Below are 144,179 nucleotides of genomic sequence, written 5' to 3'. Positions count from 1 at the left end.
AAAGATCTTCTGTAGCTTTCATATAATCCATTTTCAATACTGATTATATGCTTGAGAAAATCTGACATTTCAACATGTCTTTAGTCAGTTCGTTTACTTCCAATCTCCTGCTGCTCTCTGATGTTAGAAAAGGTCAAACTTAAAAAAAAAAAAATAAAAAAAAAATTCCTTAAAATTTATTTAAATAATAAGAGTCAGTGAACTGGCCACAAAGCACCACATAATTGCTCTGATTACAGCAGTTTAATCCAATTCAAAGGGAAAAAGTTTTGCTTAGCTGTCTGCTATCAAACACATTCAGACAATTTCAACTCTAATCTAATTGACAAAACATTAAGCTGTCTGGTTCCTGATAGAAAAGCTACCGTACTCAAAAACTTGCACCTGATTTTATTTGAATATTTTTGAACTGTCTACAGCATTGTAAAACATCACCCAGCAGGTAAGAGTGCACGAGCACACTCATATTTTGACTCGTTTACAAGCTGTCAGAAAAATCTGTGATTTCTAATATTAAACAATAAGTACCATCCAGAACCTGAGGTAGTAAAGAAATCTCTCAGAAGGAAAAGTAAACCCTGAAGCTGAAGTTCCTGCAATATGTTTCTCCTGTATATAGCTACCATTGGTATTATACATTTTGCAGATGCTCGCACAACACACCAAACAACAGAATAATCTGATAATCAATGCAACTGTCAAGTTAGAGGAAGTTTCTTCACCAGAGAACTTCCACAGAGCAAGAGCTTCATTAAAAACACTCCGTTACTGATCCGGCTTTCCCCATACTGCAGAGAACAGACTATTTCAATCCTGCCCTATTACGACCTAAGTACACTGAGATTCCTTATTTCTTGTTTATGTACTTTGTGTGCCTACTCAGTGGCAACTAGATTGATGCATGTTTACCCCAGGAGCACACTCCTATATTAGATCTAGCTATAATAAACTATAAGCTCAAATCCACAGACCATAGTTAGTGTAATCCCTAGAGAAGGGGCTTTAATTATTTTCTAAAATTTCCACAGCAGCAATATTTTCATGAATTCCTACCCAGAAATATACCCAGACTAAACTGTATGAACAAGCCCATATCTGTCTCTTGAAAAGCCCAAAGATACCTGCAGAAAACATTGAAGTCTGGCTGTTTGATGGGTGCCCAATCTGTTTTGAAACAGTGAGACAGAACGTGACAGAATGTAGGACAGAGGAAATACAGGCAACATCTCCCAAGTTCATACATGCTAACATAACATGAAATGTTGAACTCTGCAAATGTGAAAGGGTTTTGCTCAGAAAGTAGTTGCAAGCTCAGGTGACTGCCTTGTTTACTTTTATTTTGGTCAGGTGATATTTCACATTCATAGGAAAAGATAAACAACTAACCCCATCACTGAAAGCAGCATAATCACGGCCTTCTGCAGATATCACCAGTGAAGGTAACAGGCACAGGAGACCACTCCAAGGCTGTTCAACACAAGCCAAAATATGAGGAGACAGATAGGAAACATTTTAAAAGTACAATCCTGACCTGAATTTAAATACTTCTGTACACACACATTTAGACTTCCTCTGCAGCCATGGCCAAGCTGCTTCAGATTCAGATCTTTAAGGGTCTGAATTGCTTTCTAGAACATCTCTTTGATCTTCAAGAAAAATTTTGAGAGGCTTGATGCTCTAGTTATGTGTCCCAGCTACAGTATGATGCATTCACAATTTCTATGGTGTAGCATCCCAACTGGCCCACCAAGTTTTCCTTTCTCAATTAACATCAACATACAATCTCTCATAAAGAAGCAACACACGTGCAGTCAAGCAGTTTCCAGATGTTACCAGATGTGGACATGAGCCTGAGAACACAAGCACTCAGTGATACAGTTAAATAAGTGCACAGCAATCAACAGAAACTGCTAAGAGACAGTGAGAAAGAACTCCAAGCAATAGATGCATTCAACAATTTCATCCGTTCAACGGAAGTTTCACACCAGGAATAGCAGCAGGGGTGAAGGGGCTGTTTTGTGAGCCACTAACAGCTTGATAGCTGCCTTTTGAAATCCAGTATACAACACAAACGAGCAGAGCTTCCACCAGTCCATGATGATTATTCTTTTCTATTAACCATGAAGAACTTTAGACTAAGTTCTAAAGCATTTATACAAATATGTAAAAGAGGAATCGGTTCAAGAACATACCAACTTAATTAATGTGCATACAATCTGGAGCCATAGTTACTCTTGCAATTTCAGGCGAAATGTGCCTCTATTTTGCAGTATTCTAAGACAGTAAACAAGCTTGTATTTTTAGCTTGTCATCTGAGGTAGTTGAACAACATCTGTAGTTCACTCCATGTTTCAATCAGCTTCAGTACAGGCCTCAGAAAACATGAAAACTTTTCCTAAACATTTTTATTTACTTATTTAAAAATCATGTCCCCTGCCTTACTTGTAAGTATAACAATGCCCTTTCTATGAGAGAAAACAACTGGACTTCTCTCTTATGAGTCAGCTAAAGAAAAAACACTTCTAAACTCCCAGAGAAAAGGTCCTGGCACTGCACAAGCAATTACAATGATGAAATGAAATGGTGGCACCAAGTGAATTTAAAGGAGTTTTTAATTAGTTGCTATTAGAATTATTAATTTGGAACAAAGCTACTAGCATTCTAAAAGGGGGCTTTCCATTCTCCATCTGAGTAACTGCATTCTCTACTAAAAAAAAAAAAACCCTCAGCCATTTATAAATAATGTTTACTACAGCCTTTGCAATATGATCCCTATAAATAGCACCTTCCTTGTCAAAAATCTATCAAAATACATTACCAAAACATTATTAATTGTTCCCAAGTCACCGGATTAAAATGCAGAAACACTGAAAGAAACTGGACCTCTGCTATAGATGGGCAAGGAATTTCAAACCTCTGACCTAGCAGACAAATGTCTAAACCACAAAAAAAAACACCCCTATAACCTGTAAAATAGAATATCTGCTCCCTTCTGAATAAGGAAACTTGTATGCAGATGTAAAGGAAAATGAGCTACTAATGGCCATGCTGAACTGAGCATGCCTGTTCTGTAGCAAGGAGGTTTTACTGCCCCAAAAAGGAGCACTGCTAATAATGCTGGATTCAGAATCCAACATCACCACGAGCTGCTGTGGGGCATCACAGAAACTTCAGAACTGCCCTGGTACTACAGTCTTGCACCACATACACACGTACTGCTTTATGCTGATGTCCACAACCATCACAACTTCTGTCTCCCACCACAGACACACAGATGCCTTAATACACACACAGAGCAAAAATAGCACATGTTGAACGATTCAGTTCCTACATCCCTGTCCACAGGCCCTATGAACTATAAGCAAGCCATATCATTGCTTTACTCTCGTGCAGAAACATCATTGTTGCCATTACACCACACACAAGGGCTCCCAACTGGAAAAAAAACACAAACAAAACAGTGTGGGAAAGGTTGGTATTTTTTGTAGAGATAAGTGATACAACATGTATTCAGAGCATAAAACAGTGATAAACAAAGCTTGCTCTATATATTTTCTGACTCACAGACCAGTACCTCACAATTAAATACTGCCAAATTAACTTGCGTAGCAGCTGCTAATCATTTGTACGTATTTTGAAAGCAGAGCAGTTGTTATCTGTTACTAATTATTTATGACTGACTCATTTTCAGGGTTTATAGCACCTCAGGACTCCCCAGCCATTTTTTGTGTCACTGTTTGGCTTTCACACAACAAACACCAAAGGAAGTTTAGGAGTAATGCTAATAAACAAGCCTGATACTATTGACTTATGTTGCAAAACTTACATAGACAACAATACTGAGAAGTAATGGAGAACACTTGTGTAATAAAGAATTGCTTTTTATCCTCATGAAGCACAGTGTTTACCTCCGCTAATTTATCCCATTCATACTTAAATTTGGGACTGAAGAAATATTGTGCAATTTAAAATACTCATCTTAAGCTGATTCTCTACATTTCCAAGCTCCACAATGTCACACTACATTCAGACCCATTGCCCAGGTGGGGATGACCCTGCCATGCCTTATTCTTCCCCTAGTAATTCAGTGTGGCATTTAATTCCCTCACAGAAGTCTATGTGCAAAAGTTCTGTGTACCCTCTAAAGAGCAGGGAATTTAATACTTTTAATTAGTTTGGCTTCTCTTGTTAATATACTATATGCAGCTACTATCAATGATTCGTTCCTACTGAAGCATTCTTACTCAGATAACATTGCTCTTCATATTATCATTTCTGCACACCTATTCACTATTAGGGGAAACAGCAGACAAATAACAGACAAGTACCAACATACTGTGTTGAAAAGAGCTCTGTAACAGGATACCAAGCAAGGAGTATTTGTTACACAGTTCAGACATTGCTACAGGAATCCACCTGCTGCCCCCAACATCTACAGAAGTCCTCCCGTAGACTGACGACTTCTCAAGTAAAGTAGTAGTTTATGTATCAATTTATCACAGTTCACTGCTAGCAGAAAAAGCTGCCATAACCCCAGACGTGCAGATATAATTTTTAACATTAGTATCCATAAAGCATGACAAAATATGATTGAGTGATGCCATCAGATTTGCAAAGATATGACATTTATAAATGGACAACAATCCACATCCTTCGCATCTTTTGTAATACATTTTGAACAAAGAAAGCCTTATATGACCTTACATACTGATTTTAATACAAAATTAAGTACTATTTCTACCAAAGATCCACGGTTATAAAAATACACAAAGCTCTAAGCAAAAATCTTGTTACTTCAGGCCAATTTTGTTCAAACTTTAGTCAGAAGAATTAATAGTGGGGGAAAAAAAAATAAAAAAGGATTAAATGAAACAGAATTGCCCTGAAATCAGAAGGTTTTCCAGCATTCAGTCTCATCATGTTCACACTGCTTCAGTCTTATGAGTATGCATGAACAGAACTTGCTGCATAACATGTAGCAGCCAGAGCTATAACTGGTAGTCTCATCTTAATAAAAATATAAAAACTATTTTATGGTCATGTGTTAAACCACAGACTGTAAATAGTACTGCTAGGAAAAGTCATTCTAGGACAGCTTAAAACATGGTAAGATTTGTGACCAGTATTTTTGGTTGCTAGTAGATCATGTAGGTGTTAACATCATCAGGATCTTTGCTTCAGGGTTTTGTTTGCTGCTCTTCTAGAACCAAAGACATAGTGAACCTCTGTAGCTTCAACAATAATCTTTCAACATTAACTCCTTACTGAAAACTGCATCATGTCTAAGAGATTACCATAAAAGGACATCTTTTTAGCCCCTATGCATTACTGAGAAACCATGCCACTATTTGTAGGATCCCGCAGGAAGATAATAGCTCATTAAAAGCAAAACAATAAAGCTGGAGAGAAACCTTATCTACCAGTTCCAAAAGTCATCACGGAGACACACGAGGTCAGTTTATAGCCTTATGTCACAGCATTAATCTTTCCATGACACACACAGACTAAAGCAGCTGGGAAAACCTGCAGGCACCACAGCGTCTCCAGCAGTATTACAAGGCCACTGACACAGCTCAATTAATCAGTGTGTGCAAAAGTGTGTTCCCTGTAAGAATTCTTCCCTATCTACTACCTTATTTGTTCCCTTTTTAACTGTAGGACACTCATTTGAAGTGCAGCACTGCTGTGTTGGTTTCCAAACAGTTTGGAAAGGTGAAGGACAGTAATACAAAGGGAGAAACAGCACAATGCAGATTCACAGCTACAGCTCTTCCCCTCTGAGAGATGGGTGCGAATGCTCTCCTTCTCATGATCTTGCAGAGTGTCCCTCACTCATGCACTAACCTCTCTTCAGTCTGAATAGATACCAACCTATAGGGTGTTTGTTTGTTTTAATAGCCTTTTTTCCCCTCCTTGAATAAACACAGTCTATCTGGGTATGTTAGAAAGGTGAAGATAGAACTTTCATTTCAAAGATCCTATTGCAAGTTACTTATATTTTCTACCAAAACTACAAGGACTTGATGCTTCCAAATCAGTGAGAATCTCTACCAATTTTTAAGAATATTTCCGATGTTAAGGCAAAGGTTGTAGTGTTTAACCACTGTATAATTGGAGGGAGAATGCAAACTCAGCTCCCCTTCTCTTGCATGGGAATTTGAGGACTGAGTAAAGATCTGCTTCTGATCCCTTCCACTGATTCCATACAGACAGGTGGCTCAGCTGCATATCTGGGTGTACAGATATCTTCTGTATTCACTGCAGATGTAAATCCCCCCCAGCTGTCTTCTAAAGAACCCAGGATGCTAGTGTTGTTTCAGCTCACACCTCATTTTTCATATAGATCTTTTAATACAACTATCTGGTAGGACACATGACATGCCAGAGAACATAAAGAACTATAAACTCTTTAGCTCATTGGAGAGTTGTAGATAGCTCATATAAACCCTTTATTAAATAGCGGTCAGCTGAAATGAAAAAAAAATCTCAGCTTTAGTTTCATGTGAGATTTCCTTCTGAATACTGAAATGCTACAGGATCCAATATAAATCCATCAACTGAGTACTGTTAAAGAACTTCAGACTCATCCCAACAGACATAGATCACAAAGCATTTGTATAGTTAGTAGTAATAGCTTATGCTGTATTTTATGAAAGCCACTTCCTACAATACAGTATGCATCCACTGGAACCCCTCGTCCTACAGACAAAGCTGCAACAAAGCACATTTCACACACAATAGTTATACTTTGGCAAACTACAACTGCAGTGCTCTTCAGCCAAAAGGCATTCACTACAACTTTGTTTCAATTGTCCACATGGAACTGGAGATTTTGTTTCCTTTTGCTGTGGATATGATGCAGAGGAGTTAAAAACTGATGGATTCTTACTCCAGACATTTTACTTTGGACTTAAATGGACACTCAGGTGCCCGTGAGACATAACACACTGCAGAAACTACATTAGAAGCATAGAGAAGTATATGTGCAGGAAATAAGAATGGCACTAAATGAAATATTTGTTTCACTGTGCTGCTTTTTCCAGGACCTTCCTGGCAAGAGTTTGCTAAATGTCATCTATGGTCAACACTCAAATAATAGAAAAAAAAATGTCCAATATAAGCCCTTCTTTAGTGGTCATAAAGCACCAAATAAAGTGTACACGTAAGCATAGATGTAATTCGCTACAGGGAAACCACTGGAATCATCCTCTAGAACAGTTTAAGGAATAGTCTCTCAAAGAAGGGAAGGCACAGAGGGACTGGATTTGCAAAAGACACTTATCCATCTAAATCCATGGAGAAACAAGGTCTCCCAGGGGCCAGCTTTCTGCTGTTGGTCCTTAAAGAGATTTCCAGGAAATGAGTAATATTCCTTTTATTCCTTTTCCTGCCATGAGCAAAATGTGAACATCAACACTAGGAAATAAGTGTTTATTTTTATATGGCTGACCCTATTTTGATGACTTCCACCATCAACATGATGGGTTCAGTTTCCCTGATAGCTGTAGTCCCAGAAGAAGCTACTACCTTTCAAAGATGACCAGACTGCCAATAATTTGCTAAAAGAATTTAAGCATTTAAAACAAACAAAAGCTCCAACGGTTACTATTAAAATGTCAGAACTCTATGGTAAATGCTGAAACTATTGACATTTTAAATGTCAACTATTTTGTACTTGCAACACTATAGAGAAGCCCTTTATCATTTAAATGGTACAGTTCATTTGTTTTAAACTTCATATTTGCGGAATTTTAATTTTCATCACTTCTAGCAAGGCAGTATTATGTCCAATTTAACTCAAGCATATAATCAAACCTAGAGCATTTAATTTAATTTATTTATTTGGAAGGGGAATTACATGGCAGCCAGACAGAATTAAGGCAAAACCCATCAAGTACCACTTTCCTGTGTTCACTCTTACCTTCCTTCTGTCTAGAGAATAACATTTACACGGTACATAATGACAACTGAGCATGGCCACTGCCAGCCTGGTAGTAGTCCCAGCAGCAACAACACAGCAGGGCAGGGGTATTTCTAATTGGATTCATTCCAAAAATCAACCTCTGTTTTCCTTCTGTTAATTTCAAAGGGATAAACAGTGCAATATTGATTTGGGAAATATTACATAAGTTAATACGGGCTCTGTGGCTGAGAAGTGGTCTGCACAAACTGCTTTCCTTGCATGTGTTACATGTAATGGATGTTCACAGGCCTCCAAGAAGACTATATCTACCCATATATTTGCCAAAATTAAGGATATTTGCTTATCCAAAAACAAAAACAAACAAAACCCACTTTCATATGCAAAGGAATTTAGCTAGAAAAAAATAAACAAAAACATGTCTTCATCAAAGCATTCTCAGGAGAGTTCATCAGCCCATGAGTCTCAAAAGGCAGCTCAGTAACATGCACTGCAGCAGTTCAAAAATGCCCTTATCACAGATGCGTGGTCCCACAACCCCCTCAGTAGCAGCTAACTGCATTAACCCTTCCCACGATCCCAAAATGGCTATAAAGACAAGATTTCCAGAAGACAAGTGTCCATTTAGACACCATTATAAGAGGGCAAATTTTCAAGTTGTGTTAAACACAATTGGATGCCAAATCTTTGATTGTTGATATACTTGCATAAAACCGTGTATTTTCTCTCCCTGCCATGTCTGGTCTGTTGTAACACTTCATGCCCTAATGTTGAGAGGCTCTTGTTACACACTTTACACACAAAGTAGCTCTGCATCACACAATGGAACCAAGATTTATTAGGCCTCTGGCCATAATACACAGAAAACTAAGAAATATTCTAAATAAATTCCCTTTTCCCCACTCAAGTGGCTGTTTTACTTCACTTACTGAGAACTGAGCCCCAGGAGAGAGGTAACAGACAAAGGAGAACACACAAAAATATTTGCCTTCCTCTTTCAAAGCAGTAACCAACATCCCACTGTTTTCATAATCTTTCCTATGTCAAAGGCCACTTATGTTTAACTAATTAAAAATAAAGCCAAGAAAGAACAAACCAGCAGGGTAAAAGAAAATGAGAAAAGTAGAACAGATTCAGGAAGTACGAACAAAATGGAGTAAATGTGAAAAAGCAAAGGGCTAACATGACTCAACCTCACAACTCCCAGATGATCTAGAGAGACATTTTTAGGTATGAACGTGTGAATGAAATCACATTTAACAAATACTACCCTTGACATTTTTCACTCAGCATTTTGCAGTTTTTCCTGAAATTTTCCATAGCTGCTACACTCCAGTGTTCATCAACAACTTAAAACGAATATTTGCATCATTTTAGTAGTAAAATATATCCCTGCCGAAAGTAAATAATTGCCCAATTTATTGCTTTTCTAATGTCATTTCTCTAAGCTTGAAATAAATATTTGAAACCTTAAGAACAGTTGCAGTTTGAGAGATGTTTAAAGAACTAGCAACTCCTTAGTCAGATCCTGATCAATATTAGATAATCTACTGCTGCCAGTTGAAATCATGGATACCACATATGAAGAGAGAGCAGAAGAAGTGAGAGATGCATTCATTTCAGTTTAAAGCAAACTGATTCAAGATACCTCAGCAGTCTAATCAATGGCAGCAACCACAAGAAAATTCTCATAAACTGGCACAAGATTTCTTTCTTCCTACTAATCTCTATAGCCTATTTCCTTTCTGCTGCAGGAAGATTTGTATCGTGCATCCACCTAAAGCAGCATCCCTGAACATAGTGCAATCCAGAGGAACAGTTAACTCTCAGCCAAACAAACTTCCCCACCCCACTGCCCTAAGATCCACACAGAGATAAAATAAGCACTTTGCAGCTTGTAGCTGAACCTTTTCACTATCACTGCAGCCAAAATAAGGATAACTCTACTTGGTACCTTAGAACAAATGAAAAAACATCACTAAGTGCCTCCTTCAGTACACACTGTGGAATCTAGACAACATTCCAGGGTTTGCTATTTCTGTAAAGCAGGCTTGCAGGTCATTGTCTCATGCATCCTCCACAGACTGCAGCCCTCCAAACAATTTTGTTCAACTCTGATCGCATTAGTAATATAGCTTGCAGGGTTTTCCCAGAAAACTATCCTCAATGGAAAATTAAGGCAGTGGTGAAATAGAAGAATGGAAACATGCAGCTTCGTAGCATTTTGTAAGCTGGTTTACTAAACTATTCCAGTTACAACATCAACAGAACAAGAATTTATGGTGAAAGATCAGTTCAAGCTGATAAAAGATACTTCTGGTCAATCTAGTCATTCTGCAAATAACATTAAAGAAGCAATGAGAGCACAACATAACACAGACCACCTGCTTAAAGTTCTGTGCTAATACACCTCATTTTTGATACCACGTATCTGTGTTTGAAGTGAGCTCATCAGGAATTGATCCTTAAAATGAAGATTGATTCTGAGCTCAACTATTAAAGAAAAGTGGGATTTGTATGCACTGTTTTTTAAATTGATACCATGGAAAACATCAGTACTAAATATTAAAAGATACCAACACAAAAATTAGCTAAGTAGAAGGCCTACTAGCCTGTCCCATCAGACAGAATGAAATGGAGGGACACCAAATGGAACAGAGTCCAATCTAACACTTGCAGAAGATGCTTTCCTCAAAAGAGGTTCGTTCAGGAACTTAATGGTTCTACAGCATGGTTACATCTCATTCTCTCTGGGGCTTTTTATTTCATTAAAATCAACTCACCTCTGCCTTACTTGAAGAGTGTGAAGTTTGGGAGAGAGTCTTAATTACCCCCAAAAGGTGAGAATGAAGTAGAGAGGTGGGTTGTTTTGTGTCTATGTGTATATTATTTTTTAAAGCAGTTTTTGAATAGAAATAATTGCATTTTTGGTATATGTATTTTTTTCCTTTGAGGCAGAAAAGTCATCAGTCTAGCAAAACTGGTAAATAGCATGTAATACAGCAGGGAAAAAGATTTGATGACCTCCAATATTCTCTAAAGACTTAAAATAGAAAAATATAACTCCTATGGCAAGCCAGTTTAATTTCCAATTTGTGAAGGTGAACTTCAAAGATCTGAATCCATCTTCAGCTTGAACTTCTGGCTGCTTATCTGAACAACCAAAAATCTCAGGAGAGCAGGCATTTTCATGAGCTAAAAACTCACAAGTTGGGGCAAGGCGGAGAGAAGAGAAGAAATAGAAGAAAAGACAACTTATACAATGTCAGAGATACGGACATACAAGCCTGGATGCAGCCTAGAAGACAAGCTGAACACCATAATGAAAAACAGTAGAAAAGGATATTGACAGAACATTTTAAAACATTTGAGATCTATTTAATGAGCCCTGGCCAGGAAACAAGAATCCTACAAACCATTAAGTGTTTTGTTCTGCATCCAAACAAAAAGTTAAAGCTTTCAAAGCAAATTTTCTAAGACAGCAGAATTAAGGAAACCAAAACTAACTCAGCAGCCACAGCCCAGCAGTAGGTCACTCATTGTACAGATTTTCTTTTCCTTGTTCCAGGTATAGAGAAGTAGAAATTTGGACTCATCATACACAGTGAAAAGTCCTAATACTGGGAATTTTGGAATCACATATTGAAAACCTTTGTCTCCCTTTAATCTTTGAAAAAGGGTGTCCCAAACCATTTCTGTTTTATTTCTGCCTATCTATGTCACAAGCTCTAGTAGAGATTCAAAACACTCCCACCTACAAAAGGATAATAATTCTGGTCTACTTTTACTTGCTTATTTACTTCCTTTGAAGGTCTGCATGTTTGAAGGATGATAAATAATTTTCTGATACAGATGGTAGAAAACTGCCTTGTCATTTAAGTTTTGGGCTATTTGGAGTAAAGTTCTTTCTTAAACATTAAAAATACATCAGAAGTGCTTGACTAATTTTAAAATAATAATAAAAAAAAAGCAATCTGCTCCTGCTGCTCTTAAGATTTAAGTTTGGTTGGGAATACTACAACTTGCCTTGCTAGAGGTTGTTCTCCTGGAGAAAGCCTCTCCAGACATATTATTTAGGGGAAGAACAGAAGCCTAAACATAGATCTTCAAGGTACACAGCACAGCTATAGAAGAAAAGGGAAAGGGGCAGAAAACCCCAGCCTAGTATTTGTTATGGGCTTCCCTGCCATAATAATGGGGATACCCTGTTCTGCAGTTAGTGAAACAGCACGCACCTACAACCAAAGTCTGTTATATCTCCTAATCACTTTCATATATTTCTTTCACATCCTTCTTTCCAAGTCCCTATTTGAATGGCCAAAAATACTTGGCCTTTAAGTTTCCTTGATAAATGAGAGCATGTACTTCTGTGAGGCAGGTGTATGAAAAGTCAGTGCTAAATATTCCAAATCTGAATTAAGCAGCAAAAAAACAACAACAACTTTGATTGTATAACAGGACAAAGGAGTAGCTACACACAAAGCTTGTAAGGTAATATTTTAGTTAGGAGGTGATCAGGATCCAAGGTTACGTACACACTGTTAGTAGGGGGAAAAAAACAGTTTCTAGAGGCATAAGCTGAAGACTAAATAACAAAGTGCCAAAGCTTTGAAGTTAAAGTCCTAGTAACAGTCAATACTTTCTAATAAATTAATCCCTATGTGAGGCAGGATGCAACACTATTACACACTGTCATTCTTGAAAAGAAGACCAAGGACAGAATACCTCCTGTCCATTTATGTAAATGCAGCACATCATCTTCAAATCACACTACAAGCACAGCAAAGAATTGCTGATGGCCTCTCAACAAAAAGGGTGTAGTTGTCCATTATCACAAACTTAGTACACTTACTACTCATATAAAAGGACAAACGCTTACACAGAAAACAATTATGTGTTGTGTTTGGCACAGCTCTGATATTCCCTTTTCCTAATGATAAACATTTAATCCATCTAAAAGCAAGAAAGGATATTATTTTGTAGCACCTTGTACTTTTCTCCACCATTATAAGATTTTCTTGCTAAGAGAATTGTCAGAATGTCATACATACAAGTTTCTTAGATCCAGACTTAAAAAAAAAAAAACAACAAAACACCACACTTAAACAGTCAAGAAAATAAGAGCTGAGACAATCAACAGCACAAATGCCCTACATGATTTTCTCAGAGTAATAAATCAAATGCTTCAAACCAAAGTCAGACAGACATTACCAGAAGACTTTACTGAGAGCCAGCCACTACAATATTCCAGAGCATGCTAACATACCAGAAAACCACAAAGACAGCAGTTTTAGAAGATCCACCTTTTTGTAATAAGTAACATAACCAACAATTTGGAGTTCTTACTTTAGCAAAATAAAACACACCACACCAGCAGGGTTCATAAACACAAGCAACAAACATTTCAACAAAGGAAACATTAAATGCATGCCATCATCAACATCTGGTTTTCTCAGTCTCAGTTGTAGATATTGTAGATACAGTTGTAGATATTCTTTCACAAATAAATTTCTCACTTACCTTGATGACTTCATTTCAGGAAGTTCCATTTCTGCCAGGTCATGGGCTTGAAGAGTCTGAAGTTTTATCTTGGAGTAATCACACCACAGTCTCAGCAATAAAACTAAAAGAAACATTTTAAGAGCTGCTTAGAAGTCTCATTTTTAGGACACAATACTTCATATAAAAAGGCAATTTAAAATACACTTCCCAAGGAATCACAACTAAAGAAAAACATACACAAGTCTGCAATCTTAACTTTTGACCATCATTATATATAACATTAATTCATGGTCTTACATGAATTCAAGAGCATGGGGGAAAAAATGGTACAAGCCTGTAAGGGGTGCTACCTAGCCACAGAATCCTATCCTTCTGAGTTTTCTTGTTCCATCTTCAAACAGATGTATTTAATGTTTAGGAGGCAGTACACCCGCTACTCACATTATTTTGCCAAAGACCATTACATTTGCTACCAATTAGAATTTGTGAAAAGTGAGTTAAAAAAACCCTAAAAAACAAAATAAACCACCTCCATACACCCATGAGTGTGGCTGAATAGTTGACAGCAGGTTTATGACTGAACATTTGAGCTGGAAAGGACCTTTAAAGGTCATCTAATTCAACTCTTCTGCAATGAACAAGAACATCTGCAGCTCAATCAAGTGCTCAGAGCCCAGTCCAGCCTGACATTGAATGTCTCCAAGGTAAGGATATCCACCAGACCTCTGGGCAGCCTGTTCCAGTGCCTCAACCCCCACTATTGCAAAGAAGTTCTTCTTTACATCCAGAGTAGATCTCCCTTCTCTGGTTTGAAACCATTTTGCCTTGTCCTATCCCAACTGACCATACTAAATAGTTTGTTCCCTTCTTTCTTACAACTCCCTTTTAGATATTGAAAGGACATTATCAGATCTCTCCAGAGCTTTCTCTTCTCCAGGCTGAACAGCTCCAGCTCTCAGCCTGTCCTTGTAGGGCTTTCTGAGCTACAAGAACATGTTGCCGGCTCATGTTCAACGTACCATCCACCACTACCCCCAGGTAGTGCTCTATCCTTCCACTGCCCAGCTTACACTAATAGCAGAGGTTGCCACAACCCAGGAGCAAGCCATTGAACTTGGATTTGTTAAACCTCATAAGGTTCACCTGGGTCCACTGCTCCAGCCTGTCTAGATCTGTCTGGATGGCATCCTTTGGGTGTGTTGACCACACCACACAGCTTGGTGTCACCTGCAAACTGCTGATGGTGCACTTGATCCCACTGTTGAAGACATTAAAGAGCACAGGTCCCTGTACTGACACCTGAGGGATACTACTTATCACTGACCTCTATCCACATATTGAGCCACTGCTCACTGGGTACAATCTTGTAACCAATTCCTCATCCATTGAACAGCCTACCATCAAATACATACGATATTTGCAGAGAAGGATATTTTCCCCTCACACCAGTATCACCAGCAAAAAGAGAAGCTCAGATTCCAACATATTGCCAACGAAGGCCAATATATTACATACACATTAAATGCTTTGGACAGTGCCTCAGTGAATATATGGCATTGCCAGAAGGTGCATTACGCATTGCACAAAACTACAAAGGCTACTACTCTTATAAAGAAACGCTGAGGATTATATAAATCCAAACACGATAAAAATTCTACTTCCTTTTAATTCCAAACATGCAAGGAAAGAACAGCAGATTAGGTCATTTCTTAAGTACAGACATCTCCAAGCAAAGGGATTAATCAGCTGCAAAGGATTCCCATAACTACACTTATGTTGTGTTTTAAGATTACTAAAAAGGAATATAGCATTACTATGACTCTTGTCAGTCAATATGCTGATTTGTGGAGTAGAACATTATCACAAAATCCAGATTATGTAACTTTTATAATCACTCTCAACCCCAGTGTCACAGAGTTACCAGAAAATATTTGTTTTCTATGAACTTTTATAAATATACATCTAGAACTAAGAAACATACTGTTGCCTTTTTGACACTGTGCACATCCTCAGAGAGACTGAGCTTGGGACACAGCCATCAGGGAGGTTTGGTCCTGCATAAGGTTTACTTGGCCAAGATAGCTGTTTTGGTAATCTTCACCCATTAACAAGATCAGACCAAAGCTCTTTTCCTCTTTCCCATTCTCCAAAAGCAACAAGAGGATAAATTCCTACTTCAGATTTCACAATCCAGAATAGAAGCATCTTGGCTCCTGTCTTTTGGAGAGACTTCAAAGAGATGAGGACTGTACAAACAGCCCTGCAATACTGGGCCAGAGCCACCGGTAAACAACAGTAGTTGAAATCCAAGCATAACTGACCAGTTTGTTATCCCAGTTCCCAATCCTCATCTCTTAAAGCTAACATAAACCATCTGTTATTTGATAATTAGAAAGAAATAAAGAGCTTTTTTTACAGGTAGAAGTGGGATTAAAAAAAAAATAAAAGCTGTTCAGTTTCTCTCAAAAATAAAAGACTCTTGGCTCATTGCAGCAGGAAGTTTATGAAGTAGTCATATATAAGAATCAAAATATAAGGGAAGTTTAATACAGTCACAGAATTCTCCAGCTAAATCTGATGAGTGACTATGCCAGGTCTGGTTTATAATTTATATACCATATTTTAAGCCTCACAGAATACTGTTCTGTCTTTCCAGGGCAGCCCTCTTGGGACTGCACTTTGAGAAGGAGACAGTGAGAATTAAGGAGATCGAGGGGCCATAATTAGACAGAATTCCTTGTAAGTAGTAACCATGGTTAATTTTGTATAAAAACGGCCCTCTCCCCACTTCTCTAGCACAGATGTACATCACAGGAAGAGCTGGCCAGCATAGCTCCCCCCAACTCCACCAGCACGACTCACTAAAGCTCTTGATTCCTGGAGCACTGGCTTGATGGGATGCCAGCCCATGAAGCCAGTCTTAGGTAAGAGGTGGAAAGTTAAACGCTCACTGTAATCTCAGACCTGATAGACAAGTCACCATCCAGAAACACAGATCTGCCACAGCCTCTAAAACAAAACAGAGTGCTCAAGACTACATCATCGATATTTTCTTTTTTAAACTGTGATAACCAGTTTATATACACTCTTATCCATTTCAGGAACTGCTACCATTAGTGGAATTTCAAATAACATGCTTTCCCTCATCCTCTGTAACTGAAGGTACCACAGGTGCTACAATTATAGTTCTTCAATTTTGAGTATTCCATTTCTATCTTTACATAACCAACATACGGGCCTTTCCTCCCAGCAGTCACAAAGAGCAAGAAGACAGGGGATGACAGAGGAAGATGTGGAATGCAAAGCTCAGGTTCTAGTAGCCAATGCTTCTTAAGTATTCCTACATAACCAGAGCACAAGTGACTAGAATCACTGACTGCCATCCATTCAAATGTCTAGATTTCAAGTATCTGAAAGCAAACCTGTAACAGATGCCACTAGTAAGTCCTCAGGAATCACCTCTCCATTCTCTTATATGCCTACAGGCCTGCCTTGGGTTTCAGCTCTAACAATAGCCACTCAATAACATTTAGAGCTGAGGGAAAGGTGATGAACTACCACTTAGTATGGCAAGTTACCAGGAACAGCAGTCCAACTGTTTCATTTGATAAGCTTCTTCACCAGTTTCAGCAAATGCAGATACTATTTTCCCCCTACTAATCAGACTTATGAAATAGTTTTGTGCTAGAAAACACTATTAATATCATTATTCAAAAACCATTTGCTAGCTGGGAGTCATAAGCAAGTCAGTAAAACACCAACATATAGAAAATTGGGAAGTTACCTATCATGTCTTTGCATGCAAACATTTGGAATTGTGGCCTTTATACTTGCTGTTTGTTTTGCATCTAGCATCAAAGTGTGCTTCATACTATAATATCATAAGTCTTGGCCAAAAAGAACAAGAACCATGCAAGAGAAATTAAGGTTATATTCATTGTCACACAAGTGCCTCTTAGTACGGTTGCTCTGTAGGCAAATCTGTTAGGAAAGCCAGCAGCCACCAGAGCTGTACTTACATACAAGCTATAAGAACAGAACACAGCACAGATCTCAGAGACCACTGCTCCTGGATTATCCTTTTAACAGTGTTGCAATGAAGTACCACTTGCTTAAGCAAGCTGTACTCAAACTCTGTTAAACAAAATAAAGCTTGGCTTACTGAGCTCACCAAGGGAGGCTTCTACTCTGAAAACCTACTCTGAAAACATGTTTAAATGTATAAACCTCTAACCATGAAAGTCTTGCTTTTACCTGTCTTAATATGAAACAGCAGGGCAAAAGAGTAAGGACCAGAAACGCTCATCTTGGTCTGCTGTAGTCATACAACCCCACTCAAGAGGATGTGGCCTACCATTTCTATCCATCTTCATATTTTGAAGCTTTCTGTTTGCTGGAAGGTTTTATACACTAAGTGTAATTAAGCTGTTCTGGAGTCCCGAAGAATTTACATTCTTCTTACTTGTGACTACTGTGTATCAGTAATAGAAGAAATTAATCCCTGTAGTTTCTGAAGCACAATAGAATAAGAGAATGTGTTATGGTAGATACATGCAATAGTTCCTCCTTTTCTTATAGGCTATGCAGCATATTAAAAGCATTAAAAACATTCCCCTGAAATAGATGGCTCCTGCTTTTTATTTAGACTTCCAGCTGAATAGTTTGTTACAGCAGTTACTCTTCTTGTAATCACACCCACAAGGGACAGAAAACCAAGACTGTGCAGTTTGCTCATCATTGGAGGAGCAATTGAGGCATGTTTGATGTTGTAGCATTGCTACCAAAAACACATGGACCCTGCACTTCCAAAACAACGTATGTTTAGAGATGAAACCTGGTTTATTTTTGGGGCAGGGTACCAGGTAGAATACTTCCATAAACCAGGCACAACCTCCTGCTTATTCAGTTTGCTTTGTGTTGGTTATTTTTATACCTACTTTTTTAATAAGGAAGAAACATTTACTACCTATATATTTGTTAGGTTAAGCAAGCGTCGTACTCTGTCCCCTGCTGGCTACTTTCCCTGGCCATCTGCACTTGATCAAGGTTGTGGGGGGGGGGGTCTTATATGACCCTCAATGGTTGCTTGGGAGTTCCCTCCTTACTCATTTGTATAGTCCTCCCTGCTTTTCCAGTTGAAGTGTTAGGTCAGGCAGCACTGCCAAAAGCCATCTCATAAATTGTTGCTAGGATCTCAGTCAAGTCAGTATTACCACTTTTATTGTTCATTTTCTTCTTCTTAATCTGATACAGACCATAAACTCTCCTCTACAGACCCAGTTTTTGCCAGCCTAGCAAAAAAACAGTTGCTTTAAAACTAAACAATGGAACTCTTGTCATCTATAAATATTAAACAGAACAGAAACACTAGTGAGGGTGAAGAGTTACTTAAGATAAAGGGCAATTTTGTTATGAGGTCAAGCAGCAATAAACCAAGAACAAATCTAGCATTGAAATCAGAAAGCTTCACAAGAGTTCTTGAACTAGACTTTAAATCTCAATAGGTCAAAAAACCCCCAAACCTTGGCATTTGCAAGGTAGAACTGTAGAACTCAAGTTTGAAGGAAACAGATTCTATTTTCCCTCATTAACAAAAGAGATTACATCAGTTCAATCCTGTTACTGGTTGTAGTTTACTTACTCTTGACCAGGCTATATATCATTGTAATTATACAAATGAATAGTTGTAATTACAAAGTGAATGGATAACTAGAAGGTATCTAAGAAAATACTCACAGCCAAGACGGATGCTCGCCAACATTGAAGCTTGCCACAAAAACACCACACAGGAGCAATCTCCAGAAAGAGATGCTACCTTAGAGTTGGTCAGCCTTTAAATGGGATCTAGGAGAGGTGAAGTCAAGCTCCACCGCTTCCACTAGCACAGCTGAATTACCTTCAGCTGTGCACCCACAGCTGACTCGTCACTTGCCCCAGATGGTTAATCAGAAGTTCAGGCTGTGATTAATAGTTTCCCATACACAGGCCAATATGATGCCCTAGTTTAAATGTATAAATCATTTAATTTAAATCTCTACTGTTTTAAAAACTGGGAATACCCCCTTGCTAAATAGCAGTAACTCACTGCAAATCTAAAGTTTCAGAGATTGCAGCTCTGGCTGTTTCAGTGGCTGAGCTCACAGGCCTTCCAGGTGAAGCACGAAGAGTTCTGTGAGGACAGGAAACAAAGTATTTTGCCAATAATAAAAACACAGAAAAGCTCAGGTTATTAGTGAAAATATACAAATGCACTGGATGTGATGCCTCATTTCATGAGGTTCTTCAGACTTGAGTGATTGCTCTGCATTTTGACCTGCCAGTACTGCTCCTGGAACTCTCTGCTATTCTTTGTGGTAGAAAATTCTTAGCAGCAGTGTAACAAGGGGGAAAGTGACAACAAAGCAACGAGGTCAGAGGCTGCTACAAGTGATGATTTGCTCAAATGCAACAGCTGTGGGTACAGAAATAAACTTCTTACCTGCAGAAGAACCAGGCATACATACAGGGGTCTCCAACAAGATACTCTCACCTCCATTGTCAACTCTTAAATGAGATATGGGAAGTGGGGGATCCTGGCTCCAGCCCTTCTGCTCACTCAGGTGCATTGCACAAACCTGAGCTCCCCTGGGTTGGCCCTGCCTTACACCAGGTGCTCCATCACTGCTTCAAGCCATAACTTAACATTTCCACTTCAGGCTGCCAAGAGGGATGGAGCTTTTTCTTACCTTCTTCAGTAATCACATTGGCATTGAAGTTAGTATAACAGCATCTTTACCCCAGACAGACAATAGTACTATTAACCAAACATCGCAGATGGGCTAAGCCTGAGCAAAAGTCACTGTTGGACTCTGGAAAATGTTTTGATATTTCAGGAAGAGGATGATGCAAGTATACTCTGAGAATAGGTTCTTTTCTGCATGACAGACTTCACCTTTTGTTGTTTATCATAACACATTTCTCCTTTCTCCCCTCACACTTGCTTCTTCTCTTTGCCACAGAGCACTATTAGCCTTATAAAAGTTACTCATACTTCTCACAACTTCTCCATACATTCCTCCCTCTCAAAGCTGAAAAAAGCTTACAGTATCACAAGAAAACTGCCAAATGAGCTGCAACTGTTTACATTTACAGCTTGGGACAAACTTTGCTACACATAAAATGATGGGTCATGAAACAGCAGAGGCAGGAATCCTCTGTGACAGCAGAACTGAATCTAATTGATCTCCCCGTGGGCACCATTAAAGGTGCTTCATCACCTGCAGTGCTACATCTCCAGAATGACATCTGTGGTGCCTAACAACTCACAGGTCTGTTAGGTTCTGTTTTGTTTAGGTAGTACCATTGCTTTGTGGTCTACCTTGGCTCTATTGCTGGCAGGAGCCTTGAGATCCAACCCTCCAAAATCACTGAAGACCCTGAATTTCACCCAAACCAGGATTTTGGGAAGAACTGGGTAATTCTGAACAGCCACTCATTAACCCACACCTTCCTGGATGCAACGCAGTGAGTGCTCAGGTAAAAGCAATGTTTGTTTAGTGCTGCCTCCTGCACTGTCAAAAGCTTGTCTAATTTCAGAACACCTGACTTAAATCTCCCTTTCTCAGGGCAGCCAGGACCATGCTCAATAGATGAAAGGTTTGTAAATCTAATTTCACTGCAAACTTGCAGCTAACATGAAATCTTCATCCCATCCATCCCCTAGCTGGGAAAAGCAAACCCAAAGCACCCCTCCCTCCCTGCACAACCATCCTTTAGTTCTAATCAGTGTGAGCACACAGTATAACTTAGACTTTTCCTCCCTGCCAGCCATGCTGTGACTGCAGCTCACTGCACGGCCTCCATCCCTCAGCAGCTGGGCTAAAAGATGGAACACTCTGGAAGAGCAGAGTTTGCCTCCTCTCTTTTTTCTTGTGTGCTTTGATTGAATCCCTTTATCTCCCTCACACCAGTAGCTTTATCCTCACCTCGCTTTGTTAACCATCATGCTGGCAGCAGCATAGTCCTGGATCAGAGTTACCTCCAGCTCGCAGTACGGGACGGACTTCCCCCCTCAGCGCCGCCATGTGGCGAGGAGCAGGAAGAAGGGTCAAAATCCAGAGAAGAGCAGCTTTCCTACAATACATGGGCTTTTTCCTCTCAATTTTATTCATGGGGATATTCACTTCTTGCTCCAAATCACCCTCACTGCTTCTTAGAAAATCCACCTCTCTCTGCTTCATTTAAAGACATTCTGTGTTTCCCTACAAACACTGACAGGCTCGTTGTGGTACCCAGGATCTGACTGTGGAAATATGGTTAGTAATGAGATTCTAATGAGATCCCGATAGTTAAGCCCGGTATGAGAAGGGTCGGTCTCCTAATCGCATTAGACATTGAAGAGATTACAGGAGAGATTTTTTCCTCCCAGCCACCTCTCTTAAGGCAGAATATGCTGAAATACAAATACATGGCCTGGAAGGCACATTCATCAAGACTTATCACTTGATGTTCTCCTTTCACACACCTCTCCTTCTTCCACCTCCTTCCCAACCAGCACACATGTTACTTAAGATGCTTTTTAAGTAATTAGATCTGCCTTCCACAGTTTTCAACAGCACCAGCATTTTATTTTTCAATCTGAATTCAGAATTGGTGTTTTGGAGCAGGGGTTGGATCCAGGAGCCTTCAAAAGGAAAGAAAAGCTCTGTTACATCAAGAATAACCTACCTTCTCCAAAGGCATCATTCCACGCTGCTGCTGTTCCCATGTACAGCCTATCCAGTCAGAAACAATACTATTTATGAGACAGCAGAAGAGGCTGTTGTGCTTTTACAGCAGAACCAGTTTGCCATTCTAGGATGTAGCCATACTGACCTTCAAGACTATGTTTTGCACTCTTAGTATGTATTCTTAAGACGCATGGCCTGATTCTACAGAGACTGTTTCCCTCAGTTATGTGCATTCTATGCCAGTTTTCATTCAGCACTGACATACCAGCTGGCAGAAAGAAAGAAAGAGTAGATTAAGGGAGTGTTCAGTCCCAAAACAAATTGCAAAAGATGCCTGTTTAAAAGGAGATATTTTAAAATCTAAGAACTAAAACACTGTATAAACCACGCTGTATAAAACCATTGCATAAACTACAAGTCTGGGAACAGTATTACTGCTCAGCTTTGTTCATTGCAGGACCCTTGTCAATTTTAGTTTAAGTGTGTGAAAAATTGTATGAGAGTTGGACTCATTCTATCTTTTTGTTTTCAGTGCATTCATTTTGGCTGACTGGCCTGGCTGAGCACTTCAATAAGGTGAGAAATACCTCCACAGATGCAAAGAAGTTGTTGAAAATGAAATGAACAGAATCCAGACAAGCACACTCTATGAAAAATAGTGCTGAAGCCCATCTGACAAGGAACGAGTTATGCTGGCTAAAGCCCATAAACAAACAGGGCCATGCTTCACCCTCGCACAGCTGGCCTCTGAGGAAGCTAATTGTACTCGCTCTTGAAAGAGAAGAGAGCAGATAAGCCACAAAGAGCTACATTGTGGGAACAGCCTGTATCAGCTCTGGAGGAGGACATGAAAGGAGCCAACTAAAAACGCGTTCAATCGTTATTGTGGCCAGCTTATTTTGATGGGGACTATTTACATATTTCATTCAGATCTCTGATGTTTCTGTAGTGAATGATGTCTTTCTTTTTTGAAAAGCCTCAGCCATTGATTCCTTATTAACTTTTTTCTAATCTAGTGGTAAGCAAATCAAGATATTTAGTCAAAGATGAAAATTTTACAGCAGAATGGAACTTGTCATTCTTGGGAAATTCTTCTAGACATATAACAAGAAAATCCTACAAGGCATCAAATAGAAATTCTTTAATGTGGGGGTAGTGAGACACTGGAACAGGTTGCTCATTGAGGCTGGGGATGCTCCTGCTTGGAAGCATTTAAGGCCAGGCTGGATGGGGCTGTGAGCAGCCTGGTCCAGAAGGAGGAGTCCTTCTCATAGCAGAGTTGGAATGAGATGGTCTTAAGGGCTCTTTCCAACCCAAACCATTCCATGATTCTATGATGCAGAGTGTTTTGCTATACAGAGCAGGCAGATTTTGCAAAGTAGTAAATTCATGTGACTTGCTGCCTACATTCAGTTTTCAATTCAGAATTTACACATCTTAATTTTCAACTGAAACTCTCAGAATCGTTACTGTTGCTTAGAGATTGAGTCTCCTGCTGAAGGAATAACAGCTTCCTAGTGTTTGAAAGGCCCAACCCAAAATGAACACCCACAGTTCTGGGGAAACTGAGGAGCAACAATCAAGATTGTTTCATAACTTCTTCAATGGAAGAAGTTGGGGTGCTTCAGTCTCACACACACTATACAGAGATAAGTTAGGCACATCTATTGCCACTCAGCATTAGCCAGTACCCTTTTACTTCTGGAATTATCCTATCCCGCCTTCTAACTCATCACACACAGTACATGCTCTGTCTCTTTAACACCTCTTGAAGCACAAGGACAAGCCTGATGCAGCAGCCCACAGAAAAATAAGCATCAGGACTGGCAGGAGCAAGCAACATCTGCCTGGGTGGCAGGTTCTGCTGTGGCTGGATGAAGAGGCACATCATGACAACATTTTTCCTAACAGTGAGAGGTCTGCCTTCATAATATTCAGGGCAGTGAGTGAATTTTGGTCAAAACTTGAAAACTCTCCTCAGTTTCCCATTGGCAGGGGCTGTCTATTCAAAGCTGCCAGAGCTTGGGGTGTAGCATGTGACTATTAAGGAGAAATCTCTTCAGAAATCCATCGCCTACTACACTGCGCTGCAGTTCTGACTGATGCTGTCTGATGTGGCAAATCCAGAATGATGTGGTACCTCTCCCTGGGGGAAAACAGCACTTGGTATTGGCAGGATCTGCCTACAAACCTGGGCCAGCAGCGATGTAGGGGGATAATTACTCCCAAACGGGATGAGAACTTTTGACCTCTAGAGCACAGCATGAGGCAGTTTCTTCCTTCCCAAGGGAACTACTGAAGAAGCAAACACGATTATGGATGACGCAAATGAGAAAATGAGGAATGGGGACAGGGTGGAGAATGAATTGTTTAAATGGAAAATTTTAAATGTATCGTGTTTCGTTCCCTATCAGGGCATGGAGAATTCAGAGAAGTACAGTTTAGATTAACGAGATGAAAAATCACAGCTCAACAGGAATTCACAAATGATTTGGGTGACTGCGGTGGTATTTCTTCAAGCCCAAAGAATCACCAAATGAGGCAGCCCAGTGCCCTCTTGTGGATTTTACTGTCTAAAGCAACACTTTATCTTTCTGAAAACAATTTCTGTGCTTCAAAGGCTGAGCTACATCAGGAAAGCAACATACAGATCCTCACAGAAAGTAAAGCAGTTTTTTGATAGCCCAGTTTTCCTAAGTTCTAGTTTTGTGAAGGTGAAGGGTAAAGCAGGCAGCAAACAAAAAGCGACTACTTTTTAACATTTCTGATTATTAAAAAGCTTGCCATAGAGGATTTAGTCATAGTTAACTATATACGGCTCTGTACAGATAGTACCAACTAAATCTGATTGCATTTTAATCATAACGTTCTCACCCCCTTGAAAGAAAAGAGTTCTAGTGCAGGGCCAGAAACAGAAGATGATCATTCTGTTACCCTCAGATAGCTAACTCATTGCTGGTCTGCTTCCTTGACCTTTTCCATGCTACTTCCAGGTTGTATCAACACACCCCTTCTGAAGGAACTTACCTTGAATCCTCTACATAGAAAGATATCTTAATTAGAACCTACTAAATCGTTAGTGTTCGTAAAGTACTGAATTAGTTTTTATCCACATGGCATAGAATAACCTTAGAGAACCCCATTTACTGTATCATCCTTCTCCCATCTGGTATGTCTTATTTCCCAGTGAGAATTTAAACTATAAAACTCTTACATTAAAAAAAAACTTTATTATATTGCTCTTATTCAAGATAAATGTCTGGTTCTAGATTTCTGCCTTAGAAATGCTGTTACAAAGTGAAACAACCAGGAACACTATCACAACAGAGATGACAGAACTAAGCATACTGACCAGCTGGATCACATGGATCAGAGAAATGTGCCATCCCTGACCTTTCTCCCCACACTACTAATCCATCCCACAGAGGATGCTCAGATGTAAGGGATCACTGCTTTCCCATACAGCTAGAAATCCTGAGGGCATATCAGCTCATTTGTGTTTAATGGTCTACAGGCATAGGGTAGATCTTAGCTATTTAATAAGGCAGTAGCTCCAGACCCGTGAACCCTTACTCACTTCAGCACAACACCAGGCTTTCAAGACTAAGTCGGCACCTCCCCAGAGCAGTACTTGTGCCATCTGGGCAAACACAACACCTCTGCACTGTTAGGATCTGTCTCACAGATGCACTGAAATCAGACCACAGAAATTCTGCACGGTGAAGACAGATATAGTACTCCCAAGTAATTCATTGTAGCACACGGAACAGAGAATAGGTTCAAAGTATATGCAACATTTTATTGAAAAAATACGAATGTTCTGTACATAAAGTACAACTCAATGGGTTTGACAAAATCTCCAGAGACTTATTGGTTAATAAAGGTCATCTTTTCCTCCTTTTCCTCTACGAACACAAAGCATACAATGAAGCAGCAGGTCCCTTGTACTTGTGCAAGTGCAATCCCATCACTGTGCGTGTAGCACAACACTTGGCTCTACACATGGGACTCCAACATACTCAATGTACTTTGATGGATGGCCTGCAAGAAATTTAAAGCATGGAGGAACTGCACAGGACTGGTCCTTCAATCAATGGATGATTCAAAATCTATGATGAGATCTCTGCATTCCTAAGCAGCCTTGTGTACCCATTATTTCTGACAAATAAATACAAAAATAAATAGGGATCTGGCCTCACAGAACCTCAAGTCTCAGAAGCAACACAATTTGTAGCAAGCTACATACATAATTCCAACTATATCAACATAATTTATTTAAATCTCTATCAATAAATGTATTAAAGGTATAAATTCTTATCCAATACTGAGAGTTTAGTTCTGGAAATAAACCCAGAAAAAAAAAACCAAAAAAACAAAAAAAAAAAACCAAACTTTTTCAGTTCTCTTACAATTTAGTGTGCTCTTAGAAAATGCTTTATAGCTGAACTTCAGCAGAAACTAGCTGTTATATAATGTTATTCTATTCCCCAAACCTAATATAAAAAGCTTTTAAAATCTTTTTACAGTAACTGGCTTTCATGTCCTAACTTTACATACAGTTACTAAAAATACTGCACATGGCAGTGTTGTCCAAAAATAGGTTTAATGGTAAAACTACATGCACAACTGCTGGAGTATCAAAGCGGAAACTGAATAACGTGGCAGCTTCACAATTAAATTATGTTGCTAATCGGATGGTGTAACAATACTGCAACCCCAAAAGATATGTATGTTGCAAACGGAAAGACAGTGAACAGGAACTGGATGAGGAGAAAGTTAGGCAGAAAAACCTCTTTTTTCTTCTCCAATTAAAACTGGAATGTCCGTTATCACCAATACGGTAAATGTAGGCCAGCATTAGAAATTGGTACTAAATCAGGAGTAAATTGTGATGACTTCTCGTCCACCTCCTCTGACAAGTAATACTCTCTCCAGACCCTCAGTCAAGACTTCGAGAAACTCCATGTCTGTTTCAGTAAAGTCAAGGACAAAGAAATGTTAAAACCAGAATGCACAATGATTAACCTCCCCGCTTCCACAACTGTAGTAAAACATTGGATTTGGAATGTTATAGGCAATGCAAAACAAGAACTCTGAAGTAAGTATAAACTTAAAAAGTCTGTTCAACACAAGGCAGGAGAAATTTTCCTACAGGCAGATTTAGGGAGATGGGATTTTTTTCCAGCAGTTAAAAAATGTTACTTGTGGCTGAACACATTTCTGTATGCTTATGTTATTAAATATCTCACTGCAAGAGGCTGCGTGAGAGACAAGTGTAAACTGTACTACAGTCAATTTGACACACCTGCATTCATCCTTCTAAACAGATACAGATATGGTGGCAACTGGACAGAGTTAGGGAAGGAATACAGTGGGTTAACGTAAGCTTTAGGATTTCTTTTAAAAGCAAGACTCTCTCACTTCCCCAGCAAAATGATCTGAGCACCAGGAAACACAGACATTCCCTCTCAGCTGTTCTTTGAGAATAACGCATGCTGTTTGGTCACAAGGGCTCAGCCTCTCTAGGGATGCTGGAGGAGTAAGCAGCATCACCCAAAGTTACCCACAGACTCAAGTTCAAAATCTCTCCTGCAGCTGTAGCAGCTGTGGATGAAACACCCTTATGCTGAGGAGGAGTGTTTTAATCCCTTCTTCAGCCAGCAATCTGTTGTGTAACAACTCTTACCACAGTTTCCCTCCAGAGATAGGAGAAAACTGCAGTCATTTGGTCTGTGATTTGCAACTCATGATACACACATTTTTGGCACAGTTCAAAGAAAGGCTTACTAACGTGACAGTACAAACCAAGGCTGAAGAGAAGCTATGGGCAGAAAACTGGAGCACAAGGATGCTCTGCAGACTGAAACCCCCAGCTCTGGCCTCACTTTGAGGCACAGTGCAAGTACCCTTCTAGGTATCTAAATACTGTAGGTTTGAATTTTAATTGTACCAGAGCATTGCATTAGCAGCTAAACTTCCAAATTCCATTGTGAGAGAATATGCTTGAGATACGCCCTCTCATACAGCACTTCCTGCTTACTCAAGTTCAGACACTGTCCTGAACTCAGAGCACTGGCTACTGTGAATGCCTCCTTGAACATCTGCTACATCCACTATTGAGAATTAATCTCCGAAGTCAGCACTGCGGACTTCATTCCTGGATTCAGGTCCCAACATTTAAATGACACTACATATCATATAGCAGGCCATATGCCTTTCAGAATTAGCCTTTGCTCCTGCCCTAGAACATGGTAAGTGCTGTCAAACTGTTTACTCTTTTCTTGTATGGCAAAATAACCACAAATGAATTGTGTGTTGTTGCATTGCACAAGCATGATTTACAAGGCCTTGGTAAATTACGTTAAATAAGAATTGAGACAACATTCATTTCAAACCTACAAAGCTTTCAGTGCAACCAATGGCAAATTTTACTTCAAGCAACTACTATTGGCACCAAGCAAGTACTCTCTACTCAGTGGAAATGGTCATTTATTACAGTGTGACATTTATGTCAAAACAACCTCAAGAACACACACTAAAGAAAAAGTTTGTATGTGGACTAGGCTTTGACTGAAAGGATACAGTTCTCATCACCATCAGTGTTCTTTGGAGGACCAGGCATATTAAGGAGAACAAGTCTGGCATCATGGGATCTATTAACAATAACTTCATTCAGCTTCACTGCTGTGTGCATCCTTCGGACATTAGATTGGTTCCTGCAGAAAAAGCACATTTAGACTTCCTTTTAGAAACATGCCTCTGAAAAACAGAATGCTCAAGAAGCCTTTAAAAGCATTAGACACCTTAAGTCTCCTAAATACCCTGTTCAGTGTCAACTCAACAAACAGCGCATTTCTTCAAACAATGACACAAATACTAAAAAGATTTCACAGAGTCCTTCAGATACTGACAGTCCATCCATCTTAAGATCTCTGGAGTCTGGTCTCTGAGGTTTGAAGTTACGCTGCTTTTAGGAAGCGTATTTTATAAAGAGGATTCACAGCCTTTCACAGGAAGCTGAAAACACGTTTGCCCAATGGGACACGCTCTTTGTGATTGCACAGTCTTCACTTTTGGCAGCCTCCTCCCTCTAGATCCCCTCCTGCAGCAGCACAGACCTCCCATGGCTCAGTATCAGAATACCATTTTACTCAGATTCATCAGGACAAAGGCACAGGAGGGCAGCACTGTGTTCCATCCATGCTCTCTGTGAGTGGACTTGTCTTATTGTGTGGAACAGCATTTGACATCTCCAGAAAAAGCCTGGTTTGTTACAGCTTCCTACACTACAAATGGCAGGATGCATGCCTGCTTGAGTGACTTTACCAGTGTTTAATAAAGATTTTAACCTTTTCTTCAGTTTGACACCAATCAACCTCTCTGCCTGATTATATGCAAAAAACAAACAAAAAAAACTCCCTATGATCTGATCATCTTTGAAATCTCAATTGTGCTTTCAAATCTGATCAGCCACTTGATTCAAGAGTTGTGGGAGAGAAGGGAATAGATCCAGAATGACCTGACAAGCCTGCTCTTTCAGAATCCAGGCACACAGTTAATTCTGTACATAGGCACACTATCAGTTACCAGTAATATATCACCACAAAATAATGCCAGTTCACACAAGAATAGAACTGGAAAGTATCCGTTAGGAATTCTGACTCAGGAGATGTTTCCTTCCTACAGGAAATTAATCATCATTTTGGTACTGCAAAAGCAAAAGCACAACAGAAATAGACTGATAAAAAGGTGAATAGATTTCCAGTTGTGAGGATTCCATGATTTCCCACTTGTTTTCTTTCTTCATTTTAATGTATTAAAACAAGTTATTAGTAGACAGACTGAATATGAATACACAGTTTTCCTGATTCAGTTTTATATGTTATGAGTTAAGAAGTCTTCAGTAACCCTGCTGCTCTTCCAAATACTTAGTATTGCAAGAAGTATTTTATATATACAGAAGATATAATAGTATGGTTAATATTTGTTATACTAACAGCAGTCTAACCACTTTGAATTACCTCTGTTATTTCAAGTTCTTATTTAACACAGAGCAAGGACACCCTCTTGTCTTCACCACGTCAGCTTCAGGAAGCCACAGACAACACACAGAGGCACCAGATTATGTTTACAGGAAGTGTGGAAGAAACCAGCACCAGAAACAACACACTGTTATTAACTACATATAGTTTTAGAAAAGTAATGGAAAATTAAAGGCTTGGTATTGTATGAAGTGACATCTAAAACTTGCATCTCTTGAGTGACGTGAAGGTGCAGACTATGAGAAAGGGTTTTTTGTTGTTGGTTTGTTTGTTTGTTTTTTAAAGAGTCCAGAGACTGCCAGAAATAACATCATAGCAGTTGAGGAAGGATCCCACATTTTGTGAGACACTTTCCTTAAGAAAAAAGGTTCAGAACTGTAATTGTTTTTTTCCATGACTTGCCAGGATAACTTACAATTTGTTACACACTATAATGATACTTTGCTTATGTGAGCTCATCCTGCTCCCCTTAAAACCTTTGCTAAGGCTGCTTAACTCTAACTCATTTTCTGTTTTTTCCTTCCTCTTAGTTGAGATAACAAAGTGTTCCCTCAACCATCTTAAGGCACTTCTACGTTAAATAACAAACTTACAAGTTTTCCCACTCTCTGAAAGCATGGAAGAGGAAAAAGTACAGGTAGTTAACACCAATTTCAGCAGAATTTCTACAGTATATGAACTACTTATGATTCCACCCTAGAGCAGATTTGATTTCTCACTGCTTTATTGTCAAGAAAAATCTGTAACTTTGTCAAGTATGCAAAGCTGGTGGGATGAACTCTTCACGCAAGATGCAGTACATCAGGAGATCACAGGATATTCACGTGTTTTTATACTAAGCCACAACAAGCTGTACTTCTGGCTATTCAGGTGGTGCACACGTAGTAACACTACAATGGTTGCTGTATGTCCATGCTCTTTCAACAGTAAATCCATCTTAAAGGGTTTTGATCACGAACATATTCTATTCAGTCACTCATCATCATCCCCACAGCCTCTTGCTCATTGTATTAAATATCTATACTCGACATTAGATCAGCGAAGTTATCAGTCTTTTATTAATTGCCGTTAGAGCTATGAAATTATCAATCTGTTTTTTAATACTGCTTTTTGTTAATGTATTTGGGAGGCAGGAGGAAAGTTACAATAGGCTTTAACATTAAAGCCCATTCAGAATTTGACAGTATCAAGTAAAATACTTGATATTGTAAAATACACACTTAAATGTGTGCCATGTTTACTAAGTTCGAGATTTCTCAGGAGGCTAACCGCTGTCTTTTCAGTAGTCAGGTCTCACTGTTTCCTGTGCAAGTCTAAACCAAGGATTAGAAGGTAAAAGACAATAAACGCATAGACTTTCAGGAGGCACAAACCATTGACTCTGACAAGACTCACGGTTTAATGCTGATGAGATCTCTAAAGCTTCCCACAGCACTGCCCCGGTTCCGCTTCTCAGCATCACATTTCTCTTTTGTCCAGGTCATCTGAATGTTCTCAGGCACAGTGTCCCCCTCATCTTCTTCATCTGAGTACAAGCTTTCCAGACGTGCTATTGAATGTCTGTCCTTTACTAGCTGAGCCTAGAGGGCATGTGAAGAACAAGGTGAACTCAGAGTTTGTTTTACCATTTATGGTTCTTTCCAAGCAATGAAAGACTTTTTGTTCTACTGTATCTTATATTGCGTGCTGTCGATTTAGTGCCTGGTACAGCTCAGATACTAAATGCCCGCCCTAGCTAAAAATCCTACATAACCAAACTAGCTTTAAACTATTTAGATCATTGTGAGCCATGCAGAATTCAGGCTAATGGATGCCTGTATCTACACAATACAAGACACTCCATCTCACATCATGACATGATCTGAAACTACCAACGTTTGACAATAAATTAATGACAAAAAGTTGGACAAGCGCATGCACAGAAATAAGACTGGACACTTAGAAGGCCAACAGTCCAACCTACAATAAAGCTTTCAGAAGGAAAACAGGTTATTCTATAAAGCCTCAGACATCCCCACATAAAGCAAAATCAATGTCCAGTCTGGGTTCAGACTTGCATCCTCACGTCACCGAGCATCATCTACACTGCAAAGGGGAACACACAAATTGGTTTTGCAGCTTATATGCTACCACTTTTTTTTCCTAAAACGTGTGTAGCAAGGCTATCCAGTAACAACAAGCGATTCTGGGAAATAAAAAGCTACATTAAATTGATTTCCTTTTAGCTTTAAGAACACAGGAGTTTAATTTAGAAGCAGCTATTATAAAACACTACCAGGAAGGTACTGCGTCATCCACCTCAGCAGCCCATAGTAATCAGCCACAAATGACATACCTCCCTTTCCCGCTCTGTTTTTGTCAGCCTCATTTGCCTCAGCATCTGAGATCTCTGCTCCATCATAAGAGTTCTCTCATAAGTATATGCTGAAATATCACTATTATGCTGCAGAAATAAGAAAAAGATATTGCTCTCAAGTCATAATCAAACACCATTTCCACCACGAAGTGAAAAACAGGCTCAAATCCCTTACCATTTCTACCACTTCCACCTCTGCCTCTATTCGGAGTTGATAGAGGAAAGTAGCCAAGTCCTTCTTCATCTGGATGCTGTTGTCATCCATCTGAGCAACAGTAAAAATTCTCATCTTGCATTTTCTCCAAACCTGGTGAGAGAACATAAATTCTCAGTATATTTGATTTAATAAAACTGTACTTTATGAAATGAGCTTACCAATATAACTACTGTTGTTTATCACTGCAAGCAATACTACTGAGTCTTTTTCCTTTACAACAATGCATACCAAAGTAATTGGTTACAAACATTCTTTTTCTAAGCTCCTTACTTTGTGCTGTTTGAGTAGAAAAGGAAGCAGCATCAACATGCCTCCATCGTGCACAATCCACCACACATCAATGTTGCCTTCATTGTAACGCTCATGGTTGCTGGGATAGAAAGACACATTTTTGGGAACCAGCAGAGCCAGATGGGCTGCAGTTGTGCAACGAACAGTACCTGCCAAGGGGGGAAAGAACAGTTACCTTCAATTCTGCAAGAGTCACCTATAGTAAAAATAATAATAATAATAAATAAAATAAAAACACTCACTAAGCAAATGTCAGCAAACCATAAAAGTTAGTGATAACATGAAGAAAAATACACACTGGAAGGCTTGCACAGACAGATCAGACAAATGATGCAGCTGGGATGAAACAGACTTACAGGAACACAAGCCCTGTTTCATATCTGAAATAAAGGCTGTGATCTTCAAAGCTAAACACAAGGAAGAAGCAGATGTTCTGATTTGTCTGTTAAGTAGTTGGTCTACCAGAAACAACACACGGGAATGACAGTGATAGAGGAAGGGCAGTGTTAGCTCCCACAGTAAAGATGGCTAGATTAATACCTGTGGAAAGAGATTATCTAGGAAAAAAAAAATAGTTTGCCACCAAAACAGTATCTCTCAAGGTCATCATTTTGAAGCATTCATTAGAAAGATTAATTTTAATTGCTAAATTAATCTCTGAAGAACTTCCGTAGGCCTTTTGGCTACAATAAATGATATTTCAAATATAAATCAGTTTTGTAAGAAATTATCTACAGAAAATTTGCTTATTGCATTGCCTGAAAGCACAGACATACTTTCCCCTTTCTCCTCAATCACATCATCTGGTCTCACATGAAAGATTTTGCTTCCCTCATGAACTTAACCTCACTTGCTGCATTTACACCCTTTGTAACATAAATCCATATATATATCTTACAGATTTGTTTCTTCTATTGATCATGATTGCCATGTTGAGTTATATATTTTTATATATATATATATATATAGGTATATATATAAGCTATATATATATAAGGTGTGTGTGTATGTATGTATATGTGTATGTGTGTGTATATATATATATATATATATATATATATATATATATACCTTAAATTTCACAAGGATTCAGTTAAAATCCCCAGTGTGTAATGTATGTGTAATAAACATCTTGGTGCACAGTCTTTGGTCCCACCAAACCTTCAAAACCCACCTATAAACGTCTTCCACGACCTTGGATCTTCACTTTGCCTCCATCCATATGGCCATCCCAAAACAACAGTGTTATGTTTCATGCCACCAAGCCCACAGGACTGGATCAAGTGGGCAATTCCTTCCCGAACTTTATTGGCTACAACTACTTGGCAGAATCCTTTCACCTTCTCAATGTCCATCATATTTTTAATAGTCTGGAAGACAGTCAAGGAAAAACCTCATAGGCAAGAAGAATTCCATGTCTCTGTCTATCATTTGATTGGAATACATTCCTGATTCATATGACCACAGGTAAAACACGTTTTAAGGCAAAATTGAGTTCAATCACTGTCTTTAATAAAATAGAATAAAAAATGCCCACTGGATGCATATAATACCTGATACTAAAGCACACAAAGTTCCCTTCCAAACATAATTATTTCCAAGATACAAAGCAAGTTTTTCTTTCAGGTTTGTTCTATAATCTCTTACTCATAAAAATTGCAGCAGCTGGTGATACCTGTTTCTACCCCACTTCCCCTTTTCTAATCTTTTTAAACACAGTTAATTATCTTCACTTGGATTTCCAGTTTTGATATCTATATGTAGTTTGGTCTGTTATTACATTCATTTAGCATGTACAAGCACTAAATCCCCACTTGAATCCCATGAACACCCCATACAAGAAAACCATGTCCTCTGGTCAGAAATTAAACTTGCTCGACCTGTGGGCCTATGAATTCATTTTTCCTTTTTTAACAGTGCTCCTGTACAGAAGACCTTTGAGGAAAACGATATGCAGATAAGACACAGATGAAAGCAGGCCTGTGATGTCAAGTTTAATGCTTTTTGAGACCATGCAGAAAGAAACACAGTACATTTGCTAATTTATAATAATTGAAAGTCACTGTAACATTTCTTGTTATGTCCAGAAACTAAATAGTCATCTTCCCCTCATTAATCAGCATACAAAAACTTTCAGAGTAATTATTTTCTATAAATTAAGACAGTTTTATGCAGTCAGGCTTCTTATATAGGTAGAAAGCATTTATCTTATTATATCCTCAAAGAAAACATTATATCCTCAAAGAAAATTGACGTCTGAAATGTTTACAAGCTCTTTAACAAACAGCTGTAGCACTAATCAGCTCATACTGTATTTAATGCAAGTCTTATTGATATGCTTTTTGCCATGAAAGATTATGAAATTCCTCTAGGGACTGATTCAACGCACTGACCTGTTCAGCAGCCTGGGCTTCTCCATAAGTTTCCAAGAAGTTCCCTTGGATGACTGATCCTATGATAGTCAAACCTTTGCCAGCTTTCAGCTGGGATGCAAACGTTAACAATCTTGGGTATTTTACATGCAAGTCTTCATCAAGTTTCAAAAGCACCAGCAACTGAGGCCTGGGGAAAATTAAAATAGAATTAATTTTTTTGTTAATAAATTACAAAGGCACTTGTGAAAAACTGCCTCATTCATTACTTTAATTCTGCCTGAATATTAATTCTGGGAACAATGCTCTATCTCCTCCATTATGAAGGCTTTAATTAATAATTTATTTCTCTTGATTCAAAGCAGATTTGAGGCACTGAGGGAATTGTACTGTTTTGACAGTCATAAAACCCATTCGCATACTAAGCTTAAAAGATTTTCATTAGTGTTTTATTACATGGTTGATTTTTCAAGGCACAATTATGGCACACGCTTTGTGAGAAAGGCTGTCCCTCCAGATCTATCTCGTGCCAAAAGTCTGGCAGACATGAATGTTTTTATCATTCTGCTTTTTGTTCCTTAAGATATTTTTACATATTACATTATTCTCTCCCTTAAGTCAAGATTAAGCAAGTTCAAAAAAACTTACAGACACTTTTTTTTCTCTTTTTTTTTCAGGGAGATTCCTACTCCTCCTTTTCAGAGCCTGACAAGAGTTGTGCAATACGTAACCCAGAGGAGAGTTCTGTAATCTGCTTAACATACAAAGCCAGAGGGAGAAACGTTGGCCTCTCTTCCAGTTTTTAAGCTTCAAGTGGTAGCAGTGACTTCTTCATGCCCTCAGCAAATTATAGTGGGCCTCTGGACTTCTGCACTTGGCAATCTTAACAGGCTCCACTTCTGAATATAAACTCCAGGCACTTAAATTCAAGCACAAAGATCCCCAAAATCTTGCTTGGAATCCAATTTAATGCCTTATTTGTACATAGACAACCAAGTTGGTGCATTCTACTAGTCTAAAGTGAGTACCTCCAGTTCTTTGTGTGCGGAGGACCCTCCTCCAGTCTGAGCAAGGCATATCTCGCAGCACTCAGTGAAAGACCCCGGATACCATCACCCCATTCCTTCTCTGCACTGTAAAGAACACACATTCACAATCACGATACAGAAACAGCATTACCTTATGAGTTCAATACTGTGATGCACAGACTGCATCACATGCACATATATACATGTATGTGTGATGCATATCACATGAGCAAAATGCAAATATTTCAGTCAAATATGTGTGACACCACCTTCCTGCATTTAATGCCTAATCAGCACTCCACTCCAGAGGTTTCCCAAGCATAAACAGCAGGCATTTCAATATTTGTTAGATCAGGTTATACAGCAACACTACAGCCAGACCCAATCAGACATTAACAGTCTGCCTTCAGCTATTTTGGGCTTGTAGCAGTTGTATGTGGTAAACGAGAGGAAAAGTCCCCAGCCAGGGTTTCTGCTTCCTGTAACCCACATATGTAATCAAACATCTTCAGAAGCTTAATAAAACACATCCCTAAGACTTCAGTGGCTTTTGATTAGTACTGACTCAATAAAATAATGAAATATATATATATATATATATTGCTAAGAAAAACCCTCTACTTCATTCTGGACTGTGCCATTCCTTCACTAACTGTGGTACAGGCTGGAGATAGTTAATAAATAACACAGCCAGTCTTTTATCCTACCATCTCCTATTCAGTTAATACTTACCCTTGATATTCAATGTACTTGTAAATCATTCCTGCAATTAGCATAGCTACCAAAGCATAATACCAAGATGAAATGAACATCAGTGCCAGGCAAATACTCATGCCTAAAAATGAGAGAGCCCTAAAACAAAAAGCAAAGATACTGGTGAGTAGTGGGATAGAAAAGCAAATGAATAAAGAAATACTAACTTCAATTATTATCTCGCTCTTTAAATATCTGAATAAGGCTTCCAGTGGATCTCTTACAACTCCCACAGTTTTAGTACCCCACTGTAGGAATAAAACTCATTCCATTAATTATCTGGGTGTTATTCACTATGAATATTACATTGATGTCCCCTTGTCTAAAACCAATATTCAGAGAAAGAGAACATGTCCACCACTCCCATGGAGAGGATTCTCCTGCAAAGCCATGCTGTAGATCACAGGCCAGGACATTTGCTTACCAGTGATAGTATTTAAATCGAGGTCGCCAGTTGGGAGTTCTAAGAAGTGTTTGTACTGCACATGCCAGATTAACAAAGAGGTAACACATCAAGAAGAACCTGCAGGAACAAGCAAATAACATCAACAACACTTTTTAGCATAGACATTGACAGACTGTAATTACATGGATGATTTATCATCAAAGTATGACTACCACTGAGTTTTTATTAGCCTGAATGATCAGTATATAGTTCTTAGAACTTCTAATTGCACAAATCTAAATGTATCTGCAACATTGGCTNTATGTTGGAAATAATATTTTCCCAAAGAAAATATGCCTATACCAAAACCACTTTTATTCACAGAACGTTCCAGAACTGAAACAAATAGATTTATATTAAGAGCCACAGGTTAGAGAAATAATAAAAAAGGTTTTATTAAAAATTTGTTTTACCAGTTTAAGATACGATTATGACATACAATCAAATTAATAAAACCCGAACACATGTTTTCTGTGTTCTGTTTCAGTCCACAGACTTTTGTTTCTTTCTACAGTAACTGCCCTGCTTCTTACATTGAGAGAATGGGAGCCACCATGTCCAGGGAAGCAATAAGGATTCCCAGCTCAGCAATTAACGCTGTTAACAGAAGAGCCCATGTTGGTTCACCATTTGCTTTGCCGTGACCAAAAACCTGAAGAAACAGAAACATTTTCAGCTTTCACCACTAGATATCAAGCATGTTTTCCATATATCTCCTAAGAATAAAACAAAAAAATGGTAATCTAATCAGAGAAACTATAATAACTTTCTTAATGCTTTTCTCTCTATCTAAAGCGTGGGGTTAGTTATAGCGGCTTTCTCTGCTTCATCAAATTAGATGTAGATGCTCATAAAATTACCATATATGTAAACTCAAAGTCCTTTAAAAAATATTTCAGTTTTTAACAAAGGAAAACAGAGCATGGAAAAAATGTATACATATTGACCTTCACTTCAATGCTGGGAAAACAAACCTAACTTCCATGGGCATAAAGTCAAATCTCTGGCTAGTTACTAATTAAAGAGTGTCATTTTTTATACATGTACCCAGAGGAAAGGAATAATGTTGTCCTTCGCTATTGCCTGCAGCAACCGGGGGGCTCCAGTAAGGCTCTGTAGACCCGCTCCACAGGTAGAAAAGAAGGACCCAATCACAATGACCCACGGAGAGGGCCATGAAAGGGTGCCCACCACCAAGTTCTTGTTCACTGCATCGCCGTACCTGCAGAGAGGAACAGCAAGACACTGATATTTAAAGGAGTATTTTGATACTCACATTCAGTTTTCTTGGTCAGTTTTAAAATGTCATTTTAATATTAACTTCCAGATATTCTCTGCCATGAGAAATACAGAAAGTAGCAAACAATCTTAGTTACTTCTAATACGCAGCTAATTTCAGCAATTTGAGCTTATTGGTTTTTGGGTTTTTTTACTACTTATTATAAAACTCTTACTTCATTGACAGAATGTGATTTCATATTTTTCTTGGGAAAGATCTGCATTTCTCAACAACAAACAAAAAGGATTTTGAAAACACCCAGCACAACCCAGCATCAGTCAATCCTACAGGCAGATTTAGAGTTTTTATTTGGTAGTTTGGTTTGTTTGCTTTTCCCCTCAGACTTAATTATATTCACCCACACTTCCCTGTTTGTCCACAGGCATGAGACAATCAGAGTGAGAGAAGTTTTAAAAAAATAAGTACTTGTAGACTCTGGTACTGCAAACATCATTGAGTTAACAGAGAAAAAAAAATGTTATATAAATAATCTAGGGGCAGAGTTAACCAAATATTAACCTTTATCCAGTTATGGATGTCTGCTTGGGTTTCTTAGTTTGGTTTCTGTGTGAGAAACACACAACTATGGTTTAGAAGTCACTGAGAGGTAAAGGCACAAAAACAGAAAATAATAGTGGGTGGGGGAAAACCAACACTCCTTGCTAAAAGAAAGTACATTATTAAAGCAGTAAAGCTTAACGGTTACTTACTTATCTCTTAGGACTACACCTTCTATGCAGGCTCCAAATAACAATACACAACTGAAGTCTTGAGTACAGAGCGTGCTAAGGAAGCAGGATTTATTTAGACATGGCAGATAAAAAATAGAAAGCACTGGGAAAAGTTCACTATCTGCCTCTGTCCTACAGCATTTGTACTGCAGTATTTCCACTGGTGAGTAAATTAACATCCCATTGCTCATATATACTTTCTAACATAAGCGACAGTTACTGTTCTAAGTTTTGATTTTTAGAATAATATAGCTTGAAATGTTACAGCAAAGGTGATAACCTTTAAGGAAGCAACTTGCATGTAAACATCACTTTTATCTACAACTATAGAACAGAAAATAATATTAAAATATTTTTTCCTGCTTCTTCTGTCGTGTCTGAAGATATTTTGAACAGATGGCAAATAATTCCCTGGCACCTTCTCATGTTGTGATCTCTGAAGGTATTCATAACACCACCAATAAGTCCTTGAATATTTGTTTTATTATTAAACTCTACTACTCCTGCACTGGGAAGTATAAGATAATTCAATTTTCTTGGCTCTAGCACACCAGGAAAGGCTTTGATCTGGTGACTAAAACTTAGATGAAACACAATTTAAAAACACAAGGTACGATAAGGGAGGAAACATTGTTTTCTCCTAGAAATTATGTGCAAGCTTTCCGCTGGGCGGCGTCATAACATTTACATACGAGATTATTCTGTATGACACTAACACTAGAGTTGGGAGGGAAGGGGTCACATATATGACCTGGTTTAATAGGTATTACATTCAGAGGAAGCATTTTTGTTGTTGTTGGCTTTTGGGGTTTTCTGCTTGTTTTTTGTGTTTGCTTTTTTTCTTAACTGCAAGGTCAGTTCCAGAAATAACATCTGGAAAAGTCAGTGCTCCTAAGAAGCTGGGGTAAGTGGCCTGGGATCCTGACTGACAGATATTGACGATATCCTGACTGACATTTCTGTGGTTAAAGCTTTCCCTCACCTTATCAGTCCACTGCATCCTAAGAAAAATATGTATCTGTATTTAACCACTCTGAAAAGCTACAATTATGCAGTAAAGAAAAGCAACTAAAAGAATAAAACAAAACACACACACAAAAAAGGGGGTTGGAAAACAGTAGGGTAGCAATTTAGATGCTTCCAGCCTAAGGACTTTTTTTCTTGTTAGAGACCAATCATACCCACAATAATTTAGTCACCTGAAAGCAGTTCCACAAATCACACACACAAGCATTCATCTGAGCCACTTGCAATGCACTAGGACTGTGCTGCTTTTAAAAGGATACAGACTAACGATGTGGTGACAATAGCAAGAATCGTTCCAACAGGAATGGATTTTTGTGCATCTTTGAGGTCCCCTGACCGGTTTGAACCAGCCATGATGCCTGAAAATATATTATGGATGTAAGATCAAGGTCAGAGACCCACAGTGCCCCCTTTCCTAACATTCTCACCTGTCACTGATGGGAAGAAGATGCCGACCAGCACCATGAATGAAGTAGATATATCCGAAAGCACATACAGATGAAAGTTGCTCTTCTGGCCTGCTACATCAACAGAGGGGTGATGTGCTTTCTCCAGTATCTCTCCTTTCTCCAAATAATTGCTCCATAAGTTGTCTTCAAGGTCATCACCAAACAACAGAAAAGAAAATCATATTTCAGATCAGATTTATTCTCATTGCAATGAAACCACTGCTGAAGAACACAAATGTAATTCATGCAATTCACTGAACAATACAAATTAAGACATGCAAGTTACAGGAAAGAACATCTCTATTTCATGTTTTCAAAAACAAAACAAAGTTAGTAAATACATATGAATGGTCAACAGAAATCTAAACACATTTTAACCTCTAAAATTACCACATCTAACTTTCTTTTAACTTCGCACCGATCTTAATCCCCAGAAATACACTGAGTCTTTTTAATGGGCCACTATATCCACACTCACGACTGCAGCAATATTTACCAGAGATCTAGATATATCCTGGTTTGCTCTTCAGATAGGGGAAAACATATGAAATTATGTTGTTGGCATTTCAAGTTTCACTAATAAATGTGGAATCCATTTTAGAAATCAGACTACTGGTTCCTTCCTAACTGGAGCTTTAAGTGCTCAGCACCAGCACACAGCATCTGTTCTCTGGCACTCGTTTCAATACTGAAAGCTTTTCAACAATATTACATTCAGGACTGGGCAAAAAAGGAGCTATATTTTATACAAGTTATGTATTTTTATGCCACACCTTTTAAAATGCCACTAGCAGCTCCTGGAATGCCTGCTATCTCCGTAACATTGTTCAGTAGGAAATATTCATCACAGTTCTCAGTGGTTAAGTTTGTATTGTGGCAGAAGTTCTCCCAAAGCTTAGAAGCCACGGTGATATTATCCTTAACTATGGTTTTGGCACAAACATCAAACTGATCTCTTATCAAAGTCCTGTTGCCCAACATGCAAATTCTGGAAGGAAAATGTAAAAAACAGCATTATAATGCAGCACCTGCAATATGAAATCTGCCTTTCCCCATCACCCCCCTTTCACATAATGGAAGCTTCAAGAGGCTCTATTTTTCTATGTTATTTCTCAGCTTCAAAAAGCTGGTGGCAGCAGGAAGAAGAGGATTCATCTGTATTGTTTGAAGGTTGGATGTTCCTACAGATTTTGGGAGATGCATCAAATTATGATTTAATGAATTTGGTAACAAAGATAAATTTACGTTAAATAATAAAAGGGAAACATTAAGCAACATTTTTATTTTCATTTTAACAGAAGGAATGGAAGATACTAAGAATATCTGAAGATACTTGGAAAGGCATTAAACCAGTTTCTGAGCAGCAGCACTTACGTGATCTCTGACATTTTAGCTTCAGAATTAGAAGGATACAATTCAGTGACAACAAGCAAAAGTTCTTGTCAGAATGTTTATCACTGCTAAAATCCAGTGCCTGATGAGATTCACCTCACTAAGTTTTCAAGCATTCAAGATTTTTAACACACATCTCCAAAGATGATTCCAAAGACAGTGTGATACAACATAATTAACAGCTTGCTGCCACTGAAGTTTATTCAGCCTCTCTTCCTGTTGCCATAAAATGCTCCCTGAAAGCAGGGCTCGGGTGAAAATTTACTTCTGTCTGCTATTTTAGTAAGTTGTATTAGTTCACAGATCTCAAGCACTTCAGCCAGGAAAATGAAAGACACAAGGCCATTTCTTTAGGGCTTAGAGCCTGGGCCTCCTGTATATAAGATAAGCACAGTCTCCAGTTATTGCAGTAAAAGGAGTACAGCCCAATGAAGAGTGGTAGGGAGAACATTCAAGAACAGCAGAAGAGGTAATGAGGGGAAGTAAAGACGCTATTTTTCACAGCTGTGACCCTGCCACTGTTGTAAATTACTATAACCATTGGGTCCTAAACATCTGAAGGGAGCACTTGAGGGTTGAGACTCCTCAGTCGCAACATTCTGAAACATAAATAATTATGCAGTTTCAAATCCTCTATTTCCATATCCCATCTCCTGACAGAACTATCAGGAAACACTGCTTGCATTTCTGGTAAAGCACATGCAACCACATTATGTTTCAGCTTTGAGTATAAGAAATCTCATTACATGTTTAACAAGCCAAGGGACATACTTCCAGAGCAGAGCTTCTCATGCAGTAAACTCATCTGCTTTCAAATTAAGGGGAAGCTCCACTGAAGCTTCAGCATGAACTCATCAAACCTACTATACCTCCCTCTACTCCTGAGGGAGCAGCTGCAACACACCACCACAGCTTCCATCCACAAAGGCAGCGCATCATTTCTTACTGGCCAGGGGAAAATGGAGCTGCCACACTCTTGTTGAGGAGGACTGCATAAATTCTTGCTTGAAAGTAACTGAATAGCCATAGGCTAAGATACTGGATTGCCTTCATGGGAAGTGGAGAAATGTCAACCTCCATCAATCTAGCACACTCACAAGACTTAGCTCTACTAAGGAATGTGACAATATATTTATTTTAGCCCAAGGAATTTCTATTCCATGAGCTTTGCATGCTGTTACTACACACAGATAAAAAATAATCTGAAATAATTCGCAAAAAAAGAAACTTTGACAATGTATTAGAATAATCTTTTAAGAAACTTCCATTGAATCCCATCTTCCAAACCTGTAGTCAAAGCTGTACCCCACCGAGGAAAAAATATTACTCACGGAAATTCGGGTGGATCAAAGATGGACTTGATAGCTCCAGCATAAATGGATAATATGGATATCACTACGCAGGCCAAGAAGAGGGAAGCAAATTTGTTAACATATTTCACTCCTACAAAGACCACCACTGCCATTAAGATGAGGAATACAGTTCCATACACCCTCATGTTGTTTAGCATAGCACTGGATGCGTCATGGGCACCGGATGGATAAAAAATTGCTGCTTGTGGCACAATATATGTCTGAAATAAGAAGAAAGCAAGCTGAAGGAGCACAGAAACAGAACTCTGTCTATTCTACTGTAGTGATCTTGTTCCCATACCAAAAATGTTTATCACTGCAGCATGCCCTTCACCACAAACTGTCCTTGAGTTTACAGGAAAAAAAATCGAGGGCTAATAACCCTTAATTCAGTAGGGCAACTGAATCAACTTTATTAATGATGATCATGTGTCTTTAATTTAGCTATACTTTCATCCATGTTTCAATAGGCTTTGCATTCTAGATATCCACAGAGCGTGTAATTTCAAAAGTCAACAATGACCATACTGAGTTGGAGACCTTTCAGTCTGATTTGTGAATATGTGTGTGAATATGGGACAAGAATACTGCAGTATTTTCTGTCAGCCAGCTGTCTTAAAACCATGACTATTCCAGTATTACTCACCAATAAAATCTCAATGGCACCAAGAATGTACATTGCTCCTGCAAAGGTTGTACCCAGGTAAAAACAAAGTCCCACTGCTCCACCAAACTCTGGGCCTAATGACCTGGATATCATGAAATAGGAGCCACCAGCTATGAAACAAGAGATGTGAGAGTAAAGTTGTCATTTCTTAATTACTACAACAATAAAAATGTAACAACTATAGTACATATCTACTTTTCTAAGGCTTCAATTAAATCAATTATTTATTAGTACAGTGGTAAACAAAACAAAAAAATATTTTGCCTGATACTGAAGAGAAATACTAGATATTAATTCAGGCTCCCTATCCTGACTCAACCAAATGTATCTGGAATAAACCAGGGTAATAGCTCACAGCAACATTTTTTTTCCACTAATGAGAAGTATCAGACTGCACTTACCTGGAACAACACCATTTGTAGCAATAGCACTCATTGATATGGTTGTCAGCATAGTCTGCAAAAACAAGAAAAAAGGAATTAATTGGGTCAACAACATTATTCAAATTTTAACTTATTCCTTGTTAGAGTAAACGTGCCACAATATTTCTATTTATTCTGCCTTGACAGGTCATTTTCTGAAAGAAAAGACTTAGCAGGAATTTAATCATCATGCTGTTTAAGACTATTGCCTGAGAAATGTTTGTTTTATCAGGTCAAACAATGGCTGCCTGCAGACAAAACACGGTACCAGAACAGGCATCACTCCCTCTGCAGAGCTGAAACTCTTGGCAAAGGCTTGTGCAGCAAGGAAGGCAATCTGAGACACAGAAAAAAGCTGTTTACAGAACCAACACCATTGTTTTGACTGTATCTACACTGCAAATAGTTTGGCAGTTTAGAAATATTACCATGCATAAATTAAAAATAAAAACTAAAAACAAATCACACGCCTATCAAACAAAGCAGGAGAGCCTAGCATAAATCTGGCTTTTCACTACATGCACATCTACAGAGAAGCCTCTCCAAGTTTTTTGGTAGTTTCACAGGGGTTACATAACAGGCATTGTTTTAGCCATATACTTACACAGCAGCAGCACAGTAATACAATCAGGAAGGACTGAAGAACACCAGCCATTCCTACCATCCAAGTCAGCCGAAGGAAGAGAATAACCCCAAAGATGTTCTGCATGCAAGGTAAATACACTCCCATCAGGGTGCCCATGCTGGGTGACTGGAAAGAAAAAAAGAAGCACATAGTATTCATTACGTGGAATTATTCAAAGCGTAAGTAACCAAGAGCATACAACTTCAGTTTTTCAAATGACACAGCTCTGAGATGTAAGGGAGATGCACATTGATTACTACTGTCCTCCAATTCCACAAACCATAAAGCAAACTACTAACACTGAAACCATCAATTGATAAACAAAATCATATCCATCCTAGAAGGACAGGCTGAGAGAGCTGGGCTCTTCAACCCAACCTTATAGCAGCCTTCTGTACCTGATGGGTGCCTACAGGAAAGCTGAGGAGGGACTGTTATAAGGGCATGTAGCAACAGGATGAGAAGAAATGGTTTTAGACTAGAAGAGGGAAGATTTAGACTAGATAGTAGGAAGAAATTTTATACTGTGAGGGTGGTGAGACACTGGAGTGGGTTGCACAGAGGGGTTGTGAATGCCCCCTCCCTGGAAGCATTCAAGGCCAGGCTGGATGGGGCTGTGATCAACCTGGTCTAGAGGGAGGTGTCCCTGCCCATAGCAGGGGGGTTGGAACTGGGTGATCTTAAAGGTCTCTTCCAACTCAAACCATCCTATGATTCTAAGATCTTCACATTTACAATTATATTCAGCATTTAACATCAATCATTAACAACTACATATACATTTGTTTTATTGTAGAACCATGGAGTTTTTATGATGAAACTGGGTGAGGGCTGCAGATTCACAGTAGGATAGACCCCATCTTACTCCTAGAATTCAAAATACACTTTTGTGATAAGTACAAAAGATTTTGAAGCAACGTAGAGAAATGCATAATGTATTTTTGTTTTCATACTCTATACATTACACAAAAACAATGATTCTCATTTCTTCTGCTTAAATCAATTTAGCATCAGACTCTGAATTACTTTTGACAGTGACTGAGAAAATGTAAATTATTCACGTGACTTCAAAGGAACTCCACATTGCTGGCATCTGGCACCATGTCTTACAGAATTCTCCTTTGCCTGAATAATTATTTTCAAAGGACAGTCAGATCCCAAACGCTGATATCAAAGTGTTGCTGGTAGGATTTTCCTCCATTGGCACATCTGACACTCACAGAAATTCAGACCCAAGTCTCTTTGGTTTTCTGCCAAGTTTTTCCAGGGTTTCCATTTTCTAAGGTTTTCTTTTATGTTTAAAATTACAAAGAACGCTGAAACATGGGAGGAATAGAAAGTAACTTCCTAAAGACCTCTCTATTTCCATGCTTTCTCCTATAAATAAACCTGAATTCCTAAACATATCACAGATGAGTAGCATATAAGGAAACCCATGAACAGTCATCTGAACTGCAAGGATATCAAAAGGAACTACTGACTGAATTTTTCAAAGCAAGCTCTGAATTCTTGCAGTGACTAAGGTTAACCAGATCAATCAGTTTCCCTATACATGCTGCAACTTGTGTGAACCTCCTGACCATACACTGATGGTTTGCAATGGACATACCAATGAGACCTATCAGAATAGGGCTAGAGAGCTCTTACTTAGCAGCTCTGGTGCCACACTACAAAGAAGCCCCCAAAACTTTGACTGCTATATGTATAAAATTTACTGTCCTGCAGAGCTAAACACTTTGCCAGGATTATGTGTGAGGATGAAAGGAACTGACACCTTCTGAGGCTAACAGAAATGATTTTGAAACAAGTTGCTCCAATGCTACAGCAGAGGATCTTCTCAGGCTGTTCTGTATAGTATACCTGTTTCCTCTGATGCTCAATCTATTCCTCCTACACAGCAAGGGCAGGTGGAGCACAGTTGTTGTATATTCCATATGCAGTTTTCCAAGCATTAGCATAGCAGGTGAGTTTTTAGCCTGTTCTTTACACATCTCTCAGCACCTGCTTCCTTTGCATAAGAATTTGCCTGACCTCCAGCTCATTCCTATTTGATCCATTTGGCAGCTTTGCTCTACTGTTTATCTTCCCCTCCCTATTCCTTTGAAATGGCTTCTTTTAATGTGCATCAAGTTACAACTTAACTTTAGCCACAGAGGAAGAGGAACTGTGCATTAATTGCACAGTTATGAGACTACTGCTGAGTAGAGCAGCTTAGGAGATGCCTAAGTGCCTGCCAGAAGACAAAACCAAAACCACACAGAATTACTAAGTGTGCACTTAGTACACTTAGGACGAGTTTAATATGGAGTTTGTATTTTCTTGCCCTGTGGAATACAAAATACCACCATGAAATGATGCACAAACACTGCTTGCACCAACCTGCTCACAGAAATATTTAATGAGAGTTAAACTGCAGCAACTTAACCCTCTTTATACATTTTAATAATCAGCAGCCTCCATTGGAATGAGTGAAATTAAACCTGTACTGAAGCCTCCGCAGAATACTGTCTGAAACAAAAAGGTTATTTAGTTTAGTCTCTACAGCTGTCAAATAAACAAGTTAGATGCCTCATGCTGCATAAAGGAAGTAAAGCACAGACATTTTGAAGAATGCTTTAGTTCAACTGAGAAGGAAAAGAATAATCTCAAAAAATCTCAGTTCCAATGCAGATCATGTTTCTGCTTGCATAGCACTCACTCTTATCAGCAGTGGACATAATTGATATCAATATTGATCTGAGTCTGAAGGACACTGTTTCCATTGTACCAGTATGACAGGTTATCAAAGCACTTGGCTGCAGGGCTCAGGGACATAGATCAGTAATGACAGCTTTTGCGGTTGCTCTGTAGCATGAGGACAGACAGCAGCACAGAAATGCATTGCCTTATTAAAGAGACATGAACTGAAATACTTAACGTAATTTCTACCATGAGAAGGGGATATTTTAACAGTGCTGTGACCGAGTGTTTTAATATAAGGCAGTACTTACAAAACACAAAAAGCAATCAGAACCTCCACCCTATTACAATCTTTTTCTGATGTATGCTTAAAACAGAATGATACTATCAATAATATTTAATGAGAATGCTGAAACAGGGTAGCATGTCTGTATTGAGCTGTTTTCGTAGAGTCACAGGGGTTTTGCACTAAAATTCTCCTCATCTGCATTTGCACTTTCTACAAACTGTGTTAATCATTCCAAAAGATGAGAAGGGAGGACAGTCACGTAATGTATTTTCCAGAGCTCATGGACACAGTGAGTCTCTTTTGGTCGTGTCAACTGAGAAAGCAGGTGTCAAGAACAGTGACCTTCACAAGGCAAAGCACTTCATTCTCTACTCATTTAAGCTTAACATTTGGGAGAAAGACCTCCTTTATTTTTTTAAACACCCGCCACTCAGATTTCTGCACTGTATGGGAAACTGTTGATCACAGCCTGAACCTCTGATTAACCATCTGAGGCAAGCAATGAGTCAGCTGTGGAAGCACAGGTGAAGGTAATTCAGCTGTGCTACCAGAAGGGGAGACTCCACCTCTTCCAGATCTTGTTTTAAAACTCACTAACAGTAAGGCAGGATCTCTTTCTCTGGAGATTGCTCCTGTGTGGAGTTTACAGTGAGCATTTCCCATTTATCATTGATTATCATTCTATCATGATAATCTTTTGTACAAAACATCTGCATAGCCTCTGTTTACCTATTGACTGTATAACTATACGATTGTATAACTGTACAATTATAACTGTACACGCACTACATGTGCACACAGTTGTGCTCTCCTCTCTAATTTAAAAGGGTACAATTTAGGGGACAGTGTTGTGATATGTCACAAAAGGGTTTTCACTGATGGGGCTGTCTTACGTGCTCAGATGTACTTATTTACAGAAAGGACTGCTTTCTTCCTTCAGTTTTTGAATACCAGAACTAGAATCTGCTAACCCTCCTCACTCCACTTCTCATCTACAAGATGCCAATTCCAGTAAGAGACACAACAAAGTGACACAACAGGCCAGGCAGCTCACATTTGGTCACACCAGCTGGACATGTATTAGTTGAGCACACCTGACAGATCACTCAGCAATGAATCAGTTATCAAAGCTGGTACCCAAAATCAGAATGTGCCACCTGCTTCTCATCTGTACAGTTTCATAATAATTATAGTCCACAGCACTGTGTAGTTACTAGATTGGAATTTTCAATTTTTAATCATACTATAATTGATGGTCAAGTACTCAATTATATTCTACAAGTTGTTTAAACACTCATATTGCTTAAGGCAAGATGGGGAGAAGAAATTCAAACTACTGCTGTGATATTGCAATTGATGCAATTTACATCCAGGACAGACAGGTTAGGCAAATATTCATTAAGGAAAATGCAGTGTTTACATTGAAAATACTGAGATACTAACATAGGATGATATTGTCCCTTTTGGAATGGGTTACACAACTCACTCTGCAGCAATCATCTGAGAAGTCTGTAAGCACACATTTTAGTAGGACATAATTTTAGACAACCAGAAGCCCAAAGTGCATATTACCACAGAGGCAGAGCTTTCACGAGGACTGTATTGTCTTTAAGTTAAAAACAACTTCCCACTTGTCTGTTATTTGTGGCATTTCTTTTCTACAAAGCTATAACTGTAACTTCTTTAACCAACATTACACTACGTCACCAGATTCTCCTAACTCTTTCTCAACAGAAAAATAAGTGATGAGCTTTCAGATCAGACTGCCTCTTACTTTGGTATCCTGGATGGGCAATTAACGAGGAAATAAGTGGGAAAAATGCACAGAACTGCCTCTACATGGTAAGGACTGGGCCTATTTGAATCTCCCTTTGATTTACCTTTGTTGAAATAATAATCAGTCTGCAAAAGTAGATAATTTTTAACTTTATTTTTGTCTTAGGCAACGTCACCACATTAAGAGCTGATCTCTGACATCATTTCCCTCAAAAGCATGCTAAAACATAGATACAGATGAAATTTCATATTGGTTGTATGAAGGTAAAAACTTTGAACAGACTCGACAATTAACATAATACCAAGTGCCATACAAAAGCAACAGTTAAAATGTTTTAAGTTACCGTTTAGAAGTAAGGCTGAAGTATGAAAACGCAGTTACAACACTTAGACAACCTGCACTCAGCCTTGTAATGATGGCATACTAACCACAATATCAAATAGCATTCGTGGTCTTGGACGAAACTCAACTTCAAGCATCATGTTGACTAAGTAACTTTATTAACATGAGTGTAAAAACAAGCAGAGCAAGGAAACAAAACGTGCATAAGGAAGCTGGAATCCAGCAGTCAGCAGGGATTTACATGTTTTCCCTTGGAGAACAACATGCTGTTTTTCAGCATTATCACTTCTTTCTCTGTTTGAAACACCTCAAGGCTTTCTGACAGTACTGTAGGATTACATCTGTAGAATTCAAATGCTATCTTAGTTTTTTACAGAATATTTTCCTTTGGGGGGAAAAAAAATAAAATGCAAGCAAACAGGTAGGTCTGCAAGTGCAGTAAAATGCAACCACGCCACTAAAGGTTTTAGCACTATCCGAAGTGCCTGCCTGACTGCCAGACAACTAAGAAGAGTAGTTAGAACACATTGCCTGCGATAGAAATCAAACAACCAACAATAAAACCCCACCTTCAGTTTAGGTACCATAGCCAGCCCTAACAGGCTGCAGATCTCAATGTAGATCCTTTGGGGTGGAATTCAGCCGATTAAACGCCTAGCAACCACAATGATACTTGAGCTGCCCCAGGGTGCCTAATCTGACCTCCACCCACCACTCTAGAGGGGTGTTGTCTTCTGCAAGTTCTGTGTCATACCTACCAGGCTCACCCATCTCAGATGCTTCCAGGAACCTAAACCAGCACTATGAAAGAGTTGCGGGGGTTTTCTGTCATTGTTGATTTGATTCACTGCTAAAAGCATATCTTATCTATCTAAATCCATACCGGGTATATGCAACAGTACTGTAGTGCATTATCCTCAACCTCTGTTTCAGAACCAGCTTTTTTATATCACCTTATTGCCTACCAAAGAGCTCTATGGCATTTCTTTGTAAAGCTGTCGTGATGCCTTGGAACCACAGAAGTTAAGATAAAGCAGAAAGGACTCCAAATCTCCAAAACCAGACATGGAATCACTGAGTTGATTAGCTGGCAATAGAAAGAATCTTTACTTACTTTTGATACTTTCTTCTTGGAACCATCAGTGCTTTCTGCTTCTTCATGTTCCTTAACACCTTGGGTAAGATTAGTGTAGTTGACCAGCTTGCCAAGCAGAGATGACACTTTTGGTCGTATATCGAGTTCTTCCTGTGGAAGACAACTAGTCAATTTCTGTGAGTCACAACACTGAGGGAGATCTGCTGGGGTCAGGCCTTCCATGAGAAAAATCAAGGGAATCAGAGTATTTAATTGCACTGATGAGAGGATTTATTTTCTGAAACAAGGGCAACTCTGCTAAGAAAAAGATGTGGCAATAGGAGTGTGCTATATGCACTCTTCTCCTCAGGTACTGAAAAGCGGATTTTATCAGTAAGCAAGAACTCTGAGCTTTGTGACTGTAACAAAAATGAATACATGCCTTGTATGCATCTCAAACGACAACTGACAGAAAGAGATACACTTTTAAAAGTTTACAAATAAGGCAGCAATATCATTGTAGACTTGGGTATGATTGTTTTATTATATTTTTCAAACTATGTCATCTTATGTATGTGGATCTATATATTTTATATATATATATATATATATATATATATTTAATCCCAGAAGCCACATCTGCAGAGCCTCACAGTTTTACATTCTTCCCATCGCAACATCTGTTTCTCAAAGCATTTTCAAGGCCAAATCTGTGGCTTCTCCACGCAAACAAATACTTTCCTCAAACAAAGAAGAAAAAGAAACAACAACAAAAAGCAGCCCAGTGAAACAGCTAGCCTGCAAATTCAAGACGAAGACACTCCCTTCCTCTCTCTCTCTCTCTGAAACATTTTACATGTCAAATTGCACAATATATAATGCATGGCAAAGAGAAATGATTCTACACAGAAAATAAAAAGCTGGTTAAGACAGATTTCCTTGTCTGGAGTTTTATCGTCATGTATTGTCATGAACAGTTTCTGGGAGGATCAGTGCTTTGTATCTGATGCATAAACCAACACCAAACACCAAGTATCCCTTTTCTTACTCTTTTCTCAGATCTCATCTATGAAACCTACAGTTTTCACCTTTAAGAATCTGCTTATGATTACTCTCAGAAAGAGGTTGAGTTAACATGCTTCCCATTCCATTGGGCAGCATAGCCCTTGGGATGTTCTGTTCCTCCTCTTTAGTACTACAGAAGCAGCCTGCAGTCCTGGTGTGCTACTGCACTATTGCTTATGAGAAAAGCAAACATGTAAGTAACAGCAAATCAAACTCCCCAACTGGCCAGCCCTCCACAACCTGCAAGAGATTTTATCCTGTTCACAGATTTACTGTACTTTGGAGGGAGGAGACAGCAGAGCTGGGAGAATGCTGCAAAGGCTATAGCTCAAGCATAGTGCCACAAAAACAAAGTTATAACATTTCCAGGGCAGCAGGTTAGCTATGTGTTAGGCTCAATAGCCACACAGCTGAAGTCTGCGGGGGTCAACCTGGCTGGGCATAGGAGCAACTCAGGCTGCCCCACGTTCAGTTCCCAGAATGGGAAACATTGGGTGCAAGTTCCCAGGATGGCTGTGAAGCCATAATTCAAGAGCCTTGCTGGAAAGCAGCTGTGGAGCCATTCACAAACTCTTCACTCCTCCCCAGAACCTCAATTTCTGAAAATGTCTTTTAGAAACTTGGTCTTTGCAGACCATGACATATTTTCACTTACTGCAGTGTCAGTGAGGTGAGGACGACAATTCTGCTCAATTCTGTATGGGTCTGGCTGATCTAACACAGCTTCACTGTTTAAAGTGACTGCTCAGGTCACTTCCGCTACCATTATGTTTTAGTACTTTATAGACTCAAATACACCAAAGGCTTTTAGATATCAGGTTCCCCACCAGTGAGAGTTAGGTACCAAAGCACCTGAACCTTTGCAATGCTCCACATTCCACTGAATGATAACTAACATGTGTTCAGTCCCTCCCAGTTTGGAAGATCACAAATCACATCAAAACTGTGAAAAACAGTCAGAAATTACCTCAAACAAGGCCAGATTTTTGTCATAGTAATCACCTCCTTTGTTGGCTTCTGAATTGTTGAGAAAAGGGCTGTTTTCTTTATGGTTGCCATGACCTGCAAAGAAAAAAAGAAATAAGATTTGGAAAGAGGAAAAGAATTCCCAAGGAAACTTTTTAACCTTGACATCAGAAACCATTCAACTTAATCTGTTTCTTTTTAGTATCTAACATTATGCAACAAAACATATATCATAACTGTTACTCTGACAGAGGAGTTTTTGCTGTTTCTGTTCCTCTATTTTCAGTAAAGCAGATGAACATGTCACCGCAAAGCAAAGCACGTAAGTAGGGGCACAGCTGCACTGCTGTCTGCACCTTTGTTCTCCAGCGTCTCCTTTGATAACTATTTCTTACACAGAGCTGTGACAGGCCAAAAGACACTTCTTTCGCACCCAGAAACCACTGCTAAAGCCAAGAGAACCATTTAAGCCCCATATGCAAACACACTGGGTAGATCTAATAAAACTGAACAATACCAAGACCAAACTCTGTTGTTACAATACTTGTAAATATTAACCAGAAACCTCTTTTCTTTTTCCTATTCTTCTCTATTTTATTCCACACACACACACCCTTCCCCCCTGGGCCCATTCCAGTTTCTAGATCTCAAAACATGCTTACTACATGAAGTGTGATGAAGCTTTATCCTTATTGTGTTTTGAACATAGGCTGTGCATTTTTCACTGCTCTAATGCTTATGGATTAAGACCTAACATCAGGTATAGTAAAAGTAAAGCGTAAGACAACCTGAGAGATCAGTAGATCTTTTTGAAATAGGTAGAAATTAAATGAATAAAGAAAGGTACAAATGTGGTACAAAATTATCTCTGCCAAAAGAAAAATGAAGTTGATTCCAGCACTCAGTTCTCTGACCTGTGGCTCCCCTTACAAAAATTTCTTTCTTTTCCCTATAACTCTTCACTCCCTGCTCATTCAGCCAATACAAACTTAGGAGATTTTCAAGAGCGTCTCCTTAAGAGAAAAATCAATCCAAAAAGTGATCTTTGTCTTTACAAAACCAGTAACCACTAAAGAAATTGAAAACGAAAGGAAAAATGGATTATCTCAAAGACTGCAAGCTAAAGTACTACACACTGAATAAAGGAAAAGCACAAGATGAAAGACCTGGATTTTTTGGTGCTCATTTTCAACAACTAAGGTAATCGACTGAAGGCAGCTATATTAAAATAATTTAGCATAACGAAAGCAAAAGCATTTCTGTATTTCGAAGTCTAAATAAACTTACGGAATTAACCTAGAAGGCAAATAGACAACTCCTCCCCTACTCATATGGATTGGCATATACCACCACACTGTTACAACTGCTATAGGCAAAATAATAGGAGAAATGTCAGTGCTGTTCTCAGAGCAAGCAATGCATGGGAAGAAGCTGCTCACAGGTGCTCCGAGTAAAGTTGTTAGGGGAAAACAAAAAACCACAAACAACAGATGTCTGAGTGTTTGCAAATAATTGTCATGCTGACCATAAGCACTTGTAGATGGCAGTGCACTGTGATTATGTGCCTATTGCTTTTCTCACAGCTCTCGCAACACCAAAATGTGACTTAGCAGCTGCCTTGTACAAGAGGGCTCAAATGATCCGCAGACCTTAATATAGTGCAAGAGATTTTGGCCTTGCAGTATTTTGTAAAACTTTAGCATGACTTGGAAAGAAAAAAAAACAAAAAACAAAAAACCTGTAAGCTTAGCAACACGGTATGAAAATAACATGTTTTTCATTCTCAGTGGGACAAATATTTACTAAACAAACCACAGTAATTGCTTGCTTGCTGTATATGTTAGATCTCTGATTGGCGGAGAGCACACTAGACCAATTTTATTGCAGTACATATTGCATGCTGTGCTGAAGTCCATTCTATTCTATTCTGATCAAAGCCCATTTGCTCTTCTCGCTGAGGAAACTGAGTCATGAGTTTTACTTATGAAACTGAAAACGGGTGGTCTGTTTGACTAACAAAATTGGGAAGTTTAATCTGTGCCGTACCTTCTCATTACAATTTGTTTTCTCACCTCCCATGTACTCACTTTGGTAATTCTTCTTTTTTTAAATAATAATATTACGCATAAAAAAAAATATCTGATGTCTTGGGTTTCTTTGTTCTTTCATCTTATAGGTGCTGCTCAAAAGTATAGTGGGTATTCCCTTACTGATAATGCTTACAGAGCATCCTTGGGTTGTTGTTTTTTTAAGTATATAAGGTATATGAATCACACTTGCTGTAAAGGTAACCCATACCTTTAATCCCTGACTTTCAGATAAGATGACAATTGCTTTGTTCATTCAAAACACCAGGCCATGCATCTTCATTTTACTCCATTTCATAACTTTCCACAATTGGACTCTTCCAAAGCTCATCGTCTCTCTCAAAAAGAGTGTCTGTTTCCTCTCTGTACACCATTTGTGTTTCCTTTTGCCTTTCCTTTTGAATTTGATTCCTTGGTGGGCTGGCTCTAGATACCTTTCTGCACAATGGAAGCCCAAACAAAGCTAACCACAACTGAAAAATCAGTAAAACAAGTGACTGGATTAAAGTATTGGCTTTTTGCAATTGCTAGGACATGTTTTTCTCTATGAATATTAACACCCCTCTCAAACACTGTGCTCCATATACTCCATTTCCAGGCATTGTAAGTTTACAGTCCAGTTCTGCAGAAGGATGTAATCTTTTAATTACACCGATATGCAGATCTGGGTGCAGCACAGTTCTGTCCCACATCAAAAAGAGCCTTACATTGAAAAGTTAAGAAAAGCTAATTAAATGTTAGCCAAAATCACCTTTATTAACAGTTGCACGTTTAGTGTAATCTCTGCTTTTCATATACGTTCGTAAACACATCACCAAAGCATTAATCTGATCTCCTCTAGAGATTTCTATATTCTATTTTCAGTTTCACAAGCAAAACCTATGATTTCCTCAACAAGAATCACAATTGTACTTTGACCAAAATACAATCAAATGGAGTTTAGCAAAGCACATGATATAAACTACAATAAAATATTTGTCCAGTATATTTTGTGTGCCAACGAGCAATACCAGCACTCTGAAACAGACTTACTTGCACAGGAAGAGTTTATCTCCATTAGTTTTGGAAGAGAGCGGAGGTGACCTCGGAAAGACACTCCAGGGAATTCTTGCCCCAGCTTCACATGAGGATAGCTTACACTCTGAAGCATGAAGTCTCCTGGACAAGCACCATCTTGTGACATGGGTACTGTTTTCCACATTCTTAATTACTGAGCCTTTGGTGTTGGATGGTGGCTATGCAGTGTTAGATTCCATGATGCAATATTTTTTTGCAAGGAACATTTCATAAAGAGAAAGCTACATACTCTGCAACAGAGAATAATTTATTTGCCTTAATCTCTAACTGATTTATTATTATTATTATTTTTAGGTATGTAAACTACATTCCAATTAGGCTGATGTTTTCACCTGTTTCATTACTTCTGAGTCTTAATTATTGAAAGATAATAAAGGCTTCTTAATTATTAATAACTTCTAAATCCTGCCAACTCTCTTCCAAACCAAATCATTCTATTTACAGCCACCGCTGCAGCTATACAGTTTATCATCAGTCCTCCATCACAATTCCCTGAACTTTCTGTAGCTCACCTACCCAGGCATGGACACAGGTCTATAGAACAGTATTCATTGTGTGAATCACCTGAATTCCATAAAACATCAGAGATGTCCAATGCAAAACAAACTAAAAATCCTGTGCGCACGCTCCTATGTATACCAGCACATAAGCCCAGGAGACAAAACCAAAATAATTAAAGGATGTCCAAATCTTTGCCCAACATTTACCTCATTGCCATGGTGGTACAGCTGTACCACGCAGTCAGGACAGGTTTTGTAATTCTCTTAGACAACCTAAGCTTTTTTGGAGAAGGCTAAGAAGAGAGGACAGTGTCCACATTATTGCTTTGTTTCTGGAAGGAAATTAGGAGAGAGAAACAGTTTTCCCACTAGAGCGCTGTATGCACAAGACTTCATTGTAAGCCATTGCATTTTCTTTAGTGAAGGATAAAATAAAGAGTTCAAGGAAAACTACAGACAAAACACAGGCTAAAATAACAATAAGAATGACAGATCAGCATGTATAAAAGAAAGCCGAACAATTAGGCACAGTGCAACTATCATAAAGAAAGACCAGGAAGCTTCATGGTAATGAAATGTACTCAGCCAGACTAGTCCAAGAATAATCATCCCTTTGAGAAGTTGGCAGGAGCAGCTGCACGACCTGACCTGTTAAGGTTTTGTTCTCTTCTATTGTCAGTTTCCAAACTCCCTCAAAGAAAACTACCACTCCCCTAATTCTTCATCATGCTCAGTTAAATAAGTGGAAATTCATATATCCATTTGGACATGACTAATCCAGAAGCGCTCAGCTAGTTCTTACAGAGGCTTTATCTACATGACAAGTTAAGGCGTGCTGAAGGCACAGATGGACACTGTATGACTAGCTTTTGTCTAAGCAACACAGATAACAGGGAAAAATACAGTAATGCAAATTAATCTTAAAACATTTTAAGAAGGATTCCCAAATCCATGTTACTTTGCTTTTACAGGCATGTATCTGAGTCAGTTGAATGAAAGTCAGTAGAGGCACATACACCATCCTCCCATCACACCTCCACTCACAGCACCTCAAGAGGAACCCAAACTCCTTAATGCACTTTGCAGGGCAGGCAAGGTGGACAAAGCCCCCAGTTACAGCTACAAGCTGTGATGACAATGAGCTGAGTTCCCATCATTCTCCCTGCCTAAAAAATAACTTCTCATTCTTAACTTATGGATTATATCCTTTCAAATCAGAACTAGATTCACTAAAGATTCACTGAAACAAACAAACAAAAAAACCCAGAAGCTCAAAGTAAAGCCTTTTCCCCACAACACAGTTTTATTTCCAGAGCAGTATAAGAGCTGACGTCTTATTTGTAATTGTACTATGCACATACAGGTTCCTTCATGCACACCACAGCAAAAGTATGTTTGTAATGAGACAGGCTGCACAGCAGCTAGCAACACTGTTTACAAACACCACTGCTCACAAAGCCTGTGACAGCTAGAGACAAATGGAAAGGTTTTCATGCACAGAGAACATTACTGCATCTTACGCATTTAATCCATCACTCATGCTTTTAGTATTCCACCTACAAATACCACTGGAATTAACAATTAGAAACTAGAATAGATACGTAAGTAGTTGGTGATTCTATCAGCCTAATCTCAGCTATCTAAATAATTGACAGTTATGGTCAACTAATCAGTTAGGCTCACACACTTTAGTCATGACAAAACAGCTGAATTAGTTGATCCCTGGAGAGCATCTCCTGTACATACATCATGGCATGCTGAAAACTACCTCTGCAGAGAATCTAACTTGCATCGAACCAAGTTTATAGATGGCTTAAAGTATGAGAAATGGATCCCTGGTGTAAAGCACGTTTGTTGTGTTTCGATAACTCGTTTTGGCTTCTGCAGACTTTTGTGTGTCAAGACCTTTCACAAATTCTTACACTGCTGGTCACACCAAGCCAGAATTGAGCTGGAAATTTAGCCCACAAACAAGAATAGTTTGCTAGATTTATTGTTCTTCCAAGAGCTGGATGCAAACGGATACACTCTTGATGGATATTCTAGAGCAGGAAAAGTTACAGAAACAATGGGATTGCTGCAAACAAATAACATTCAGGTAGAATATTTTACCGCACAACCAAATAGTGCTATCAGTCAATGCAATTTTGTGAAGACATTTGTTCACAGCTCTGAGGATTAAGCTTTCATAAGGAAAAAAAAAGCTGTCCAAACCCATTTCCATTACACTCCAGGGTTTACTGTTGTTTTTGTTTTGTGGGTTTGTTGTTTTTCTCAATTTGTTTGTTGTTATTCAAAGGAACTGTTGTGACAGTTTTTGACAAAGCAAATTCCAGGTGTTAATTGTGATAATACTTCCCCAAACAACTGTACCACAAGATAAAACTTGGTTCCCTGATAAAGTCTGTGCAATGCTCAGATAGCCTTCCTCATACCTTCCAATGACAGTGAAGTTCTGCAGAACTGAGTGCTGCTGAAGAACAGAAAAGCCAGAATAATTTTCTTGCCTTTTGCAAGCAGTTCAAGAACCCTGATACCTCTACCTTCAGCAGCAAAGTACTGAAATTACCGTTAAAAAGCATGAAGAGACCACTGCATTACGATAAGCTAACAAAAATGCAGATGACAGCATTTCATTTATAAACAAAAAAGCAGAAGTTCTACTAGGTAACAATCCACGCAACAATAAGGCTGCAGAACGAAAGGGCACTTAGATGATCTCTACCCAAACAGCTTTTGGGCAACAAAAGGATCCTCTGTACTTTAAGCAGACTCAAACTATTACTTATACAGACAATACTGAACTCTTGTATACCACCAGTAGGACGTCTGGCAGAACCTGCAGTTGAAGGCCAAACCACTGATATTCGTGGGTAATTTGCTCATTTGCTATTTTAAGACTAGTATATAACATTATTTTCTTCACTATGGATTAGCACTCATTAAAATTTTGTGTTTTCTGGGTTCTACCCCAACAACTGAAGGTGTGCTTCTTAAACTATACTGCGGATGTCATCTATGTATTTACATTCATCAGCCTTGGCACCTGCAAAAGCTACACAAACAAAGCACAGCTTTACCAAAGATAAGTTAAAAGCTGCATTGCTGATAATATATTAGTTCTTCTGAAACAGTTCAGAGTTCCAAAGACTGTGTTTGTGGTCTGTCTGCATGAAGGAAAGAGCCAAAGCTTTCCCACACAGCCTACACAACAGTTAGGCTGCAGCAAAGTAAATAACTAAATAAAAACTTAAGCAGAGATCTGATTTCTCCCTAAACAAAAAGGCATGAAATTACTACTGGTCTTTTATTTTACTTTGCAAATCTAGGCTAGGGAAGAGTTCTACCAAAGAAGTTGGCTAATACTACACAACTCAAAGAACTTAGCAATGTAATAACCCTCTGTTTCAGAAAGTGCAACGATTTCACTCTTCAGTTAAGATACTCTGATAGCTTCAGAACAATATAATCCTTTGTGGATATTAATATCAACATGAAGTACTTACCCTTCAGCAATAACTCTTTGCCATTTGCAGTAATTTGGTTTACCATTATTCTTCTTTCTGCTTTTACTGCATGCTTTAGAAAATGCCTTCTCTGTCAAGTCCTGAGGATCAGACAGGTTTAATACTGTATTCCCAAAGGAAGTTTTTCTACCTCCTCAGACAAAGTGACTGCTGCCTGCAGAGCTGAATGGGATTGATCTCTTTCAGGAAGCAGAAGGGTTCCTTAGAGAAAGCTAAGCCAATGCTGATATAATCCTGGCATTATAATCCTTCAAATGCTGAGAAAATCAGCAAATATCAAGACCTTACTGAAAATGCTACTTGTGAAATCAAACTCGGCCGTGTCTGAGAAGCACATTGCACACTGTTTGCACACTTACTCAAAAAAGCGTGTGCCACAAATCCACTGCTTGCTCAGTCTGGAATCAGACAGCATTTTAAACCCGTTAATGCCATGAAAATTACAGCTCTGTGACGTTTGCCCTCCAGGCATTTCAGCTTTCAAGTGAAAACAGTGATGTATTTCTTTCCATCTTCAATAACTTCTACTATGATTATTGATTTGGGGATACATCATATGAAAGATCACAACAAAACAAATAAATCTGTATGATGAAATGGAGGCTTATGTAAGAGACATGTAGATGCTAACAATGATTCTAAGTAGTTCATAATTACTAGAGCCCCATGCATTCTGTTCACAAGGTAGCCTTCCAAACACCACACACACCACGCTATCTCCTTTATCCAGTAGCTGCAAAAATGCCAAGTCACTTTTGAGAAAATGAATTTAGGAACTCACACTGCTTCAGAGCTTTCATAATCTAACTCCTCATTGCCAGCTGAAAAGCACTACAGTGAAGTACAAAGGTTGTTTTTATAATACACTTCAGAGGTTATTTCATGTGGAAAAACTCCAGATCATTTCTCACGACTATCATCCCCGAAACTCAGTCCCCTCACACGCATGAAGGCATCTCAGATAGAACACACCCTGTGTCAAAATACAACAAGAAATATGTAATTGCTATCCCGTGTCTCAGGGAAAGCTTCTTTCCCCGCAGAAAAACTTTCTCAGTTTCTCTGAGACACCGACATTCATCTGTGGGACTGGCATATAGGCTCCATGCAAAATATACTTCGTTTCTCTCTTTGGTATCAAATAAGAGAAACTGCTTTCAGCCCTGTACCCATTCAGCTGGCCACAGTTCTGCAGAAAGAAAGATGAACATATATAAGAAATAAAATATATGCCAAAACAAACAACAGTAACTAGAAGCCATGGAGCGAGAACAAGCAGCTGGGAACAGCTCAGAGAACTTCCTAAAGAGAACAGATAGAACTAATGGAGATACAGGCAAGAGTGCTTTGCATCTCCAGACATACATAAAATGACTGAAAAAGGTTTAAATTACTTTGAGAATTTCTGTACATTTTATGCATTACACACTATATAATGCACTCACATTTACTGTCCATTCCTGGAAGACAGTAAGGACACATCTCTAATCAGTTAAAGCATTTGGAACTCAAACATAAACTATATTAGTTTTTAACTAATTCATATAGAAAGGGGTTACTAACATTTTTCTTGCACTGAAAACAGACTGCGTGAGAGATTCCTCTTTATTTACTAGTATTTACCTAAAGGGGCTGTTGGTGGTAAGCAGAACGATTAAAAAAAAAAAAAAGGAGCTAAGCTTCTGTATGCAGCAAAGGTGAAGAGCTGATTTTTCCATGTGGTGCTAAAAAAAAGCATAAAACAAAGCTCACTGCTCCATTGGTCACAATACTTACAGAATGCTGATGAAGTCAAATTCAGCAATGTCAAATTGGGACACCTCCAAGCAAAGAAATCACTCCACCCCTACCAAAAATTTTAGAGGGTGGAGAGCTCTCTGACATTGCATATATGATAAACAACAAACCACATTATTGGTAATACATATATATATTCCAACACATAATTATCAAGAGCTTGTAGCTCTTCCAAGACACAAGACGCAGCTAAGGGGTCTGGAAAAGACAGTGGCTTTTACCATTGTTTTACAGAAAGTTTGTCAGTTTGTGAGAGCATTGGAGCAAAATGAGAGCAGTGGGTAACACATGGAGACTCTTCATGGGGCAACAGGTAATACTGGTTCACTTCTGCTGCAGGAGTTAAATCAAGTACGAGCAGGAGAAGGCAGGTCAGAAGAAACTCAAGGATACACGGTGGAGCTTAGCCCTGCTAAACATCCACTTCTACCAAAAAATCCAGAACATGGCGTCTTCAAAAGGGACAAAAGCAAAGCATCACAATTAAAATTATTCCCTGTGTGTTGCCTTAAGTTACAGCTCTAAAGCCCCCTGCATGTACGCTGAAGGATAGCTTACAAAAAGGCTGATAAATATCCTACTGTACAGTTAGTCTGTATTGGGTTTTTCCTGTCCTATTTGGCTGCCACGTCCCTGAAATTTCTCCATGATGTCCCTGCTGTGTTCTCTGGAAAAATACAGACACATCAAAAATGAATGGTTTGTCTCTGCTTGAGCAATGGCAACTCCCTCTAAGTTACATCCATACTAGAACTGAATTTGGATAAGCTTAGCAGAGTTTGCTTAAGATACTCCAGAAACAGCTGTGCCCCAGAAATCATGCCTCAGTACAAGGCACCAAACACACGTTGTGAATGCAGGGAAAAGAAGAAATCCTGGGGAGAGGTGACAAAATACCTTAAACTAGTATTCCTGCTGAATATTTCATACTGTAAAAATGACAGACTGGACAGTAATGACCTTAGCACAGGAAAACCAGAAAATGTTTGGGAGCGGTCAGTTCTGAAATGAGACATGCAAAACCATCCGGGAACACCTACTTGAGTATTATGTATCAGCTTTGAATACAAACTTACATAAAGTAGATCAGGAAGACAAAGCTTCCAAACACAACTGTAGAAAACAGAGGAGAAGCAGTTATGTCTCCTTGAACTGCTCAGAGCCTGACTCAGGTCTGACCTCCTGCACAGAAATACACATAAGGACTTTGCACAGCGACTGCGCTTGGGGCTGCTCAGTTCACAAGCACGGTCATAGCACGAGGTTGCATTATTATCAATAATTTCATGAAAAATAATTTTCCCCAGGGCATTTTATTGTTTGTTACTGCAGCAATCAGCAATGTAAAGTATGTAAGAGCAAGACTCAACAAGTGGCTCCTCCTTAAAAGTTAACCTAAAGCAGCAAGTAAGTGTTTTCCAATGGCACACTATAAAAACCCCAGTTCCTCTTTGACATGGAACAGAAAGGCAAAGGTTTAGCCTAAATAGCTTTATGGAAATATCTGTGATGACTGAATGGTGTTCTAAATCCTACAAACACAAACAAATGCTGGCTACAGGTGGAGGAAAATGAAAAGTGGCAATTAGGCTAGAGAAAAACAACAACAACGCTGTTTCATTCAAGCTTAATTAGCTTGAACCTATACATAGTACAGCATGCTTCTATCCTAAACAGAGCCTGCGTCATCTCTCCTCTCCCAAAGTCTTGTTATACAATCCCTACTGCAGTTCCCTGTGAGGCAGCTTCCAGCATAAGCTTGCAGCTTTGATCCTAATTGTCAAAGTAATCAATAGATTGCATCCTAGTTATATTACAGACCACATGTCAGTCAATGAAAGGGCTGGGCCTCTAGGAGAATGCAGGTCATTTTGAGCAAATTAATTGTTCTGGATTTGAGAGGATGGACCGTTGGGACAAATTTCCAAGGGATTAGGCAAACCCAGGAACTGAGTAGCAGCAGAAATGCTGCTAAGCCATGTCCTACACAAACCAGCTTCCTGGTTTCTTGTCATTGCACAGTGACCACCCCAATAAAGATGGCATGATGGCTGTCCCCTTCTCTAGTACAAGCAGTCTCCTCTCTCAGCTCATGCTGCTGCTGCCCAGCACAGCCTGGCACCTGCTTCCCATCTTCCACTTAGCAAAATGCCATTTCACTTACATCTCCAACAAGTCTCAGGCTGCCTCTAGCAAGCAAAGACAGCTAACTTAGCAGTTCTGCCAAGTGATCAGCCTTCCTCCGTCATCCATACAGTAATGGAATCAAAGCTCTTTTTGGTCAATTAGTGCTTTATTCTGCGCATTAAATCCCACCTCTCTGTTCTACAGAGTGGAACGAAGATCAAAAGATGATTCAAAAAAAAAAATTTCCACCAAGTACCTTTAATAGCAGCAAATAACTGAGGGGAAAATGTATTCCCAGCACTGTCCTAACATATACCTCTGCTGCTCAGACATGTGTTAAGGCTGTTGGAAATAAACAGCCATCTTTTTCCAGACCAAATATTATATCTACCACACAAAAAAACTAAATCTCTATTGCATGACATGTTTGAAAAAATGCTACTCCTTTAACTCCAGGAACTTCACAAGTGATAATCTGAGACTCTGGAAGGAATCCTTAACAAATAAGGACAAGCAGGCAGTACGCACCCTACAAAATAACCTCCAGATAGACCTGCTCCACATATTCTGTGGAGAAGGGAGCTGTATGACATACCAGCTCACAAAATGCTCTCATACTCTGAAAAGAAGCTTGCCATACATGGATTATAAGACCTATATTTTCCCATTCATGTAGGCATTACTAGGGTTCTGGTAATTATGAACTACTTAGAATCATTAAATTAGTATCTACGTGACTCTTACATGACTCATACAGATTTATCTTTCACATGATTAACCCACTAACGGGTAATCATTTTATATTTAAAGACAGAACATAATAAATACCTGCCAAGTATTTGATTTTGCCATTATTTTTGGTGTATGATATTTCTGCATTTTACTTGCATAAAAATAGAGTACTGTTAACTCAGCGCTCACTAAGGCAGCCAAAGTGAAAGCTGCAGTTCTCCACACGTGACCAAAATTCAACTATAATGAAAGAAATCACCTCAAGCAGCACAACGAAAGAACAAAAAACAGCAATACCCACTTGGCGTCCCTTAAACAGATGTCTAATGAAAACCAACTCTTAACAAAGAGACTTTACAAAAATCAAGCAGCAAAAAGCATTGAAACTTAGCCAGTAAAGTTGCAGAGTATTTTAGCCACCATTCCACGTAGAACTTTAGAGCAGAAGTCAAATTTGAACCTCACTTTTAGGAGCATGCAAAAATGTAATCCTTTATTTTGCTGCAGCTGGGTGAGAGGGGAAAGCAAATGTCAGTATTTTCTTTAAGGAAGTGAAATCCTGCAATTTGCAAGGGCAAGCTGAATGAAACAAACACAGATCAGTTTTATATAAAAGAGAGATAAGTACCACAAATACAATATAAGAAACCTAAAAACTGATTTTAATTCATTTAGGGAAGTACAGAGATTGAACAGGAGACACCACTTCAGCACGCAGAAAAAAATAAGAAGCCACAGTTGAAAAATAGCTTGGGATGGGTACTCAGCAAGTCAAAAGGAGTGTGCATTTACAGAGGGATTTAGACAGAAAATCTGGGTACTTTCACATGCAGTTGCTTGATCTTCTAATACAGGCATTCTCCTAAGCAAAAATAAATACATCAGTAAATCAACAGCTACAAAAGACTAGCAGCGGCTTTTCTTTTTTTATTATTATTTCATTATTTTTATAACTTATTTTTTTGTGACACGTAGACGCATCCACCCACAGTTACAGGAGCTGCCTTCAGCTCACTTAGACATATCACAAAGATCCACTAGTGAGCTTTTCCAAATAACTCAAATACCAGAGAACCCACAGAAAGGACCATGCTTTTCTATATTTAGTGAAGTCTCCTGCAGCCAGCAGCTGGCACCACGAACCCCTTGGTGCCAGACAGCTGCAGCCTCACCAGCTCTGCCGTAAGCACTGCACAACTTAGAGGTATGAGAAAGGCTGTTACCAAAAGTTTATTCAGTAATATGAACTTTTTTCTCCTCTCATACAATCGTTTGTTTAAATTGAACTCAGTAAAACTGCACGGTACTAAGATGATCAAGACATCTGAGTATCCGCCATGGATTCCATGTAAATCAGTCACAAAGGTTACAATCTCTTTCACGTATCCAAGCCTTATACACAGCTAATGGTGTCACAAAGCACTTCTCCACTTTCATTTTTCACATACCACGTGCTTATCTTTCCTTATCACCAGCAAGGGCCTACTTATCTCTGCACCTGTGTTGTTGAGAAAAGTATTCTGGAGTTCAGTGCTGCAATCAGTGTTGTGCTAACGGCCAGCTGCACAAGGAGCAAAAAAAAGCACTGGGCTTCACAAGGATGACCATGCTGCTAAGACTCCTTTCAGGATCTGCATTTCCAACATCTCAAACTCTTTACATAACAGGAGCAAATATCGGCATATTCAGTACTCAAAAGGACAACTTTAAAATTCCACTTTAAGCTTTACAGAGACAGAAAGTTGTGATGCAGAACTTGGCAGAATATGGTTTCTCCTGTTTGTTGTTGTTTTCTTTTCAACAAAACCTTCCTCGTTAAAATTAGATTTAAGGAGATGTAATATCCAGACCATTTTCATGAAGACAATAGTTAACTATTCACAAGAAGAGGAAGTTCACTGACCTCAGTGTATTTCTCAAGTTATTTTTCTCCCTAACAGTTCAGAGCTTCTGCCTCGAATTCCCAAGCCCTCTCTTGCATGACTTCTTCCTGCAGTTCTGAGGCAACAGGAATACTGCTGAAGGCAACGTGCAACGGAGCTTATGCAAAAACCTGCTGCTATGACAACTCTAACAGCACCAGTTGCATTGCTGCTAGCAGAAATTTTAGCTTGAATTTAAGATAACCTAAAATATTTTAAGCCACTTAGTTCTGTCGTCCCTATTTAGCTGTAGTACCTAATTTGTTACATGCCTAATTTTATCTTGTCTCTGGTCTTTGCCAAAACATTCATATATAAGAATTAAGTGCTTTGCAAAGGGATTTGCTTAACTCCATCTGAAGGTACTTCTAATGGATTTTATGCCAGCTTTATCTCAAGTCTTGAAAGCAACTTAAAACCTTTATTAGTAAAAGTTATCGCATCTTAAAAAGCAGTGAACTGGGGAAAAAGCTTAAAATAAAATCTAACTGCTATCACAGGAGAACTTTCTTGATCCATCTTCTCAAGTTCAATAATAGTTTATTAAAACTGACCGGCATAATCCGCTGCTGCACAGGGACAGTGTACGTACTGATGCAGGCTGTAAGCATGAGGAAAAGGTCTTGAGTCTAGTTAGAAAACTGTGGGCTAAAAGAAAGGCATGTGATAAGTAGAACATAAGTAGAGCTATTCACTGGCAAAAACTAAGAGTGGCAGCTGACCAAAGTTAGTTAGTGACACCAAGCTGATTAGCATCTCATTTCCACAAACAAAAGTCACAGGAGGATAAATAAGTTCCCTCGGGAAACACAATGTAGTCTCACTTCAGTTGACAGGGTGTACAACTGCTGTAAAGATGAGATTCTTATTACAGCAAAACTTATTTGCTGTGGGTTTTTTGGTTTTTGTTTGTTTTTTATTTAATAGTATTTAGACTCCACTTTCCCATTTCTTACCCTGTGTACCCAACCTGACACGCTGGCGTTGTTTCAAAGACTGAAGAGATGCCAAATTCACATTTCTCATCCCTGCCGGTCCATGAAGCAAGGCTCACATGTTTGTCATAGGATCACAACATTAGTCTTTGTGCTTCTTTTTCTAAATGGAAGATGTCAAAATCTATTATGAGCAGCAGGAAGGATCTGCTTATTCACAACCAAACAATGAAGCTGTCTGGGAAGGCTAAATTATTACGCACCAGCCAATGTCTTCTTATGCAAATGGTTGATGAGAAATTCTGGTGCAGAATGGCTTCACTTCTGTGTTGCTCAAATAACATCACATCACTTGACTTCCCAAGTAAAGTTGAATTAAAAGAAAAAGGAAAAATAACAAGGCTATGGCAAATAAAGGTTTGAGTAAGAAGGTTAGAGGGAAATGACCGCAGAATCATAAGCTTCAGAGATGGTGCAAGGAGTATCTGACCAACAATGCAGTCAGAGACCAGCTACAAGCAAAACTGAATAACCATGCATGATCATAGGCTCAAAGGGCCATACCACCACTCAACCGCTTTAACCCATCTCCAATCAAACTGAGCAACCCAAAGAAGTCTTAAAAAGTCTTTGAACAAGGTTTATGACTAGCAAGCTGCTTTAACGCTTCCCTGGGGAATATTCAGTAATTCTCTTATACTGACTTTGTTGGCAGTACTTGGCTGCACAGAAATACTGGACGAATGGCATTGTTTGGGCAGCTATGTGTGTATTCACAGTGCCAATACGAATCCTATGCTCTTGGATAGGGCCACAACTAAAAACTATGAATTTGTGCATATAAAGTTTACCTTATCTGGAACCACAGGAGTCACCAACAACAATCAGTCAGTTCCTCCAAAGCCCCATAATCAGCTGCCACAGAAAGCCCTGGAAGGGTGCTCTCCTCGATGCTGCAGGCTCTGGCCAGCATAAGGTATTCAGGCTTCAACAGGAGCATCCCAGCTCTACCATGTCATTTTTTCAACTCTTTCCCAGGTAGCAGAGGCTTCTGTGCCCTGCACAATATATAAAAGGAAGCACCAAGAGCCAGAGGAGTCATTTGAGTGAGATTTTAAATTCCCTTCTATTGAACCATAACCCAAGAAACCTCAGAGAAGACAGAAGAGGCCAATGGGGAAGAACACACTTGTCACTACAGGTAGGGAAGAGAATGCATCTGTATTCACGTACCCCGAGGATATGAAACAACTCTTAATTACTGTGAAAGTAAATTTAAAAAAAATAGAAGACAGTTACAGTTCAAACAGAAACAGAACTTAACTACCGTATGTTAATGGAGATTTTCCAGATGTTTAGTAAAATAAAGACTAAGCTGACTTCCAGCAGCACAGTTCTGTGTGCTGCAGAGACCACAACTTGCCAGCTATTGACAGAGTGTGCTGCTTGCACACATCCTACAGGCACTGCCACCCAAATGACAGACAACTTGAGCTGACTGACCTTCCCTTTTGCACCAAGGCAGCAGCTTCCACAAGTCCCAACCAACCCATGGGGGCAGCTTACAAAGGAAGAAAGTACCCCACAAGAAACATCTATTATTGCCTTATGTGTCAATGGTGTGTTAAGTAACCTGAGCTTAAAACAAGCTTGTTAATAAAATGAAGTCAAGTCCATATACAGCCTTCAGGGCTAGCACCTCCACTTGCCTGTAATAGCATACAAATTGGGAAGAACATTTATATTTCATTGCTCCCAAGCACCCACGTTAGGAAGAACCAATGTAATAGGCACAAGGCCTACATGAAATGTAAAATTCCTTTGAAAACTGTGCAAAGGAAAAGAAATTGTACATTAGAGATTGAAACACTAAGGTACAAATTCAAAGAGAACCAAACAGGGCGCTAATATAAGAACCTGGCATTCATCTCATGACAGCTGAGTATCGTAAAGCAAAATAGACCCTTCCTGTTCTGTGAGCACAATTCTGAGCAGCCCAGGTTCCCTACAGTCATTATATTGAAATAGCTTTCAGCCAGGGCTATTCTGCTCTCTGAATCTGAGCGTTCTTCCTTTTCTCACAGGAAACAACCATCGTATTTACGCTGACTTACTGAGACTCACAGAAAAACACCAAGCCAGGCTGAGTGCTGACACTGCTCACTTAGAGGAGCCGCACAGACTCCTCACTGCCCCAAATCCCGTCCCGTTTACACGAACCTCTTCTGCAATCGGAACACATTAACGGCTCACAACAAAAAGCGGAGCTGCCCAAGAGGCGCGGCTGGTGCAGCCTCCCCAGCACACAATGCACTTGCTGGTGGCACCCAGGGCCCGGCTAAGATCTCGCCAACAACAGCAGCAGGGACAGCCAGCAAACACCCGACATCTGACCGAATAGAGTTCTCTACCGTTTGTTTCTCCGCGGCATAGAACCCCGATATCCGAGCGTTCCTCCGCACACTCCGACGGGCTCCGAAGCCGCGTCTTGCGGGAGGCCCGATAACGGCACACCCCGACCCCGCGACCCCAGGGCACCCTCCCGGCTGACAGAGCTCCGGGCGGCTCCCGGCACCACCAACGTTATGAGCCGCCGCCCCCATAGAGCCGCCTTTGTCTGAGTGCGGAACACACCGGGAGCGGCACCGGCGCCCCCCGCCCGGCCGTGCCCGCTCTCACCGTCGGAGCTGACGGTGTCGTAGGAGTCTCCGGCTGCGGGCGCGGCGGCCGGTTCCCTGTAGTCCACCCAGCTCAGCCCTTCCACGCTGTCATACTCGGCGCGATGCTTGTCCTCCACCGGCACCACCGTGAAGTGCGGCATGGCTGGCGGGGCGGAGTGGGCTCCCCGCGGCACCACGGCGAGGCAGGCGGGATGCGGCGCAGAGCCGGCGGCGCATTCCTGCCCTGTGCGGTCACTTCCTCTCAGGAAACCGCGCTCCTCAACTCCACCCATTCCCCTCCGAGCTCCGGGGCGGTGAGGCGGAGCGGCGGAGCGGTGGCGGCCGCCCCCGGAGCCGCGGGCGTGGAGACGGGGCGCACGGAGGGGGGTCGCGCCGTCGGGCGTGGGCGCGGAGGAGGGGCCGGAGGCGGCGCGGACCACGGGCGCCTTCCTCCTCCCACAGACACCGGGGCCTCCCGGGGTGGTGGGAGCCGGGGCGGGCCTCCCTCCGCTCTGCTACCCGGGGGGACGCTGCCCTCCCCCGACGCCATTTGCTGGGCCGCAACCGCCTGCCCCAGGGGTCTCGAAAATAGAACGGGATGGCGGGGTAGCAGGACACGCTAATTAGAAACGCCCCTGAACTTTAAGCCCCGCTTGATAGGCAACGGTTTAATTAAAGACACGCTGTCACCCCGAGAGTCGGTTTGTTTTTACGAGAGCTATCGTTAGCTCCAGATGCGGCAGCTGCCCCCGTTTCCTGTGTTCGTGGAGGCGGGGGGGTGGCTGCTGTGAGCATAAAGCCTCAGCACGGCGAACAGGCAGCAAGAGGGAGAGAAACGTGACTGCACAAAGAGACTGCGGAGTAAAATCAGCCACTTGGGAGGTGTGAACGCTAACTACAGCCCCAGCCCTATGCAAAGCACACAGTTGCTAAGGCAGCAGAATACCAGGGCAGATGAACTCGGCCCCTCTGCTCAGGAGGGGCTTCTTGTCACAGAGACAGCAGAACTCAATTCTGCCTGTACCTTAGAGGCACCTCGGCCTGTTTCATATACTGTAACCCTCACATGGGGTTTAAAGATCAATTAATAGTTGCTAATGCTATTTATTGTCTGCTTTTGAAAGCTACTTTAGACAGTAAAAGGATCCCTATTTAATATATTATGCAGCCATCAGAGGAGAAAGCTTTACAGAACCATTTGTGTGTTTTGCTATGTGTGTTTTACTACAGAGCGTCAACTCAAAGTAGCTCTGCGGATTGTCGATTAAAAATACATCTTAATAAATCAGCAACAAGTCAATCCAACACTACTCTAAGTTAGTTCAATGTAAGAGTCTACCTATGAAAGGATAGAAACCCCAGAATAGAGACAGAGAGAAGACACTGTCAACACTCCTTGTACCAAGAAGATCTTATCTCTAGCTTTGTGAATTTGTTCTGCCTTTTTGACTAAGCAGCCCCTCTGTCACTTGGAGAAATAAAAACCTGTTATGAGCAGAGGAGAGACAAGCAAGAGGGAAAATGCTTTGTTCACAAGTGATGTCTACTCCTAATTAGGTGGGTTTTTGAAATAAACAGTCAGAATCCATGCTGTGGAGTGGCTGCAGCCAAGGGGTTACAGGTCTCTCAGTTCACTTAACACAAACTTGTCCATAGGCCACCTCTGGGGAAAGCCAGAACAATTACACCTCCCAGCACTGATCAGACAAGTGGAAAGACTTCTAAAACTCCTTGTGTTTTCATATTCACTGCATTTCACTTGTGCCATTTTGCTCCGTTAAGAAAGACAACAGTGTATCTTCATGTGTATCTCAGTAACAGCCTCAGAATATCTGGGAGAGAAACAAAACCAGCTTCCATTTAGAACTCACCATACCTCAATGCTCTAGAGTGAGATCACTTCTGTTTCCCAGTAGCCCTAACATTAGCCCACTTTCGTATATGATCACACTGAAGTCTGTGAAATTTACTGACAGCCTCCGTGGATGGGTAATTTAGAAAGCATTTCTTTGGATTTTCGAAGTATTAGTACTGACAGGCTGGAAGCATTCTAGTGTGCTACTCCACCCACTGAGTTATCTCCAGCAATGTATTTTCCCCCAAGGAAATACAGAAGAAATGACCAGCAGGTAGCATTTTCTGTTTAACCTCTTAAGGTTGAGTTGTATTTCATTACAGCTGGCAAGTGTAAGAGTCTAGAGTTCACCAAGAAAACAGGAAAATTAATGATTAATTGACAGGAGACAAAGAATTTTATGTAGAAGGGCAAGATGAGAACTTACCATTAAGTAACTTAGTTTATGCTTAGTCTTCTGTCCCTTCATTCCTGTTTTTGACTTTATAAAACTCTTAAGTAAAAGCATCTGGTCTAAGTAAGCTGTCCTAAGGGGGGAAAAAAAGAAAAGATGGAGGTTATAAGAATTTTAAAAAGTTAACATTTTTGCAGTCATTCTTATTCAGGAAGAAGAATTGTGTGGCAAGGAGCTGTCTTGGTTTAGGTACCAAAACTGTATCAAGGCCACTACAGAATGGGTAAGCATCATTAACAGGAGGCACTTAAATTGTATGCCATTAGGGAAAAGAAAAGAAGACTGTCTATCTGGATAAGCTCGACAACTCCCCTCTCTGGAATGGAAACTGTATCCAATTGTTTTAGGAGAGAATTTGGCCTGAGGAAACTACTCAAGTGTGTTGAAACAAAAAATATTTCTTTTGCCTGAAGATGATGACTTCTTACTGATTTGTAGACTACCAATACTTACAGATAGGGAGCTGCCTGCCTTTATCAACTTTTTAGCATATGGGTAGTAATAGAAGTGAAATTTCAAGCTAAGTGACTGTTAATACTGGCCTTGACTTCCAGAAAGCCACCACAAGCTTCCAAGTTGCTTAATATCAATACAAAACTGAAAAGAAACAAGCTGATCTAGAATACTGTAGCATTTATTGGTCAGTTTTACCTCTAATTCAACTCAAAGAAAAAGGTTGTGTGAGAAACTGTGTCTTCTGGAAGAACAGTTCACTAAACTGCTAAAGATCCTGGTACAAGTCATCCAGGCAAGCAAGCAAGGTCAAGTTTGCCTTGAACACTTCATATTACAGGTAACACCACTCAAGTATTAAAAACCAAAACAAACAGCTTGGCTTTTACTGCACAGTATGAGATAGCAGCTGCACACCACACTAACTGTTGACTTACAAGCGCAAGGTATTCTTTCCCATCCCCAACAGATGACAATATATGGCTTCTGGCATGATTTGCCTGTGGTCATCCTAGGGAAAAGTGAACATAATTACTATTATAGTAAAGTTACCTCATCCTGACTCAACCTTCACCAGGTGATGTAGTACATCAAATGCCTCTTCATATGAGCCCCAGAGTATTGTTGTGACTTGCAGTGTGCAATATTAACAAGAAACAAATAACAAAACATAACAATGAAAGAGATTTGCTATTTATAGATAAGAACCCCCAGCAATCAGAGACTGTGTTTGGAGGTGGCTTTTATCTCCACTACTTCCTGGAAGGAATAAATACTTGAAAGTTTTAAACCCAATGCACAAATACGAATATTTAAATACCACAACTTCAGCTGTATTACAAGCTAGAATTATTCTACTTGGGCTATAATGGTGTTCACTCTAAGGAATTTGAAGGGTTATTGCAGGGGATCCAAATGTAATGTGGGTGACAAGTAGTGCAATGCTGACCATCAGAAAAACTGTCATTGACAAAACATGCCACAGCCAAGGTGCAGCTTCACTGAACACAAGGCTTGGCAGAAATCCTGCAAATTCATAGCTAGGATTTGATCACAGTCAGTTTCCATTTTCAGCACATTCCTGCTTCTCCACATCCGAGGATCAAACCAGCTTTATGAACAAAGCAGGACGGAAATGGGTAACCTGGTTGCAAAGGTTTCTCACTGACAAATGTTGGCTTCTATTTAACGATAAACAGTCAGCAAAAAAAAAAAAGGTCTGTTGGTGAGGATGACATGTGCATCTGTGCATCAAGAACTGGGGAGAGAGTAATAAGAGTTCATGGGAGGTGCAAAGTACAGATCTCCATAAGATGTTTCAGGGGAAAAGTAAGGCAAAAAAGGTCAAGTTATATTTGTACAAGGGCTGGAACATTATCTGCAAGGGAACATCTTTGCTATTTCTCTCATAGAAAATGTCATGGCTTACACATTAAAAGACCACAAGAGGACACTATGGTGCCACTTATCATCAGAATTTGTTTACTTCAGGGAACTTCCTCCTTCCCCACTTTCAAAGTTACTCATAACTCTATTTGGTGCATGAAATAGACATTTTCTATAAGCACATATTAAACTCGTCTTTAGGCAGTGGAAAAAAATATAACTAAGCCTACATATTTTTCTTTTTCCCTTCAAACTCAGTTTTGGTGCTTTAAAATAAGACAAACTACACCAAACTTCTCTCCACTCAAATTGTTAAATATTGCAGTAATTTCCAGGGGAGGATTAAGATGCTAAAAAAATATTCCATGGTTTGTTGCCCTTTCTTTTATTCTTTCATTTTTCTCTCTTTTTTTAAGATAACAATTTTTAGTTTGGTTGCATTTTCAGCATTAAGGTTTGCCATGATCTATTTATTTTAATGAATGACTCAGAGAATAAACTTTCGTTTCATTTGTCTGACAGAATTCATATTAGCTTCAGTTTTAATATTAACTGCTTTAAAATCTATTTTGTTTCTCAGTAAAACTCAGAGAAACCTGAGGTCCTGCTTGCCAGGTGTCATGCCTTTCTTCCATTGTAAAACTGCTGACTTCACAGGTGAAAGAAACATTTGATGGAAATACCGAGGCGAGATACAGAGAAAGGCCGTCAGAGCAAAACACCCACCCATAAGGGAATGAATCATCACAGCAAAGTTTACAGATCAACAGAAACAAAGCAAAACGAGGCGATCTCTCACTTGAGATTAGAAGCAGCAATGTTTCTGGTAGGTTAAATGCTGAACTCCCATTACATAGTGTTTTTTACAGTTTGTTGGCTCTGCCCATGACAGGAACAGTTGATCCATGTCTAATATCTCCTCTAAGGTCACAGGAATATGGTGCACAGAAGTTGTGCACTGCTTTTGCTCTGAATGAAAAAAGAAATCATAAATTGCAGCTATTTCTCAAACAACACACATGGGGAAAGAGTTGTCACCTTTGCAGTTTGAGAAACTCAAACACTGTGTGAACAGCTCATCTGGCAATACTAGAGATCAGGTAACTAAGGTTTTATCTTAGTCACCCAAGATCTTGACACTTAAGAAAATACTTTCCTTTTTCTATGGACTTTTGTTTTTCTCTGATACCAATTACATAATCATAAATAAATACAAAGGCTAGTAAGAGAATTTAGGTTCTTCCACCCTCCATCACAGTATGTTCATTGTAGATGTCAGGCTTGTAAGTAAGCTGTCAGGATAATTACCTGAAAGAAGGTTGTAGCAAGGTGGAGGTCAGCCTCTTTTTCCAGGTAACAGCAATAGGATGAGAAGTAATGGCCTTTTAATGTTGCACCAGAGGAGGACCAGGTTCAATATTAGGAAAAATTTATTCTCTGAAAGAGTGATGAGTTATTGGAACAGGGTGCCCAGGGAGGCAGTGGAGTTACTGTACCTGGAGGTGTTCATAAAAATAGGGGTGGATCCTGGCTCAACCCCTTCTCATCACTAGGGTGCATTGTGTGCACCTGAGCTTCTCTGGGCTGGCCCTCCCTTCCCACAGGGTGCTTAATCACTTCTTCAGGCCATGACTTAGCATTTCTGCTACACATAACAGTCAGAATTGCTTACAATCAGAAAGCTTACACTTTTAAAAGATGTCTTGAAGTTCAGCTTCGATTTACAGTATCAACCGAAAGTACCCCACAGTACATAAATTACGGTACTTACAGAAATAGAAAAACTGTTTTCAAAATTCACACTTCCACAATCCATTATTTAGAAGGGTTAAATCATGACTTGAGTTCTGCCATTTAGCTTCCATAAAGCCTTTTACAAAGTTGCTACCTTAATTATATCTGATACTTCTCTGCTACCACCAGCTGTAACAGAATCTCAGTTTAACTATTATCCATTTCAAATTACCAGTGCAAATTGTTCTTACTAATTGATTCAGGGCAAAGGCATTCAGTTTCTGGATTAATCATCCTAACTATTGGGAGACAAAAATCAGATTTCAATCATTATATGTTTGACCTGTTGATAATGCATAGTTGTGACAATGCTTTTACAGCCTGATGACAGTGGGCTGGGGACACTAGCACTCCGACTGAAGGGTCACTATAATTTTAATGACAGCAGTCACAGTTGTACCTTGACATTATCTCACTTTTTAAATGTAATTCTAATTAGATGCTTTTCTAACATGTTTTAGTCCAGGATTGTGTGATTTTGATTGTTTAAGAAAGTAACTGCATCTACTAGATAAGCTAGGTACCATCTGCATAATCATTACAAGGTGCATAAGATTCCACTTCTTGCTCACTGATTTTTCGCTTTGATGTTAGTCTCATGCAAGCAATTTATCTGAAGTTTTCTCAGATAACTTTGTAAGGAGCAATGAAAAGGGGAACTTCTACATCTGTATGTGGTAAAGTAGAGGTTATCCTACCTTGATGCAGTTCCACGTAGCCTGACCAAGTGATCTGCTGCTGGAAACACTGTCATCAAGTACTTGCTACAACAATGTTGTGTCACCCGCCTTTCCTTTTCATAAGTATCTGCTCAAACTTCTCTCCATGTTAGGCTGCATTTGAATGAAGATGAAGCTAACTACCTACCTCCAGGAGCCTGCAGGCTTAAATCTACCTGACTTTCTTCTGTCTACCATGGAGGAACTAGCTTCCAACACAGAATAGAACTCAGGAGCTTCACTATACTGCAGCCTTCCTCCTGCAGCAAAGTTGCACAGTTATTTCAGGGTTTCATATGGTTTTGAACTTTACACTGTTTTGTGAGATTACAACAACATCTAACATTTTTAAAAAATATTTTATTTAATTTCATACTTTTTTTCCACAAGGTTACAAATTAAACTTTACTCCAAAGTCAGAAAATAAGTGCAATACACTACAGATAAAACAAGGAAATAAACCACAATTATCTATCGCATGGTGAAATGAGAGTGATACAATTATCTGCACCTTCAAGAAGAGAAATGCATTTTGAATCCATGCTAAAGTATTGGGGGAAAAAAGTACAAATTAGGCAGGGAAGTGACAACACAGAAATAAAAAGGCATCTTACATCTCAAATATGCAATGAACTTACTACCACAGTACTATTTTTGTGAAAAGAGACCATGGATGGCAGTTTTCCAGTAGCTTCCAAAGCTATTAGCAGAAGTAAGGATGAGTAGTAAACATCTGCATTATTGCATTCATCATTTGATCAGTATCACATGCTTTAAAAACAGTTTGTGATACCAGTTAAATCATATTGAGAAGACAAAACTTGTGCTGAAACTCTCCACCGTGTATCCATAAATAGTCTCAGTATTTGTTAAGAAACTGCTCTTAAAAACTTGGCTTGTATGCACTAAAATATTCAACATGACTTGCAAAGAATTCTTTAAGTGTCTCTAATACATTCAGAATATACTTATCAATGAGACCACCCTATCAGAAGAGCTAATTAAGCTACATTTTGAAGCAACAGCAGGAACTGTCTTCCTCCAGGAACACTACTGGTACACATATGCAGAAATGGATGGCATGAGCAGTCTCAAGTTATTCTAGAGAAAAACTGACTTGCTGTTTCACAGCAAGAGATACAAGAGTATCTACAACGCAACCTGAACATCTATTCCTTCATTTTGCTAACATATGAATATGAGATACCTACCTCATCCCTTCAGTAACTCTTCAGCTGCCCATTATCCTGGTCAGGATTAAAAAATGAGTTTAATACTGCATAATGGTTCCCCTAAAGCTACTTGTAGGTATGAAAACTGAATTCAAGTATCCACATCATCCAGTTTGTCGTCTAAAACAAAAGCAAAACCCAAAAAACACACACAACCACTCTTCTACACCCGCTGGGGTGGCAGTGTCTTCTCTGAGCAATGATGACAACTGTACCATATAAAAAGAAGTAACTGACAAAATCCTGGCACAGATGTCTCAATGTCTTAATCCCATCTACTAAAGCCTGTGTGGTAAGGCTAATTCTAGACCTTGGTATTACATCAAATGCCACAACATGTGTACCAAAATCACACTCCATGTGTTAGATGACTTATCATTAAGCATAACTATTTTTTATTTACAAAGTTGATCCTGGTTTGATCTGGGTGGTAGAATTTCTCACTTCTAATTCTAAATAGTTTTGCCACACCATTTAAAATCCACACTAATTTTCAAGTGTGCAGGTGAAAGTATGGAAACCATATTAAATATTCCAGCCAAGCTCTATATTAACAGCTCACCCCTCAAAAGGTAACTAGCGGCATTACAGTTTTCTCCATTCTCCCTGGAATCCACAGATATTACAATTAATAATGCAGGATTAAATATGGTACAAATACAAGTGTTAGACTAAATGACTGTACCATAGAAGGAAATCCAGAAGACCTGTCAGGTTGAATCCGAATATTACGTAGGTCTAGGCGACAGGAATTTTGTACTTCTTCATGAGGGATTTCACTCTCACCTGCATCCATTGCTCTACTAATATTCCGCACCTAGAAAAATTTAAAAGATTGCCCTTGAAAGCCAGACTGACACAATAGCAGAAGTCTTAACATAGCTGGCAAATTCAGTGCTATTTCAAGTGAAATAACTCAAATTGTATTGCAAAAACATATCTTAAATCAAGTAAAGCAACATCATTATCCTCGTATGTGCATTCCAATGAAATATTTCCCAGTAATAGTTACAAATTCATTGTAGATATAGTCACACTTCTGTCTGTTCTTCACCTTGGCTTCCACTACATATGAATGCATTAATTGGAAGGCCTTAAGTAAACAAACTCATAAGCATTCCTCCCTGAAGTCAGCTCATATCCACGGGACAGAATTTCAAAGGTGTCTAATTCAGAAGGAAGATGATCAGTAAATCTCACAGACTTCACACTTAACATACCTCAAAAAGGTAAATGGGAAAAAAATACATTGTCTATAAGGTTTTGTGTGTAATACCTACTTTTTAATTCTGTAAAGAAAAACAAGAATAGGTAGGTAGCTTGCAATTTGCAACCCAGGCCTTTTCAAACATTATCACTTAGGGGATTCTTACTATTTTCATACTGTCTCTTTTCTTGCCACTTCTCCCTCACCCTTCTTAGCTACTTCCTGACATTTATACCTCAAGTTTGCTGTGACCTAATTTTATGTTTACTGTCTGTTAGTGACCTTGTCATGACAAGAGCCATTTAGACAGGAGCCTGATCCTAGGATGAGAACTTAATTGATTTTCAGGAGTCAGTGTTCCATACTGCATCAACAAACACAGGTAAGAACAAGGTCTACGCGACAGGAAAATCATCAGCTTCTCCTAAATGTGTTTAGAAGTCAGTTATGTTTACTTGTCCAGACCACTCTGGAGAGAAAAAAACCCTCAGAGTTCCATCCAGTCTCTCTCACTTTCCTTTATTCTGCTAATGCTCTCTTGACATCTTGGTTTCTTTCCTGGTGTTTGGAATTATTACATTAAGTGCTTATGCTTCATCATGACTCTCTCATCAAGCATGGAACAAAAAGCAATACATCAGCAGTGTCTCTCTTCCCGTTAGTAGGAATCAGAATTCAGTTTATTTTTTAATCTTACATTTTCCACTTCCCTGAAGACACGGAGGAAGTTCTCCTTTAAGACCCCTTTTAGTTCCATTTCATTCCACCCTCTTCTAAGAAGTTCCTCAATCAAAGAAGGGTATTTCGAAACATCTTCCAGTCCCTCAGGGAAACTGTTGGCAAGAGCCACACAAGAACATTCAACGCAGATCACTTAAAAGTGTACCAAAATATTTCTTTTTTTAAGTAGTCTTTTGCGTGTATTCACTTTCAGAATGAGCTTTTTTATACCCACTTCCTCCTCTGAGATGTCAGAAAAACGAAGAATCCAACTGACATAACCCAAAGCTGGAGTGAGACACCATGCAAGACTCTTTTCTGCATAGAGGATCTCATTAGAACTAAACTACATATTCTGGAATTAACATGCACTAATGTATAGAGTTATTAAAGAAAAACAAAAAATTCGTGTAGATATTGACCCTCCTATATCTGGCCTTGAGAGTAAGAGGAAACATCTATATCACCGGTGGAGTTTGTATAATCCATTTAAATAACTGAGAAAAAAGAGTACTCACAAACATATGATGTGCTAAGGAGTTGCAGGCAGTTTTGGTGTACTCCGTTATTTACATAGCCATTTTTCCAAACAAAATACAATTAGAATAATATTGCTTTGAACTCAGCAGTTTGGGCGGTGAAAAGAAAGCTATTCAGAACACTCCACTGAAGGAATTACAACCAGCAAAACTGACATATGTCTTGTGCTAATTCTTCTAGAAACAAAAAGGAATAAGTAGCTGCAAAAACTGCATTGAACAGCTAACTTGTATTTCCAAGAGTCTTGGACTGTTTTGAGATAACTATTTCCTGTTACCTCTCTTTCCTGTGGAGAAGTGATGGTAACCATCAATTAAACTGATGGCCTTTGTGAAAATCTATGCAATAAAATGTGTCTTTTGTTGTTGTTGTTGTTAGCTGCATTTTCATTATGGAGATTATACTTTCAGACCTATGTTTGGCTAACTCTCATGTTAGCTGACGCACTGCTTTTACATCCATCCTGCTTTACGGACTTGAGTCTTAGCATGATTTTCACATTCAAGTGTGTCTGACCCCACTAAGAAAAAAAACAATAAGGTTATACAAGCAAATGCCACCCAGTCTGCTCTTAATTTCTGCGCTGTAATGTAACACTTGCCCATGAGTGAACAGAGAAGGTTATCTTTTAGGCTGTTCACCATGTTCTGCTTTCCTTAAGCACATGCCAAGGATAGGTGATTAGCTGATCAAGGCAAGAAATAGGTTACACAGCCCTAAGGCACTTTAGGCTTTTCCCCCCAGAAAGTAAGAGCAGAGAGGAGTTTTGCAGCAGTCCTGGAGTAACTTGTTTGCAGCATATTTTCTGTAATTCATCACTGGTCTAGAGAAGGCCACCCTCCATCATCATTTCTGTATGCACAAACATTTGCATAGCTCACAGTACATTAGGGCTAGTTTCCACATTTAGGGAACTCCATGAATGTAATATTTGTGCCCCTTTTTTATGAAACTTGTTTTAGCACTCATCACAAGACTATATGCTAAAACTCTTTTAGTCTACCTTCTTTTTCCCCAAAAAGGATCAAAATTGTTACAATTTAACAAGCAAATGTCAATGTATTTATAATTTTACCAACCGTTCCACTCCGTCGTAGTCACCACCAATTCCTATCGATTCTGAACCTGCAATTCTCTTTATGTGGTCAAAATGATCTGAAAGAAAATAACAAAGAAAACAACTTCTAAGCATAACCCAGGAAGAAATAATTCACTTCAGACATACTGGCACCAGGTTACTGTCCTTCAACATATATTCATAGTAAAATTAGTTTCAAAAATAACTCAAAAGACATCCTGATAATACGGGTTTAATTTTAATAACACAGATGATGTACTCAGAATGTTTTCTGGTGCTCATCTGGGTATTATACGTTACAAAGTGCATCCGATAGCAGTCTTCAAAATAACATCTAAACCAGTGAGGTGTAAACAAGGAAAAAGACACTGTTAGCACATTAATTCCCAACAGAAAGCTCAAATATGCCAACAGATTTTTCATTACCCATTACATACCAATGTTTTGCACTCTGAAGTAAAAAGGTTTAAGGTATTTCCCAGCAAGTAACAATTACTTTTGGATTAATGTAGGAGTAAACTCATTTCTTTTGGCTTTATGTAGGAGTTTCAGTTCCTCTTGCTACTGTTTAAATGAATATTAGCTCCAAAAAGACTTGGAGCTGGGATAGTGTGGGGAAGGAAATAAACAAACAATACCATTTACACAGTCTGAAAAATGACCCAGATGGCAAGAAATTCTTAGAAGCCACCCACAAAAATCACAATATATTCACTTCAAACCTGCTAGGGTAGAAACATTAACAACTTTCCTGCCACAGGCCAGTACATCTGCATTGAATGTCACCATAATAATTCCCTTGTTCTTTTTCTGAAAGAAAGAAGAGACTGGTGATGAGTGTCCACACGTGTGTCCTACAAACCTCACAGGCATCCTGTGCAGAACCTTTTCTATCCATCCACCAGTGAGCATAACAACAGTATACATCAAAGATCAGAAGGCAACACAAGGCTTTGCCTTTCTGCCCATTACATCCTCATATGGCCTGAATCACCAAAGCCTGGTGAATTCAAACAAACTCAACCAGAATTTCAAAGAATTTGCAACCACTTTATTCCTATAATCAAAGACAAAACCAACCCAAAGAAGATACCTCAGAAGTGAAGGTGTAACTTGCTACTCTGGGGTCTGCTTCAGTCCAGTTCCATAGATGAGGGGGTGATTTGCATGTATAAACTTGCCTCAGATAAGCCAAACATCAGCATCTCCCCCCATTGTTTTAGTTTTTGTGGTTTTTTTAAGCACTTACCAGATTCTGGAGGATATCATCAGGAACATTTCTGGAGTGATTACAAACAGAAAATGCAGAAGAATGGCTGAAAATTACTGGTGCTTTTGAGATACGTAGTGCAGTTTTTGCTGTGGAATATGAAGTATGAGATAAATCTATCAGCATACCCAGACGATTCATTTCCTTTACCACTTCCTAGAACAGATTTACAGACAACAGCATCAGTATTCTGTTTCCTTAAAGGAAACTATTTAGATGATGTATGTAACCAGATAAATCCTGCAACTGTCAGCTAGTTATAAGCATACTGCAACTTCATGGGCTTCTGTTTTACACATTAAGTCACCAGTTATTTATTCACTCATAATTAACTAGAATACCACCACATGCTTGAACCTTTGAAAGCTTAATCAATGCAAAATACATATATTTTTAATTGTTATTCGCATCTCGCTACTTCTACTTTCTATTTCACACATCAGAACTGTGTTGAAACAGTCATTAGTATGAAATCTAATTTGTTCATCACAAGGAAGTTATCTTTACTGAATCCTAATCACTCCTAAATAGCAAGAACTTACAGAAATCAGGTTTTTAATGATAAGATGTTCTTAAAAACATCAGAAGTTGTTAGCTGTGTGAGAGATTGCTTAGAGTATCATTCAAAAAGAAACCCTTACTTGGCCAAATGCAGTCAAACCAGTAACATTAGGATAAAAGTTGTGTATTCCTTTAGATGAAGACTCAGACCTTCAAAAGAAGAGTGAGAGAGGAGAGACATATCATTCTCCTGACTACAGTATCAATAATTGAATTGCCATATGTTATACACAATAAACTCATATCACACAGCCAAATTGAGGGATAATGAGCTGCAAAAAAGTATCTTGTTCATATAGTGTTCTGTACATCTATGGTTCAGGTCTGTTGCATATTTGTGAAGCAATGACAAGCAAAGAGACACTAGTCCAAATTTTTCTAATTAAACAAACCTTTATCAGAAACCAAGGGTGAACTGAAATGTCAGCTCCCTGTCAGCCATACAGCCAGCGTTTCAGACCTCTCTGCAGACAGTTCTCTTTTGCTTTAGTCACTTCAAATGAAGTCTGTCAGTGCAACAAAAAGTAGGTGCTCTGAGAGAGGAACTGCGTAACCATTTCCATAGCTGCATATGGGACCTGTATTTCTGAGAGGATGGTGTGAAAGGCTTCTGACTGTCAAGTTCTTAGAAAGCATTTACTATCTTTAAGCCACATTATCTGCATCTTATTTTTTTCTGTTATTTTTGTCTGTTTTGACCTATGCAACCTACTAATAAAACCAAGTGGAAGGCAACTTTCCCATTTTTATGTTGCTAACAAAGATTAGAAATTTCTAAATGGTCAGTGCAGGAAGCACCACACGACAGATCCTTTGGTCACCCACTTGCTACAGGGCAGGTGATCCCAGCTCTGTCATCCTTGACTTAGTTTGGACTGAGTATGACACAGGCAGACTTTATTTGAATTCACATTTTTCCCCTCCCGGAATTGCCTCCACACTGCATGATACAGTTACACAAACACATACACATTAGTTACCAAGGAGTATTGCAGGAATGTGTCAAAGTCATGTAACGAACACCTAGGTCATAATACATCCTCAGTGTTGCCAAACTGCTGTCAATAGAGTGACCACCTTCTATTCCAATCAAACATGCAATCTTCCTACTGTCAGAAATACCTGGAAACATCAAAGTAAGACAGTTCCAAAGCAATTTCATACTCTATTGAGAAAAAAATGGTTATTGATATTTCTTTAGGACAGGGGCTTTATTTCAGGGTATATTTATATGGAAAATTATCTTATGACTGCAGCGGGCCAGGACTTTGCACAGTCAGATATTGTAGTTCAATAGAAAAACTGAAGTTACTTTAAAACTGAAGGATAGCTAACTTGCCTGCTTGCAGTTTTTTCTTTTCTGCACGTCCCTTTGGAAATGTAATTAAAAAACAAGAAACAAAACAAAACTAAAAAAAACACCCTGTAACAAGAGAGAGTATCACCTTGGGAAGTTGTCACAAGTTCAAGCTCTTCATAGCTGTTACACATCCTCTTGACAACATCAATTTGCTCTAAGGTCAGACGTACAGCATCCTTGTTCTGAGCGCTGCAAAGAACATACACTGACCAAAACTGAAAGAGACATTGACAAGTAAACTAGATAATCTGTGTTCCAACTTGGAAGGTACAGATTGCTAATAGTGGAGTTCACAAGCAGAGATCAAAGTGATTTCTTACAGTTTACAAGGGAGTTGCCATTATAATTTTTCCCCTCCAAAGAAATCTTGAGTCATCTATTCCAAACACAATTCTGCTCTCCCAGCTTACTCAACAACTCCACAATACATGCAGAAAATTGGATGTAAGCTCACTATACTTCATTTACCAGAAAGCAATTGCTGCTCTTTTGATTAAGTGTAGCTGGATTATGAACACAAACATTTGCAATACAAATGACACAGAAAAGTGCCTGTTGCTTTTCAGAATCATTTTATCTCTTCTCTTAGAACAGAAAGTACCAGAACCAGAGCCAGTAATACCTCTGTGATTGGGAAGGGAACGAGACAAGTGTAAAAACATGTTCTTAGGCAGTCTCACTGCCATGACTGTACGTACCTGAGCTCCCACATAACCAGCCTTAAGTTTCAGAAGATTTGTGTGGGTCTTGTTGATTTCTCTTAAGTTGACTTTACTGATTCTATTTTGGTAAAATATTCTCAGACGCAGTACAAAGTCATTGTGGCTAGAATAGAAAACAAGTAGGGCATGTGGTGGAAATAAATTGTTCTTCTTCTAATCCAAATGTAATTTCTTCAATTCTTCTTAGTTTTTCAGACCAACAACTCCCAATAATCCTGGCTGTAATAGATACTAGGAGTGTTCTTTCTCTGCAAAGCATCTTTATTTCTTAAAGCTCCTTCTAGTCAGGACAGCAAGAAAGTCTTATGCTTTCCTCACTTTTACTGCTGTTATGCTTTTGTATGCATTTTTCTCCCTACTATTTCTGAAAGAATGGAAGAACTAAAATCATCCACCATGGTCCTTACAGGATAATCAGTGCTTCTGTTCTCTGGTTAAAACACACCATAGACATCATTCCTTCAAGTTGCAAGGATACCCTTTCAAACTACCATACCTGCCTTCTAGCTCTGTAAAGAGGTCGTTGTTACCAAAGATGTCATTAAATTATGGGAAGGAGACAAAGACATTGTGTAAAGGGAAACAATAATTCAGCACTGAAATCTCACCACATGCATTTAGGGCAAAACATTCTTAACTACCCTCTGAATTGGAATTCTGTCCAGCTGATAAATCTCAACAATAACTAACTATTATGTGCTAGGAATAGTCTGCATCCCTACTCATCCTAACACATTTTAGCATCTCCTCCTCACTTATGAAGATTCATTGAGAGTTTAATTGAAGATGTTTATATACCCATCAATTAAACGTGTATCTTGCATCAGACTGATAGCTCTCTCTCTCATTGATTTCTCACAGATGAATGGCACAGTATCAAAGAGGAACATCAACAGCCATAGCAACAACGTTGTTAGATTTTGCTTCATTTTCAAGTTTGTTAAAGCGAAGAGATACCACAGTATTTGCTGACCGCAATTAAACAGGAAAATTTCCAGTCGGTAGACACAGATTTAATAGTATAAGCAGAGCCAAAACATCCTCTTTCTGGTAAAGGCTGCAGTTGGTTCTGTAAGAAGAAAGAAACAACAATGAAGAGAGTGGAAGGCAGAAACAGGAATAGTAAGATAGCTACATTCTCCAAAAGAATTTTAAATCCATGGCTATTACACTTCTGCACCTATAACTGCTCCATAAACATTGCTGCTGCCACAGCTGATGGCTGAAGGGAACCATCTCCTCATTCAGAACTGATAGTGAGCCTGACAGACTCCAGAGTCCCATTTCCCCAAAGCAGCTCCCAAAATATCACAACGAGACCGTTTTCTCTGTTAGAGTAACATCAACTGGTTTGTTCCCATTACTGGGGAAAACAGACTCTGAAATGATGCGGATATATTTTTTGAGAAAAATGAGAAAACATGTATGATAACCTCAAGAGCAATCAATATATCATTTGTGGATGATGACCACCATCAGCTCTGCATATTCACCAGTGACAAACAAGAGCCAGCATGTCATGCTCATAAAAACCTGCACCAGTGGAGGTGACCCAGTGTCACTGCTGTCACGCAGCACGCACTGCCTCTCTGTGCTCACATCCACTGGTTGGTCTCCATAAACATTCTGTAAGCATCAGTGAACATCTGTGGTGACATCTTTCCTGTGCAGAAGGATTCAGTTCCTCACTTTTGCTTCATATGCACTTCAATGTCAGATGCCACAGAACTTCCACATGCACTTCCACGTCACTCTCATACATTGTTTATTGCAGGTGACAGAACAGTGCAGTATACAACAACTCCTTCAAAAGTAGTGCCTCTTATTTTATTAAGTATGGAGAAGTAAGTTTAGAATCGGTCCTGAATCAGTCTAGAAAAGAAAATCTAGGACAGGTGAATAAACACAACAGTGTGCAGATGGTCTGCAAAGCAGCCAAGTGAATTGCTCCTCCACATCTACTTTTATTCATTGCCACATCTTATGCTTGTACACAGCAAAAAGTTACTGGAAGAGTCATTTTCTCATGTTGTTTTATCTTTTTTCTTTTCTTTTTTCTTTTTTTTTTTTTTAAATATTGTTTTTGGAAGAAAAAATATTTGAATTGCCATTGGTAACCACTGTGATATATCAGATCTGAATCAGCAGATTTCAGTTTTAATTTTACTCAGAGAAACTGAATACTGGTCATGTTCAACATCTTCATCAATTACCTCAGCAAAATTGCATTCCAACCCCATCATTCTTCTGCACACAGTGTAGGCATAACAATTTTGGAGCACCAAGCTTAGAAAAGCTGCCATTTCAAAGCCCAGAAAAAACTAAATGAGTTCCTGAAGAGCTGCAACAGGCGCAGTCTTTGCAAACACCTGCGAAGTGAAGCTCTACTGTAGTTAGCTTTTACCATTGCATTACATTCTCTGAGCTCTCCACAGCTTGCTATCAATAAAACACAAATGCTGACAAACACTGAGTGTTCCCTTGTCTAGAACAACACAGCCGTGCCGAGGACGCTGCCCACATCTGCCATATGAGGATATGACAAGAGAGGAGAGGATGTTGCTCTTTTGAAACAGATGCATTTCAACTGAACTCTTCACAGTAAGAAAAAGGAAAGCATGTAGAAACTTCTGTCATTTACCATCTTCAACAATATAGGCAAGCACTGTATTGTCTCTCTTCTTTTCAAAAGGCAGGACAGACCCCAGTGCAGAAAATGCAATGAACAGCTGCTATTTAAGTGCAGCAAATCTCAGCGAGGAATGATACTTCCTTTCATCTCATTTGATGTTCGGACTTTTCATCTTAATTTTTATTAAAACACTTCCTGACATCCTTGGCATCAATACTTGGGTTTGCTGAATTTTTGTGCTCAATCAAGTATAAAAAGTGCAATAAAATAAAGCTCACAGTTTGAGGTAGTAATATTGTCTGAAGAAAGTTCATCCCGACACAGTCCAGCTAAGCTGGGAGTTCAAGAAGGTGGCAGTATTTGCAACTGAAGTATAGGAGATTGATGGCTTTGTCCTTTAGAACAATTCCCTCAGAACTTCCCTCAAAAAGGACAACTACTGAATTTCTTTCCTGTTAGGTTTCCAAATTCTACTTTACTGTTGTTGTTTTTTCCCCGGACCACAGTTTCTAAGACTTTCTGACACATTCAGGTTACCGAATCCAGTAATTTTTAAATAAATGGGAACTGTACAAATGCATTTTATCATCCTGTGACTACAGATGAGAACTATTTTCTCTTAGTAGTCCTAAATTACTGAAATTCTTCTGACATCAAAACTTGTAAGCTTTATGGTGTAAGTACAGAACAAACCAGAACAGCCTGCCAACTGCTTCTATAACACTGTGTCACAGCACATTATCAGGCAATACTTCCTCCAGTTTAAGAGTTCTGACCCCAGTGTTGGGAGGGAGTTCCCCAGAGGGAGTAGGCTGGCTTCTTTCTTAATATAGTCTCCTCTTGCTCAGATGCAGCAATGTTTCTTTCCTAGACTGCAAACCAGAACCCTCAGAACAACATGTACTTGAGCCAATAACTCTTCAGGGTTCCCCTCTGCAACAGCACTCCCATCTGTATGGGCTGCAATAGATTCCAAAGATACAGGCAGAAGACTCTGCACCTGAAAGGGATTCTTCCCTTCTTCCCAGTCACCCCATTTGGGCCCCTTGCCACATGCTTCTATTCTTCTTTAAAAAGTTTCACTGCTCCTGTGTTCCTCTCCATGCTAATGCAAAGCCATGTCCCCTCCCAACCTTTCCCAACAATCTTTTTTTTTTTTCTAGGGTTTTACCAAGTTCTGAAACATTTCTCATATTTTTCAAATGTCTTCATCAACCATTCAAAAATAGCACAAAGCAGAAAGATACACACACAAAGGACATGAAGATGACCATTAATGAGCATTAACAACCGAGTTTTACCATAATGAGCATACTGCTCTCGTAAGAAGTAATGAACTTTCCTTCAGCCGCACAAGGATGCCTACTGCAGTACTTGTACCATAGTGAAGTTTATCCCCACACTCAAATACAAACTCTCAAATAATTGATAGTTTTTAAAGAGAGAGTGTTCTCAAACACACCACAAATGTTTTATCTATTTGTACTTGCCCACATAGTTCAAATCTAAAAGAGAACACACAGTTCTGTTTTTTTCTGATTGTGACATGCAAGAGAAAGATTCTGGGGAACAGCAGTTACTGGAAATGTAGTCATTCTTGCAGAATGCCCTTGAGAAGTTGTTTTTCTTCTATAAACACATATCAGAAATATATATACATTGTAAAACCTCCAAAGCTCTGACAGAACAGTATTTCTATAGACCTGGAAAAAGCACATGTTTAAGCTTTCATATAGACTGACTTTGTTACTGACTTTGTTACCTGCAATCCCTTTCTCTAGAATTCTACCAGATCCTGACAAAATGACTGAAAAAGGACATTTTTTGGTTCAAAATTTCTAATGAGAAAGTAGCAGACCTCCTTCATTCAGTAACATTGTTCAGATGCTACATAAATCTGTTACACGCTATAGATTTCGATCCAAATGCTTACTCTTTTTCCAACAGCATTATGTCCACAGTGAATTTCAGGAATACTTTTAAGCATGAAATGTACCTGTATGTTCTTCAAGTTGTTCAACTACTAATGGTAATCATTTATACATTACCAAATCCCCATTCTATGTATCTGTTCAAAAATGCTATGAGAATTTCCTACTTAACATTAGTCTCGAGTCATTATACCTCAAGAACATACAGTAACAGCATCTTCTATGTTTCATGCTGATACAGCCTACATAAAATACTCTTTGTTTTTTGACAGTAATACTGATTTACCTTTAAGACTATTTAGGTAAAGAGGACACTCACTTGTATCATTATTCAGTAACAACTTCTCGAAAACTGAAGGACTATCGCAAGCACCAGACTATATTAAGAACATAATATACAAAGCACCCATACTTGAAGAGCATGTATCATAAAGTACAAAAGCTTTACAGCCTTTTTTCCATGCTGACTGAGCAGAGTTGAGAAGTGGAAGTTGACATGAGATTTATAGTTTTTTCTTGCTTATCTAAAGGCTCCTCTGAGCAGGTTACCTTCTTAGGAAAATGTAGCAGAGTCGTAATCCACGTTTCTCTCTGTTGGATGCAATTGCTAAAGTCTGGAACCAGATCCTCCTGGCATCAGGACAGCAAGCAAGTAACGTCCTCTATTTCTTTAGCTCACACATCACAGGCTTCTCGCTCAACGGGCGCCTGGGGATTGCCCCTTGCACAGAAATGAGGTCTGTGAGAAAGTTTCCAGCTCAGATACCGCCCACTTACACAAGCCACACGCTGTACAGTGCTTGCTCCAGTGCTTCCTCTTGTGGCAGACTTCTTGTGCAGTCCATCATGTATCCGTTCATGAAAGAAAATGATACATTTAATACCACTCTGTTTATGTTGTTTTAGACACAGGTGCCTTCCATCACAGACTGATTTTGTTTGAAAGGGATCTCATCATCTAGTCCAGCCCCCTGACCCCTGCTAAGATAATTTCAGTGTTAGATCAGGTTGCTCACTTGTCCTGCCAAGTTTTTGATTCCTTCAGGAAGAAGATCATACAACTTTCCCAATGTGATATTTTTTCCTTAAACCCACTTGAATCTCCTCTTATGCAAACTGTGATGGTTGCAACTCTTCCTCTTGCTGATGTGCTTTGAGAAGAGTCTCATAACTGAATCTGTAGGAAAAACAGGCGCAGGTATGCACTTTACAGATGACCTAATTTTGCTATATGTACTATATCTAGATCTTGATACTGTGCTTACCAGGTTTTAATCAGGACTTGAAGTGCTACTGTATAAAAGTTAAAATACTCACAAGTTACAGATGATCTTTTCAATTATAATTCTCCCTCTGAACCTACAAGGACTTTCTATTCCCTTTATTGGAGCTGTCAGTTTGGAAACGCACAAAGAGATATGTGCAAAAACAAGATCCTAGAGTTCCACAAGAAATATAGTTTGCTAATAATCATTTTCATTCTACTTCATGCTTTCTACAGAAATGTCATCATAATTCTGGTTCTAGCTGCACTGCAAATAAATGAGTCTCAAAACATTCACCAGGCTGTTGCACAAGGCACGTCTTGACTGGAACATACGTGTTTCATCAGTCCACTCATTCTCAGTATTTGGAAATTTAAACAGAAACAAAAAACCTCTCCATTACTTAGGATGTTAATTTGATGGGCTTCACTTAAACTTTTACCATCAACTCGAGTGGACTAAAGCACACTAAATGAAACAAATATTTTTTTTATGAAATAACTGCTGCTTTATCTGAAGCCTGATCTAGGCCAGATCCATTTGTATACATCTGTCAGGAAACCCTCTTCCAAATGTAATCTAGAGCAGCAAATAACAGATTAATACAACAGGCTCATATTCATTTTCTTACTCATGCTCTAGTTCTACCTCAAGTTTCATTATTAGTTCTCATCCCCTTCTTACAAATTAATTAGTATCACATAACTATCATTGCCTGCAGTTTTCCCCCCTATCTTCTCAATTTTCCCTCCTAGCAAAGCCAAGTTTAATCTCTGAAATGATTTCTACCTAAAACTATTTCCACATGCCTCCAGGAAAATCATGCTTAACAACAACCCCTTGTTCAGAACAACTTTTTCTTAGCCACTAAGCTCCTGCTCTAACTTTTAATTGTTCAACTCCATAGTTTCAAAAGATGAATAGATTTTTAAGGCTGCTATGAACCAACTTCTTTGGCCCACAGTCAGATTTTTGTCTATCTGGATGAGCCTTAATGGCTGTTTGTTTTTAATAGTTCTTAAAACGTAGCACTTGGGATCTATGTCTTTCCTGCAGAGTCCATCTGGCAGGACTGTTCTCTTAATAGAGAGAGCTATCATTATTGCCCAGAATGTAGTTACACAGCTGTTTCTGATAATAGTTATCCCTATGTTTATATCATGTTCTATCCATCTCAGATACATTTTGGAGCAAGCTGAGAAGCTGTAAACTAACTGCAGCACTTACACTCATACCAGCTGCTGTCAAGACACAAAGGGAGATCATAATGTGTTGGAGCCATTTTTCACAATAGAAAGGCTTGTTCCAAACAGAGCAGTTTCACTAGTGCTGGAGAGCTCAAAGTTCTAGCATTTTTACTACCCGCATAGATGAAACTACAGATTAATACTGCTCAGAAAGCAGGGGCTTGGGGGTTTTGTTTGTTTGTTGCATCTGCAGATGGCTATGGCAGCAGCCAATTTAAAATGAACTTGGGTTTCTCTAGAATACTTGTACTCTACTAGCTCACAGCAACATCTTTCTTGCATGCTAACAATCTAAGCATATGGTACGGAATCTGTGTATGAATCATCTTTTGAGCTTCACCATTGCATAATGGCTTAAAGATGAGCCACACCAACTTAACATTAAAAATGCTGCTTACCAAGTACTTGAACATGGTGTCTTCCAAGTAAAGATCATAATCTCCTAGAATGTCACCTTGACAGCTCTTCAACACAGACATCAATATTTTAAACAGAAAATGCTAAAACATGTTGGGAACAGGAAATTCTACGTATTAAGATTTCTGTTCACATTTAAAAATAGCAACATTGGCACTTTTAACTATTGCAAATGAAATTCCAGCTGTTTCTTCTACTGATCCCAGTGGAATGAGTTTGTACTCAGAGTGGGGGAAGTTCACTGGTTGTTCTAATCTGTTGAAATCAGCATCGTTGCGATATATTTCTCAGTTAAAAATCTCACAAGAAAAAAAATTCATCTAAGCTTAAGAACCAAATGGGTTATGAGCTACAACAGTAAAGTTGTTTTTACTTTTTTACCCCCATGTCCCTCTGTCTTGGTTTTGTGAATGGCTGAAGCTGTTACAGTTTCATGACCCCAGTTCAACTATCGTCAATGAAAACAGTTAAATTATGCCATCTGGTTATGCATGGAACCACAGCATTTGGCAATTATTGCCAAGTGCAAAAGAACAAGGGAGGAGCACAAAGATGAATGTTTGTGTGTTGTCTTTTTTTTTTCAACCACAAAGGCTGGTTTTATTTTCTCATGCTTGGAAAAGAGAAAAGGCTTCATGAAGCACACAAAGCTTTGTAGTTACAAGAGAGGAAAGCTATAGCTGAATGTTTCCCATAGCTGAAAGCAAGCAGAGCAACGAGATCAGATGCCATACAGGATGGACATAAATGTGTACTTTGATATTCATCAATGACTTTCAGCACTGTTTTGTACAGAAGCCAAAACTGTTGGAGGTTCTCCTATGTAAATACTGTAATTCAACAGAATTAGTTTTCACAGTGTATTATAAAGATGAAACAAGCAGCTGAAGGGAAAAAACACGACAAACTTAGCCACTCATTTAAATTCTCATTTTAAAAATGCTACTAATATGTATGATTCATTATCCAATTACTAAAGCAAACCAAGTGCAGCCACTAGTCTCCTGCTTGCTTTGTTTCTTTAGCTGTACGTCTGAGCTTTACATGTATTAGCTCAGCGCGTTTAGAAGAAAAGAAGTCCTTGCCACAAGGTGGCAGGCGCTTCCCAATGGAAATATAATCAGATGTTTGAGCTAAGGACCGATCGGTGGCTGTCAAGACTGTGTGCCATTTCTATGACCTACTTATCTACCACACTACTTAGCTAAGCACAGGAGTTGCAGGACAAAGGAGAGCAAGTAAGCTAAATTAGAGTAGGGCCACAGAAGGTCTAACTAAGATTGCTGTAACTCATTATACTACAGTACAACTACAAATACCACAAACACCTGTTAAAAGTAAATTCCTACTGTGCTTTCACTGAAGTATGTGTAGGATGCTTTGAATGTAATCTGATGCAAGGCATAAACACAGTCTTAAACATTCATAGCTGTATGTAAAAAAGAAAACACATATACATGTATATATATTCAAAGTAGTGCTTTGAGGTTTCTTAGCAAATTTGTGTTAGGGCCCCTTTATTAGATCAGAAAATTTGCCCTCTTGAGAGTCACTATTTCTGAGACACTTTATCATTTATACACGATGTTGTGACACTTAAGAATAGGTTTTTCTAATTGAGGACAGTGTCAGTAGTATCAATAAGGCTGTAGATTAGGAAATTTCCTTGGTTCTACTGGAAAAAGAGCTTCCTTGCAGCAATGAGATAAAATTGCCATGGAAACCTATTTGCTAAGATGACATTAAAACACAGCATGGACACTTACATTTCTCTTTTTGTAATAAACAACACTTAGTGGTGCAGTCAGGAGCGACTAAATAAAAGTGTTATTTGCACAGCCAGAATCTCAGGACAAACACTGGAGAATTTTTGTCATGCTCCAGGGCTGGCTAGTTGACAGTGTATCTATCTTGTTACAGAAAGAGGATGTTAGGAGATAGATGAAGCAAGTGATCTAAACTGACAGATAACCAGGTAAGACAAGTAAATACATACACATGAAAAACAGGTTCATGAACTGACAATAGCTTGAGTTATCACCATGGGAAGCTATCTGAGGAAATTCACAGAAGAATCTATTCTTTAAAATCATAAACTACATTGGAATTTTATTAACTTCTTACTTTTCTTCATCTAAAACCCAGTAAATTTGGTATTTAACAGGGAAAGCATCACTTGTCTATGGTGAATTTCTCCTTCTAGCGTTCACAATGCTAGAACAGTTCCTCACACTCTGCACTGGGGTTTGATTGCACTTTGCACAGAATCATATATAATCACATAAGAAAACCCAAATCAAGGTATCTTTACTTCTGTATAAGGATGGAATGTGAGACATCACCCACATCACTTTGACCATGCTCAGTTTGTGACAATGCTGTGTACAAAACCACAGGAGCACACAGGAAGAGGCACATCATCTTGAATCTGATGACACAAGCCAGGACACATTTATTATTCTCTACTGAAAAAGCAATAGGTATCAGTAAAGCATCCTGTTTCAAAGGTTATTGTGATTTTGGTACTTCTGGTCTAGTTTAGCATATATCTGCCAACAGAATATGCACAATATTTCCTCTTTCTGTATCTTTATTCTAATATGATTTCTTTTAAAGCCAAGATCATAATCTGTGAGTCACTTGCTTGGTAATAAACATATAACGAGCTTAGCTAAACAAATCTATGCACCTCATCAAAAATTATGCTGCTTTTGACTGTTCAAATGAAGTAGTCTGACTTTTATTGTAAACTCTATGTGAGACAAAACTAACTTACTACTGACTGTAAATATCTTCCACATATCTGTCCAGCAAGGAAGCCATGAAAGAGTGACATGAAGGATTTGCCAGCACACAAAGGAGTGTGTGTTTAGTTAGACTTGCCTTCTCATTCCCATCACTATGTAAGCTAAGGAGACATTGAATTCATCAGTATTTACTCAAGACAACTGTTTCAAAAGAGGTTACTGAAGTGCTCAGAGCAAGGTTGAAGGCATCATGTGCTTCAATTTACAGAGAGCCAATTATCTCTATATTAAAGGTTATACTGAACTGTGTATCTGTGATGCTCCCTAAAAAGAGAAAAGTCACTGTCTGAATTATGAATTGTTGCAGTTTTCAAGTTCCCATTGCCTAAAGAGTAGAGCTCATGGTGCTTTGTCTGCCAAGCAGCTGCTAAAGCTGATTTTTTATTTATTTTTTACTGGAACGCTAATTTCATTTCTCATCTAAATCATCAGCATAGCAAAAGTTTTCCATGAATATTTTGAGCATCATCACAGCCTCAAGCATTTGAGAAATACCCTTACTGATTCTTGACCAAAAAGGAAGAATTACTGAAGGCTTCAGGCAATAAATCAACAGTAGCTGAGCAGTTTATCTGCCTAGTTTGCTTTTCAGCGTGGGTATATTTTTGTCAGCACTCACCAGCAACTACAGAAAAAATGTACCCAGAGTTCAGATCTACTTAGTGTAGATAAACTGAAGTTAAATGTTAAAATCAGATCGTGGGTTACAGGGTCATACACTGAGGTAGTTAGAAAATTTCAAATAGCTTAATGTCAATCTGATTTTTGAGAAATTATTCTTAATGTTGCCTAGATCACCTAAAACATAGAGAGAAGAATTCAGGTGTATGTAATTCCAACCTACTGGTGAATAACATGATTGTTTACATACTAATGTGTAAGGTGAAATATTACAAAGATGGTAACAAAGACAATGGCAGGTATTCAGAAGGTTATTTATGGGGGAAAATTCACCAATATGGATGCCTTAACTGGGAAATGCTGAGGCAATCTCCACCAGAGAGCAATCTCCAAGAGATGCTGCCTTAGTGGTGGTCAGACCTTAAATGAGGTCTGGAGGAGGTGGAGTCAAGCTCCACACCTTCCAGGAGCACAGCTAAATTACTCTCACCTGTGCTCCCACAGCTGACCCAACACTTGCCTCAGCTGATTAATCAGAGGGTCAGGCTGTGATTACCAATTCTCCATACATAATGCAGCAACGTGGAACTTATATAAAAAAATTCCCCTTTGTACCTTTACAGAATATTTAATTACAAATGACTGAATATGCATTAGTTGAGCTTTAAACAAAGAAAAAACAGCAGATAAGGTATTTTAATACAGTGTGTGCAGCATGCAAGGGCTACTGAGAATCTTCAGCTTTTTATCATGATGTATATTTCCTTCCTTCAGCATATTGTAGGTTTTAGCATTCAGAAAGAAAATCTTTGTCTAAGCATACAATAAGAAAGAGCACCTCAAGAGATAAAAGAGCTTGGAGAAAAGATTATTATCAGTTGTTTTAGTAACTATATGGCAGGCTGCTTAGAGGAAGATTGGACAAAATGTTTCTGCTCCCTTGATCTGCATCAGGTTGAGTGTGATCTGTTTATTACAAGAATCATTTTCTACCTTGGAGACTGACTTTACAAGTCATAAAACAGCTCTTCAAGGATGAGGAGTGGCAAAGCTCTGAATAGTTTTGAAGCTTTCTACAGACACAGTCTTAACTGTTTGGAGGTGACCAAGTACATCTACAGATCAGTGTGTACATTATTACTCCTTTAGGTAGCCAAATAATGTAAAAGTTAACTTTTATTATTTATCTATCTGCTCCATGAGTTTCTGAATACCTGATTTGTTTTTTCTTATATAATGGAGAATATTCTGTTGCGCTGGAATTGTCTCCTCACCACTACAGGGAAATATGTTCACACAGCCTACAGTATCCAAGCAGTAGTTTGTCTTTATTCTGAAATACAGTGCATGCACTCAGTGATTGCATCTAAGCAAGCTGGGCAGTAAGCACGCAGACTATTTAGTTCTGTGGCCTGAATGTCCTAAGGGCTCACCTATGAGATTTTTAGAGATACTTTCTATCCTTACTACCCTCAGAGAAGAAATGCTGAGATCCATAGCATAATCCGTGCACAAATATACCTGCAAAATAGATAAGTTACTTACATAAAATACAACTAAGTCATTTCTAGTGAATAATCTGGACAAGTTGTGAAATGAAGAATAGGAAACCATTCAGCAGTACCCTCAAGTCAGGGAAAAATAAAATAGGGTTGGTTTATTTGGTTTATTTTGGTTTTCAATCTGAGCCTGTTCCATAAATCTATAGAGAAGCAAACTGACAGTATGCTTCAGCTCCATCTCACAGCCCAATAAAATGAATGACAGAAACCTGGAATTCACAAGATTGACACCATTGGGAAGGTCAGTATATCATGAGATCAGTGCAGCTATAGCACTGAAGGACTTCAGCCTCCCCCCCCCCAAAAAAAAATGTTTATAATTCTAAATATCTTCTATTAAATCAGCCGTTATTTTAATAACTACAAGAAAAAAAATCAAGTCGAATTTTACATACAATTACTTAACCTGGGGAAACAAATTTACAGCCTGGTCAGTGAAAGAAATGATATTAACTTCCCACCTGTTCCTTGCAGATTGTAGAATGAAATACAGCAAGAAGATCTGCCAGATCAGAGTATTTTCAGAGTTTTGTTTTCACGTTTTTGCTAAGTAGCAAGGAAAGCCAGTAGAAGACAGCTTGGAGAGTGAAGTGAAACAAGCCAGAAGAACCAGGGATAATTAGACTTTGGTCAGAAGTATGTTTTTGATGTGAACATGTAGGTGCATTATTACAACTCTCCTCTCTTTGTGGGGCTGGAGATGGAGAGCACAGAACATTCTCCTTCTGTTCATCAGAGTTTCAGTGTTCAGCGTATATTAACATATAAAAATATGCTTTGATTTGCTGTTGTTGCTTGACTGTATATTCCACAAGCTCAAAATTCAGCTGACCTGCAAGTAACACAAAGTACACCCAAAAAGACATCCAATAAGCCTATTCAAACAGTGCTGTGATTAAATCTTATTAAAGAGAAGAATAATACAAACTGAACTAACAGACAAGAATCAATAAACCTCAATTTGTTAGAAGTATTAGTTGTACTGTCTTAATGGCAACATCACAGGGTCCAGAGCAGACGTGCTGGAAACTGTCATCAATTAAAATGAAAGAGCTATCTTCTCTATTGCTTTGAATACTTTTTACTAGAAGAGTTTTACAGCTCAATAACATGCTCGGATCTAGTTGATATTCCTCAGAAGCAAGCAAGATTCATCATCATAACTGTGACCTTATTTGCCTAAGTGCAGCAGAGTAATATTTCATTGAGCTGTTTGACCAAATCCTTCCTGTGTGCTGAAGGCTGTCCTTCATGAACAAATGCAGCTTTGTGACAACCAGGCAATTACTGACCAAACTCCTGTCCAGCTATCTAAGATTAAAAAGTGAGAAAGAATGACTCTTCATTACACCCAAGGTTCCAGTTTATTTCACACACTATGACAAACTACAGTAACAGTTTTAAAGTTTTCACATTTCTATCTTTCCCTATCACACTATCATTGACATTTTCACAGTCTGAGTGAAATATGCATCTAGAGGATGTTTCAGTTCTTTCATGAAAGGATTATGCAGGGTTAAAAAGGAATTGAATATGGACTCTCATTTTTCTGGGCCAGTGTATACAGAGCAGGCAGCAGAACCTGCTGCCTGTCTCAATGTCATTCTTAAAGAGGAATGGACACTGCACCTTCTCTCACCAGGGTACAACCAGGCTTGAGATCACAAGCAAAGAGTGGACTTCTATAGTTCAAGGGCAGGTTCTTCAGACATAACCATTGCCTGTTTCCTAGGAGCTACATTTAAATAGCTCATCACTCAGCCTAACATACTTTTTGGCCCCAGACACCTTTCTGAAGAGCACAGTATATGAAGACAGATGCTAAACTCTGGGCTATGAACTGGACTTTTGAGGCTGGATGCCTATTTGTTTTCCTTTAAATGGAACTGGGTCTGAGATGTAATCCACTTTCTTCAGAGAGAGGAGCGTGACAGTAAGACTTCTGCACAGTATGAGGCTTGAGCAGCCTCTTTTCACTCAAAAATCAAGAGCATTAGAGAGCTAATGCAGAGGTCTCAAAAAGCTGAGCCACAATTATGAAACCAGTAAGAATGATTTGCAACCTGGTAGTCAGCGTAATTAGAAGCTGAAGCACCCATTAGCAATCAGAAAATGGACAAATTGGTTTGTACCTACACAGGCTAAAAATGTTACCATTTCAATATTACCATCTAATGCTTTGTTTTGTTTTTTCCTCCCACCTTCATTCCCAATGCTGACTTCTCCCTCTATTCTTCTAACTATGGGAGCATTAATTTGTTAAGAAAGGTCCAATGTTGTCTTTCTTCTACAAGACCTCTGATACCTGTTTACTGAGTGATTCTTCACATGAGGCCAATGCTCTCATTTTCCTTAAAATCAACTCATATAATGGCAATTGCATTTCTTCCCTCTAGCTAGACTAATAGATATGGCTTAAGTGTAAGCAGGGTCAGCTCCCTACCACAGCATTTGGGCTTTGAATTCTCACAGACAGGGAATAACCCACCATCAAAACCAGACCACTTAAAGTAGTTGAGAAAGAGCAGAATGAGGGAATCAGAAGCTTTTGCCTTTTTCGGAACTTCTGAACATCATGGTAAGCACAGTTTCAGGACATCTCTTTGACAGATCTGTAAAGCTGTGTTTGTTCTGCAGGTTATATGCAAATTCCTCCACCTATTAAATAATAGATTCTGGTATGACTGCTCACTAGACAAACAAAAACTGCAGATAAAGTTAGCTGCTGAGTGACTGGATGGAGAAAATGTTTAAAGAGAAGGAAGAGCACAGAGTGGCACAGTAACTGAGAGCAGGGAAGGAAGTGAAATACCGGTAGATGGCACTCAAATCTTTGGCATATCGCTGGGTTTGGAGGGTCCCTGAAACCTGTGCATTGAAACAGCTGTCTGCGAGCTGAGATCGCAGATCGCAGCAGCTGAACAGGAGATTTGTGAGGCTGTAATATTATCAGCGTCTGAGTTGCTATGCCTCGGTAAGCAGAGCTGGCAGACTGAAGACCCAGAGAGGTGCAAGTGGAAATCAAAACTGGTTGCAGAGAGAGGACGTTGTCTGGAAGTGGCTGGTTTGGCCACAACGACCCGCTCATTGGCACTCAACAAAGGTAGATACATCTTGCATTGCAATTCAAACATCTCTTACTGTCTGCTTTCCATCTCACCGCATAACCAGCCTCAAAAACACGGGTGCATGTGGGTGTGGGAGGAATACAAAGCCTGGCTTTGCAACAGGTTTTAAAGGAGACTATGTGAACAGGCTAAATAAGGCAACATTAGCTTTCCTCTCAACAAGAGACTAGTCACAGTAGCTCTCAGTTTCTGCAATTTGTTTCAAAAATTAAGGGACTCCCTCCACCCTAATCTCCTTATTCATAGGAGCTAGAGAGAGTCCACTTGGATTTAGTCCCTAAACTCGGAACCACTGAAAACAGAAACACTTATGCTTCTATGCAAGGGGCTACAGTGCAAGCACAAATCACTGTGCAAGTACTGCTATTATTTGCCTGAACTTTGTTCCCTCCTTCCTGCCTGTAGGGTTCACAGAATCTCTTCAGAAATAAAAGGAAACAGACTATGAAAAACAAGTTGCTCAGTACCTTCTAGAACATTCATACTTTTTCTATGTGTAAGTATCAAAAACATAGTGACTAAAGCATTAATCCTTAATAAAACATCTTTAAAAGAAATAAATCCATTTATCTTCCCTAGTAGTGAATATTACAGCTGCTCACAGCTGCTGAGACTGAGCCTTTCTTTCTCCAGAGCAAGTGCTCTTGGTACTGTTGGGCTGAGCCCAGATGGATCAACAAGAATCAGGAATACTGAGGCACAAAGGGATTTGGAAAGAACTGGAAAGAGGCAGGAAGATGATGAATCTAAGGCTTCTGCAGGTTTTTATGCTAACAACACCGTAATCTAAATTGCATCATGCTCTAATGTGTGCATATTAAAGACTGAAACAAATAACAAATACTATTTTGTTGATTAAAAGAAAGAAAAAGACTAGCTTTTTTTCTTTTCATGTAGACAGTTCCAGTGCTGCTCCTTACAGTATTGCACACACAGTCATTAACATCTGCTGCTTCATCTATCCCTTTGGATAAAAACCTGCTTCTGCTGTCTAATATCGTATGAAGACTGAGCTGATAGGGTTTATTCTCTGAAAGTCTCAGGTCATGGACAGCACTTTTTTTGCTACCACAGCTCCAAGCAGAGGTGGAAAGCAGGTACAACAGGCACAGCTCCAGGGAGTGGCGTGGGAGGGAAGCTGAAGAGGAGGAGCGTGAGGAAACCAGGCTGCCACTGCTTTACCACTGCTTCATCCTCAGCCTTCCTGGCACAGACTTATCCTCTATCACAAGATCTTCTCCATCTGGAGCTACCAAACCTCCTAGATGAGACCAGTTCCTCAGAACCTTTTGTCTTACTTCCTGGAAGACATAGAATCTGGAATAATCATTTGAAGAAAATTGCTCCCCAAAGCAAAGGCACAGAGCATTGGAAAACCCAAGCATTCAGCCTCTGGCCACCATTAACAAACGCAGACCTTCCCCACAGCAATCAGGGCTGCAGCAACTGCTCCCTGGTCTCCAAGAAACCTAGCCCCATGGAGGAGGAGGAAGACAGCTTTATGCTTTTCTTAGGGGCCAACACCAGCAATTGCAGCCTCAAGACTAACGAAACAGGAGACCCACCATGCTGGTCAGGGGCTGCCAAGGGAGGTCCTGAGGTGGTGATTGTACCGGTGCTTTTTGGCTTCATTTTTCTCCTGGGAATGGTGGGGAACACACTGGTGTTGGTTGTTTTAGGTCGTCTCCGGCCTGGGGGACGCCCATCACGAAGTGCCACCAACATCTTCATCCTGAACCTGAGCATTGCAGACTTTTCCTTTTTACTCTTCTGCGTCCCCTTCCAGGCCACCATCTACTCCCTTCCAGAGTGGATCTTTGGTGCCTTCTTTTGCAAGTGGGTTCACTACTTGGCCATGGCAACAATGCTGGTCAGCATCTTTACTCTAGTGGCCATGTCTGTGGACAGATACATCGCTGTGGTTCACGCCAAGCGTTCGTCTGGCATCCGCAGCAAGCGCAACGCTGCCCTCGGTGTGGGTGTCATCTGGTTGCTGTCTCTACTTATTGCCATCCCTGTGGCCCAGCACCAGGCCCTTATGAGCGGTCATCAACAAGCACCCAACAGCTCCTTCTGCTGGGAGAATTGGGCAGAGGGCTCAACAGCCAAGCAGACGTACAAGGTTATGATCCTGCTAGTGGGATACCTCCTGCCTCTGGTGCTCATCACCTGCTGCTACGCCAAGGTGGGTAAGAGGGATGAGAGTAATATTCAAACAGAGGAAAGGACCATTTCCAGCCTTTTGGTGGCTTGGATTCACACACACACAAACTACTCAGCCAATAAATCCAATAGATCCAACTTAGTTATACTCTATTCTAGGACAGGATGCTTCTCTGGTGTTGGGGGCATATGAGGGATTTTGTAGAATAGAAAGAAATCACCATCTCACAAAGAGGACTGAAGAACATTTCTGTTCAGGTAGAAAGTGAGGTACTGCTACAAGCTCACACTCAGCTGACACCCACATTTGTTAAAAACTTCTGCTGTTCCTTGCAGTTTTTAGTTTGTCCTCTATTAATAAAAAGTGATTGCTCCTAGGAAGAAAAGAAAATCACAGAGAAAGCAACTATGCAGAAAGTTACAGAAATAGTATCAGAGAAAATAATTTCTGTAATTATTTTATTGGACATGAAGTTTGGACTTTGTGTCTTGCTAAGACTTGTAAATAGACATTTTAGGATTCAAGTCTTATTCAGCAAGGCATCTCCTTCTTCTTGTGGACTGTTACTGATCAAGTTTCTTTTTGTCTCCCCTGATTGATCTTTAGAATGCCTGGGACAGATGGTAAGCCTATGAGTTGTGCTAGGCTTCCAGGATGATTTTTTTGTGGCTTTATTGTGCAGCAGCTTGTGTCTGCCAAGGAGTGGATTTCTTTACCTCCAGTCAGTTGCAGGTCAGCTCTCCTGAAAAAAATAAATAAATAAATAAATAAAAATTTAAAAATCTTGGAATTTTAGTTCATGTCTGTTTAATCAAAAGTTATGATTCTTTCAGCATTAATTTATTTTAATATCATCGGTGCTATGAACAGGAGGAGGCACTTATTAGATTTAAGCTAAAGGTATCTGCCTCTCAGCCCTTGCCTGTCAAAACAAGAGAAAACCACTAGTTAATACATTCTGTCACTGTGACTCCAGCTGCTTTTCCCATCACTGCCCTTGGTGAGCACAGCAGCAAATGAAAAGGAAGGTGCATTTAACAGAGGTTTTATTTTGTTAATTAAGTGCTTTAGAAAACTCAGCCTTTTCCTCCAAAAGCTGAAGTATAAATGTTGTCAGGTCACAGTTGTGCTATAACCAGGTGCAAAAAGATTAAATGTTGTTAACTGAGATTTTCCTGTCAGGGCTCTAACACTTCTTCTAACTTTCTACAAAAGGGGAACCCATGAGACTGGTCCATTAGTCAGTGCTGCACTCAGGAGTGGCAATGCAGTCATACCAGAGTACAGTGCTGGCAACCTGTTCTCTGCCTTTTTATGGGAACAGCCTAGAGAGTAAATGTAGATGATTTAAGCACAATCCAAAATTTCAAATCTGTGTCAAGATTCCGGTCAATTTGAGCACACAGCCCATTGAGCTCATATAATGCTGAGCTACTTCTGGAAGCTTAGCATTTTCACTTCCAAGAAACAAGCTTTGAAAAGAAAACTGGAGAGTGCTTAACAATTAAAGTCTGAAAGCATCACATCCAACTCTGAAGTCACGCTAGAGCAATTGTTTTAATTTTTAGAGCTTGTGTAAGAAGTTCAAACACTAATACATACCATTTGATTTGCTTTTCAATTCATTGTTCCTTTTTTTCAAGGTTTTGTATCATCTCCACACAAAAGTAAAGAATATTTCTAAGAAGTCAGAAAGATCAAAGAAGAAGGTAAATATCTTTGATTTAATTTGTACACTGATATAATGGGTATGTCATGTTATAAAACCAACCGGTATTCTTTTCAAGCTCCATGCAGTTACAAATATCATCCATGTCTTTCAGCTGAAGTTCAGATTCGTGTTGACAGTTTGCTGTATCTTGATAGACATAGCACAGAATGATGCCATTATCGAATTGCTCTATTGATCTCCGCATACATGCCTGCTGGACTGTCTTTTGATTTTTTGTGCTATAATAGAAGTTCTACAAATACAGTATTTTGACACTGGTAGGCAGAAAGATATACTATAAGAAGATCTAGGTATTTGAGTACACTTTAATAAGCTAAAAGGAAAGGACCCTGAAAAAGAAGCAATTCAGTTTTGCAGCTGTTTGCACTGCAGTTCTTTAACATTTACATCTAGAATGTGGTTGATTTAGACCTTGGTTGGCACTTTGACCCTTTTGTGAGGCAAACATCAGGGTTATCAAGCTGTATGAAATAAGCAGAATTGTAAGAATTTACCAAGGAAAATCCTAAAGAAGGAATTTTCTTGCTAAGGATCTTTGAGTGGATAAGCCATAACCAATAAAAGTTTTCAGATAACAAAACTCACTAACAGCAGTGATGCAACATGAGATTCACAGGACATAAAAAGGAAAAACTCTCTTTCAGTCAGAAATATTAAAATCATTGTGTGTGCAGTGGTAAGCAAAACCGTAGGTTATCTGCCTGGTCGAAGGCAAATTGTAATGAGGCACTATCACTAGGTGCTGGTAGGACAATCAGGTCACTGTTTCTGCCTGCGGCACAGCAGCCATACAACCCAAATGATCAGTGAGCATACCACCAAGCAGATGTCACAGCCACAGGAGATGACTGGGGAATGCTTTGATTTGCTAGAAAAAGAAGAATTGTTGATGATTTTATTTCAAGAATAACAAATTAAGTTGTAAAAACATGTGGTTCTTTTGCATAGAATGATCTCATGACTTCACAAGTTTACCCAGTTGCTTTAGGTGTAAGAAATCTCCAACGAATCCCTAAACAATTTGAAAGGTTTAAATTTCATCCCTGTTCCTTCCTTGCCTGTATATCTTTATGTCCCAATACAAGCTTATTTCATATATTTGAAGAGAATGCTACTAGTGTCACCTTCCTACAAAGCACTGAAGTTATAAAATATTACTTTCTTAAATGACACTCTTTTCTTCAGATGCCTCTTTTTGCATTGTTTCCACATTTGACCTGTAGAGTTAAAAAGGAAACAGTTCCACAGTTTCTCGAACTGTTTGTTTCTTGATCAGACACAACTGAGAGCAGTAATCTTAAAAAACACCTTTGACTGCCTTCTCAAACAAGTCAGTGATAGAGCACTTTCCCTCCCTCCCATTAAATACTTTTCTAGCCGTAGTTCTGTAATTCCTAGAAGCTATTGTTAATTCTGGCACTTAGACCTAGTTAAGTTAAACTGTTGATGCAGGGACTAAAAAAAAAAAAAAAAAAAAAAAAAAAAAAAAAAATCAGACCACTCCAAATACACACACACTGTCTTCCAAAATTTGTCTCCTTCCAGCATTTTCTGTTGAGAAATCTGCTTTTCATCTAGCTTTTTTTGCAGGCCGAACAGCATCTTTGGCATCCCTACTGCAACTACTTTTTTGTTCTGACTACTCTTAGCACTTTATAAGGCATCCTTCTTGCACAGTTTGCAGACTCACTCCATTCCCATGTGTGCTTTCAGAGTATACTTGAAACATACTGAACATCAATCATTTAAAGCAGATCTTCCTAAGAGCACTTCACATTAGAGCCTAATAGGAAATTCATAAGTACATGTCAGTTCTGTTAAATTAGCTTCCTTCGTATGTATCTAATTAGTTTATTAAGAACAAGTAGTTGCACTTGGTATTAATTCATAAACTTCATCAGAGATTAAATGAACAGCTTTTGCTTATTTTGCTCAGAATTTTGACAAGTGAGTCTTGCTTCATGTTTGGAAAGTTAATTTAGCCAATACAAAACATCTAGCTATATGACATATGCCTGTAATTTCAGTGGATAGACCCTTACCACCTTGGATCCGTCATAACCAAGTGTGTCTTATGATTAGATAAGACTTTTTATTTTTAAGCCTCTTATTTCTGGATCTAAAGCATTTGGTAACCTCATTGGGGATTTAGTGGGTTACAATTCTTATTCTATCCAACTCCAAATAATAACATAACATTGGTAACATACAGAAAAGACCTCATCCTAATTCACACAATATGAGCCACTGAATAGAGAAACTGATGAATGCAGTAGGGAAGCACAATAGGGACAAATCAAATTTAAGCCACTTGTATGGTTAGAAAGGAGCCCATATTTTATATGCTGTAGATACATCCTCTGAATCACAAATCAACATGTGAAAGATAAGGCCAGTATTTACAGAACACATGAGAGAGAGACTGCTAGATGCAAACCTAGGGTAATTTCTAAAACAATAATGGCCAAGTGAACAATTCCAGTGTTGTAGTAGTATATACCTGACTCTCTTAGTTGCAAAGCTGCAGCATAGTAGGCAACATAAAACTGTAGTTAATTCCATCTGAGCACATGGATTATAGTACACAATCCAGATAACTGGTACTGTATATCAACCTCGTCTTTTAAAGATCATACTCTAACTTCAATTAAAAAAACAAAAAACAAACAAAAAAACAACAAAAAAAAACCCAACAACACTTAATGCAATACATGAGAAATTAGTTATTCTAAGAAGTCTTTTGTTTGTGTCTTCCATCAGCTTTTTCCACAGTTTTAAGGCACAGCATGCCCCTGATGCAGTGCTCTCAGCCTTCCCCTGAGACCTACCCAGAGTGTACTACCAACGCACCCAGCAGAAAAGCAGCAGCTGCCTAGAGATGAAGCAGAGCTGCACAGGCAGGCATACATACCTACTGTCAGACAGCTGAATAAAAGAACAAAACTCAGTTAAAATGCTTGTTTTTTAGCTACCTGCCCAGGTAAAAGAAGCTCTGACATACACACCTGAAATAGGACAGCATTTCTGCCTAATTTCCCATCAAGGGATCCTTGTCAAAAAGTTCCTTTGGAAACTAACTTATGAAGCCTCTTCTCTAAATGCCAAGCTTCATTTCAGCAGTACCATATATCCCAGATAAAATCACTACAAGATGTACCTGGAGTTCCAGTAGATTTTATTCTGTACCTCGTATTCCAAGTCATTTTTCTTTCTTTTCAATTATTTCCAATCTTTCTACCATTGTCCCATGTGCCACAGTATTGTACTAAAAGTTCACATTATTTGAGGATATGTAGGAGTTAGAAGGACAGATGGAAAGGCCCTGTTTTCTAAGGCCAGCATACTATTGGGAAATGTTTAGTTACATGACTTCAAAAATTACAAGTATGTTTGGTCTGAGTGAGCTCAGTTTATGAGACATCTCAGACAGTCCACCCACCTGCCCCTTCCTACCCTCACACCAGAAGTCAGCATTCAAAAAATTGCTGAAAATAACAGGTTTGCCTTGAATAGAATCTGAGGATGATATAAAATCCTCCATGTGCATCTGTCACTAAGGAAATAAAAACATTTGTGCTTGGGTTGCAGTTCATAAGCTTGTAAGTTACAATGTGTTAATTGTTCAAACTACTGCAGGTCTTTTTTCAATTTATGCACATTTGAAGCTGTAAAAATTGAACATGCTCAAAATTGGATGCATTCTGAACTCATACTTTGTTATCAAGAGACTGTCCCTTAATTCATCTTCCTACCTTGCATGTATTTTTTATATAGGCATATCATCTACATGTTGATGTTGGAACAGCTCAATTTAATGTGCTTTTCCATTTATATGCAACATTTGTGCAGATCAAGGCAACTAAGCCAGACTGTGCATGCAAAAAATGCATGAATACCAGCTTCCATGTTTAATTTCTTGCTAGATGAACATGCTCACCAACCTTGCAGCTGAGATGATGAGGTGCTACAGGATTCCCCTTTGCAGTTCTGGATAATCATTTGTTGAGGCAGTCCAGCAAGACTATGTGCTAAGAAATCCTGTGCACTTCTCAGTCACAAAATATATTTCAGATCTGCTACTTTGTTGTGCATTATGCATAGTAAATCTACAATTTATCTCTGAGGAAAGTTAACAACACCCCACCTAACAGAGCTGAAAAAGTGTTTCCTAATAGCCCAGCCCTAGGAAGTCTGAACATACACTTGCAATAAACCAAATGTTTTAATAAACGAAATTAATGCAAAGCAAGGTTTATTCTGATCATTAACTGGCCCTGTGGTGCTTTACTGGCCTCTGAAGCACACCAGGGTTTCTAAATGTTTACTTGGTTTTGTCCTGTACATCTTTAAGGAACAAATAAGTTGCAACCTGATTTTTTTTTTAAATAGGGTTTTAGGGTTGTGAATTTCACAGCTATCTTGAAAACACCATTATAAAGAATGAAGAGTTGTGGAATTTTTAGAGGTGTCAGTGGTCAAAGGCTCTAATTAACAATTGAAACATCTGAATCTAAAAAATTAGTATAGTTCTTCTCTATTTTTTCTTTTAGCTACAATAGGAATGTGAAAAGGTGGGAATACACTTCCTTGTTTGTCCTATATTCTTTTCCTAGTAATTTCTAAAATTTTCACCCTTATCACTATTTGAGAACTAAGCTAATGTGTTTACAAAGAATACAAACCAAAGGTCTTGCTCCAAAATTATATTAGTCAACTTAAAGCACAACTTCCTTTATGAAGCTAAGATTGTTTTCTACCTCAGCTTGTGTATTCGTAATCCTACATTTACCCACATATAAACTTAATTGCTCCCAGAGCTACGTAAACACAAATACACAGAGCTGATTTGGGACATTCCCTGGAGCACCTCTTTTTGAAGGTCAAATCACAAACTGAGGTAAAGCATTCATAAATTCCTCAAGGTAGATGGATATTTTGGTCAAGAGCTGCTTTCTTGTATGCTGAATTCTTTATGTGACAACTGTTCACACAGCCAGAGTTTTAATATACTCTTAATGAATATGTTTGAGGTTTAAGCACAACCAACTCTAAGTACACCAAAGTAGCATGGGAGATCTTGGTGTGGACCCAATAACAGCAAAAAAATACTATTCAGAAGTGAAATCCTACAAGTTGTCTTCCTAAGAAGAACTTACAGTAGCAGAAATAGAGAATTGCATTGCCAATTAGTAGATAATAGAATATCATAATGCCCATAAGCATTTATGAATACAAAGTGAGCCAGTATTAAGAGCATCAGAGGAAATCAGCAGCAAAATCACAGAATCAGAGATGTGCAGGAGAGCAGTCAGACCAGAGTGATCAAGCTTCTAGGGGAAGAGTTCACCTCCCACCTTGCTATGCAAACAACCAAGATGGACTGATTACAAATCAAAGTTCATTTCAATCCCTCCTCTTCTTCATAGCTAACTGCCATTTCTGATTGCAGGAAACAATGAACAGAACAATACTGAATAAAGAAAAAACAAAGCAAAACAATTTCCAGTGCAATGCAGTTTTAGACTAATTTGAATCAGTCACACCAGAGAGTATTAAAAGACCAGAGGGCAGGTAATCAACATTAAAGCTGATTAAAAACATATAGAACAGATACAGACTTTTTTTAAACATCTGTTTTGAAACATTATGTGCTTATCATTAAGCCATAAGCACATTTCTGTAGTTCAGGCTGTGCTTTGGGACCATCCTGGTGTTTGAACTTTATGGAAAGTAGGGCTTACAAAGGCACTGGTGGGACTCAGATTTGTGAACACACAAAAGAAGAACCTAACATGAGGTTCATTTAAGCCTGCACATTGGCTTAAAGATGGACTGGACTCTGAGCAAAGAAATGTCTGAGTTATTTTTGTCTTTAGAAAACAGAGGATGCTGGAGTTGAGGGTGAAGTCTCCAGCAATACAGTGGTAGACTGTGCTGAGCCACATATCCTTTCTGGGCACTGACGCAGTGCACAGTCTAAAAGCAAAACTTGGAGCACTGTGGATCACTACTTTTTTGCAGCCCACAGTAGAACTACCCACCACAATAGAACTACAACATATAGCCAAATCAAACGTGAAGTGATCAAAACTGGTACCAACTGTCTCTAAAACATTAGGTAAAAGGAGATGTAAGTTAGAGGCAGCATAACAGAGGAAAAGAATTAATCAGGTAACATATAACTTTGTATTAGAAGTCAAGAGAAAAGCACTGGCCTCCATACAGAGGCTGAGGAAGTACGGCATGGTGAGAAGAACCAGCCCTAGCTAGTATGAAGCTGCCTTTGGTGAACTAGTTGGTGAGTGAGGGGAAAGAAGACCCCAAGTATGGAACAAGTTCATTATATACACTGTCCTCCCACACAGCAGTAAGGAAGAAAAAAAAAGAAAAGAAAAAAAAGGATGAGTCAGTTGTTGTTAATGAAAAGGTGCAGAAAAACAGGTATGGGTTTATTTCTGCTTCTTCCTTCATAACCATGGTACAGGGAGAAAAAACCTCCATCATATCCTGAAAACAGCAGCAGTCCCACTAACAATGCTCAGTTTTCCTGCAAGAGAGAATGTACTGTTCAATGAAAGCCTCATTGAATTTCCTTTCCCATTTCTGCTTGGCTGAGGTACATAATACAAATGAATAGGCTGATCAGCTCTGAAAAAATCTGACTAAATTAGATCAGGAAAGTGACAGGCTCAATCTCCAAAGTCTCTGCCTTTAGACTGCTCTATCCACTGCAAATTTTAATCTCAATGTGGTTTATTAATCTAATGCATTAGGTAGTTACACAAATTATAGATAGACACATGGAATACTTGAAGCATTTGATTCATTACAGTGCAATCTTAATTTTGCCCTTGACAAGTTGAAGCATCGTCATCATGATTTCATCATGAATAACATCTCAAAAGCCACAGTTAAATGCTAACGACTTCATCCCCCTGCACAATGAGGCATCTCCCTCAAAAAAAGGTCTTTAAGCATGTCTCCTATTGCATTTTGAAGGGCAGAGGACAACTAAAAGCAAGACACAGCTTGTTCAGGGCTGAAGAAAAAAAATCAGAGGGGAAACAAAGAAAAGCAGGAAAGCTATTAATGAGGTTCAAATCATAAGTTGATTGGGTTGAAAGGAACCTTAAAGATCACCTATAAAAACAGCAGAAGAATAAGGGGAAATGGAACACCCAAGAAAAATATTTGTTTACTTAACAAATATATTTATGATCTCCCCTGGTCCCTACTTCCCAGCCTACCATTGATCTTCCATATAGCTTTAATGCTTCCTTTGTACTTCAGCTCCTAATGGACTGCGAGCTCATTGAAAGTGAGTATGAAATATTACTAAGCAACAGTTAAATAATCCAGTACTGGCCACTGTGCACTGTGCCCAACATGGACCAATGAAACCTCAGAAATGATCCGTATGGTTGACATGGGCACAACTAGACCAGCAGTAATCCATTAACAGTGCAAATTATCTTAACTCATTGAATGAACTCAAACAGTACAGAAGTTATTTGGATCAGTCTTCTGCAGCTGTTCACAATCTGTATTAATACTAGTTGTAGCTAGTGTCATGTTAAAAGTAAAACAACAGATTGTTTCAGTTCCCTCTTTTAAACACAAACCCCAAAAAAAAAAAAAAAAAAAAAAAAAAAAAAAAAAGGATGAAAATTTAATTTCCAAAACGTATTCATTATTAATTATGTATATCATGGCTCTACTATTGTCTGTATCTACATCTGCAAAATCCCTAATAGTTAGATCTCAGAAACAGCTTTGTGCTAATATATAGCAACTGCAGGTTCATTTTTAATAACTAGCCCTATGCTGAGTGCATGGTTTGTCATTTCACAGTAAGAAGAAAAAATAATCTAGATCAATAGCCCCTATTCAAAAGAATTTTTCAGTGCTTGTAGCCTCCTAATTCAAGCAGAGGGATGCTATCAAAGGTTGTCTTGGTAACAAGCTAAGCTACTTATCATTGAGACAGAGTAGAAAAAGTAGTACCATTATTACTGGTGAGAGTTAAAATGCTTCATGTCATTAATAATTTCATTAGCACCCATCATACCACAGTAGGCCTGCTAGACCCAACAAGAGCACTTCTTCTGTGTCTTTCAGTTCCACTAACTTTCAATCACACCAGTATCTTATTAAGGACAGCTTCTGGCTCCCCATGTGGTCATTTTTAAGAGTCTTCAAGAAGAGGTTGCTCATTCACATGGGAATATGCTTTGTCACCCTACATGTCAGACAGCTTTCTGGTATGTGAAATAAGGAAGCACCTGAAATACGTGAGGGCTAAGGTGAACCTAAAGGCCTTTCATAATGAATACAAACCTACTTGATGCATTTATTTGACTTAAACCTCTCTCCTCCCTGTATTTTTTAAATTTATTTTCTCTGATCAACACAAAAATCTTGAGCTGATGAAATAGCATCTTCTGAGAGTTTAACAGATTTAATTGGCTCATTAATGCAGTTAAGAATGAGTGAAGGTAGCACTGTCATCTCTCATCCATACACATTTTACTGTTTCAACGAAACAGAATTTTATTGCATTTTATTTATTTTATTGCAGGAGATCACTGCTGCAGGCCCTATGTAAATGCAACCAAGATATTGCGTATCCAATACAGACAACACCCCCACATCTCATCATACAGTTGACTTTTCTGCAGGGTTAAACAAACAGGAGATAAAAACAGTTCCCAAGAAAGCACCTCTAGGCTTCACCCACATTATTACTGTTAGAATAAGCAGAATTTAAACATATTAGCATGACTCATTCACATATAAAAACAGAAAGAATCTATGTAATAAACAGTAATTATAATTGTAGCACAACCACATGTTCTCCAGGTTTCAGTGCAGATTTTAGAAAGTTCAGCACAATATGAAAGTCCTGAACTAACTCCATTTGACTAGAGCAAGTAAATTCTAGCAATAGATTTAATAAAGAAACGGTACCTGAACACATCAGCATAACAGTTTCTGAGAAATGCATTGTTTGTTTTTGTTTGTTTGTGTTTTAAAAATGGGGTCAACCTCAAAAGATTTTGAAACTCAAGAGCGTCACGGGGCTGTTACTAAAGCGAAACAGAAGAATCTGGAAGACAAGTGGATTTCCTGAAATTTTGCCCCATGCCCTCAACCTCTTGCAAAAAGCTGGTTTATAAACATCTGACACTTGTTTATAAATATTTTAGAAGTGACTCCCTTAAGTTTTTATGTATGGAACTGAGGTAACTTTTTTGGACCACTGACTTTACACAACAATACCTAAGCACCCCACTTCCTCTCTTTGGTGAAGAAATGCCATCCTACTCTTCCCTGGAACATGCTGTTGTATTTCTCCATTGCCGTCATCGTATCCAGAATATGATCCTCATAGTTAGTCTGCAATACGGAAGCCTCCTGTCAGCCAATATACATTCATGAACACTATACCTAATTTACTGATACAGGAAGAAAGAAAAAGCCCTCACTGAAACTCCAGATGAGTGAAATTTTATTGCATTTTTATTGAAGCACCACTGACAAGGGAAATACTGCAAATGCTCTAAGAAGCAAATAGTCTTTTAAGGCACCAGAGAAATCATCTAAGACATAATCAATCCCTTTGAAAATCCAGCTTCATTAGTTCTGTTGCTCATTTAATTCCTTTGTTTTCCTAATATTACCCTTTATGCAGCACTAAGCACGAAGGCTCAGGAAAAGAAACTGCAGTTTCTATCTCACCAGAAACACAAAGAGTACCAAGGCAGGAGTAAATGACTCTCTAACCATTTTCCTATTTTAATGGGAATCTAATCCTCCTTAGCTCAACTCTACACAGCCACTTTAGCCACCACTGAAATACTGCCAAGGTGATCCACTTATTTTGGCAAGTCAAACCAACTGCAGAGTGCTGACAAAAAGTTGGAGCACATACAGAGGATTTTCAGCAGCTTTTTTTTTATTTGACATATTGCAAGTCAGGGATAAATTTACTTTCTCCTAGAAAGGCTTAGGTGCTTTGTTGTTGGATAAATTTAACTCTGACTCTTTATAACCTCTGTTTATACATTCTAGCATAACAGGTAAGGTGGCAGAGTGCTACAGTAATTTAAAATGACATTTGGAAACCTGCAGGTGTTTCTCCAGCAAACAGCTGCTAGATACTGTCTCTACAACCAGTGATTAAATGAGTTTTTTTGTTCACTAGGAAATTATCTCTCTTCTAGGGAAGTAATTGCTTGCTGTTTGCTTAAAATTATGGAAGGGAGTTACTGACCAAAGCACTGACCTTGTCTACCAAGGCTGTAACCCTTAAGCTGAAATGAAACCTAAGTTCTTATTTTTCTTTTTCATTCTTCATTGTTTTGTTTTTTTTTTTCCCCTGCTACTTATAAACAACTCACATTTTCCTTAGAAGAAAGATGATAGCTGCATATTCACAAACTCTTACATTTATCCAAGTGACAAAATAGTAGTGATATCCCCTAAAGCACACATTTTGCTGAGAACCACTAAAGAGGAGGGGAAAAAAGTTACCTGATTAACTTCCATTACAATGGAATGTTCCAAGGACAGATTGAATAGGTTAAGGAAAAACAAAAGCAAACAAAAAAAACTTCACCTTCTGATACCATTAATATTCCTGAAAAGAGGTGGAAGTAGCTCTGCAAAAGCAGTAGGAAGGGCTCACTGGGGCTCCAAGTCAGTAACCTCTGAGCTTTATTTATGTATTCCCTACCTGCGCTACATGTAGATAGTGAGATAAAAGCAACACTCTGAGGCTGCTTAAACTTGAGAAGTGAGGTCCTGACCACATAGAACCCCTACTGCAGGAAGGAAGCTACGGCCAGTTCTAGTTTGCTTCTACTAGTAACCTAGTCAATAAAAGAAATCATCTTCAACGGTTTTTGTTCTAGAAAGGAAAAATCTTTTTTATAAATGCTGTTATTTCTTGTCATGCATCCTGCAGGTCCCCTCAAAATGAGTTTTACAGCAACATTCAGAGGACAAGGGACTTTACCTATGTTGATAGGGAACTCCTTTTGGGGGTTAGCTGACAGATTAGAGCACTGTAACCATTTAACACCTGATCTCATCTTTTTCAGACAGCACAGACAGTGCTTCTGGTGGTTGCTGTGTTCCTGCTCTCCTGGCTGCCGCACCACATCATCACAATGTGGGCAGAGTTTGGGCACTTTCCCCTCAACAACATCTCCTTCACCTTCCGCATCATCTCCCATTGCTTGGCCTACGGGAACTCCTGCATCAACCCCATCATTTACGCTTTCCTCTCAGAGAACTTCCGCAAGGCCTGTCAGCAGGCCTTCAACTGCAAGTGCTTCCTGCAGCCAGTCCCCACTGAGAAGCTGGTCAGAATACGCATGGAGAACTTCTCTACCACACACTCAACCACTAACGTGTAAGCAGGGCTCAGAAATACCTTTCAGGAGGAGAGAGAAGGGTGGTGTCTGGCAGAACTGCTGTACAAGAGCATTTTAGGTACCTTGCTGCTAGGCACCATCAGAAGTGTCTGAATGCCCTTGTGGTGCCCCTCAGAGGAAACAGTTGTAGTTATGCCCATAAAGGATGTGTTTAAACAGAAGGTATAATTACAGATAGACATGAAATGAGCAAGTTAACAATTCTGTGCATGGACTGTTATGGGGTGTGAGTGATGAGTGACATGACTTTTATTGAGGGCACTGAGAAGCAGCTCAGTAATATAACTTAAAGATCAGTGAATACGCCTGTTTCTTAAGCAACCATTTTACCATGTGAGCTATGTATGTTTTCAGCTGTGACGGAATCTCTACATCTCCTGGAAGTCTTTGCCATAGTATTTACTTACCATGTAGTATAGCGTGAGGTGTCACTGATGCAGATGTCTGCATTTGATGGCTCTGTAGAGGCTTGCATTCCCCAGGGTCTCAATGCCTGCATACTCCTGGATGTAATTACTTCTGCTGATGACTAATAACAACTGCCTAATAACTGAGATTTCTCAAAATATGCTTAGAAGAACTGTTCTTGTTTGAAAGTGATATTTACACAAGGCTTTAATGGTGCATGTGTTGTTCCCTAAGCATATCTACCCAAAGCTTTTTATTGCATACATTCTTATGCAAATGCTAAAATGCCTTCTTTTGGTTGAATGTTTAAGTTTACAGTTATGATTTGTGAATGTACAAAGTGTGTGTTACTTCAAGTTTAAGAAGCATATGGCCCAAAGGCTGTTACCGTGTCACCGTGTAGTCTGATGTCATTGCTGTGTGCTTCAGTCCTGACTGACCCAGCATGAGACTCGCTGTAGCGTTATTCTGCATTCACAGACTGTTTAGAAGCATTTAAAAGTGCATTATAGAAGTTTAATTTGAAGTTTAACAAAGAACCAAAACAATTCCCAAATATGGTCTTGAACACTCTCAGTGAGAAACATCAAAGCCTGAAAAAACCCTCAGTTTTATTGTACAGTTTCTCTCTCATCCATCTTTAGAGGCATCTGGACAATTCTCTGAATGAGCTGCTATAAAGAAAAAAAGAATCCAATATGATTTGTCATTTTGCATTTCCACCATGTAACTAAAATTGGGTCAAAGTTGCAACAAAGTTGGGAAGATAATTTCTTTATTCCTGCCAGTAGACATTGTTAACAACGTTTAGCTGCTAGTGATGAGGAACACTGAAATGCAACAGTACAGGGACACTCATGAATTGTGATGCCTCTGGAAATGACTACTGCAGCTGCCAGAGCAGTGCACAAAGTTAACCAGATCACCTTGTTCTGAAACTCAATTCATTTCATTTCAGCCCACCTCACACACTTACTTGTTGTATCTTAACAGAATCAATTTAGCCCCCACCAGGCCATTTATTACCACTTGGCAACTCAAATCAACCTGCTTTAGGTGGAGATTCATTAATAGAAGTGTCCATGCCTGGGAGACCTGCCCTTTTCCGGGCAGCAGTTTCTATTTTCCGCACGAGGTCCACATCCCACCGATGGGTTACAAAGCTAACCACAGCTCCGGGCATCTTGCTTCCGACCCGGCCCACACGCCCCACGCGGTGTAGGTAATCCTGCAGGGTGTTTGGGAAGTCGTAGTTGACCACGAGCTGCACGCTGCTAGTGTCCAATCCCCTCGAGGCAAGGTCAGTGCACACGAGGACAGACACATCTCCCTTCTGAAAGGAGGCAAAGATGCCAGCTCTGGCAGCTGCCAACATCTGTCCCTGTAACCTCAGGTGCTTGATTTTGTGGTCATCCAGCATATAACCCAGCCAGTTGACGGTGCTGGCGCTGTTGCAGAAGATGAGAACAGCCCCACTGGATGCCGAGCGCTCCTTGAGGAGCTGCAGCAGTTCATGCAGCTTGTCCTGACCTTTAAGACAGACGAATTTCTGCTGGACGTGTGAAGGCAGGCGGTGCAAGCTCTGCGTGCTGAGGTTCACAAAGCAATCCACATCGACAAACCTCGCGAGCATCTGGCTCAGCCCGGCAGGGAAGGTGGCCCCCACCACCACCACCTGGGTCCTCTCCTCCCCGGGACCACCCGGTCCGGGGGCACCCGCGGCGAGCGGGGCGTGAGCCAGGACCTCCTCCAGCGGCGCTGCGAAGGACTCGTCCTCTATCAGCGTGTCCGCCTCGTCCAGCACCACCCAGAGCAGCCGCCCGAGGACCAAGAAGCGGCGGCGCAGCGCGGTCCTCAGCGCCCCCGGGGTTCCCAGCAACACGGCGGCTCCCGGCGGCGGCGCCCGCAGCTGCCGTCTCAATCCTCCCGCGGCGCCGCCGCCCGTCACCCCTCGCACCATCAGCCCCGCGGGGCGGCACAGCGCCTCGGCCACCGCTCCCACCTGCGCCACCAGCTCCCGAGACGGCAGCACCACCAACCCAAGGGGCGACGCCTGCCGCGGCCACGACCCCACCAAGGGCAGCTCCGGTTCCGGAGCGACGGGGCGGCTCAGCAGCCGGTCGATCAGCGGCAGCAGATAGGCCAGCGTCTTGCCGCTGCCCGTCTCGGCGGCGCACACGGCGCTACGGCCGCGGCGCAGGGCGGGGATGGCGATGCGCTGCACCGCCGTGGGGCGGCTCATAGAGAGGTCGTGCAGGGCGGTCAGCAGGGCCGGCCGCAGCCCCATGTCCGCGAAAAGCGGCCCCTGCCCCGACTGCGGCTGCGATACCAGCAGGGCGGGGGCCGCCTCCTGGACGGCCTCGAGTTGGAAGTAATCCCCGCGAGCCTTCCTGTGCTTCCAGCCCGCGGACACCAGCCGCGGCCGCTCCCAGCGCCCCACCGTCTGCCAGCGGGGCTGGTTCAGCTCCGGCCGCCGGCTCCGCAGCAGCAGTTTACCGGGCCGCACCTCCACGGTCCGTCTCTGCCCACGCTGGCGGCCCCGCTCTCCCCGCTGCAGCCGCATCCGCAGCGCCCAGGGGATGCGCACCACGTTGTCGGGGGGCTCAGCGCCCACCGCCCGGGCTGCGGATACAGCGACGCTCCGCAGCACCATGGCCGACAACACGTGAGAGCGGCGGCGCGGCCTGATGGCGTCACCACACGGAGACACGCACAGCCGGCACCGAGAGAGGAAGGTGAGAGCGTGGGGATGGAGCTCGGGAGCCGGCATCGGTGCCAACACAGCCCCTGCCCCACAGCTGGTGCCCTGGGATCGTGTCATGCTGACAGCCTCAGTGCCCAGGAAACGCTTTGGGTGTTTACTGGTAGGGAATAGTGTTTGCTAACACCTCACCCCCCCCTCCTCCTCGCTTTCTCTGTTTTAGACAGCACCGCCACAGCAATGACAGTGAACACACCGCTGTGCTTCAGGGGGAAGAACATCCTGGCCCCCATGGTGCGTGTGGGGACGCTGCCGATGCGGCTGCTCGCACTGGACTACGGCGCCGACATCGTGTACTGTGAGGTACAAGTGGGATGATGGGGACGTGGGTACTGCCAGCAGAGTGAAGGAACATGGGGGGATGGAGGACCTGGGGACTCAGAGAACTGAGTACAGGGACAGGCTTAGTTTACTCTTAGACTTAACTTTTTCATATCATTTCTATTAAAGAAATAGAGCGCCTGAGCAGGACACGTTGAGCTGTCATTATGAGAGGCCCATGCCATAGGAGTGCTTAATTATTTGAATTAATATAGGTAAAGACCTTACTAATATAGGTAAAGAACTCTCTATAAGTTTATTTACATTTTACTGCAGTAGTCTACTTTTGTTTCTAGCATGGTAGATAGGTGCCCAGGCTCCACCCTGGGTCCACCTCTTCTGGTCACATAGTGAGCATAGATGCCAACAATGTGCCTCTGCTCCCTAGGCCAGCCACAACCCTTCACCAAGTGCTCCATTATCAGTTCAAGCCATAACCTAACAGTTCCCCTACAGTCATCTTTCATAGTTTGAAAAGTCGAGCACAATGCTTCTCTTCATTGACTTTGTTCTACTTTTAATAGTTATTATTATTTAATAAAACAGATAACTGTCTACAGATGGATGGTTTGTGTCTCATTAAGATTCTTCCCCCTTTGTTCTCAGGAGCTGATTGACATAAAGATGATGCAGTGTAAGAGAGTTGTAAATGGTAAGTGTGGCATTTCTTATGTTAGTATCTGTAAGGTTGGATGTTAGGGGGAAGTTCTTCACTAGGAGAGTGGTTAGGTCCTGGAACAGGCTGCCCAGGGAGGTTGTGGATGCCCCGTCCTTGGAGGTGTTCAAGACCAGGTTGGACAGGGCCATGGGCAACCTGATCTAGTAAAGGTGTATGTTTGGTGGCCCTGCTAGGCAGGGGGGTTGGAACTACATGATCCTTGAGGTCCCTTCCAACCCAGATCATTCTGTGATTCTGTAAGCGTTCTTTTTTTTAATTCAAGAGAAAAGAATTACTTTGCTGAAGCAATCTTACAGTGATCACAGTGAGGTGTAGGTACCTAAAATCCCTATAAGCAGTTTATAGAACTTTCAAGTAAACTTTTGAAGTGCCATTCTTACACCTGTATGTTTCTGTACAGTTTCAGACTCTCATTTCTACTTCTTCAGGCACTTCAGTTGTTCAGCAGGTGCCCCTCACAGAAACCACAAATCTTTTTAGAGGACAGAGTTAATCATTAGTAACACATTAATGTATTTTTGCTTTCTGGGATCCTAACACACAGTTCTTCCCTACCTTCTGCCGCACAGGAAGAAAATCCTCACCATTGACTTAAGCTGTTGCAGGGATTCAATGAGTTTTTCTGTTAAACTTCTTCACAGTGCTTAGGTCATTGAGTATGCAGGTAAAGGGAGCGGTGCTGGGCTCAGCTCACAGCCACAACCCCTCCTGCAACTAAAACCATATGTTAGCCCACTGCAGTGGCCAAGAAACACATTCATTTGGATTTCAGTAGGGACAGCTTGTGATCAAGAGTCTGTATAAGTATTACCTGTTGTTAGCATTATAATGCATTTGCTTTTAAGTCCAGTGTAATAAGGAAGCAATGCATTTGAGATCTTACTGTCATTCTTTCCTTAACTTCAGGTCTGGGGCCTAGATTTGGCATAACATGATTTTCACAGGCAAGTTCTTAAAAGACCTTCATAAGTTTTACAACAGATGAGTGAGATGAGAAACAGCTTTCTGTAGTGTCCCTGTCAAGGAATAGAAGTCAACCATAAGTCCACATGCAATTCTTACCTTTCTGAAAACTGTAGTATTACATTCATTCTGGCTATTGCACCCCCTACAAACAAGTTGGGAGGTGATTTGGGAGTACCCAGTAATGGAGTCTGCTATTTGCAAGGAATGTACTGCAAGGATTTAGGGAAGATCAGGTGTCACTGGTTGTACTGTTCATGGAAGTTTTGCTTTATAGCCTTTTGCTTATATGTAAATTGTATAGGCGTGACTTCCTTTATGATTACATTTGTATATTACTTGTCTGGTTTATGTTTCTCACTTCATACAGAAATACTTGAAACAGTAGACTTCGTTGCACCAAATGACAGAGTTGTTTTCAGAACTTGTGAGAGGGAGAGGCACCATGTCATCTTTCAAATGGTAAGAAAACAAAAGCAGGGACTCTCCTAAACAAGGCAGTGCTAGTTGACAGTCTTAATCTAAGTCCAGAAGAACTCTGTATTACAGACCATCTATTCTATGATGCTTCAGATGAGGATAAAATTTTGCATAATTTGTTGCAGTATTTTTAAACCGTTGGTACACATGCAGTTAATGTGCTGCTGTGTAAGTTCAGAAAAAGGGATTAGGGTGAATTCTGTGCTCTCTGAAGAGATCTTGTTTTTGTAATCAATATCTTTATTGTATTTCTAAACATATCAGTAATGAATTACAGTGATCCTTGATCACATGCTTTAATCTTGCACTGTGAGCAGCCTCACTGGAAAGACTAAAATAAACGATAATGTTTATTCTGTCTAAGAGAGTGTTATTAGGATGTTCTTTAATGATGCCTAAATTGATGGAACAGGGAGGCTGCATTAGGCAATGAAAAAATACATTCTTCAGTGGTAATGATAACTCTGTAATAAGCTGTGTATAGAGGCTATGACTCCTTAAGGGTGGAAATCGTTGAGAACAGGGTGAATTGTCATAGGCTGAGAATATTTGATACTGTTGTAGGTTAGGAAAGAGGATTGATCTCTCAATTTCTTTTTGTATTACTTTTTATCATTTGCTGGGTGATGTGCTTAAGCTAAATGGCTTTGCTATCTGTTGTGCTGTGGAAGGATCTCTTTTACACTGTATTAAATGTTTAGAACAAATATAGTTTTACAGATGTGGAAGTGAACTTTTTAATTCACTTGATGCTATTTTGTAATTATATGCTCTTATCAACAGGGTTCAGCAGATGCTGAAAGAGCCTTGGCAGTAGCTAAGCTTGTGTAAGTCATCTACTCTCACCCCATTCCCACACTGGCTTTGTAGTTTTGTTGTTGGTAGTGGTGGTGGCGGCGGCTTTTTGTTTGTTTTTTTGGGAGGGATTTGTTTTAGAGAAGAAATATTCTGGAAGACAAATCAAAGTGATTGAAAGGATGAAGCTGGGTCTTGATAGAACCCTTGACAGGTTCAAGAAAAGGGTCTTTTTCTTGGAGCTGAACAGTATAGGGTAGTACTGATTAAAGTCTTGGTGATTGACAGTGCAACAGTGTAGACTGCAACTTCTATTTAAAACAGTTTGTACTCAAAATAGCAGTTACATGATTTCTGTGCAGGGATTGAATAGTGCTTCTTTAGTGCAGTGGGTTTGTCCTTGATCTTTCCAATATGGAATTCTGTGGATAATACACCCCTTCTAATAATGCCAATATGGCTGCAAATGACTCCTATTTTTGTTGTTTGAAACCTCTAGTAAAATACTGTGCAGAAATATAAACTGCATCTCAAACATTTTGAAAGGTGTTTTTTAGTCTCCATTGTAAGTAGATGGAACTTCCATAAGACTTTTCGTTGACACTGGTGAATTTGGTGATGGATGTGGTTTGTATCACTTAATTCTAGATAAACACATTAAGATGAGCATTTGCAGCTTCTGCACTGCTCATTGAAACACTTAGACTGGTTTTCAGGCTGCTGTTTAAGTACATATATAAATGAGAAGCTGAAAATTCTTAAGTTCAAACAAAAAGTGAACCTTAAATTTACATTTAAGTCTTATAACAATGAAATAGGCTTCCTGGCAAGGTATCTGTTTCCTAATTGTTGTTCTAGTATGCTGAAATACATTTTTCTCATTTCTCCTATTTCAGGGAAAGTGATGTAGCTGGTATTGATATCAACATGGGCTGTCCAAAAGAATATTCTACTAAGGCAAGTGGGTTTTGATTATTCTTAAATCTTTTTCTTGTTGATACCTTCTATAGAAAAGACTCCCAGTTCAGAAGACTTAGAGCTTCGTCACAGGGAATAAGCCTGGCTGTTATGTGTAAACTTTGTCTTCTGGTCTTTGTATTGCTGGCATTTTTAGTATTTGGAACTGTCAAGTGGAGCCATAATGCTTTGTCCTTTAAGGAGAGATGATAATATATTCACATAATTAATACTTTCTCTTCCTAATTCTATGTTAGCACTTCTTTCTGTCTGGAAGCTTTTTACTGTCCTTTTCTTAAGGCAAAAAGGCAAACAAGGACTTGAAGTCTTCCCTACTTCCTTTTATCAGTCTAAGCTTTTATAGAACTTGAATATTTTCTACTGTTAAACCAAGTTGCACGTGGACCAAGTAAACCATTCTTTCCATCCTCAAAATAGAACTCAGTGCTAGTTTATTGTATCTGGTGCACAGATAGACATAGCCAATTGAAATATCTGGCAGTAAAATACAGTGTTGTTAAAACAAGGAATAGTAATGGCCAAACCTGATGCTGCCAAATATGCCCATAGCCTGCATGATGCCATGACATTGTACAGATCTCTTATTCCCCCTTTTATGCTTTTTAAGCCAAGAGAAAAATATATATATATATTGTTTAAGTGAATTGTATTTTCCAGTAATGGAATATGTTTCTTAATTAAGCTACTTGAGTAGGGAAAGGGTTTATTCTAGGTTTTAAAGAGACTACATGAAGTTTTAGAACAACCTTTGTTGTAATGCCTTTCCCATTGTATCGAACTGTCCAGTAGCTACGCCAAGGGGCTGTAGTTGTCGTGTTGACAACACGCCATTACTGTTTTATTTAGCCTTCATTACTTTTTTCTGTATTGAAACTAATTACATGAAAGACAACTTTGTTCTTTCACAGAATGATAAGAACAAAACACCCATCCTTCATTAAGATGGAAGATTGAAAATTCATATGCTTGTGAATCGCTATTTGTCACCAGTAATATTGGATCAAAAGAAGTTCATACAATTTTTAACTTGTTATATCTGCCTATTGGTCCTTAGATCTATGCTTGCAGGTGAGACAGTGCTGAAAGAATAGCCAGGATATTGAATTGATAAAGTGTTCATAACGTGTTTAATATGGCCACTTAGAAAAGCAGGTCCACAAATACTAAGTTTGCAGCATGTAGGCAGGAATTAATGATAACAAAACTCTGCAAACATGATGTGTAATGCTCAAGCAATATATCCCAAATGCTCTGCTGTCACTTAATGAGTAGGAACTAGATGATTACAATGCTAGAAGTGGCTTTTTGAAATCTGTTTTCTCCTTGATGTAATGGGAGCAAGTTGGTGCCCTGAATTAATTGAATTACTGCTTCATTATCCTGATACTATTCCAGGAAGTGCATTTCACCAAGCTGTTCTCTAATGCTCCTGCATTTCAGATTTCTTCATCTTCTACTTTCTTTGTTTAATGAGCACCGCAGTATTTTTGCTGTGGTCTGCTATTAGATGAAATAATCAAGTTGAGTAGTGTCTGTGTTTGCCATGTTCCTATTGTCATCGTTTCTATGTATTTTCTCAGGGTGGTATGGGGGCAGCACTTCTATCTGATCCTGACAAAATAGAGTCTGTAAGTATTATCATTGTTTATCATTTGTTTTAAAAGCAGTATTGGGTCCTTTTATCTATCAGATAAAATGATACTCAGTTAATGATTGGGTGTGTTCCTTAAGTATGTGAGGCTCTTTAGAGAGGTACAACAACCAAATGTTAAACTGTTCTAATTTAATTGCATCTTGAAGTAAGGGAAGTTTTGTTCATGTCACTTCTGTAATCATGTTTTTCTGTCTTCCGCCCCTCCAGATACTGACTACTCTTGTTAAAGGAATTTGTAAGCCAGTAACCTGCAAAATCCGCATTTTGCCCTCAGTAAGAACATGAATTGTTATTCTTAAATGCTTTACTTTAGTTTAATTCTGTGACTTAAAAATCAGTTCCAGTATCTGGAATTCGGATAAATTGACATTTTTTACTTGCTTTTGTGAGGTAGCATTTGGAATTATAATTGTTTGGAGTGCTCAACTTTTCTCCTGTATTTCCAAAACTCAAGAAAGTACAAAACATTAGATGTTTACACATGGTCTTATTCTATTGAATTCTGAATAGGGATACTTCTATAATCATGGATTTTAGTCTTGTTTATTGTAACCTACTTAGTTAATCTCAAAGGCTTTGCTGATTGGTAAGCACTGACTGGAAAATAAAAAGGAAGAGCATATGGTTATTGTTAAAGGTTGCTATGTATGGAACTGATGGAAAATAATAGATGTATGCAGCCACAGTGTGATAACCTTTGAATGCAGTGACAGTCTGCATGAGATTTAAATGAATGGCGAAGCCAGAGTGCTAGTGTTAGTCCTCCAACTTCCAGCATTCATCTTAACACTGAAGATTTCACTACTGAAATTGTATGTAGAGTTGTAACTGCTTGTGCTCTAGAAACTGCTCGTATTCAGTGCAACAAGGAGCTTTGTGTTTCTTGACTCCTGACTAAATGTACGTGCAATGGCAGCAATAGTTACAAATGATACCTGAATTGAAAAGGCTGCAGAAATTGTTTTTAGGAATTGATAGATTGAGCACTAAAATTACTAGCTTATGTGAGGAGATTCATAATCTTTCCCAGAAGCAAAACTTCTATCACAACTGCAGAATGACTTTTTATAGGTGGATTCTTGGGTGAAGTCATTCATTTCAAGAGAATTGTGGCAGGAGTTATTTTGATAGAATTCAGTTGCTGGGAATGGGAATCATGTGTCTCTTACTGAAATAAAAGGATTCTGGCTTCTGTTTTGTATCTTTGAACTAAGACTGTGTCATTCTCTCCTACCACTCAGGTTGAGGATACTGTGAATTTGGTAAAGAGAATAGAAAAAACTGGTATTGCTGCCATTGCAGTCCATGGAAGGTAAATCTGTTCCAGGCAAGAGTTTTACATCTTTGCTATGCTTTGCTGGCAAATGTCACACAGTAAGATATGATTAGAATATACTCTGCATACAGTATGTAATTCTCATTTCATCTGCTAGCTAAAGAAGTATTTTTAAGAATCAAGCTAGTCGTTTAGTGCTGATGAACTTTACTGCTGTTTTTCTAGAAATTTAGGTTCAATAAAAACCAAATAAATCTGTCTTGAATGCTGTGTCCAAAAATATGGAGTTACAGTAGCAATAACTTTAAGTGTATTTGATTTAAAATATATTTGCATTTGAAAAAAAACAAAATGAGCAATAATAAGTATTTAAAATTAATTTTTGAGCTAGTTCTGCTGTGATTTAAATACATACAATTTCCTTAGGAATTTTTTGGTCTTTTTTCTTTGTTGGAAAGGAAGAAGGAGGAGAGGCCTCAGCACCCTGTCCACTGTGATGTGATCAAAGCCATATCTGAAGCAGTCTCCATTCCAGTAATAGCAAAGTAGGTTGGAGTAATCAGCTGGTTATTGCAATTCACCTGTACCTAGATTAAGATGTACTAGTGAAGAAGAAGGGAGGAGATTCTTCGTGTGGGGGCAAATACTTACATTACAGGATGGGAAATACTTACGAAGTATCATTTCCAAACAATGTCAGTGTGATTATTTTTTTTTTTATGTGCTCTATCCATTAAGGGTTGTATGGAAGCATGCAGTTTGTTTAAAATACAAACCATCTTCCATCTCTGCCTAAAAAAAAAATCTTCTTCAATAGAAAATGTGCAGATAATGAAAAAACCAAGATGTAATCAAGATGTAATTGATGTTTCAATGGTCTATTGTTAAGATAACTCAGACCCATTTTGAGATAATATCCTGAACACAGTGCCAGCATTAATAATGTAATCTCACATTTGAAAATGCGAGGCTCTGTTAAAGTTTATAGAAGAGCAGCTAAAACTTTCTGGATCATAACAGTGATGTTCATTTGTAGTGGAGGATCTCATGACTTCATCAAAGAATATACAGACATTGAGACCTTCCAGAAAGCAACAGCTGCCTCATCTGTAATGATAGCTCGTGCTGCAATGTGGAACCCATCTATCTTCAGAAAAGAAGGTCTTTTCCCCTTGAGAGAAGTCATGCAAGATTACATCAAATATGTATGTATTTTTTGGGAGATTTTCCTTGTTAACATTGTTTATAATTTAGTCCAAATCTTAATATGATGTCTTAGTTCCTCTTGCTTTCAGAGACTTAGACTTTGTTGATATTTTAACATACAGCATATAATGTGAATCCTGCAAGTAAACCACTTCTGCTTCTGTTTTACTGTGTTCAGCAAATAATTTACAGAAATCATTCAGAAAACATATTTATTTTTTTTTTCCAATGATTCTTTTCTTACATGGTGTTCCTTTAGCCCTGGTTTCCTGGCAACATTTGTGAGGCTTACAGGGCTATCCAAAAACATCTAGGAATTTGGAAAGCCTATGATAACTAGGGCAATTCTCTTGATGTTATTAGTGCAATTAATGTTAAACAGGTAAGTGAAGGAATACTGACTACTTGCTGTTTCATTTTTTTGAAGTAAATTCCCTACCACAATTACTGTCAAGAATTTTTAGCAGCCTGGAAGCCAGGGCTAGATGAATAGTCTGTAATGTGTTATTGAGAAAAGTGTACGCTCTGTTTTGTTTTTCAAAAATGATTTTGAAATTCATCAAGAGATGTGAAGATTATCTAATAAAAATTAATCTGGTGTGTTTTAATATACTTTGTCTTCCTCAGGCAGTGAGATATGATAACCACTATACCAACACAAAATACTGTTTGTGTCAGATGTTAAGAGAACAGTTGGAAACTGCTCAGGGTAAGAAGCTGCATGCAGCACAGTCCACACAGGAAATCTGGTAAGTGTGAGCTTCAGAAACAGAAATTGTATTCTGTATTGTTCTGTCTGTAGCACTGCCTGGCACTTCTGGCATTCAGAAGTTGGGGGAAAAAAAGTGTACTTGCTGAGGCATGCAGTACACTGACCATTTTCAAGTTTCCTCCATATTCAGGAGTTAAAAGGTTTAACCCTGAAGTTATCTATGTAGCCTTCAGCTAATCTGTATTTTATGTGTAAAAGGAGCCAGACTCCATTAATTGTAAAAGAGCAGTGGAACTTGTAAACATTACTTACATTTTGCAAGTTAGTTTCATTTCTGCAATGGTGAATGAATTTTACTGTTTAAAGTTGCTCTTTTTTGTGTATAGTTTTCTAATTTGGTTAGAAGATCTGCAATGTAGACCAAAAGTGGAAACAATCTTTTTTACAACTTCAAATAAATCATAACCAAATGGATGGTGGTGTTCTCTAATGAATTATTAGTAAGGTGAATTACGTAAAGGAAAGAAACTGCTAAGTATGATTCAAGCCTTTAAACAGACAATTAGCAGAGGTATAGTATATGCACATCAGCACTGGGCAATGGTCTAGGGTAAAATGATGGTGCTTATGTACTGTCTAGTGATTCTTTAGGGCCTTCTAAAATTGAATACAAGCAGGTTTCATATGTGTGATGCAATAAGAATTACAAAATTGGCTTAAGCAATGCGCATGCATAGGAGACATGCAGAGGAGAGAGCCTCTTAGAAACTAATTTAATCAGTTTTCATCAGCAAACTCAAAGCCTTCTAACCGTTGTTCCAAACTGGCTGATTAATATCCAGATAAAGGAATAACTTAAGAGTTATGTAAGATGAGCTTATAGTCAGACAAAAATGTTAATGCTGCTGCCTTGTGGTGATGATGGTGTGTTGCAGTCATATGAGATTTTAACCTCAGTACTGAGTTCAAGACAAAGGCTGCTGCATTTCAGATGAAAGAATTTATGTAAAAGCATGTTCACCTTCAACACTTTTCCATTTACTGCATTGGAAATAGTCTTGTGGGTAGAGTGCATTTTGTTGTTGAACAGCCTGGTATCATTGCATACTCTGATCACATTCAGCAAGTAAGTTTTCCAGTGCTACAGGCTTTGTTACCTGTAGAAAATTAGTAGTCTCAGTATTTCAGAGCAGATGCAGTGGAAGGGTCTGAAATCTAGTATGATTTGAGGCACTTGTAATTGATCCAAATCTTAATTTCCTCGTGTGTATTGGAGCTTTCAGAAAATACTCAAATTGAGCTAATAACTTGGATGAATGTTGCAAGATGTTTATTTCTGATTCTGCCTGGAGTTTCATATTGCAAATTAAATATACGGCAATAGAAATAGGAACTTTTTTCTTCTTGCATCTTAAGTATGTCTGATGAGAAGTGGAAGGAGAAACAACATAATGTCACTGTGTAGAACATAGCTATGCTTTTGTGTGATTCTCTGCACGTATATACTCTATTTCAAAACAATGGCTTTCTATACTTATTTTATCATAATTGCTTACAAAAAATCCACAATCTGATCTCTAATACAAAGAAGTTCCATTTCAATAGTGAAGCCTTTGAAATGTCTGAGTTCTATGAAGAGACAACAGCAATTTTTGAAGCTAAGAAAACATCTTTGGAAACTAAGAACCAAGTTGAAGATGACCAGATGGAAGATCCGGATGTCATAAAAATGGCTGTTAGATTTGACAAGTAAGCATACGAACTTATTTTATTTTACTGGCTTGCATTTGTAAAATGAACTTAACAATATTGTATAGTTTTTAGAGATTAATGATTTGCATAGCAGAAAAGAGTGTTTTTTTTATGAAGCAATTTGTGCACATAATTAAGTAATCAGTAGCATCGCTCTTCTTCCTGTGCTATTTAAATGTTATGATATTCACATGTTCTTCAGTTTCAGGCATCCAGAGACTCAGTAATTTATTAGAAGTGCTAAGCAATTAAAAATCAAGCATCTGTACATAAACAAATATGAATATACAAAAGGTGTTGAGTTTTTAGGCACGTTACTTGAACTATCTAATAAGGCAGTGGCGTTTTTCTCATAATTTGAGCTGTAAAAGTAAACCACAAAGAGTAACAGGTAAAAGTGACCTAATGAGCAGCACTTATTTTGTTGAGTTATTGACCTGATTTTAAAGTAGTTCTGCTTATTAAGTAAACTCTAAGCACGGTTATTGACCACACATTTTTTTGTCTAGGCGAGAATATCCACCACAGATTACTCCAAAAATGTATCTTCTGGAATGGTGTAGGAAAGAAAAGCATCCTCAGCCTGTTTATGAGACTGTAAGTCAGTCAAAAAACCTTTTCAAACCTATTTCTCTTGTAAAATTACTATTCTGAGACTTGGTGCTCTGAGAAATTCAGTTTCCCAGTGCAGTATCGCTCTTCAGTAAGATGGTTCAGAAATTATTTTATATATATAAAAAATGGCAGCTTATTTTATTATGTAAAAATGAGGGAAAAAAAAAACCACAGCAGTTTCTGTGGAGGTAAAAGAAGTAGCTGCAATTACAGGTCATTGCACTAAAGTCCATGATTGAATTACTTTAACTAATAGGGCTTGGTTTCAGAATGCTTTCTTCTGTTGCTGGACACTATTAAAAATAGAAACTAAACTGGACAGGAGCAACTGCTTATTTAGGTTGGGGTCATTACTTATTGTGGGTTTTTTTTCTTGTAATGCATAAGTATTTGTAGTTTGGACAAATAATAAATAATTTTTAATCGTGATTATGCGAGGTTAAAGCTTTAGAATTAATTAAAGTAATTTTAAGGGTATTATTTAATGGGGAGTGAAGACAAGAATAATAAGGAACCTTGGCAGCCTTTGCTGTATAATGTGACTGTTTTTGACACGCCTGTCTTTTATTTCTTTTTCCTCTCCAGGTTCAAAGGCCACTAGATAGACTGTTCTGTTCAGTGGTAACAGTAGCTGACCAAAAATACAGATCAGCTCTGTGGTAAGTTATTCTTAATGCTTTTGTAGCTGTACTGTAGTTGTTTATGGAATGTTGCTTACAAGTTTATTCCTGTGACTTTAGTAAAAATCAGCTAAGAGAGACCTCCTAAAGCTATGTCTGGGAGGGAGAAAGGAGTAAAACCTTCTGAGTGTGTGAAATGTGACAAGAGACTAAATTCAAGTGAACTATTATACGATATCTTAATTCACCTAATATGTTAGTCCACTATTTTAGTCCAGTAACATTTGATGGGGGTAATGTCTTCAGCCACTACATCAGATTTCAATACCAAATCAGGATTAGGTGTCTGTGTGAATTAGAAGTTCAGTGGCTACTCAGAGCTCACAGTTAATCAACAGTTACATCCAGAGCTGCTCTAAAGTTACATGACAGTATTTTATGTTATCATCTATTAATACTGTGATTGGCTTTGGGCATCTGCACTTAAGTTGAACCTCATATAACTACAGAGTTAAACCTCAGTATTGGATGCTTTAAAGTGGATAAATGCAGACAACAATTACTGGTGTTTCTGGGATTACTGTTCAAAGACTTTAGGAAGCAAAGCTCAGCTGGTATGAAATTCTGAGAAGAAAACATTTTAAAATACTGAATTTCATAAACATTTAATCTGAAATCCTTCTTGGAATTGACAGAATCTTTATTGTTATGGAACAGTTTCTGCTTATGTCAGTGTCAGTGAACTTGTACACCTACCAGAGATGATATTTGGGCCTGAGTGTCTTTTAAGAAAGTGATAATTCAAAACTCAGATTTGTTTAATGATCATATTTACAAAAGTCAGCTTGTCTGAGGACTGCGGCTACTTGGGCCTAACATATACTGACCTTTGAAATGAAGAGTTTGAGATGCGACTGTTTCTATCAGTGGAGGCAAATCAACATTGACACCTAGCAAGATTCAAATAACTTCTGCAACTGCTGTTTTTTCTTCTGCTGTGAAATGACATGGCTACAGATGCTGTTTATTTCATGATGTTGCATCAGAGACAGGAAAGTAATTGTTTTGGCAGTGTAGAGACTTCAGTTTCTACTTTCACCTATGCTCTGTCTGCTTGCTCTTCAGGGACAAGTCAAAGAAACTAGCAGAACAGGCTGCAGCTATTGTCTGCCTGAGAACATTGGGTGTCCCGGAGGGAAAGCTGTGTGAGGGGGAAAACCACCTGATTAACAAACGCAAGAGGGAAGACCAGGAGCGCTTGAACAACAGAGACCATGGAAAAGATCTTGCTGAGCCTTCCCATAAAAAAGCTAATTTTGCTGAAGAAAGTTCTGACATGAATGTGCCTAAGATGCAACGGTAACATGGAGATCAGAGGTTTCATACAACTACACAGAAGCTAGAAATTAGCTTCTCTTTGTATACCTTGCTGTTCACATTTTGTCTGGATTCTGAGATGGATAAATTCCTCTGCTGTGAAAAATGCCAGTAAGACTTACTGTTCACCACTCACTATCCCCATGGTGCCTTTCAGACAGGAGCAATTATTAATCTGATTTTAGAAAATATTGAGGATATTATCCCAAACAATAAATTCTTTTAATATCAGATATTCTGTAGGCTACTTTGTCATTGGTTTTATTGTTTCTTTTAAGAAATTTATGGTATGCTGGTAAGGGATGTCCGAATGCAGCGGTAAGCAGATGGATTCATTATGGAACTAATGTACAAAAATGTTAGTTGCTAAGCAAGCATGGTTTTGTCAAATGAGTTTCATGTATGACTTGAGGCTTTATTTACATCCATCATACTGACAAAAAGGATTTTGCAGAGAGGAGAACTTGAAAACAATAACACTAAGCATGAAAATAACATTTCTTCTTGATTAACTTCTACATTTTACCCTCCAGAAATGTGACAACAGAATTAATCACACTTTCCTGGTCTTAGGTACTACACTAACTTTCCAATAGGGAATTGGAGCTGAGCCTGGTAGCTGTGAATAATTTGAACAAATTAACTTTGAGCTGTTTTGTACTTTTAAGCTCAGAAATTCTACTTCAACGTCTATGTGTACATTACTAGCAGTATGGGCATTAAAGTATGGCAGGCACATCCAACCTTCACCTGGGGGCTGCATGCAGCCTGTCGGGGTTTGCAGTGCAGCTGCCCTCTGCCCTGTGCCATCCAGGAGGCAGCCAGCACACCCATTGTTCAGCATCAACCAAATACTCTGATGCAGTATTAACCCTATGTGGGCTGAAACCAGGACAAGGAAAGGGAACACAGTCACGCCTTGTGTCATTGCTTTTGGCAGTGTGTGTATTTGTGAACAACTGTTTTCAAGGATGCAAAAATGAAATGAAAAATGAAATTTCATCAGAAATCTGACCAACGTTGACAGAGGCAGAGGTCAGTGCTGCAGCAGTACTGGTACTTCATGCCAGTACCCGTTACATGTTGTTGCTGTGTGACAGATGGCAGCAGAGGGGCAGTTTGGCAGAATGGCATCTGATGTGGAAGTGTCTATGAAGCAAAGGTGTGTCACTGAATTCCTCCATGCAGAAAATATGGCACCCATTGAGATTCGTCAGTGCTTGCTGAATGTTTATGCAGACCAACAAGAGGATGTAAGTGCAGTGATGCAGCAGGTCGCTTCTGCTGATAAAAGGTTTTATGGGAATGGCATGCAGGGTCCTGTTCTCCCTGATGAAAATGCAGAGCTAATAGTGGTGACTGTGTTGAAAAATGATGTTTTGCAGCTGAGAATTTGCTCTATCAAAAAGTGTTACTGTGCTCATTGTATCTGTTGTAGTTTCCATGAAAATCAATGAGTGGCATCATTTTTTGGAGCAAAATAATGTGCAGAACCAGACAGTTTCTCTTCACCCAGTGTGACCCAGGTAAGCGAAAGTGTTGAATACCCATGAAGTTTGGCTGTGTGAGTTCTTGAAATGTGACTTGATTTGTCTCAGTTTTTAGCTGTTGGCGATGCTGGGGGTCTTAATCAAAATCAATTTATCATCATCTTCAAGTTATCAGTTCTGGTCTGAAGACAAAATTGCAGGGATATCATGCCATGATTTCTGGAGTACCGTGTAAACTTGTGAAATACATTGTGCTTGGGTATTCAGGATATTCATCAAAAGTCTTCCTATTTAAAACATACAATCTTTTGCTTAAATGATGGTGCCAATATGAAGTCGTTCTTTTGTAGTGGAAGAACAGTATCTCACTAGAGATAGTATAGATATATATTCATTTTTAAAATGTTCGCTCTTCAGATCATGGAGTAATTTCTAGTAAATCTATGCAGTCTTTACTAATTTTGTATTCTGTTCTAAATACAGTTCTGCATTCTTGAAGTTGATACAACTTTTGTATTAGAATTTTATTCCAAAGATGCAAAATAGCTTGCAGTATTAAGCAGAAATCAAAGTAGTAGCCATTTTCCTACCGAGTGTTGTCTGGTGGCTTGTGCTCATTCCTAGTTTGGTGCCATCATAGAATAATTGAGGAAAAAGCAATTTTTTACATCCTGCTAGCAGTGTGGCTTGCAAGATCTCATTGTCATAGACTCAAGTAATGTTTGATCTTGGAAAGGGTGTCAGATCTAACTCCCCCTGCTCAAAGCAGGGTCAACAGGAGCAGGTTTCTCAGGACTTTGTGTAGCTGGGTTTTGAGTACCTCCAGTGTAGGTGAGTCCACAACCTTTCTTGGCAACCTGTTCAATCATCGTTATAGTGAAAAAAAAAAAATCGTGTGTTTCTCTGATTTTTGTTTTCTAATAAGAACATATATTCAAATCATTATTTAGATTATTACATGCTCACCGATGCTTGCATTTATTCATCTTAATTTGTTACGATACAAATAATATATACATATACAAATAACATATACAAATAAACATATCACATTGATGAAGCTGTTGTTCTGGATGGCACAAGTAGGCCAAACGGTCAGAGCATGTGAAAATGAGAGTGAGAGTCACTCTGTTGGAATGAGCATTCAGTGCTAATTATAGAAGTGCTGTATATTCTGGCAAATGGCGAGAGGGCAGAACGTATGTTGGACACCCTTGACCAGCGTCAGAAGGGGAAGCTGCGGTTGTGTGTGTACCTGCATATGAACGTGTTCCTGCTTAATGTTTGTCTTCTGTTACACGTCTTCATTCTTCTTAATTATTTTACGGCTAATGTGTGACTTCCTGCCCCACATCCATCATTCAATTCATCTCAGTCAGTTCCACAGTTAGGACAGTTTGTATTCACTGTGCATTTTCCCTTCAGAATACTAGTTTTAAAGTAATTTCTTCTGTTAGCACAGCGTTTTCCTTCTAGAACTTGTTCTGTTTACGTTACTTTTAAAAGACAAACTGCATTGCTGAGTTGTGTGTAGGACAGCTTCTGTGTTTCTTTTCTGCTGTACCTTTTATAAACAGAAGGTGGCAGATATTTCTTTTTTGTTCTGGAAAATATGCTGACTTCTGCAGTGTTTAATGATTCAGCCATTGTGCTTTGGCATTCTTGCATAGAATGGCAGTGAAGGCTGCAGTTGGGTTGAGGATATTTAACCTTATTTTTCAGATTATTTTTTTTTTTCCTATATTTAGTGAAAAAAAACCACTTAATCATAAGGAATTCAGTCAGGTGGCCTTTCTTTCCCATCACAGGGCAAGTAAACAGGAAAGCAGTTGGGTTTGAGTCTTGCTCCTGATGTTTCAGAAACTCTTTATGATACCTGCTGATGAGTGGTCCATGTGTATAGGGAGTGCTGCATTTGCCCTCCCTGAAGCCTGTGTGTACACCGCTTATTAGAAGCGTGAGTGGGAACACAAAGATACTTTTACTAGCCTTTTAACATGGATGTGCTTGCTGGGCTACCTCTGGGGCCTTGCTGGTTGGAATGCTTTTTGGAATGTCCCAGGCTCTGAGCCCAACCCCGCCCTGGAATGTGAGGTTAAATGTTGGCGGTACAAATACAGAGTTTAAATATTGAAATCCTAGAGTTCTCCAGCGCTGCAATTTCAGAAAGCTGGCAAGTGAACCACATGTCAGCTCAGCTGCTCTCTGATTCAAAGAGTAAGCATGCCTTGGGTTGCTGGGGGAAGAGGGGGAGGTAGGATGTTTTTTGTTTTGGTTTGGTTTTTACTTACCCGTTATGACCTGCAGAAGGGCATGCTTTGCAGACGTTAACTGGCAAGATTGCAGGAGGTCCCAAGCAGGTGTGAAGTTGAAAGAAGCCTTCATTCACAAAAGTGTTTTATCAACACTTCTTTAAACATGTGTACTCAGAGCTGTTGCCTTATTAAGAAGTCTGCCTGTATTTGAAAGTATGTTTCTGAGATGGCCCACAAGGCTTGATTCCATCTGTACAACAGTGCACAAGGTCAGCGTTTCAGACTTTTTATTCTGAGACTGTGATGACGAAGCTGATGAAAAACATTAAAAGCAGCATGCGAGCCCTTTGGTGAGGAGGGAGTGCCTTGTGTATTGTTAAACAGCAGTTGCCTAGGTCAATTAAGGAGAAGAAGTGATGAGCTCCAGGGGGAGCCTAGTCTAGTCATCCTTACTCAAAGGAGTATTAACTTCTGTTTTTACGAGAGGAGGCTTAAAAAATATACACATTTGTGGTGTTCACTTGGCTTCCAATTGAAATTCTGCTGCGGGAGTTAATGTGAATCTGCCCATTAAATATCCATTAGGTAAATAAATAAATGTTTTTCCCTTGCTCTGGCATGGTGGGAGAGTCTCTGCTTTCCTTTTTTAGAATGTTGTTGTCTGACAGATATCCTCTTGCAGGAGGATACAAAGCACTGGAGTGCAAGTCTGACATTTTACTCATATTGACTTAATTTTCCTTGATGGTCTCCATGTATTTGTTGGTACTTTGGTTTGAAAGTTTGTTTGATCTGTACAGTGGGCTTCCTGCTCAAGTGTTTGGTCAGTGATTGTGACTGAAATAGTTTTATTTTATCCATGGTTGTAAAAATAGATTTTTGATCAGCGTTCTGTGGGGTTGAGCTCCCAACTGAATCTGAGTGCAGATCTTCTATCCTGTTAAACTGTTTTGAAGTTATTTAAACATTTTGCCATTCCTATGAAGTTTTTTTTTTTGTTGGTGGTTTGTAAAGTTGCTTCCCTCTGTGATGGTCGGATGCTGCATGTGCCACACATGTCTGTGTACTTGCCACTGCTGTGTGCAGGTGTTAGTGAGAACTGTTAGCATATCGTCATCGGGCTGTAAGTGAAACTTCTGATAAAATGTTTTCCCTCAGTGACGTTGGAGAGAAGCCAGTCACAAAGATATTAAACTGAAAGTTAATACCTCTTCATCTTTTTCAGTGTTGGAAAATATTCTCTTTTAGAGTTAGGAAACAAAAGGATGCTGGTCAAGGTTCATTAAGAAGTTTCTCAGTGTCTCACGTTACTTGATTCAATGTGTGCTTATCTACTTAAGAAATTAACTGCTACAGTTGTCAAGTTTCTCATGTAGCAAAGATTGGAATACCTCTTAGTACTTTATTGTCTCAAGTAGCTCTCTGAATAATTATAAAATCTAAAGCAAATATTTTGGCATTTATGTATCTGCTCTAGTTGCATACTCATATAAGTCCCATGCAGCAAACAAAAGTTGAAATCATAATTGTTTTCTTCTCACTGTGCTGAAATAAAGCAAATCCTGGACCCTAGACAGAACACAAGTAAACATGTCTGGGTAGATGTACCCATACGAACCACAAAACCCATGAGATCTTAAGGGTGTTAAAAACAATGTGGGACAGTTTCACTTCAGCAGTAGCATACATATACATATATTCTCTCCTCTGTATGGCACAAAATGCCTTTTGGTAATTTTTCAGAGGTTAATTGAACATTAAGCATTATGGTCATTAGGTGGGAGGGAATGGCAGATCAAGTCTTTCATACTGCCATAAAAATGGTAAGATTTCAGTAAATTCAGGTTTAAGCAAGTAAATCACTGCTAGACTGTGATGCCTACCTGTCATATCAGTGAGTTGTTTAGTATCTTATTGCCCTGTGACATTATCTTATTACAGCTAACACCAGCCTGCATATTTTGCACTGCCTGAGCATGGAAAACAGTTGCACTGCTTACAGTGTTTATAGTGCTTAGGCTATATAAATGCTGAGTTGTGAATACTGAATTAGCAGAGATTTAATGGACTATCTTCTCTCTTGTTAAGTTTTATGAGTAAGCCAAATGTTACAATATAGACTGTAAAGTTTGTTGTGGTTTGTTCACCAGTATAGGTGATATATGGAAGCTGCAGCACGATCTGCGTTCACATCCTACAATGGCAGTTGTGCTACCAGAAGTGAGGAGATGAGTAGAGCAAGTAAAAGGAGAATGAGTCATAGGCATTTCACTGCACAGTACGCACAGTTCAGTGCATTTACCTGTAGAGTCTGTCTTCAGAACCATTTTCTTCATGTTCATATTCATTGGAATGGAACCAGAGTGCAAAGATTCTCCATCCTTTGTTAGAAACAAAGATTCACATTTCAGATTATGCCTGATGTTACTGTTCTATGGAAGCAAATGCAGCTCCAAGTATGATGGAGGACAGCTTGCATCTTGTTGCTTCTTGTGGAGAGCCACTCTAAAGACAAATGGATTTGCTTCACCCTCACTTGGTGTGGTTTTTTCATACATTTTAATTTAAAAAAAGAAAAGAAAAAAAAATAGATGAAAAGGAGATTTTCCAGAAAGGGCTGATGTATTTCCATGAAAGGAAGAGCTAACCTCATCCTGTTAGAAAACATCTTGCATTTTCACCTATCACTGCTAGATTGCCATGGTGCTTACCATTTCTCTCTCAGCCCAGCCTGTGAACTCACCAGATCACCTGGTCGGAGAAAACATTTCGCCCACACAGTTCACACTGTTCTCACTTCCCCTGTGTTTTAGAACACTACACGCAAGCTGTCGTAGTGATACCTACATGGCCCAGCAGAACAGATGTTTCTGTGTGAGTGCATGTACAAGAAGGGAACTCTCTCCTATACAAATTTCACTTTTTGGGGTGGAGTCAAATCTAGTCCTCAATCCATGAAATTGCTACAGAGGTAACATAGTAGCTGTCCTGTTTTAGGCTGTTCCAATCCTTTAATTGTATCCTTGCAGAATAGGTACCTGGGGACAGTGGAAAATGTTTCTGTTCTGAAGCCAGAACTTGCACCTAGGTCTGTAATTTATCACTCCTGGTTGAAATGTTCTTCTTTAACACATATGGCCTGGTCTTTTTCTCCTCTCTGCAATAGTTTTCCCCAAGGCAAGTGAGTACCCATGAACAAATAGGAGGGATATCCTTAGCTTAGTATGAGGTGGTACTCTGCTTTTGAGCAGCCCCAGTTAGAAGGTCTTGAGGATCCTGGTAAATGAAAAACTTAACACAATCCAGCAGTGTGCACTGTTAGCCCAGGCCAACAATGTTCTGGGCTGCATCTGAAGAGGGGTGGCCAGCAAGGAGAAGGAGGTTGTCTCCTTCTGCTCTGCCCTTGTGAAGCCCCATCTGGAGCACCACATCCAGGTCTGGGATCCTCCATTAGTAAGTTTGGTTGTCTTTTCTACAACTGTGACTTAAAATGGCTACATACAGCCCAGCCTTTAGACAAAAGGTCTTTTGTACATTTTTAAGAGTCTTTGGGATACTGACAAAAGTTGCTCTTGGGTTATTGAGTTATTCTTCACTCCAGTTGGTGTGGGACTGGGAAAGGGTGTCCTGGAAGGGTAATTCAGAATAGTTTCTGGTCTCGGTTGTTTTCTTAGTTTCACTGAGGTGAAGTTAGCTTTTGTAAATACCATTCTTTTTTCCACTTCAGTATTTAGAGAAGGCATGTCAAGCTCAGCAATGCTTTTATCTGAACATAAATAGTTACCATGTTAATCCCCAAATTTCCATTGCAAGCCTTTCTTACATCCCTGGGTGAATGAAATGAATATTGCGCTCAAGTTACCAGTGCAGTACTGTGCAGGTGTTGACTTCTGTTCAAGAAGGCATGTAGCTGGGATGATGAGCCAATTAATCTGTTGTCTTCCTATCTTTGCTTCAGTAAGATTGCTTCAGTAGTATGTATCAGGAAACAGTACAAATATCTCTTCGGTTTTTGTCTTGTACCACCTATTAAATTCAATTAATGTTGGTACCAGTTGTCACAATGCTATTCCTCTAACAACTCCATTTATACATATGCAGACAGTAAAGAGGTTTTAACTGCAGTGGAGTAAGCTGCTGGTTACAGTCCAGTTCTTAGCATGAAACATCCTGTTGACAACCTTAGCACAAAGATCAGTGGCAGAGAACGAAAAAAGCAATTAAAATAATAATAGTCCTTTTAGGTACAACATCTCCTGTTCAGCACTCAGAATTAAGTGATACAGGGTCCTGTGGAGTTTGTGTGTAGCTGATCTCCTAAAAGAATGCAATAATTTTCATACTTTGACAATTCTTTGCCATTTAGCACAGACACCAGAGAGATGAGAAGGTACAGACCAACTGGATGTGCAGTTATTTGGTAAGGTTCTGTATGATTCTTGGAATGGAACTGAGAAATACCTTGTATATTTCTGCCTGGTACACTTCTCATCTATTTACCACTCAGTATTTTGTAGCCAAGTTGTTAACTTCTGCACAGCTGGTAAAAGCTATCAGATTTATTCTGTTAATTTGTGTAGATTCTCCATTAAACAACAATATATAATATCAAGCTCTGTTAGCAAATTGTATGTGTATTATAAACACATCCATAGTACATAATGAACTGCTGTAGTTTTACACAAAGTGAGCACCGGGAGGATCTTCCTTGAGAAGTGAGGAAGTTGCATGATCTGTCATTAGCTTCCTCCTAACGAGAAACAACTATCTTCAACCACATCTTTTAACTCCCACACCATTGTGGATATTGAGATACTAAGCTTGGTTTATTTTAAAGGTCATCATGCGAGATCTAACACACAGTTTCCAAACTATAAACAAAACATAGCTCCACAGGAGGAAAATGCAGATTATCAAAAGTGAGTGAAACTTAATACCAGCATCTAAAAATAGCTTCTCTTTATGGCTTAAAAACCTTAGCAATTATGCACAGGGTTTGTTTTTGTTGTTGTTGTGAGATAAAGTTAGGTCTGTGTGAAATTCAGTAATAAAACTGAATTTAAGATAATGGCAACATCCAAAATAGGCCAAATGCTAAGAGAGTACGGAGCATTCACTGTGAAGAATTTACTGTCTAAGAGAATGAACATGAAAGGCAGAGCAGGCAGGATATACTATAAACAGAGGGTAGAAAACAGGGAGGAGTAGAAAGGTGCCTGACCCATTTTTCAAAAGGGTAGAGGAGAAGATAGAGTGCATCTGTTTGTGTTTTTTGCTTTCCCTGTGAAAACAGAGGTTGGATGTGGAAATAGGCAAGGAAGCTGTGGTACTCAAGAATAGATTCATATCATGTTGGAAGGAAGAAAAATGTGTGTATAAAGCTGCTTAAAGAATGTATTGTTGGATAAAGCATTTAGAAGAAAGTTAAAATCATCGGGGATATGGAAATGGGGTTACATGAAACAGTATCAGTGTAATGGAGTAATGATTTATTGTTGCCCTGAATGCTTGTACTGGTGGTTTAAACATAGTTCTGAGATGTTGGTAACATTCTGAATTCAGTTCTATCCACTGCAGTAATAGTGACATCGTTTCTTTTATATGACTCCTCACAGTAGGTTATTTCAAATGGAGATCGGCTTTGATTCAGGTTTCTGCTAGCTGTAAAGCTTTAGATTGAGTTATTTAGGAAGTCTGAAAGGCTGTGTAAATTAGTTGGATTAAAGTAAGATATTTTGGGGCTGGACTCAGTGATCTCTGGAGGTCCCTTCCAACCCCTACAATTCTGTGATTTTTGGATCTAAGTTCTCACAAATTTAAGAGCTACTGAAGCTTGGAATTTTGCCTTAAGCATTTTTTTTTTTCTGTTAGGAGTTTTAAAATTCTATGCTTAAAAGAAAGGAACTGGTTTCCAGTGCTTCATGGAGACTGCAGAAGACTGCTTATGAAATATTTTATACTTTACTGTGATGGGACATGAACTGAGGGATGCCAAAAAGGAGTATTGAATGACCATCAGTTAGGGAAGTTGCCTTCTGTCCCTCAGTCTTGTGTACTAGAATGACAGTGTTTGAACTACGCTGCCTGTATGTTCCTATGAGTAATTATCCCAGGAAAAAAATAACAACACACACTTCTCAAAGAAGCTTAAAGCTACTAAATAAGCAACTGTAGCATTTAATTCAAATACACAAACACTTTTTTAGAAAGAGAAAAATGTGGAGGCAAGGGGCTGTGAAAGCTGACTTGACATCTATTCTGAGCTCTCTCATTGTGCTATGCAGACTCACCAACAGTTTCACCCCTCTACTGTTCCATTCCTCTGATGCCATAGACACACAGAATGCTTTCAAGGATCCCATACTAGGTTATGGTTCAAGGCAAATTATCTTATCCTTGCCTTTGGT

General features: G+C 39.2%; 5 protein-coding genes and 2 long non-coding RNA genes across 11 annotated transcripts; 2 read left to right on the top strand and 5 right to left on the bottom strand.

Annotated features, from left to right (window-relative positions):
* Nucleotides 1–25,905: 25,905 nt before the first annotated feature.
* Nucleotides 25,906–71,437, bottom strand: SLC12A4 (solute carrier family 12 member 4). 3 transcript variants are annotated; one of them, XM_032447008.1, is made up of 25 exons: nucleotides 71,155–71,437; nucleotides 53,773–53,867; nucleotides 51,780–51,911; nucleotides 45,558–45,704; nucleotides 44,933–44,987; nucleotides 44,511–44,641; nucleotides 43,844–44,085; nucleotides 41,894–42,108; nucleotides 41,100–41,264; nucleotides 40,932–41,030; nucleotides 39,625–39,682; nucleotides 38,683–38,857; nucleotides 38,169–38,287; nucleotides 37,615–37,713; nucleotides 37,170–37,289; nucleotides 36,438–36,542; nucleotides 35,431–35,599; nucleotides 34,212–34,407; nucleotides 33,017–33,186; nucleotides 32,705–32,836; nucleotides 32,509–32,616; nucleotides 31,569–31,753; nucleotides 30,767–30,781; nucleotides 28,714–28,847; nucleotides 25,906–27,098 (listed from the first exon to the last, which is right to left on the bottom strand). In XM_032447008.1, exons 1-25 carry the CDS (start codon nucleotides 71,426–71,428, stop codon nucleotides 27,007–27,009), a joined length of 3,432 nt encoding a protein of 1,143 aa, XP_032302899.1. In that variant the 5' UTR covers nucleotides 71,429–71,437; the 3' UTR covers nucleotides 25,906–27,006. The 3 variants fall into 3 exon arrangements, with proteins under 3 accessions (XP_032302899.1, XP_032302900.1, XP_015729278.1); XM_032447009.1 differs by lacking the exon at nucleotides 71,155–71,437 and adding an exon at nucleotides 56,891–57,091; XM_015873792.2 differs by lacking the exon at nucleotides 30,767–30,781 and having other exon boundaries at nucleotides 71,155–71,404.
* Nucleotides 68,061–71,141, bottom strand: LOC116653957. Its single transcript, XR_004308625.1, has 2 exons — nucleotides 69,327–71,141; nucleotides 68,061–68,638 (listed from the first exon to the last, which is right to left on the bottom strand). It is a non-coding gene; the product is annotated as an uncharacterized LOC116653957 (long non-coding RNA).
* Nucleotides 71,438–72,338: 901 nt separating the features above from the next.
* LOC116653956 lies at nucleotides 72,339–76,583 on the bottom strand. Its single transcript, XR_004308624.1, has 4 exons — nucleotides 76,083–76,583; nucleotides 74,335–74,408; nucleotides 73,418–73,517; nucleotides 72,339–72,967 (listed from the first exon to the last, which is right to left on the bottom strand). It is a non-coding gene; the product is annotated as an uncharacterized LOC116653956 (long non-coding RNA).
* A 1,553-nt stretch (nucleotides 76,584–78,136) lies between these two features.
* On the bottom strand, nucleotides 78,137–87,445 carry LOC107319153 (dipeptidase 2-like). Of its 2 annotated transcripts, XM_032447011.1 has the most exons (11): nucleotides 87,285–87,445; nucleotides 86,463–86,589; nucleotides 85,850–85,979; nucleotides 85,385–85,526; nucleotides 84,485–84,554; nucleotides 83,823–83,999; nucleotides 83,296–83,383; nucleotides 82,575–82,650; nucleotides 80,933–81,068; nucleotides 79,714–79,845; nucleotides 78,137–79,043 (listed from the first exon to the last, which is right to left on the bottom strand). In XM_032447011.1, exons 1-11 carry the CDS (start codon nucleotides 87,413–87,415, stop codon nucleotides 79,017–79,019), a joined length of 1,236 nt encoding a protein of 411 aa, XP_032302902.1. In that variant the 5' UTR covers nucleotides 87,416–87,445; the 3' UTR covers nucleotides 78,137–79,016. The 2 variants fall into 2 exon arrangements, with proteins under 2 accessions (XP_032302902.1, XP_032302901.1); XM_032447010.1 differs by having other exon boundaries at nucleotides 78,137–79,845.
* Nucleotides 87,446–101,816: 14,371 nt separating this feature from the next.
* On the top strand, nucleotides 101,817–118,228 carry LOC107319203 (galanin receptor type 1-like). Of its 2 annotated transcripts, none has more exons than XM_015873877.2 (4): nucleotides 101,817–102,071; nucleotides 103,171–104,281; nucleotides 105,904–105,969; nucleotides 117,095–118,228. In XM_015873877.2, the coding sequence occupies exons 2-4, from the start codon at nucleotides 103,574–103,576 to the stop codon at nucleotides 117,410–117,412; spliced, it is 1,092 nt and encodes a 363-aa protein (XP_015729363.1). In that variant the 5' UTR covers nucleotides 101,817–102,071; nucleotides 103,171–103,573; the 3' UTR covers nucleotides 117,413–118,228. The 2 variants fall into 2 exon arrangements, with proteins under 2 accessions (XP_015729363.1, XP_032302984.1); XM_032447093.1 differs by having other exon boundaries at nucleotides 101,844–102,071; nucleotides 103,134–104,281.
* Nucleotides 118,229–118,429: 201 nt separating this feature from the next.
* Nucleotides 118,430–120,522, bottom strand: DDX28 (DEAD-box helicase 28). Its single transcript, XM_015873875.2, has one exon. The coding sequence runs from the start codon at nucleotides 120,489–120,491 to the stop codon at nucleotides 118,881–118,883; it is 1,611 nt and encodes a 536-aa protein (XP_015729361.1). The 5' UTR covers nucleotides 120,492–120,522; the 3' UTR covers nucleotides 118,430–118,880.
* On the top strand, nucleotides 120,465–134,262 carry DUS2 (dihydrouridine synthase 2). The gene is made up of 16 exons (XM_015873876.1): nucleotides 120,465–120,573; nucleotides 120,763–120,902; nucleotides 121,527–121,572; nucleotides 122,933–123,024; nucleotides 123,826–123,869; nucleotides 124,734–124,794; nucleotides 126,396–126,443; nucleotides 126,677–126,742; nucleotides 127,711–127,781; nucleotides 128,204–128,290; nucleotides 128,782–128,950; nucleotides 129,579–129,700; nucleotides 131,269–131,412; nucleotides 131,925–132,012; nucleotides 132,616–132,689; nucleotides 133,776–134,262. The coding sequence occupies exons 2-16, from the start codon at nucleotides 120,780–120,782 to the stop codon at nucleotides 134,011–134,013; spliced, it is 1,473 nt and encodes a 490-aa protein (XP_015729362.1). The 5' UTR covers nucleotides 120,465–120,573; nucleotides 120,763–120,779; the 3' UTR covers nucleotides 134,014–134,262.
* Nucleotides 134,263–144,179: the final 9,917 nt, after the last annotated feature.

Source organism: Coturnix japonica, chromosome 11 (genome assembly GCF_001577835.2).
Source record: "Coturnix japonica isolate 7356 chromosome 11, Coturnix japonica 2.1, whole genome shotgun sequence".
Classification (NCBI taxonomy): Eukaryota; Metazoa; Chordata; class Aves; order Galliformes; family Phasianidae; genus Coturnix; species Coturnix japonica.
This window is presented reverse-complemented; position numbering and strand designations above follow the sequence as displayed.

What these genes read in the sequence shown, in the direction of transcription:
- SLC12A4 (XM_032447008.1), bottom strand. Translation starts at nt 71,428, where the DNA reads ATGGGTGGAGTTGAGGAGCGCGGTTTCCTGAGAGGAAGTGACCGCACA. An exon ending in AGGTGGAAGTGGTAGAAATG is followed by an intron (nt 32,617 to 32,704) that starts GTAAGGGATTTG and finishes TTATTTCTGCAG; the next exon opens with CATAATAGTGATATTTCAGC. An exon ending in CACTGATGGTGATGAGAACT is followed by an intron (nt 27,099 to 28,713) that starts GTATCCTTTCAG and finishes TTACTGAAACAG; the next exon opens with ACATGGAGTTTCTCGAAGTC.
- LOC107319153 (XM_032447010.1), bottom strand. Translation starts at nt 87,415, where the DNA reads ATGAAGCAAAATCTAACAACGTTGTTGCTATGGCTGTTGATGTTCCTC. An exon ending in CTGGTTATGTGGGAGCTCAG is followed by an intron (nt 85,980 to 86,462) that starts GTACGTACAGTC and finishes TGTCTCTTTCAG; the next exon opens with TTTTGGTCAGTGTATGTTCT. An exon ending in GACTACGACGGAGTGGAACG is followed by an intron (nt 81,069 to 82,574) that starts GTTGGTAAAATT and finishes TCTTGCCAACAG; the next exon opens with TTTCCCTGAGGGACTGGAAG.
- LOC107319203 (XM_015873877.2), top strand. Translation starts at nt 103,574, where the DNA reads ATGGAGGAGGAGGAAGACAGCTTTATGCTTTTCTTAGGGGCCAACACC. An exon ending in TCACCTGCTGCTACGCCAAG is followed by an intron (nt 104,282 to 105,903) that starts GTGGGTAAGAGG and finishes CTTTTTTTCAAG; the next exon opens with GTTTTGTATCATCTCCACAC. An exon ending in CAGAAAGATCAAAGAAGAAG is followed by an intron (nt 105,970 to 117,094) that starts GTAAATATCTTT and finishes CATCTTTTTCAG; the next exon opens with ACAGCACAGACAGTGCTTCT.
- DDX28 (XM_015873875.2), bottom strand. Translation starts at nt 120,491, where the DNA reads ATGGTGCTGCGGAGCGTCGCTGTATCCGCAGCCCGGGCGGTGGGCGCT.
- DUS2 (XM_015873876.1), top strand. Translation starts at nt 120,780, where the DNA reads ATGACAGTGAACACACCGCTGTGCTTCAGGGGGAAGAACATCCTGGCC. An exon ending in TGCAAGATTACATCAAATAT is followed by an intron (nt 128,951 to 129,578) that starts GTATGTATTTTT and finishes TGTCTTCCTCAG; the next exon opens with GCAGTGAGATATGATAACCA. An exon ending in ATGGCTGTTAGATTTGACAA is followed by an intron (nt 131,413 to 131,924) that starts GTAAGCATACGA and finishes TTTTTTGTCTAG; the next exon opens with GCGAGAATATCCACCACAGA.